This window comes from Mesoplodon mirus (genome assembly GCF_964341445.2).
Source record: "Mesoplodon mirus genome assembly, chromosome: 11".
In the NCBI taxonomy this organism is placed as follows: domain Eukaryota; kingdom Metazoa; phylum Chordata; class Mammalia; order Artiodactyla; family Ziphiidae; genus Mesoplodon; species Mesoplodon mirus.
In genome coordinates, this window is record NC_138987.1 from 29,566,789 (window position 1) to 29,706,883 (window position 140,095).

Genomic DNA, 140,095 nt, shown 5'->3' on the forward strand with positions numbered 1-140,095 from the left:
CCAGATATATGCCCAGAAGTGAGATTGCTAGATCATATGGTATCTCTATTTTTAATTTTTTAAGGAACCTCCATACTGTTCTCCATACATTCCCACCAACAGTGTACTAGGGTTCCCTTTTCTCCACACCTTTTCCAGCATTTAACCAAAGGGGTTCACTTATAGGTGAACTTCCCCTTAGTCTCTTATCCTGCACGACTGACAGGCCCATTTGCTAATAGCAGTAGAGACCAAAGTAAGTATTAAGAGTCTCCAGACCAGGCAGATTGTCTCAAACGTCCTATTTTAAAAGTCAGTGAATACTGCCCTGTAAAGAAAGGACTATAGTTTCCCATTCATAATGAGTTTTACTCTCAGGCTAACTTCACAGAAATTCTCTCCTTCCTTCTTCAAAGCCCTGTTAGAGTTTGGCAAAGGTAGCAATTAATATACCCATGAGTCAGATGAGAAAACTGAGGCCCAAAGAGGTGAAGAAATTTGACTCAGTAGCAATCATCATGTCCAAACTGGAAAGTTGCACTTTCGTTGGAAAGTCAGACTTCTCTTGCTTGGATCCCTAACACTGATATTCAGTGCACAGCATGACTCTCTAATATTAGAGACTAGGGGTAGGATTGGATGTCATTTGATATCATGACTGGGATCCAGGAACTCCTCAATCTTACCCTGTTATTCATCCCTCTTTCCAAGAGCTTCCTGAAGGTCTGTTCGCACAAAAAACAATGGCAAATGGGACTAAGGACGGCATTTTATTATAGGCAGAGCAGTGGCCTTCCCCATTAGGAAATATGGCCCAATGATTTGGACTCAGAGCAACCACATGATCGCTTTGTCTGCCTTTGGGATAGAGGGAGGCCGAGGCAGGGGGCAGGCAGAGGAAACTGACATGTGGGGAGCAAGTGTGGCTAAGGGTTAACCTTTGATGCCATCTCTAGTCCAGACTGTGGGAAAAGGGTCAACTTTTTGGAAACCAGAACTGAGAACATGTAAATTTGGAAGCTATGGGGTAAGCCAAGGTGGGTCATAAAATCAGGGAGGGGAAAGTGAGGCTACAGAAGGAGAAGACTGAAACTGGCATGCAAGGAGGAGCAGAAAAGAGGGCCTGGGTCCTACTTTTCCAGTTTCCGGTTGCAACTGCACGGCCAGCTACATTTCCTCTTCTGAGAACTTCGAAGAAATTCCCGTGCTTAAGCTAACAGGTGGGTTTCTGTTACTTATACCCATTCTGTCATTCTCTGAACTAAGAGAAAAACCGCCAAATAAAGAAGCAAGGTCCCAGTTCAGTTCAGTTCATGGCAATTTATTTAATTTAAAAATAAAAACAGAAACAAAAACAAAAACAAAAAACAAATCAGTTTCCAATGAAAATACAAACACTTTGGGTGGTTATCCAGCTTTTTTTTTTTTTCCCCTGTAGGCTGTCCTGGGCTCAAACCAATCAAATGAATGAAAACCAATTTTGACTGGAGACATAAAGCATGTTGCACCGTTTAAATTACACCAATATATTATTATAATACCTTTGAAATGCCTTTCAGACCAATAAATAAAAAAAGACAAATTCAAATAAAAAAGTCAACTTTTTATTACCAAAAAAAAAAAAATAGAAATTAAATAAAAGTCACAACACGGATTTAAAAAAATGTGCAGTCAAGTTTCTCTCTCTTTTTTTTTTTTCTTCTAGGAATGATACCATGCCAGTAAATCCCTACAGAACATTTCCAGTTTGGCAATAAGCAGTCAGTCAGTCATTCACATTTGTACTCAAGACAGCAGGCGTGGCCAACACTCACCAGAGTCTCACCCTGAAAGATGCACCTTGTCATCTGCAGAAGCAGCACCTTATAACAGGGATGGAAATTCAGAGAGTACTTGGCATTTTCATTTTGCCTGGGGTCTTGAAGCACTTCCTGAAAACTGATCATGCCTTGAAATTTACCTGTAAAAAGAAGTATAATTCTACTCCTTTGGCAGATGTGTAAACTAAGACACTGAAAGGCCCACAGAGGCAAGGAAAGGACCAGGAGAGCTGACCTTGAATCTCCTGCTTGGTCCACCAGGTCATCAAAGTGTCTCTCACTTGTAATTCCATGGAAATGAATCAAGCATAATTTCCTTGGCTGGGATTGGCTGGAAGGGATGATAGGACTTAATCAGGAAGCAAGGGAGCTGCTTTGAGGGCTTGTCCCTCTATTCCAAGTTTTTCCTTAAAAGGACAGAGTCAACATCACGTCTAGAATCAGAGGATGTTAGCAGAATGTCAGAACTAGGCAAGGCCTGAGAGACCAGCTAATCTACCCCTCCAGCCCTCACTGAAGGGAAAACTCAGCCCCGGAAATACTGCAGGTGCCTAAGGCCACCAGCACACCAGGATTCAACTCAGGGTCTCTTCCTCTGAGTGGAGGACTGTCTTTACCACAATCCACTGTCTGGTTCTATTGACAAAAGAGAACATACATGCGTTTTGGGGGCACGTAGAATGACTTTCCTTAATAGTGTCATTTTTACTTGAAGGTTGTAAGGATGGAAAATACCAAACAGACACAATCACTTGGGCAAAAGGAAAATACACCAACCAGTAGGTAGGTGTTATACCTAAGTCACACTGACAGCTACCAACCAGGCTGGCTGCCATGCATGAGGGACCAGCAGTGTGGCAGTGCAGGCTGTCCAGAAAAGGTTGAGTAAAATGAGACAAGGAAGGAGCTTTAGAGATTGCAGAATGCCCTCCGCGCACCCACACGCCCCATACACAGTTTACTAGCTACAGAATTTTTTTCCCTTTGAACCTATCTTGGAGTTCAGGAAGGAGGTGGAATTGAATGAAGGGAAACCCAAAAAGCTTCCCATATTACACTACTCAGCTCAACCCGAAGGGATGCACAAGCCAAAACCCCAGAGCTCGTGACAAGGGGAGAAGTGGAGCCATCTCCGTAGGGAAAAGGGCAGTTTCATTCTAATCAATGTTCTTAGTACCTGAAGGTGAATTCCTTCTCATCTCCCCATGAACTATTATCTGTTGGTTTTCCCCAAAATACCCCCAAGACTAGTTCTCCTTAAAATGTCTAGGTGGCTTTCAGAAGTCAGCCATCCTGAAACAAGAGTTTCAATTAGCTGGGGCCAGTAGAACCTGAAGTTGTCCCAAACTCCCAAATAAGACCATTAATTCCAAACTCGGTATCTGAAGATGCCCCACTGTGGGCGTGACATCTGATCACCTGTAATCCGGGTGTCTAGAAGTTACACTATGTTAGCTATGTTACTTTTCAAGCTAAGTCCTGTCACACCTCTTTTCTGCCTCCTCCAGGACCATCTGGAGGACTTCTAGGGAAGTGTTCCCTCTCCTGTCTGCTTCCTCTCAACCCACTCTGCTCTTTAAGCATCTTATTCATCTGAGTGGCTGGAACGTTCCCCCTAAAGCCTAGGAGTTCTAGGCAGGTAGGACACAGAACACCTAGATTCGTAGGGGGAAACACCTTCTGCCTGACTTACCTTTCCTCATCCAAATATGCCACCTACACACTAGCTCCCTAGAAGCAAACTCGCCTACCTCTGAGGATTCTACGCTTAGTGGATGGGGAAACCGTTTGCTATGAGTAAACAAGGTAAATGGTTGAGCGAGTTACTCCTTTGGGGACTGTGGACGGTATCACATCCAATTCAAAACATTCACGCAGGTCAGAACCCACGAGGCAGCATTCCAGTTAATATTGAGACGTTAAAGAAATCGACAAGTTGTCCCCTTGCTGGTGTGGATCAACTTCCACTCATCTGCAAAAGATCACAGAGGGTTCCAAGCTCTGTTATACACCATAGTTTTGACCTCTGACACCACCTCTTTTTCCCTGTCTACCCTTGGAGGTTGTGCTGAAGAGCCAGGCAGACACCAGGAAAGAAGAGGCAGACAATAAAAAAGCCAAAAAATCACCATGGGCTTGACTCTAAGTCCTTAGCAGTGTTCAGAGCACTCTCTCTCTGACCAAGGCCCTGTCTTCCATTCAAGGTAGAGTAGCAAATTAACAAATGCCACACCAGTGACATGAGATAACATAGATCCCACGGGATCTACACTAGCACTCCCAGGGCTTAGCCAGGTCAAGGATGGCAACTACACGGCATGAGTGCTACTGCACCCCTTCCCATCCCCATGGCAGCCATTACTACTCAATCTCAGCACTCCTTCCCACTGTCTGGGCTACTCAAACCAGCACACCCAGCAGCCCCTATCCATCGATTACCGATTCAAGCTCAGATGAAATCTACATGCCCACCCCCTGCAGTCAGACCAAGCCTGCTAATGTGAGGAGAGAAGAAGTGAGCTCTGAGTTCACTCAGAGCAGATGGCCCCGGTCTGTCTTGCCCTCCTCCAGAAGCACGTGGACGACTTCTAGGGAAACGTTTCCTCTCCCATATGCTCCCTCCCCACCCCCTAAGTGCTGGCCAACACCACCTCCCCTGGACTCTAGGAGGTGCCATAAAGCAAATGCCAATGAGGATCCCACTTCTGACTGGCCGTTGGCAGGACTGGCCAAGAGCCCACTTCTCCCTCGTAAGCACTGGCTCAAGGCTGCAAATTTGGCCAAAGCAAGACAGCACAATCCTCTTTCAGTCTGTCGTCCCGGCCAGCAAAGAGGTAACCAGCTCTGTCCGCAGCCCAGTCACCGCTCCCACTCCTCCCTCGTACCCACCCCGACCCACCCCTGCACCCTGGGGAGCTAGTTGAGTTTGTTACAGATCTCCAGCGCTTTCTTGTAGACCTGAGTCACGTCGTCCATGTCCGTGAGGAGGGAGAAGCTGCTGTCTCCCAGCCGGTTCCGGTACCGCTTCAGGTACTGGGGCCGGGGCCGGTTCTGGAGCCCCTCAAAGTCCTGGATCTGGAGGAAGTTTTCGGCAGAGACGCAGCTGCGGATGCGCTGGCGGGCAGGGCGATTCTCCTGCAAGTCGAGCAAGTCGAAGGAGTCGCTGGACAGGACGCTGTCGTCGCTGATGACGCTGGAAGGCCGGCTGTAGCTCCGGGAGAGGCCCTCGGCAGAGATGCCGGGCTCCAGCAAGGATTCCAGTGTGGGCATTTCGGGGCTGGCCAGGGCCGGGTCCATGGTGCCCTCTGAGTACTTGCTGCTGTGTTTCAAGATGCCCTTCCTGTGGCAGGAGAGGCTGTGGGACGTCACCCTGGCCGGATCCGGGGGGCTCGGGGAGGGGATGCCGCCACCCAGCTCATCGTTACTGTCCAGCAGCTCCGAAGACTCGCTGCGTTCCGGGGACGAGTAGTAACCCGATTCTCTCTGCTGGGTCTTTTTCAAGATGCCTTTCTTGGGCATCGTGGCCGACTGTTTGGGGCTGAGTTTAGCTGGCACCTCCACCTCGGGGGCGCTTGGCAGGGGCACAGCAGTCCGGCACAAGTCCTGCTCCAGCTTGAAAGCGGGGGGTAAGGCAGGGCTGACGACGCCTTCGATGAAGCCGGTGCTGTGAGAGCGATGCTCGCTGTTGCTCCGCTTCTTCAGGATCCCTTTAGGCCGCTTGGAACTCACCTTGGACGGGCTCTCAGGCACCGAGTCCTGGCCGGACTGAGCAAAGTCATTCTCTTTCTTGGACTTCTTCAGCGACCGCTGCCGCTCCAGCATGCCCTCGGGGGCCCCGGGTTTGGCCAAGCCCTTAATTTTGGCTTCAGCCTCAGCCTGTAGCCCTGTGGAACGGTGGTGCCAGTCGATAATGCGGGCCAAGAGTGGGGACTCGGCGCTGTGCAGGGCATCGCAGTCGCAGACGCTGCTCTTGTAGCCCCAGTTCACCCACCAGTGGTTGGCAATGTCCTCGATGGTGGCCCGGCGGTCGGGGTTCACCATCAACATCCACCGAATGAGGCCTCGGGCATCTATGGGACAAGAAGCAGAAGGAACAATACGTTTTACGGGAGTTTCGGGCTTTCCAAAGCTGACGCTCCGGGGGCGCAAAGGAGACACACTCATTTGAGGAAAAATCCAAATGGAGCCCTGGTGCAGCCACACTATGGAGCAGGAAGCTGTAGCCTTCCAGACTGTACATCAGAAAGCATCATCAAGACTCAGAGCCACAGGCCAGTGGGCTATCACGGCCTGGCATGTTTCTCCATGCTACCGATGGAATGTCAAACTGCTGACTGTCCATCCACTCAGATCTTTATAAAATGGGGAAGGCCAGGTAACCAGGAAAGAATCCAGACCCGACCCCAAGCAGGGCCCCACCATTCCTTTGGTGGATATCATTTTACTAAATGGGAAAACAGGTATAGATTACCATGGCTTTTAGTCCTCCAAAGTTAGGTTTATATAAACACACAGCGCTCAGGTCACCAGGAAAACGTGTCAGCGCAAAAAGGAAATTTAGGGCTGAGATGGCAAGGAAAAGGCTTCTCATCAGAGAGGGAGAGACAGAGAAGGATGGAGAGGTGTTCATACCTGGCACGCCTGGGCCTTGAGAGGGGGCCGTCCCCAAGGCTGGCCTGACCCGGGCCTTCGCCAGGCTCTGAATCCCATACCCAGGGCTCACCTCCTGTCCCTCTCTGACATAAGCCATAGACTACCAAGCTGTCAGATCAGAGAGCTGATCTCTATCTGCTATCCATTTAGGGCCTGTCTGAAAAACTCCATTTGTCAATTTCTGCTGCCAAAGAATTAGGGGAAAGCCCCAAAGGGATGTTGAGGAGGCCACAGGAACCAACAGACTCTCACAGCTTATAAATCGCCTTTTAAGATCAAACCGTGCTCCCCAAATGGGGGTTGAATTATATCCTGGGAAGGCGCCACCTCCCCTCAGCTACTTATGTAGCTAATGAGTAGCTGGCCAGGACCTGGCAATGGAGCCAGGGGGTGAGCCGCAGCCCTGAAAAGTAACAGGGTGTTCATTCATTTGGTCAATAAATATTTTCTGAACCCCTGTAGTGTACCAGAAACTGTGTTGACACAAGTTAGCTGGTCAGGCAAAAAGGCTGCCATAGAGTTCACCCTGAATTTTCTAAAAACAAACAAACAAACAAACAAAAACACACAGGTTAGCTTATTGAAAAAATGTATAGATATAGATATCTGCATATCTATACCTGTTTATACATATAAAATAGTCAGTGCTCATTATTCACAGATTCTGTATTTGTAAATTCGCCTACTCATTAAAATGTATTTGGAACCCCCAAATCAATACTCAAGGTGCTTTCCACGAAGTGGCAAAAAATGTGAATTGCCCCCCCCATGCACATGTATGTTCCCAGCTGAAGCAGAACCAGGTGACAAGGCACTCACTGCCTTCTTGTTTCTGCTCTCATGCCGTAAGCAAGTGCCCTTTTCACAATCCGTTTAGTTCATGCTTTTCACATATTTGCACTTTTTATTGGTGATTTCACTGTTTAAAATGGCCCCCAAGCATGGTGCTGAAGTGCTATCTGGGGATGCTAAGGGCAAGAAGGCAGTGATGTACCTTACGGAGAAAACATATGAGTCAGATAAGCCTCATTCAGGCATGAGTTAAAGTGCTGTTGGCCGTAAGTTCGATGTTCATGAATCAACAATATATTTTAAATGAGGCGTCTTTAAACAGAAATATACATAAAACAAGGATATGGATTGATCAGTTGACAAAAACGTTGTGACCAGAGGCTCCCAGGAGTCGAGCCCTGTATTTCCCTATGAGTAGTGCTTCAGTATTCACAAACTCAGCGTTCACAGCAATGTTATAGGACACAACTGCGGCAAATAATGAGAATAAACTGTGTGTGTGTTATATACACATGTAGGATGCGCGTACTGCAATATACGAAGTGTCTGTTAACCACATTCCAAATACGGCCACCTGTGCACACCCTTTCTGTACCCACACAGTGCTCTCCCATCAAGAGATGGAGCTTATGGCCTTGGTCGCTTTGACCAATAGAACGTGGCAGAAGTGACATCATCTGGCTTCCAAGCAGACGTTAAGAAGGCCTGGCAGCTGCTTCTTCCTCCATCTTCGAGCCCTGAGCTGCTGTGTAAGAAGTCCATGCTCCTTCCTAGAGAGAGAGGCCTGGGGAGGCAGCTCATGGGGAGAGAGCCCACACAGAGGGGCCTCGAGGTGTCCCCACAATCGGCCCCAACTCCAGCTACCATCTCACTGCATCTGTAGGAGAAACCCCAAGGCAGGCCAGAAAAGCTCTAACCAATCCAGGGAATCAAGAGATAACGGCTAGGGCTTCCCAGGTGGCGCAGTGGTTGAGAGTCCGCCTGCCGATGCAGGGGACACGGGTTCGTGCCCCGGTCCGGGAAGATCCCACATGCCGCGGAGTGGCTGGGCCCGTGAGCCGTGGCCGCTGAACCTGTGCGTCCGGAGCCTGTGCTCCGCAACGGGAGAGGCCACAACAGTGAGAGGCCTGCGTACCGCAAAAAAAAAAAAAAAAGAGAGAGAGATAACGGCTAATAGATGTTGTTTAAACTGCTGAGTTTGTTTGGGTGTGGGAGCGGGATGGGATAGACTTGTTCTGTGGCAACAGATCATGAAACAGCACCCATGTGCCATACCCCCCGGCCAGGGCAAGGTGTGCAAAAGAGCAGCTGCCACCCTTAGAGTCTACTGAGGGGGTTTTATGTCTACGTGGACTGGAAGGGACTTCACGTAATACCTTTTCCAAAATGTGAATGTATAGTGGAGAAACAGAATCTAAGCAGGGTAAGGGCCTTGCCCAAGTTCACACAGCAAGCAAACAGGACTCCTAGCCTGCAGAGTAGAACAACTGTTCTGGAAATATCACAGCGGGAAGGTTTGGGGAACGTGGCCTAATAAGCCAGCTCCGCCAGAAGGCAAAGATCTGGGGGGAAGAAAGAGGAAAAGCAGGAGTCTCCTTACAGACGCTGACACGAAAGCAGAAAGTGTGAGCTGGCCTCGCGCGGCTGAGCCGCTGACCCTCCACAGGCACACACCTGAGGGCTGCGTGGGCTCCCGGTACTCTCCGCTGCTGATCTGCCGGATGAGGTTTTTGTGATCGAAACCATCGAAGGGCATTGTTCCATAAACGAGAGTGTAAAGCAACACGCCCAGGGCCCAGCTGTCCACCTGGAGCAGAGAGACGAGACATATAGGAGCTGGGAAGTAGATTCGCTTCCAAAGCATTAGCATCACAGACCACGAGCAGCCACCCTCAACGACCCCAGGAATGGAATTTAGCACCTGGCAGACAGGTTCCCACCACAGCCTGACACCTGATATGCAGTGCACCTGGGGCCTGTTTCAGAGCCTGACCTTTTCGTTGCAAACTGAGACCAACGGTCCCAACCCACAGAAGAAATTTCTTGAACAGATGATATTCTTTGATCCTCACTACCATTTTGTGAAACAGGTAGGGCCCCGGGTTATTTTCAGCCCTATTTGGCAGATGAGAATACTGAGGCCCAAGGAAGTTAAATGGTTTCTCCAGAGGCCCCTCCCCATCCCAGTGATGGAGGTAAGACTGGAACATGGGGTTCTTGACTCCTAATCCAGGAATCCTGCACCTTCTTCAAATGGATCAGGGGTTGCAGACTCAAATGCTTACAAGAGCCAGGCAGACAACAAACATGAACAAAGAAAGAGAGACGGTGGGGTACCACGTGGAGTGTTGGACTGAAGACAAACTGTAGAGGGCATTCACCCGTCTTACACAGGCAGCCTCCTCTGGCTAGTTGCTGTCACATAGTAATATAGACCCAGCACTGCTAGATCCTTTGGTTTTTCAAGAGAAGTCAGAAAACAGACTTTTATGTGAAATCTCCCATTTATGAAAGGTTCAATTTTTTTTAGAAAGATGGCCAAACAAAGCACTCTTGCTGGCCAGATCACAGGCTGCCAGCTTGTAACCTCAGAAACGGATCATCGAGGATCAAAGCAGCATTCATTATCTGTGATAAATTTACAGTGTCAAGTTTCTGCAATGTTGTAAATTGGATCTTAGGCTCCTCCTTTACATTCTTGTTTTGGAAAGACTTTCTCCTTACCGCAAGGGATGGAGGCTCTTGGCATCCATCTCTTTACCTTCTAGCCCTGCCCCAAACACTCTTAAACAGATAAATATTTGGAAGGAAACATTTCAACCCACTGAATGGCTGCTACTTAAAGTATCCTGAGTGGATGAATCTCTCTATAAATAGAACTATCTCTTTAAAAATGAGTTATCAGTCACAATTCACCCATTTTCAAAATGATATTTTCACATACCTGTGTCTTACAGTGGCCCTGAAAGCTTTAGGCACACAGAGAAATGTATTTCTCATGAACCAGAAGATGCAATTAAAATGTATTTCCTTGATCAGAAATACATGCTGTCAAAAATACATGCAAAAAGGTTCACTGCAGAGTGAGGCTGTTTGCTTTCTGTTTTGCTTGTTTTATTATAATAGGGAAAAACTGAAAACAATCTGTCTAACACTAGGAAAGTGATTAAATAAATTACAGTATATTCATACAATAAAACATTATGTCATCGTTAAAAACCATGTTTTTAGTAATAACAAATTCAGAAAAGTCACAATTTTAAGTTAGTAATAAAAGGCGAGATATACACATATATAGTGACCTCAATTATTTGAAATACAAGATCTACACTGGAAAAAAAAGCCTAAGAAGAAGTCACATAAATATTAAGTGGTTATCTCTTGTGGGGAGATTGCAGGCAACTTTATTTTCTCTTTTAGGCTGTTCTGGATTTTTCTCCCAGGTGTGTATATTATGGCTTTTATAATCATATAAGGAAACGGTTTTTTGTTTGCTTGCTTTTATGTTTGTTTGGTTTTTTTAAGTATTCCTAGGTTCAGTTCTTTTCTCCCCTCCAGCCCCCCACCATACACACCAGACAAGCTGCTCACCTCTGGCCCTCGGTAAGGCCTCCCGTTGACAATTTCGGGAGAGGCATAGAGTGGGCTCCCACAGAACGTTTGCAAGAACTTGTCCTTCTGGTACAGGTTGGAAAGCCCAAAGTCAGCAATCTACAAAGAGGAGCAAGACCCAGGGAGCCTGTTAGCATTACAGTCAGCGTCTGCATTGGCTCAGCTCACACCACACGGACCAAAGCAGCTGAGGCGCCCCTGCGTGGCTCTGCCAGCTGGGTCACCCTTTTCTCTGCAGCCCTGAGCTTTCATGAAAGGACCAGTTGGCACAACTGGGCCAGTGATTCCCGACTGCAGTCCCTGGCACCCACTGCATGCTCTGTTACTTAAAATCACTCCTTGCAAGGACTCTATTTTCACGTCAGTGTAGACTTGTCCTGAGAAATACCCACAGAATCACATGCTCTATGTTTCTGATGAACACTAAAGTGTGTAACTATTAATCTGAGACCCGTCCGTCTGTGGCCGACCTAAAATCTCACTGCCCTCATCCACAGTGGTGTATGTACCTACCTGTGCACTGGACATCACCACCTTTTATAGACCTACGCACCAATCAGAACTGTATTTTGCACCCCTTGGGAACCTAGATGAAATGGACCCACAGCACCGGGTTCTGAGTCATCCCATTGTAGCCCAAACTCTGCCACTAGCCATCTGTGTGACATGGAGCAGGCCCCTTAGCTACTCTGAGCCTCAGTTTACCACCAGAAAATGGAAACCCATGATCCCTATCCTCTTCTGGATCACAGAATTATTGTGAGAATTATTTTTTTTAAAAAAAGAATGAATCAAGGTGAACGAAAAAGTGCCTTGAAACTTTGTCTGCAAGTTCCAGGCAAATGTTTTCCCTAACCTTGCTTCTCTTGTATCGCACACCCCTTGGAATCACTCCCTTCTCCTTTGGTTTCTTGAAGTGTTTTACTATCCTTTATGGCAGCGCTCTTCTGTGTGTGTGTGCATGCACCTATTCATATATACATATAATGTATATATGTTACACGTATATACGTAGTATCACATATATATGTATAATGTATACATTATACATGTACATATCACATATATCACATACATTCATATAATATATATTACATATGTACTTACATATGTATGTACATATGTATATACAAATATATATATTATATGTATATAAATTCACCTTGCCTACTAGGCTGAGTCCCCCGAGGCAGGTGGCAGGTTCCACATCTGCCCCTCATCTCTGTAACATCCACTGCTTAGCACCTGCCCTCACCCAAGAAACACCTGTCACCAGAATAGGCATTATATTTTGAAAAGCACAAGACAATTAGCAGATAATACAAAATAATAATAGTAAACTTAGTTACCACTTACAGAACAACCTCCAATTATCAGGCATGGTTCTAAGCACGTTACACTCTCTAATCTAATCCTATCTAAAATCCCATTTACACAACCATGTGAATGTATTTCATGCCACTGACGTGGTACATTTAAAAGTGGTTAAAATGGTAAATTTTATGTTATGGATATTCTATCATAATTTTTTTAAAACCCACTTAACAGATGAGAAAACTGAGGTTTAGGGAAAGTAGGTTATTCGTCTCAGGAGAGCTACCTAGCAAGCAACAATGTAAACCGAGTGTCTCTAAAGGTTCAAACCACTGCCCAGCGCTGCCCCTGGGTAATCTGCAAATCTCACCCAGGCTGAGCCAGCCTTCCACGCTGAGCCTCTGAGGACTTCTGCCCGTCCCCAAACTGATTTTCACTTGAAGCTTATAAATAGGATGAGTGATTCACACACAGCCCAGCTGAGGCTCTGTTGTGAAGGCAGAGCCCAGAAGAAGGCTACTTTGTAAAAGTCACCCCTGAATGAACGGAATGGCACTGAAAGCAGCTGGCGCAAAACCGCCCTCAGAAAACGCAGTCTTAGGGCTCAGCTTGCACTTAATTGCCCTGAATTCCACTTTCTTATCAAGGCCCCTGACTGGCTTGCAGGAAGTTGGTTGGAAGCTTTATGAAGTGTGCCCTGTCAATCAGGACAGGAAGGGACCAGCTGCAGCCCTGGAACATCCCGAGAAGTCGGCTAAGGCAGGAACCGACACAGCACTGTGAACGCTGGCGGCATCTGGGGCACTGCGTGAGCTTCCAGACATAGGCACACACACACACACGTGAGAGGCACCCGCCACCACCACGTGCAAATCCCCACACACACACACCAGGAGTGCTCCGAGTCTGGGCATCCTTGCTTTCTTTGTAGCCCTTCTGAGAAGTGTGTTTATGTTACGGCCCACTCCCATCCTCACAGACTGATGCTTATCAGCCTCTCCCAGTTAAACTGTCATTGTTGCTGACATAAGATTAATAGAAATCTAGATTAGTCCATGTTCTTGGCACTTCAGTGGAAAAGAAATATCAACACACACACACACACACACACACACACACACACACAGCTCTCCATCCTTGAGCCACTTAAACTTGGGCTGCAGCTCTAAGATTCCACGCCGTATGGAGCTTATATCAACTATAAGATGGGAAATGGCCACTGTATAAAACTTCTCAAAGCCTCAATTTCCCATCTGTAAAATGGAGGTAGGAATAGTATCCACCCCCACGGTGTCATAGTGAAAACTAAATGACATAAAGCATGTGCCAATTACTATTTTAAGCATTTTACAAAGTTGGAGCTCAAATACACGTCCCACCTTTAAATCCACCTGGGTAGCTTTATTAGCTTCATGATACTCAAAACAATACTGGTTTTCCATTGGAGGTAATTATGTAAGGTTTCTTTTTCAAATACACATGATTTCTTAAGTGAATTGCACTAAATAAAAGTATTAACGTGAAATAGCAAAGAAGATACTAGGAAAAGGCAAAATCCATGAAGAGAACAAAAGAAAAGACATTTGGGAAATTTGGGAAATAATGATTTTAAACATAATAAAACAAAAAGGAATCCGATAAATGGTTCCAACCTGGAAGAGTCATAAGCGGTGAACTAATCCTGCCCCTCACTCTGTAAGTGAAGCAACTGAAGGTTAGAGGACTTAAGAAGCTCCGCTGAAGGTCACAGACAGAACAGCTACGTGAACATTGGGTTCTGTACGATTCTCTGTAACAGAACATCAGTTGTGTATTGAGGGTGACTCCACCAACGAGGCAGCCAGCTTTGCTTTCAAAGTTGTATTTTGCCGACACACTGGTAACCTTTGGAGAAAGGTAACCACTTTGCTGGTGATGGGCTGTTGCCCTGCCCCGTTCAGAACCACCCTCTGTCCTCACACTGGGCTATTCAGTTCAGCCTGGACCCTGAAAAGGATATCAACACTCATGTCCTTAATTTCTGGAGTTTTTGTTGTTTTCATACCTTTCTAGAGGTGTGCCCTGCTGGATGAAAATCAGAGTTATACAAAGTGGGAAGTGATTATTCACATTTCAAAAGAATTAACCTCACTACAACATGGATGAACTTTGAAGACATTATGCTAAGAGAAACCAACCAGACACAAACAGATAAATAGTATATAATTCCACTTATGTGAGGTACTTAGTGGAGTCAAGTTCATCAAGACAGAAGGTAGAAGGGCGGTTGCCAGGGGCTGGGGGAGGGGGGAACGGGGAGTTAGTGGTGAACGGGCACAGAGTTTCTGGTTGGGAAGATGCAGAAGTTCTGGAGATTCATGGTGGCGATGGTTGCACAACAATGTGAATGTACTTAATGCCACTGGACCGAAAACCTAAAAATGGTAAGATTTACATTACATATATTTTACCACCATTTTTTTAAAAGGGGATTAACCTCGGATCACTGTGAATCATCCCTGCGAGCTCACCCAGTGAAAAAGGAAGGATCAGCTTGCTGATGATTAACCACTGGGAAAGGATGCTGATGTTGATGATAATAAAAGCAACGGTCTGACAGTCATTTGCAGTGTCTGAGAGGAAGTGCACTGGACAGATCAGAGGTTGTGGAGCCAGAAGCACCTGGGGTTAACCTTGGACTTGGCACTGCTAGATCATGGGTGGGAACTGCCACCAATTTCCTCATCGGCAAAATGGGAATAATAATAGAACCCACCTCTAAAGCTGTTCTGAGGATTGAAGACATGCACGTAAAGCCCCTGGAAGAGTCCTGGTACTGGCTGACTCTATAAACTACAGCCATTAGGATAATGCTGGTGGTTTGGTCTACTTAACAATTGTTTGCTCAGAGCCAGTGCCCACCAAAGAGCCAAGAGAAATGACTATCATTCATTTCCGAAATAAGCCTGTCCAGCATGAGAGGCTGCACTGTACGACAGGAGAAGTAAGGGATGCTGGGTTTGAGTTCAAATCCTGGCCTCGCCTTCTACCAGCTGGACCAGCAGCATCAGCACCAGCTGGGAGCCCCACCCCAGCCCTACTGAGTCAGCATCTGCATTGTCACATGGTCCCCAGGGGATTCGCTGCACGTCAGTCATTCTGAACCTGTGTTCCTTCAACTGTAAAATGGGGGGGGGGGCGGTGATGATTATAACGTAACCTACCTCACAGGGCGGATGCGAAATCAAATGAATTCATAGATGGAAAGTGCCTTAAACCACGCCTTACACATAGTAGGCCTTCGGTCAACGTTAGCGATCACTACTTTCACCTGAGTCTCAGTTTCCTTTGTTGGAAAAGGGAATTGCAATAGCCTCGACCACACGGTGTTGTGAAAAGCAAAATCAGATTAAATGAGATAATAATAATAACAGCAGCATTGCTACATGCCAGTCGTTGTTCTGTGAGCGCTACGTATATTAAATCCTCACACCAACCCAATGAGCAGGGTTCCACTGGTATCTCCATTTTGCAGATGAGGAAGCTGAGGCCCAGGGCAGGAAAGCGGCTGGCCTGAGATGTGGGTGAAGAGCTGCACTGGCTGTAAAGCTCCATATAAAGGGGAGTTATTGTTCTCAGGTGGCTGAGGAGGAAACGGGCTTTCTGTGTCGCTCTCCAGAAAGATACACTCCATAGCTCTGTCGGGCCCTGGAGTTCATTGCTGTGGCTTTCCCGTGACAGCCTCACTCGGGTTGTCAGGAAGTGAAGGTACGGAGTGAAATGGTGAGCAAAAGTGAGTGGGGTCAGCTTGCACCGTCAGATCTAAGGTCAGACCTCCTCTCTCGAGAGATGGGAAATAACGGATCCCGAGCCATCTGGGGAAGCTCTTCACTGAGGTACCTCCAAGAAGCAGCCTCTCAGGGGATGCGAACATGCAACCACCCAGCTCATTCGACCCTGGCAGCCCCGCATGGCTACTCTGGCCACGATGACTCAGGCAACCTGGCAGTGGCCACCATCAGCACTTGGAGAGTCTCCCCCAGGGACAGCTGTCTGCAGGCTGCCTATATACAAGGTAAGGCCAGCTGAAGCAAGGATGAAAAAAGTGGCCTCCCCTTGTGAGTGTGAGGATGGCCTGTTGGATTTAGGGCAAATCTGGGTGGGTGTAGTAGAGAATTTATCAGGTGCCTGGTCTTTGGAGTCAAATAACCTTAGGTTTGTAGCCAACCCCATTGCTTATTAGCTGCAGGAGCTTCCTCATCTGTAAAATGGGGGTAATCAGACCCACCCCAGTGGAGACATTCTGAGGACCAAATGAAATAAGGCACGTGGAAGGTCTGCCACAGGGTTCTGGCTTCTAGCAGGGGCTCCAAAAAGGTTACTTTCCTTGTCTAGCCTCCATGCCCTGCCCTGCTCCCGTGCTTGCTGCTCCTTCCCCTTGGAAGGCCAACCTCACATTCCTTTCTATCAAACTCCTAGTCATCCTTCAAAACCCAGTTCAATTGCCACTGCCTCGGCAAAGGCTTTCTGATCTGCCCATAGTTCAGACCCACCACTTCCTCCTCAGCACTTCCACGACAGATTACAAAGGGACTATGAGGCACACAGCAGAGTCACCTGGGCCTAAGAAATGAGGAACAGGGAAGGCTTCCTGGAAGAAGAGGCCTTCAAGCTGAAACTCTAAGGAGGGGTAGGCAAAGAGCAGTGGGAAGAGCATTCCAGGCAGAGGCAACTGTGTGTGCAAAGGCCAAAAAGTCTGATGGATTTGAGGAGTTGTGCCCTAGGCAAGGGACCTTCTCTGACTGCCCCCCACCCCCCATCCCCTAGCTAAAATAACACCTGTCATTCCCCATCCTCATCCTGCATGGATTTTCATCACCACCAGAGAATTACACTACGTATTTGTTTATTGCTTGTGTCCCCAACTGGAATTCTAAGTCCATTAGGACAGGTACCTTACCTTCCTCCTTCACCTCTGTATCCTTCTCACGCCTCATTATTACTGCTGGTTTAACAACAGCTAGATTCTGAGCTCCAAGAAGACAAGGACCTGGCCATCTGGTTCACTATTAAATTCCCAGCATCCAGCTCCATGCCAGGTATACCGTAGGAACTTAGTAAATATTTGTGGTCAAATAAATAGTGCTCACGGGAGGTATTCAATTTGCTGAATGGATAAGTGCAGGAATGGAAGAGTGCATGCGGGCATTCATGGATAAGTATGTATACACACACATACACATAAGTGGACACATGAACAAACAAATGAATGGATTCATTAATGCATGAATGCAGCATCCTCACATTCATATAATCAAAGCCCAGAGGCCCGTACCCCGAGCTGACCTTCTTGGTCTTGTTAAGCCTCGGGGTTTCCATCTTGACTTAGCCCTGGCCATTCAAAGCTGCTCTTCTTATCCACAGCAGCAGGCATTTCCATTGTCATCAGGGGCAACGGGCCATTTCCCCTATGTCCCTCTACTCTGAGCCCTGGGAGCTCACCAAATTCCCAGCCCTCTTTGTGGAGGTCTGCTGACCCTGGTGCCTGGCCCTCTTCTCATTGTCAGGCACTTTTACAGGAGCTGTCTATGGGAATTGTCAGCATTCCATTCTCCCAGAGAGTGGGATGTGAATCTGGCCCATTTTTATTAATTGCAAATTAATGCTGCGCTGGGTGTCTATTTTGGTAGACATGCTTCTCCGCAAAGTACGGAATGCAACCCAAAGAAGCACATCGCTCTCATTCTTTCTGCCGACAGACTGTGTGAATATTTTTAGAAGCCACACCCTTGCGCAGTGGCCAGAAAAATAATTCCCAGTGCCAGATGTGCTCTTTGCAAATCAACATCAGGCAGGGAAGGGGAGAGGAACAAGAGCCATGGCTCACACCAAAACTGCAGTGACAAGTTTCAACCAGTAGCATTTTTATAGGCTTTCTGGGCAAAAGCCCTCCACCCTCGAAATACGCAACATGGACCCACATTTTGAGAAGCACCTCACTGCTCATACTGTGCTGGTTGGTAACAGACCTTCAGGGTCAGTGGTCCCCCGGTGCAGACACTGATGACATGGACCTTCTTGAGCATGGAGGCCAGCTTGTGGCCATGTGTCTGCCTGCCTTTGCTACGAGTGCCCTTTCTAAATATGTTTCCAGTGAAATGCTGAGTCAGGAAGAGTTGAGCATATGCAGCCGGAAGACAGATCAACAGCAGCTGAAACACATTTTCAAAAACCTTGGAAGTGGGTGTGAGATGATATAAAGAGAATCTGCCTGGAAGTCAAACATGTGAGTTCTAATCCTGGCTGTCATCCCTTCACTCCGAATTCGAACAGCTTAGAGTACCGACTTACTGCATGTGACAAGCATTGTGCCGCATTCCAAGGAAACAAAGACACAATGACATACTGATTCATTGTGTACGACCTTGGGCAGGCACATCGCTTAGACTTTCTGGGCCATAATCATTCAAACAAGGGGTTGGAAAATGACCCTCAAGGTTCTTTCAAGCTCTAGGATTCTCAGATCCTCGTAGGATTCCTTGAACAAGCAGAAGGAAGGAACCGCGTCAGAGAAAGGGGAGGTTTGGGGCGGGGGTGGTGGTGGGGTGTGTGTGTGTGTGTGTGTGTGTGTGTGTGTGTGTGTGTGTGTGTGTTTTACCTTGGTAAACGCCAGGAGTAGACACTTAAGGATGAAGAATCCTATGGAAAAAGGACCAAAACCTTACTTTTTATAATGTTCTACGTATCTGTTATTTCCCCACCTAATGGTTAGGGACCCTGGGATGAAGGACTTGGTCCTGGGAGCTGGGAGGACCCCATCACTGCCCTTTTGCTTTATGCAAATGAGCCGTTCTCCCAGGCTCCTGCCCATTGTTCCCCACACAATTGCTTTCAGAATGGTGACCATTCTTCTCCTCCATCGGGGAATTCTATGACTCCGTAGGAAGCTATGTGCCTTATCACTTCTGGGACTACATCATGGGACCATGAGGTCAAGCTGTAGCACAGAACCCGATCCCCAAGCGAGAGGCTCACATTCCAGGCCTTGTAAAGACCACATTTCATTTTGAGAGTTCGGGGGCAGGTGGCAGGAAGACTCTGTAGAGAAAGTTACCAGGGTGGATGATACAAAAACCCTTAGAATGTGCCCCTCAGACCAGAACCCAATTCTCTAGCCGTGGCCTGACCACCACACCCCAGCACCTTCAGAGAGCTCACTTCCTGTTCAATTCCCTCCCCAACAGCCAGCCTTGTCAGCTGGGGCCTTGGATATTAATAGGTAAGTGCTAAGTGCTTTGACGACACATTGTCTAAAATCCTCACGTTTGTCACTGACTGTCCAAGACTGGGCACAGGGCCTGACACAGTAACGACTCAGCAAATACTCATTTAGAAATGAGCAGATAAACAACAATCCCCAAAGAAAGGGGCTGGCATCCTTACTAGACAGATGAGGAAACTGAGGCTTAGATATGTGAATAATTAATCTGAAACACTGCCGTTAGTAAGGGGCAGGGTTGCACTTCAAACGCAGGCCATGCAACTCCAAAGCCACTGCTCTTAACCTCGACTCACTGCACAGTGCTCAGATAAAGCTAAAGGCAGAGCATCTTGTTCAGTCCTCAAAACAAGCCCGTGGGCATTACCCTCTCCCCATTTTATGGCTGAGGAAACAGGGTTAAGTGGCTCTCCCAATGTCAAACAGCTAGTAAACCACACAGGATGGAATTTTCTAACTCTGCAGCCACTGCTCCTTCTGGAATAATCCAACCACTTTGCCAGAAACAGAGAGACCCTGAGATTTCACTTCCTGTTCCTAGAAAGACTAATTTGACCGACTGTTTCCTCCTTACTCTGTGGGCTACAGAGAAATATGTGATCACGGTCAACCACTCACAAAAAACAAGAGGTCACCCGGACGCGGCTTCCAGGGGCCTCTCAAAGGACAATGGTGACTAATGGTTGCCACCATGATCTGCAACCAGAATCCAAACACCAAAGCAACTCCAACCGTCCCAGCAAGGAAACAGCCTCCCTGTGATGCACCCCCTCAATGGAGAGCAACAACAACAACCAAAGGGGATGATGCAAGGTCACTCCCATGCTTGGTCCAGGGACCAGGGATGAGGCACTAACGTCACCAGCGGCCAATGAGAGGGACCCCTGGTGCTGGGAGTACTAAGGCCATTTCATAATGAAACCCATGCGGCAAGCTCCAGTTTATTTTCAAACCGTATTTGCTTACTTTGCGGCCGTGATCAAAAGGCCATTCGGAGTGCTCTGAGGGAGGCCCTTGAACCCTGTCGGCCAGGAGAGCTTTCTCTAGCTCCGTCAGCAGCCCGCATTAATACTCCCCGTGAGAGTCAACCCCATCACTTGCTGGCATGTTCTTTCCCAAAAGCCACCACCGCCACCATTTCAGGCGGCTTCCCAGTTCCACAGCTGGGGGTGGGGGGTGGGGAGGGGGCGGTGGGGAGGAGTTGGAAGGGAGAAGTAGGAGACAGGGGGTGGAAGTGACAGAGAAGTGGAAGGGACAGATAAATAAATTGCAGGCCTGTGGGCAAATTCCAGCAGAATGGTTCAAACTTGGGCTCAGTGGGTCAGAGAGACATGGGTTCAAACCCCAACTCCACTACCTACCACTGTGTTATCTCAGGAAAGTTACTTAACGTCTCTGTGCCTCAGTTTCCCTATCTGTGAAATGATGTAAATAACAGTATCTATCTCATGATGGCCGTGAAGATTGAATTTAAGTGATATCGGGCAAAGATGCTATGAGATACAAATGCACTAGGTTATTGTTGTAAGTATTTTGATGGTGCTAATTACAGACTATGAGCTTCCCGAGGACAGGGACTGTATTCTAGTCGACTTTTAGGACAACGTCTGGCATGTGGTTGGAGATCAATAAATGCCTGTTGAATGAATTCAACCACTGGAACTGAACAGAGGGCTCAAACCCAGTGATTCTCCCCACCCGCCTGCCGGGAAGGAAGTGGCTGCCTTATTCGTAGGCTGCAGCTTGGAGCAGAGTTTAAGGCTTCAACCAGCTGTAATCCCCAGGTCTGGCGTATCAATCAATGAGGCAAGAGCTTTACCTTAATATTACAGTTGTCATCGAGCAGTATATTTTCCAGCTTCAAGTCCCGGTGGACCACACCATTCTGAAATGAGAAGACAGGCAGGGAATTGAATGGGAGCAGCTGGGATGAGAGAGAACGTGGGAGAGGGGGAGGAAAGAGGAGAGGGAGCAAAGGGAAATCTTTGACAGATTAAAGAAATGCGCCAGCGCCGGTGGTCTTCACCCCCATCCTTCAGGGCCTCTCTCACTGTCATGAAGCTCCCTGCCAGCGACCAGCACAGCACCAGCGACAGGAGAGCATTAGTCACTTGCTGTGTGGTTAAGGGAAAAATGACAGGAATCCATTCTCCCCCAGAGCCTGTAAAACAGCGGGGGGATTCTTTGTCGGAATGTAATTCCACTGTGTGAAAGCCATATAGTCCCAGGCAGTGGCAAACATTGTCTGTCTGTGATGTGATTCCCAGGGAAGCAGCAGATTTCTCTGCTGGGGACTCAGAATGTGGGGCTCACAGACCTTGCTTGTCTGTCTGTCTACCTGTCTCCCCAGTGCCTGGCTCAATCTGTTCTGACCCAGGAAACCATGCAGATCTGTCCTGAGGATAACAGATGCATTCCCAAGGGTTATTTCCTAAGCAGCTGGGAGGGAAGGTTCCTCTCTGCTGGGCAGGACTCAGTGTGGAGTGAAGGGTGAAGGTGGGAGAGGCCACTGAGACCAAAGCCAGCCGGCGCCATACGGTGGGACCTTTCCATTCAAGCAAATGCTGGCAAAGCTGGCAGATGAGCCCAGTGGCAAGCAGACAGCCAGCTGAATGGTGAAAAGAAGTCCTTAACCAATAGGCTGTTGGTCTATACAGCAGTAACAACTGTCTTGCTCAATTCTTTTTAAACCCAGTGATCTTTTAAGGGGATGGGTGAGCAGGGGAAGAGGAACTGAAAGAACCAGCTACTGGGGCTGGGAGGACGTTTTTAACATCATTCAGCATAAAGGACCTTGGCAATTGAAGCTGCCCTTTCAAGAGAACCAACTGGTTAGGAATTCTTTGTCTTCCATTCAGGATTTCTTTAGTTCAGAATCTCCATGTTCACAGCTGGTACTTTATTGCTTATTTTCCTTTCTACTTGACAGTTCCTAGTATCTCTAAAAACACTGACTGGAGAGGTGAAAACATGTATTTCTACCACTCTTTCTAACCCAAACCTTCAGGGATTCAGAAATGCACAAACCAGGGCTCCTGGAGGAAAGATAAGGAATGCAAGGTAGCTGATTTTGTTTAATTTTAAATATTGGGAGTAGTTTGGTTTACACTGTTGCATTCCCAGTTTTCATAAGATGGAATGAGCCTACTAAAGCCCCATTCATACAAAATCCAAGTTTCGCACACTTCAAATAATGAAAACAGGATCTGTGGTGCTTTATGATGACGCCTGATGATAAAATACAAAACACTGTACGATCTGAATCATCAGTGCCTTTTGAGTCAGCAGAGAGAAGTTAAGTAATGTCCACATGGGTTAAGGGTTTTAGATTGTAAGTAATTAGAAGATTATCATTCCAGAGTCGTTCTCAATTAACCAGAATATTTAACAAACCAGAAGGCCCCGTGTTGCAATCATTCAAATGAAGAAGCTGACTCTATTTTGGATGGCATGTGGGATTCAAGTCACTACTGTCCTCAAAGTGAAGGACTGTTCCAGGTGTGGCAGTTCTGGGGCAAAGTACGAATGGGATGGAAATCAGGACTAAAATGATAAATAATAATTGGTTGAAGTATGGCTTGGAACTATCTGAGTACTTCATTCCCTTCTCCAGAGACCAAGGGTAGCTAAACTGGCTGGATTAAGAGCACATCCCATTAGTTGTGTTGCAATAAAATTGTACATGTGGGTATGTAACCTCTGTGGATATAACCTATGCAAGAAAAAGAAACCAGGGCATAGAAAGGTTCAGAACCTATGGCCCACTAATTGCACTTCTGGAATTTCTCTTAAGTAAATTATTCAAATGAGAGAAAAAAGGTTAATGTATAAAGATGTCAATCGCTATTTCTAATAACCAGAAATTAGAACCAGCCTAAGTGTCCAACAATCACAATAATTCCAGAGACTTTTTAGTAACATAGGAAAATTTTAGATTAAAATCCTAAGTGAAAAAGCAAGACAGAAATGTAAAAATACATGCAATGTGTACCACATTGATTGCATGTGGATTGCAACCTGGAAGGGAGAAAGGTCACTGGTGTAAAACTGGCAAAATCCGAGTAAAATCTGGAGTTTTGTTAATAGCAATAAATGAATGTGGGTGTCTCCATTTTAGCAAATGTACTACAGTCCTGTAAGACGTTAGCATTAGGGTAAACTGAGTGAGAGGTGCATGGGAACTCTCTGTACTATCTCGGAAACTCTGCTGTAAATCTAAAATGATTCAAAATTAAAAATTTAAATGAAAAATAAATGTGAGGAGTAGGGGAAAGAAGATTGGAAAACAACAAACAAAAATGTCAATAGTGGGTTATCCCTGGATTCTGGGATTCTGGGTGATGGTGATTTTCTTCTTTCTGGTTTATGAATTCTCCATACATACTACTATGAACAGATGTCAGTTTCATAATACGAACAGAATCACGTGGTGCCATGAAAACCGTCTGTGACCAAAGTTGTGGTGGGGCCGGCCGTACCTTGTGACAATAGTGCACGGCGGAGACGATCTGCCGGAAGAAGTGCCTGGTCTCCCTCTCGCTAAGGCGCCGCCGCTCGCTGATGTAGTCGTACAGCTCCCCTTTGCTGGCGTACTCCATGATGATCACAATCTTATCTTTGTTCTCGAACACTGCAGGGGGAACGGCGATACACAAACACCCTGTTTAACTGACAAGCTCACTAATGACTACAGACCGTGCGAGAGGGGACAACAGAGATGTCGCTGGACAAACAAATCAGTCCACAGCGTCACGAGGAGATGGGCAAGTTTCCCAGCCAGGTGGACAATGACATCATCGCTGCTGTTACTGGACTTGCATCTGTAATATTATGGGGAATGTGCCTCTCTCTTCTGAGGACCCCACTACTCCCTTTACCAGGTTCATTTCTCACAAGACCCTCCCACCAGAACTGCCTCCCTGTAGATGGGGAACAACAAACACGACTACCATTTATTAACCATTTGATATGGACCAGCTACCCAGACCCCAACACGGGTGGCGAAACTTGTCGTCTCTTTGCTCAAAACCTTCCAGACTTTCCATCTCACTCAAAATAAAACCCGAAGTTCCAAATGTGGCCACCAGGTCCTACATGTCCTATGGACCCCTTTAGCCCTATTACATATCTAGTCTGTGCATTTATGCTGTCTACCTCACTAGAATCTAAATGAGGGTTGGTTTATTTCATTCACTGATGTATCCCCAGCACTCAATGCCTTTTGGCAAAGGGGCTCAATTAATATTTATTAAATGAGGGAATTCAAAACTTCATAAATGCATTCTGGACCATTATACTAAATAACTGCATGGCACTAAATGCTTCTCTCTCCCCAAACCTGATATTCTCTAGCAGTAATGCTCAAACTCTGCTCGACTGAGTCCTAGGAGTTCCAGGCAGATGCCCATGGGGGAAGGTCAGGGGAGATCATGAAGGACAGGCTCTAGGTCCTCAGCTCCACCTCAGCCAAAGCCACTCCACTGCTATCTGCTTTATAGTTGGGGCTTTCACATAAGACGTCCTTTGAGCAAAGACAAAATAATAATTGTGTTGAAATCCATCCTTCCAAGGGATGTGGTATAAAAACATTGGTAGGGTACCCAAGACCCTCCTTCCCTGAAGGACCCCTGCCTACCTCCCTCCATCTTGTCGGCTTCTTCCACTGCCTGTCAGGCCCCCTATGCCCACCCATGCCAGACTGTTCACTGTTTCTCCCAATCACACACAAACACACTGCTGTTTCCCACCTCCGTGCTCTGCCCTCTGCCTTTACTCCCACCTGTCTTACCTGCCAGGGACACTCGAACTCATCAGTCAAGGATGAACTCAAATCCAATGCCCATGTTGTCTCCCTTTTACCTCTCATAATGGATACTTGCAACACAGCACTTTCGAACTGTGTGGATATATTTGCTGATTTACATATTTATTTCCTCTGCCGGGACTGTGAGCCTGGACTTGGAGAGGTAAGAACTGTAGTTTTGGAATCAGACACTCCTAAGTAGGTTCCTAGACCTCCCTCTTACTTGCTGTGTGACTCTGGGGGAGTTGCTTACCCTCTCTGTGCCTCACACTTTAGTCAATGGTAAAATGTGAATAATATCGGTAAGTACTTCCTAGAATTGTTGGGAGGGTTTATTGATATCAGGTATGTTAAATGCTTACAACAAGGCTTGTACTTAGGGCATACACTCAATAATGTTACTTATTGCTGTTGGTATCACTACGATGGGACCCCAGGGCCTAGCACTGAGCCAGACACACTCGATGAACTGGAACGTGCTCCCAGCCTGGGTCCCCTGTCCTCCCAGACCTTGTCACTGGCTGCTAGAAGCTCAGGCTCCTCCAGTTCCTTTTTGGCTCCTTCAAGTCCAGCCAAACCTCTCTGATAAAACGAAGGGAGGAGGAGGAGGGCAGGGAGGAGGAGGAAAGGGAACAGCAGATCAACATTGGCTGCTCCTGCATCTGCTGGCCTCGGTGTGCCCTGCAGCTTTGGCTCTTGCCAGGGATTTCAGCCTGTGGTGCGCTTTTCATTAACAATAAACTTTGGAAACCGGGAAAGCTGCCTCAAGATGCGTGGCTCAGCCTCTAAAAATGATAGAGTGATAGGCCCTGGAGAGGGCAGTGGGTTTTCTAATTTTAAAAACCAGTGGGGGCAGGGAGGAGGAGGAAGAGGGAAATAAACAAGGAGCCTCACACCCCCAAAGTCTGATGCATCCTTGAAGGAGGTCAAAGCCACTGGCCTCTTCAGTGACCATCAGAAGGTGTGGGTCACTGGCTGCACTCAGACAAAAGGACTGTTTCAGTGACCAGATGTATCCCTTTCCAACCGGCTAACTTGGTATCAAGGAGATGTAAACACAATTCAGTTCGACACAGTTCAATATGTCAAATGTTTTACTAAACAGCCTCCATCAGTAAGTCCTTCTGGTCCTACCTCTAAAATAGAGCCTGATCCTGTCCACCTGTCTCACGTCCCCGGCCACCCCCTTCTGAATGATCTCCCCTCTGTTCACTCTTGCCTCTTTGCTGACTGCATTTGGAGAGGGGTGCTGGGGAACAGTTCCCAATGCATGTTTCATGGAACACTAGTCCCACAAGACATTCTGGAGGAAAAGAAGGTAAAACATAGGTAAAATATTTGGAAAATGCTAATATTTGATCACCCCTTGGAGAACCTAGTTTCTTTAACACTGAGTTTTGCAGGGCGATTTGGCCACTGCACTGAACTAACTGGGAGCCGGTTTGGGAAACAATGGATGAACGAGGCGATAACCTCACTGTTGCTGGTAGAGCTGGTGGGCAGCCGGGCAAGAGAACTGTCCACAGGGCCAGGCCTGGCTCTGAGATCCCACTCCCAGTCCTCCAGCAGGAAGCAGCTGGAGTCAGCGTCAAGGCCCTGATTGCAGCCCTGGATTAGCTAAATGCAAACAACATTTCTCGACTTGGGGCATCAGTGATTCATCCAGGAGGCCATGAGGTATTACACATGAAGCTTCCTGAGCCCTTCCTAATAACAGCAGCATTTACTGAAAGCCTACTATGTGCAGGCACTGTACCCATGGCATTTTGCACAAATTATTTCATATGGCTTTGGTCCTATGAGTATCTCTGTTCTACAGATAAGAAAGCCCGGGTACAGCAAGGTTAATAACTGCCACGGCCACAGAGCAAGCTCGAGGCCTGGGCCCACGGTCTGATGGAACACTCTTAGCCCCTCTACTGCTATCCATATACATCAACCACTCTGAACTTCAGTCTCTTCATCAGTCAGATGAGGCTAACAACTTCCTCACACGGTAATGGGAGATTCAGTGAGCTCATGGGCCTAGCACCCTGAGCACGGTGCCCTGGCCACTGCTCAGTCAATGGGAGCTATTCTCATAATTACTTCATCTGCCTCTTAGGCAACTCTGGCAAACAAAACCCTAAGACTTTCCTCTCCCGGCCGGCATCACTCTTTAAAACATGCTGTGGCTCCCCAGAATCACAGGATTTTCGAGCAGGAAGAACCTTAGAGATCAGCTATTATTTTTCCAGAATAGCCCAGGATTTATAATGTATAACAGCAAGGCCTTGGGAATTCATCCTGAAGAATGACCGGCTTCCGCACCCCTGGTCCACGACTCCTTGCCCACGGTGAGGTCCCTATCCGCCAGGTGACAGGAACACTCTCAGCCATTCTTCTGGCAAGAAGGGCTGCTTCCCTTGGGCACATTTACAACTGGTTATTTATAAGCCCAGAAATCTTGTCTGTGTTTTTGTTATTAGTCACTAAGCAAAAGCTTATTTTCCACCAGTTGGGAAGGGTTTCCTTTCTGAAAAATGAAAGCCTGTGTCTCTTGGCCAGACAGTTCTACCCAGAAGCCCGGTGGCTCCAGAATGGTAGGAAAAACTATGGCCCTTGACATGCCAAGCCTACCAGGAAAATTAAACCCCTGAATAGAAACTGAGCTCAACTTGAGTCAGCCCACAGCGCAGGGGCCAGGTCCATGTGGTGCAGACCCAGGTTTCTAGAAGAGCCACAAAAACTTTACAAAGCACCCATGACGTGCATGGCACTGGGGATACTGGAAGAAATCTCTACCAGGGTAAGAAGGGGAGGAAAGGTCAGCTGGGCAGAAGGAGCAACATGAGTGAAGCGGGGAACAGGAGCGCCGTAAGCAGGACCACCAGAGTGGACAGGTGCCAGGGACTAAGACAAGAGAAAGAAGCAACAGACCATGAATGAAACACAGAGGCCTTGAATGCCCACAAGGAGCTTGACAGACACGCAACCAAACATCGCCAAGAACAATAAACAGATGGAACAAGGGACAGGGTAGCATCCAGGATCCTGGACCCATGAAAGAGTGCAGAGCTCACATCACCCCAAGAGCCTCCCCAGACAGTGATCTCTCCTCTCCTAGAAGGCTGATTCATAATCACCATAGTTAACACTTACTGAGCAATTACTGCATGCCATGGATCGTCACATCCAATACTAACAATCCTATGAGACATTAATATCACCCTTACTTCATAAATAGAGGACCAGCGCTCAGATCTAGAAACAACGTGGCCAGCGCCCCACACGTCCTCTTCGGTCACTAACCGTCTCCCCAGGGATATGTATATAGGCCAATATCATAGATTAGTTTTGGACTTTGAGTTTTCTAAAAATGGAATCATGCAGCATACAGTATATTCTTTTGCATCTGGCTTCATTTGTTCAACATTATATTTGTAAGAATAATCCATGCTGTTCCATGGAGTCAAAGATCGTCCATCCTCGTTGCTGTAGAGTACTCCAATCTGTATGTCATGCTTACTTATCCATTCTACTGGTGAGAGACATTTGGGTTGTTTCCAGGTAAGGGTCATTATGAATCATGCTGCTATGAACATTCTTGTGTGTGTCTTTGGATGCTCCTCTGTATGCATGTCTGCTGGGCAGATAACCAGTAAGGCTCTGATCCCAAATGTGGGTGACTTGAAAGCTTATATTCTTGCCATGACTCCCCACCACTTTCCTCCGTCATAGGTTTACTCTCCTTGTCTAATACTCAGTAAAGATTCTCCTTCATGAAGGAGAACCAACATCACTCCCTTTTCTGACAAAGCTTGTTTATCAGCCTATCTGAAGCATTTATCTGAACATTTTGCTACGTGTTAAAGGAGATACAAATGTAGCATAAGATGGTCTTTGTTCTCAAGGAGTTGCTATCTAGTTGTATAAAACTAGTACTTATAAAATAAATCAAATGCTAACCTGTGGGATACAGACTTTAAGTCCCCAGATGAGCAGCGAGAACGGTGGGTGAGGCAGCCTGAGCGGGCCTGAGGAGATTCCTAGAGAAAACAGGTGCGGAACTGAACCACCAAAAACACCTTGGGGGGCTTCCCTGGTGGTGCAGCGGTTGAGAGTCTGCCTGCCGATGCAGGGGACACGGGTTCGTGCCCCGGTCCCGGAAGATCCCACATGCCGCGGAGCGGCTAGGCCCGTGAGCCGTAGCTGCTGAGCCTGCGCGTCCGGAGCCTGTGCTCCGCAACAGGAGAGGCCACAACAGTGAGAGGCCTGCATAGCAGACACACAAAAAAAACAAACAAACAAAAAAAACACCTTGGGTTCTGTTTGCACCAGCTGGTTTTACCATTGTCTCGGCATATCCTAAAATATCCAGACTCTCTCCTTTTTCTTCTACTGTTCCGCAGAAGGGCCTTCTTCCCGGATACCAACTTGAATTATTCTTCTTGTTTTCTGTTTATTTTCCATTTCAAGGGAGAGTGGGAATTGGCTGCTATAGTAACAGCTACTTCTCCCAATTAATTCTGAATTTCATCAGATGTTCAGTTTGACAGTACAGTTCTGCCTTCTGATTGTCTGGCTTTCACAACCACACTAATTACCCAACTCCTAACCATTCCCTCCCTTGGGGTTAATAACACAACTTGTATAACTTGAGAAAATGCATACGATAAAAACAGTGGCCTGGCCTGGGAGAGACGCCGATGAGTGAGGAGATCTTGGGATTTCAACCATCCACTGGTCATTTAGAGCCAAATACGAGGCCATTTAGGAAGAAAATGGGCTTGGGGAGGGAGAGGGTGAGAATCAATTAACAGGACGTTCCATGAGAAGCAAGTTATAAAAAATGGAGGCTCTCTTTCTGCTTAACATGTAACCTCAAGAGAGGAAGACTCGTCTGTTGGTTTTAAGTGAAAGGCCAAGAGCCTAGAATGGACCAATCTGAATTCTCTTCATGCCTTTGCCTTCCATCGACTCCATCTCCTAAATCAGTTCCAGGATGCTGACATTCGCTCCATGGCAGGGCCTCCTCACATTAGCAGCATCTTTATTACTTTCCTAAGCCCTCAGAGAGAAGTACCATTCCACTCCTCAGGGTGCTCTTTTATTAAAGTTCAGGAGGATCCTCCCAGAAAGTCATTTTCTTTTTCATTTCAGAAATGGAGTGATCTTTCCTTGGCAAGAATTGTCTGCAGCCTAATTGGGTCATTTAGTCAATACAAGATTCATACTTTAAGAGTTCCCTCCCCAGAACTAAACTTCAGACACCTCATGGGCTCAGACCTTCATAAAATGGTCCTCTAATCCCTTAAGTCTGAAAGCCCAGGCAGTGAGAGTGAGAAAATTAACCTAGACTGGCAGCTCTCCCATCATCAGTGAGTTGGTCAGAGTTGACTCAATGTGTTTCCTGGTTTGGACAATGAAAGGCTCTTTAGTTCACTCATTGTCTTTTCTTAAACCAAAACTCTTTCTGGATGTCAGTTGGCATGCCCAAGGAGAACCAGAGCCAAGCAGGCCACCCACCGCCAGCAGTGGACTCCACAGAAGGCAGACGAAATGAAAGAAAGTGCATGAGCTGCCCGAGGAAGAGCAGATGTAAAAGGCTGGCCAAGTACCGTTTATTAGTGCTATCTGGGGAGACCAATAGCAAATACTAGGAGGGCAGGGGACATGACCAGGATAGAGGGGCTGTGTGGGAGAAGGAATCAGGGCGCCATGTAGGACCAACCATTGGACTCCACCCTCCTCTACAGTGAACTGGAAAAAAGCATGCTCCCCCAATCTGCACAGTGAAGGGATAGAAATCCCACCCTCTGTGAAAACAGCCTTAGTCTCCCTCTCCTGAAAATCCCCACAGGTGGCTTTGTTATATGGTTTCATCCCACCCTTATCACTTAGGGTGGAAAAGAGAAACTTGTGGTCATCACACCTCTGGGTTCTAGCCACTGCTTGACCCTGAGGTATGGCTCAGGACTATCTTGTCAACCCTAAATTCTAGTCTGCTTCGTTGGGCAACAGAGTGCAGAGCTTAAGAGCTTGACTCCCGAAGCCAGGCTACCTGGGTGCAAATCCAGGTCCTGCCATTTACCCATCTGAGTGACCTTGGCAAGTGACTTAACCTTTCTGATGCCTCAGTTTCTTCATCTGTTAAAATGAAGCTTCTATCCTCTTTGTGAGGATTACCCCAGCACGCAGCAGTAAGCAGACATGTAAGTGTCCGCTGTTATTATCAGGCAGCAAATCTTAGTTTAAGAAAGAAGAACAAACAAAGACATGCCTGGATCAAATCTAGGATTATTATGGATCTGCATTGGCAGAATCCACACGTGAGATTGCATTTGTGCCCTTGAGGGATGGGAGAGGGGTAGGAGAACAGAGGAAAGAGTGAACTAATACTCAAAGACATCAAAGGACTCCGCAAGCCTGGTTCTCTTAACTGCGGTCCATTCTTCAGTCCCCAGTGGTGTTCCAAAGCACAGATGTCAATCTTGGAGCCATACCTACCAGATGAACCCACCGTCAGAAGTCACTGGAGGGGGCGGAGCACAAATTCCCAAATCAAAAAAAACCCTCAAAACTCTGCAAGTTAGAAGTTATAGTTCATCTAGTCCAATCCCTCTTTCAATATCCAAATCTCCTCTGTAGGGTATGGTCATTGTAGAGCTCCCCCTTCTACACTCCATGAGGCTTCCTAACTTGCAGCCTCGGCGAATTAACAGAGCCATCCCAGTTCATTTCAAAAGACCCTAAGTTACATGGCAATACAGTTCCTTTTTTTTTTTCTTTAAAAATTAGCTTCAAGTACAAGTGGCGTTATTTGAAGCACTAGAAAATACTGAATTCCAGGAAACCCAAGAGGGTGAGGCAGGACAGCCAGGGAGTAGCATTCGCGTTGGGTTGTTTTATTTCTAATCTCCAGCCTCTAGAAAAATGACTTGGGTGTAATCAAATGAAAACAATGAAAATAATACACTTGAAGGTCAAATAGCTAACTTCATAGGAAACTCATTAGAAACGTGACTGAACAGATTCACAGCCCAAGAGCTTGTTTGTCTGATTATAAGTGAAGAAAACTCTCTGGAGCTGTGTGATTAACAGGGGTGGGTCCTTCATTTGGATGTAGTCTGAAGAGACTTCATGTGGAACTTGTGAATCTGACAGCAGAGGGAGTGTGTTAAAATGCTCAGCAATTCGCCATGGGTTCAGAAGAGTAAACACAAGCATAATACACCACTCTGCCAAGTTCAACAAACTGTTTCATGGGGCTCTGAGTCCCTGATGAGGGCAGCAACCAAATGGCTGAGGAAGGAAACCCAAGCCCAAAGGTATCGCCCACGGCTCACTGGTGACAGCTGCCAGACACATGTTCTGCTCTGGAATCCACTGACGACAAATGATCGGACCAAGACAAGTTTCTAGAGCAGGGCTCACTTCCTCCTGGTTGGAGGATCAAGCCCATCTTCCTCAGACTGGCCAATTAAATTGAAATCCCTAGGGGTGAGGCCCAGGCATCAGCATTTCTTCTTGCAAACACCCCATGAGGTTCTAATGTGCATCCAGAGTTCAGAATCACTGAAATGGACAATCTGGCCTCAACCTTCTCTGCTACCACCTCCCAATAGAAGTTTCTATTCCAGCCAGAAAGGACCTCTCAGATCTCTTAACTAACATCACATCAAGAATGATCAGTATGGTTTATTGAGCGTGTACCTGGGACCAAGCTTAGCCATTTTATTCATTATCTTAATCCTCACAATCTTATCTATAAAGTAGCTAGCTATTGACCCCACTTTATAACTAAGGGAACCAAGCCTCAGAGAGGTTAAGTCACTACCCCAAGGTCACACAGTAGCAATTGGCAAAGCAATTGATTCATTCAAATCTAAGCCCATTTGGACAATGCATACATATTCACCCTGCTAGGCCAGTACCTGGAATATAGGTGCTCAATACATCTTTGTAAAATGAATGAATGAATGAATGAATGATTAAGTAATGAATGAATAAGGCAAATGAATAAGAACACGGGGTAGTATTAGTGACCCACAGACCTTGTTAGATCAAATCAGCTGTCCCTTGGCTTCGAAAGAGCCTAAATCAGGATTTGCCTGCTGCCTGAAAACCCTGGATTAAGTCACTTGAGCCAGAGAAGAAAAATGTTAACCGCTTCCATTGTAGGTATTCCCAAATCACTGATGCTCGCAATGAAGCCCTGCTTTAGTTTCTAACCTACTGAGCAGGGGTTTTTCTAATATGGCGCTTCTCAAACTTGAGTGCAGCAGAGTCACCTGGAGGGCTGGTTATTACACAGAACATCAGGTCCACTTGCAGGGTTTCTGATTCAGTGGGTGTGGGATGGGGCCCAGAAGATGCTGATGCTGCTGGTCCTGGGTCACCCTCTGAGAATCGTGCTCAAGCGTATTATTCAGCAGTTTATCAGGATCCTGCCATCCTCAAGGGGTTCTCTTCCAGGGGCAGCAAAAGTTTCTCACTCCAGGACCTCTGCTGAGTTCTGTGGAAACATCTTGCACTGGCCCCATTGCCTCTGGCCACAAGTTGCAAGGGAGGAGAAGGCAGGAATGCCCGTCATCAGAGCCTGGATTTTTAAAGCAGTGATTTTCACCAAGAGGCAAGAACTAGAACCCCTTCCAGAAAGATCTATTGGAATCTCATAAGGCACAGGTAGCTTAAAAAAGCATATTGTAATGTATACTTCTAAGAAGCTGGGAGGAGCTTTTAACTGATAGTAAACTCATCCAAAATGTCTCCACAGTAGGAGTTCGGAGAATTTAGTAGAATATAGACTCTGTTACATCTTCTCATGGACAGCAGGTTTAAGGCTCATGGAGCCAGGGCATGAAACTCACATGATTATTAAAAGAAACACATTTGCTTGCTACTGTGTTTTTGAAGTTTGAGAGACTCTCCCAAAGGCAAGAGATCACAGCTGACAAATGCCAAATAGCCATCCTACTTTGTCCCAGAAAGCCAGGCTCACCCTTACCTAAGACAGGGGATGTGATGAAAAGGCTGGCCAGTCCGGCATATCACAATGTAAAAAAGGGCCGAGAGAGAAGATGTAATCTTGCAGGGCCAAGAAAAGAGATTTCCAGGAACAAAAAAAACCAAGAGCATAAAAGTGAAAGCACCGGCCCAATCTCCCCCACTCCCCACCTTTTTGCTTTTACATGCTGGACTGTGCTGTTTCCCTTAAGTGTTGTGCAGCAAGATGCTGGTTTGTGGTTTTGCAGATTGAGTCTCCTGGGCTTCCAAAGGGGAAATGGGGGTGAGACAATGTGCCTTTGATGTTTGAACTTGGGTCCTGAAATCAGAACCCCAGGCAAAAACCGTTTTTATCTCTTCCATCCTAGGCAACCAAGTTGAAAGCTCCAGGGCACTTCCTTTTCAGCTGTTCTTTCCTTATTGTCAATTACCTCCCTGCTGCGAGAATGGAATTCCTTTGACTGAAAACAGGGGTCCATCCCAAGATGGTGCCAGAGATTTCTTTCTTCCTTTTCTCTCTCGATTAGGTTACCCTTACAGCATCACATGCTAGAAGGTGTATGTCTATCCTTTTTTATTTACTTAGCATTAGAAGCCAGTTATGGTTTGTGTGTTTACACAGAGTTGACAAATTTGAGGGTCAATCACCTTCACCTACGTGTCAATAGGAGAGTAACCCCAGGATCTGGTTTGAGAAAGAAACATTTAAAAGGAATTATTTTTGAGATCTGGTGAACAGCGGCACTGATTCAGTGAAGCTGCAGATTTTATGAGCCTGCAGGTACTGTGAATAATATACAAATAACTTACATTTCCATGAACTGCAGCTTAGAAAACACTTGACCTATGAATTTACTGGACTGGGGACCCAAGCTTCTTCCTAACATGTATGCAGAAATAGTCTCTAAAATACCCACCAAGCTGGGATTTAATACTCTCACATATTTAAGGCAGAAACCTCTATGAAGGCCAGGAATTATCTGTATCACAGGGTTTAGGACAAGGCTTGCCCCCAATTAGGGGTTGCTGCAGACCACTAAATACCTGGTTAGTAACAGCAGCACAAGCTTCAGAGTGTTGCTAAGTTCAACTCTCAGATCCACCACTTACTAGTATTTGGTATAACCTTGGAAAATGCACTTAGCCACCAAGCTGCATTTTCCTTACCATAAAATAGGGATCTTAACAATTCATCTTTCATGGACATAAAGATTCAATGAGATCATACATACACATATCCTAGCGCAGGGTAAACGCTCAATAACTCCAAGCTGTTATTAGTATTATTTTCAAGTGTTAATTTTATGTTTTTGTTTGTTTGTTTGTTTTCGGTACGTGGGCCTCTCACTGTTGTGGCCTCTCCCGCTGCGGAGCACAGGCTCCGGACGCGCAGGCCCAGCGGCCATGGCTCACGGGCCCAGCCGCTCCGCGGCATGTGGGATCTTCCCGGAGCGGGGCACGAACCCGTGTCCCCTGCATCGGCAGGCGGACTCTCAACCACTGCGCCACAAGGGAAGCCCTCAATTAATTTTAATATCCATCTGTAGCTAGTGGCTTAGACGACATAGTTACATACTTAATTTCAGAGGATTTACAGACCCTTTGTAGCTCACTCATGAAATACCCTGTCAATGGACCCCAGATTAAGAACTACTTAGGATGATTATGGGGTCTTCATAACAATGACCTTTTTGAGCTTACCAGTATATGTATCATCTCATTTAATCCTACTGACAAACCCTAGGAGGGGGCAGGATTGTTATCCCCATTTTATAGGTGCAGTCATTGAGGCACTGAAAGGCCCACCATCCTGCTTAAAGTCTCAAGTCTGGTGTGAGAACTCAAGCTCTTCCCTGACTCCCTAAAACCAGTTCTAAGGGTTTTATGAATTGAAGCCCAAGCTCTCACCTGAGGCCTTGGTGAAAGTTATTTCTAGTCACCCAAAGAACTTTAATTCATGCTGATACCCATCTTTAAAGTTACAAGCAAGGGCTTCTCTTCTTGAAGCCTCCAGCAGGGGCTGGACTAAGGCCTTGACCTTGATAATAGGATGTTCTTCCACTGAGGTTCATCTCCGGCCTTCCCTTGGAAGGGGGACAGACTCCTGTTCCCCATTCAGCCTGAAGGATTCCCAAGGTCAAGGAGAGCATGATGCTAGTAAAGAAGTAGGCTTCTTGATGCCAGACTTCTGTGACCACAGACCGTCTCCCAAATAAAGAACTGGAAACTTCATGCTGGATTAAAACTCTGCTTCCTGGTAAAGAAGCCTCCAGCTCTAGGCTAAGAAATCTCACAGAACTGCACACAGAGCACGTGACTCACACTGGTCCACACCGTGCATGATGGCCTTCAGGTTTCCATGGCAACCGGCCCGCACAGAGCAAAAACACTCCACATTTAATAAAATTCACTCTCATCCTGCATTTTGTATCTCAACTCACTTCTCAACTTCTGGAAATTCCCCTCAATTACCAGGCATATTCAGATTTGTTTTACCAGCCTGGAATTCTACTTTTGTCAATTCTTCCTCCAAAAAACTCCTTCAAGGCCCAGCTTGGATGCCATATATTTCCATGAAAACTTCTAAGCTTGGGCCTCCTTGGTCCCAGAATATATTGTTTACATATCTACAGCAGGTCCTGGGCAGGGCCTGGGACTCTGCATTTCTAACAATCCCAATTTATGCTGATGCTGCTGGTCCAGGGACTGCAGTTTGAGGCTCACTGCAAGAGATGTTTGTGGAATGAATAAGTGACTGAATAAATGCAAATTTCCCTTAAAAATCCTACCTCCAAGGGTCCCAAAAATGAGCTTTAGAAAAATCAAGATAAAAGATATTACCAGCATTTACTTCTACATGAGGAGCAAAAATAGAAATAGCAGGGGGAAAAAAGCATAGCAAAAACCAGCAGGGAACCAGAAGAAGGAAAACTGAAATATCAGAAAAACTTTAGGGTCACCGTCTGGTTTCCTCTTAGCCCTTACTGTAAAAGTTATGATGAACAGACCAGAAATTAAAAATAGGTTTATTTTTCTGACTCAACCATATATTAAAAAATATTCTACAGAAATGTTTTGACTCAGTAAATCCAAGACTAGGGATTTTTCATAAGAAAATAATCAGAAATGAATGTAAACATGATGTATAAGGAGAGTCTTTAAAGCCCTGTTTATAATAACCAGAAATTTAAAACAATTTATATATTTGACAAAAGAAAATAGATCCAATAAATTATGGTATGTCCATAAATGGAACACTATAAAGCCTTTTAAAATGTCCTTATAGTGGAATATTTATTGATATAGGAAGAGATGCATGATATAAAAAATGAAAAAAAAATCAAGCTAAAACCCAGTATAAACAGTATGATCTAACTCTGGATAAAAACTACATACAGATATAGAAAAGTAGACTAAAAATATAAATATGTATAAAGAGCCATTTATCAAAATGAGAGAGCAGAAATTATTTTTAAAATTTTAACAGTTGTATTTCAATCATTTCTGCAATAAACACATGTTGCTTGTGTAATTTTTTTAAGGATTTTTTAAAAAATGATAGACTGGGAAGTTGATACTCTCCATTTCTTCCCATGAGGAACTAAAGAGTTGAAGCATGAACACCTTTATAAGCTTTTCCCCTCCCTGTCCTTCTATAAACACCAACAACTCGAACTGCATTTGCAAAGTATCTTTCACACCAACAGATCCCTCTTCTTTCTTGGCATTTCTTGGACCTGCTGGAAGTTAATTCCTAACTCAGAAAGGCTAACTTTGAATAACTCATGACACCACCCCTGAAGCATCAGCTTTGGGGAATGACATTTACAATAGATCCACCGTTACTTGGCCACCCAGAAAACTGCCATTTTCCAGAAACCATGGCTGTCTCACATACTGGTTTTCAATAAGGTGGGTTGCTTAGCAACCACCAAGAAACTGGGAAGATAGAAGAAGGCACCAGCCAGGGCTATTTTATCACCAAAGTGCGCTGTGCTACATGTGTCTGGTTGCACTCAAGGTAACCAAATAAGAGATAACACCCAGCTATTTTTGCATCATGAGGAAAAATACTTGGCTCCTGCCCAGAAGGGCAATTACCTCAAAATCTTGGCAGGCCCCATGGTATGAGAAATGGTAACTGATACGGGGGTGAAAAAAAAAATCACTGACCTTCATAAATACTGATGATATGAGGATGGTTGAGGGATGACATGATCTCAATCTCTCGTCTGATGTGAACCATGTCTTGTTCATCCTTAATTTTGTCCTTACGAATGGATTTTATAGCAACCTATAAAGTCAGGAAATGAAATGTTACTCAGAGAACTAAACAGATGCAAATCAGCCATTGGGAGAGTTTGGAAAATAAATACAGATGTTACTTGTTGGCAGAACCGACAATAACCAAAACAAAGCTTCGAAATACCCCCGTCACATCTTTCATTTATAGCAAAAACACCCTTCTCCAGACAACAGAAAACATCAGGTTTTAACAGCCTGGGTTTGGGATGGTGGCTTTTTTTTTTTTTTTTTTCCCCACAAAGCAGAGGGCTGCTTCACGCGGCCAGATTCATTTACTCTAGGAATCCTGTTCCTTTGAAAAAAGAAAAAAGGAGAGCTTGGTTTACAGGGTGTCGATGACTAAACATGGAGAGGTGAAATTAGCATCACTCAGCCCCACCATGCAGCTGCCGCAGCGATGGATAGAAAAGGCTTTATTGCGTGGCCTGTCTCAAGGCCAGTTCTGCTCAAACCTTGGGTTTTAAGACTCCAGCTTATGCTATGCTGATGCAATTGCTCAGAAGCCAAATCCTTCCTACATCCTTCCTCTCACTAAGGCACCTTTGATGGCAAGTGATACGACCAAAAGGCCCTGCTTGAGAAAAGTCAGAGTAAAACCAAGGAAGCTAAGCTAGACTCAGCCCCAGTTGATTCCAAAAGCTCCGTGCCAATGTTGTCTGCAAATCCAAACTGCAGAGAGTTGCCAGGGCCAAGGCGCAGAGCAATTACTCAAAAGAAACACATAAATAAAAAGACATTAAAGGACAATGGGAATCTAATAAGGAAGAAATATGTTTGCCAATGAATTCATCTCTGCTCATAAACAAGTTGGTTGGTAATTTAATCCGCCTTGGCTCTAAGGGGGGCAAAAACTACTTTGGTGGAGGGGGTTATCCATGGGTAACAAGGAAACCTGCCAATGGATTTGCTGCCAGCTCTGAACGCCTGCTTAGTTCTCTCCAAACTGGTCCTCTTGTGACCTCAACCCTCACCTTAGCAACCTTTCCTGGATGAAAGGAAGTAAAACACCCCTCGGATTGCAAAGGCTCTGGAGGAAAAAGTCCTTGTGAGCAGCAGCCCAGGGCCACACCTTGCCTATCACAGGGTCAAGCATGGGCGGCGGCAGCAGGAACGCACTCACACCTGTGAGCATCTGCAGTTTCCGACTGGGCACCAGATCCCCATGCAGCACTATACATGGAAATGCTTCTAAAATACAACCAGTCCATCTGTGATGCCACAAGACTTAGGAAGCTCTTATTATTCTTGATTTTGCTCTTTGCTGGTTAAATCAACTAGCAGGTCCCCGGATTTCTCCTTTGCAGACCTTTCCCCAGCTGTCATTAAATCAGTATTGGTGTCATTACCTGACCCTACACTAGTGGGGGATCTTGTTCACTGCTTTCTCTCCAGCGCTTAAAACCATGCCTGGCGCGTGGCAGGCCTAAGAAAACACTGAGTGTGGGCAGGGAGGCAGGTACATAGAGAGGGAAGGGGGAAGGAGGGAAGAAGGCCAGGGGGGCAGGGGTTGATGTTATTAGGTGGATGAGAGGCCAGACCAGGGAAGTGATAGTAGAATTGGAGCAAAAACGGAGGAGCAACCACTCCAGTCAAACAGCACCACTGAGACAGGCACGTCAAGAAGATGACTTAGGAATTCTTTGGCATCCTACTTAACGTGGGCAATCGAGGAATGGGGAAAGCAAACAGGAACCACAGGACGCCCTGCTGTAAACCCAAGGGCAGGTAGCACCCTCCCTAGAGTGTGGGTGGATCACGCGTCTGGAGACAAGGAGGCTGCACAGAGATGAATGAGCTTCCAGCTTCAAGGCCCCCTTTCACCAGGGTGCCAGGCCCCCCAGCTCCCCCAGGCCCTCATGACAGCCCCATTCAGGATGCAGCAAGAAATGCCTGCCTTTGCTTACGTCAAATGTAAAGACATGACTTGAAGGCTTTATTTTATCTGAGCAGGGCCTGCGATCCTGGGAGCTTGATCTGCAGGAAGCGGACAGTGAACACACGCAGGCCGTGGAGGATGTGGGTGGCTCTTGGACCAACTCCTACATTCCTCCAGGAACTAAAGATGGGCCGAGTGGTGAAACTACCCCTTTGATTATACAGCAGGCTGAACTTGGCCTTGGGGAGGCCCTATTGTCAAATGACAATAGAAATAAATTCTTTCACCATCCAAGGTCAGGGGAGGGTAGTGACATTCTGGGGGTTGAGAAAATAAGTGGACTTGTCAATCCCCCCAACCATGGCGCGAGAGGCCAACGGTCCCACGGTGTATTTGCCAGAGGGATGTTTCCAGCCCAGTGTGAAAAGGAAAGTGCCCACATTCTAATCACACCCCGCTCGGCACTGAGGAAACTAAAAGGGCTCCATAAATGTTAATAGCCACGGTGGTTGTCCCTCCACAAAAGCTTCCCTCTTCCGACAATGAATCTTCTATTGAAAGTGTAAAAGAGGGCTCATTTGCCCCCTATTTCAAAGGCATGGTGGGAGACAAATGCTAGAAATCACTTAGAACTGTGCAACTGTCAAGGCCAGAGGGAAGACATTCAGTTCAACTCCCAAGAGCGGGAGATGACTCACCCAAGGTCATAGATCCAATGAATGGCCAACCACGAAAGCAATAAGGATAGAAATAATAGCGGCATTCATGACGCACTTAATATACGGTACAGACACTGTGATAAGTGCTTTACACACCACGGATCTTTACATCCTTATCATTCAAGCTTCAGCTCCACGGTCCCTTAGGGAGGCCTTCCCTGACCCCTCTACCTGATAAGGACACTCCTGGCCTTATACTCTCCCTACACCTTTCCCACACCATCTGAAATTACCCTGCTTCTTTGTTTGATGCATATTCAGCCTGAGGCCAAATCCAGTTCCCAGGATGTTTCCATAGGAGCCAGATAGCTAAAAATGGTTGTCACATTTTTGAAGAGTTGTTTAAAAAGGAGAACGAGATCTATAAATGCAGCTCCTGTAATGTAATGCAGTGCCTCCTTTGTGAAGTTGAAGGATAAACTGAGCCAGCACACGGTGAGGCAGCATGGCACGATGGTTAAGGACATGGCCTCGAGTCCTGGCTAAAACCACTCACCAGCTGTGTGACCTCGAGCAGGTTGCAAAACCTCTCTGTGCTCCAGTTTCCTCATCTGTCAAGCAGGAAAATACAGGACCTGCTTCACAGGTCCCTATGAGGATTAACTGGCTTAGAACATGCCTGGCCCAGGATAAGGGCTTAATAAATGTCAGCCTCATTTAACCCAGAGAGAATACCCCATAAATAGGGCCTTCCTGTCTTTTCTCCAACCTGAGAACAAACTTGAATTCCTCCCACTTCCTCGTGGGGTAGCAAGTGAAGGTCTAGGGACATTTGTTCCCAAAGTGCAAAAAGGGCAGGAGAATCTCTCTCCTGGGTCTTTAAATTGTACCCTCATCAGAAATGTCTGGAAGCTCAGAACAGCTGAGCCCACATGAGCATCCGTGGCTCCTGAGTCTGAGACCAGAGAGGACAGACAACTGGAACCCGAAAAGCAACCTCAGGACCATTTCCCCTTTCTCCTTCCAATAGTTGCCAGGTGAACAGGGGAATCAAATGTTCCCACTTAGAGACAAAAGTCTTACTCACGGTATCCACTTCAGCCTTTCTGGAATTTTTTTTTTTTTTTTTTTTCAGCACGCGGGCCTCTCACTGTTGTGGCCTCTCCCGCTGCGGAGCACAGGCTCCGGACGCGCAGGCTCAGCGGCCATGGCTCACGGGCCCAGCCGCTCCGTGGCACACGGGATCCTCCTGGACCGGGGCACGAACCCGTGTCCCCTGCATCGGCAGGCGGACTCCCAACCACTGCGCCACCAGGGAAGCCCAGCCTTTCTGGATTTTGACTGTTCATTGACTTAATCCTTTTGAGCGTCCACCTGGTACCAAGCACAGTGGTGAGATACCATGATGCAACCAGCCCTCAAGGGGTGGGGGGGGGGGGAACAAGGGGACAAGGGCAATAAGCAAAAATCACACAATAATTACGTAATTACCCTCGTGGCCGAAGGCTACCAAAGAGATACACAGAGATGCCCGATATTATGGAGCAAACCTCCTCCCCAGTTTTCCTCAATCCTCACCCACATCTACAAAGAAAGACAGAGGTAAGGAAAGGGCCCAGCAGGAAGAGGTTACCAAATGTCTGAAATCATACACCCTCCAAAAAAAAAGTCCAGTTTGCTCCTGCAGGAGTTGGAGAGATTTCACTCTGCCTTCCAAATGACTGAAGCTGGGAACTCAGGTGTTTAAGCCCGACGCACAGCACAGCCCCTTTCCTAAGTGTTCCCAAGTCTAGACATCACTGTGTGCCTTATGAAATGAGGCACCCTGTCGTTTAATGATTAAACCTTATGGCTGTGGACCTGCAAATTCTGCCCTGCGGTGCCTGACTGTTTTAGAGGCAAACAGCCCAGCCAATGCTGATCCCTTGCTAAATATAACAGCCTTCTCTTCTGCAGTGGTCGTTTTTCCTTTTTTGAATAATCACCCAAAACTACCTGCTCTGCAGCCTGCTGGGCTTCCTTTTCCACCGTGGCCATTGTGAATGTTAAGAGCTCGGGGATCTAGGCAGGGCTATGGGGAGCAAAGCAGTATGATGAAAGCTCAGGCTTTTGCTGGCTGGATGACCTCAGGCAAACCTGAACCTCACAGGTCTCAGTTTCTTCATCTGTAAAACGGGGTCGGCAAGTCCTAACTCTTGGGGCTATTGTAAGGAGGAGAAGTAAGTACAGTGCCTGGCCCTCAGGTGTTCACTGAATGGCAGTGACTATAACGAGGCCTGTCAGAACGACACAGTGATACAGGGTCTTGGGCCACATTTAAAGGGGTGACGAGCCCACAGCACATCATCACACGGGCCTCTCCCCTCCCTATTCCTCCCTCACACATCCTCCCCTTCTCCACATTTGTACTGAGGCAAGAACAGGTTAAAATTAATATCCAGCCTGCATGCCTACACAGAGCAGGGCAGCCAGCCATCTTCCTGGGCTGCTTTGGGGAGTGGAGAAAATTCCAGGCAGACTGTGTGTATTTGAGGCTCCAACCAAAAGAATCACTACCCTCTTCCCTCCAGAGCCACCTTCCATGATGCTCATTGATTGACATCTGTCAGCCTAAAGAGAGGGTTCCAGAACAGTGCCTCTCAAAGGGGTCCTAGGCATCTGGTCAAAATGAAGATTCTGAATCCAAAGGTCTAAGGTGGGGCCTGGGATTCTGGATTTCTAGCAAACTCCCAGGTGATGCACCAGTGATGTCAGCCCAGGGACCACACTTTGAGTAGCAAGATCTTAGTGCTTTGTCTTTGGCCTAACATATCAACATTTTTAAAGCAGCGGCAATATTCTTAATAATAACAGTAACTAATATCTATTATGTGTTAACCACGTGCCAGTGGACTTTATCTCATTTAGTCCTAACTACAACCCCATTGTACAGGGGCACCAAGGCACCGAGGAGATAAAATTTGCCCACAGTCACGCTGCCTGTAAGAGATGGAGCGAGGACTTGAACCCAGGCAGGCTGAGCCCAGAGGCTGCTGATTCTTGAGGCGTTGGATAAAGTTGGGACGGATAGCAAACATCGCAGGTGACAGAATCTCTCAAAGGATCCCAAACAGTCCCCAAAGTCCAGTGTGATGGGCCCCCTCCAAGCGGATGAAGTTTTTTACAGGGTCCCATGTGAGGTCCTGGGAGGTCAGGAGTTGGGGACTGAGCAGCAGGGAAGAAACGGGGCCATAAACACGGCATTAGCATCACTTAGAGAGAACAAGTTTGAGTTCTAATCCCAGCAACAGGAGCTGGCAGCTTCCCTGCCATTCATAGGTGTGATCTCACACCCGGCCACGTTCCACCGCTCCACGGGAGCTGCAAGGCACTGAGTCAGAGGCAGCTCAGGGGACCTTTTCTTACCAAGGGGCCCAGAGGTCATCTGCAGTGGGAATGAATGGTTAGCCAAGTCAAGTTGGAGGCCAGCGTAGGGCGTACCTGCTCTGGCCTGGTTGATGGTCAGAGTTCAAGGCAAAGGCACAGCTCCACATGGGCCCCACAGGTCCAAAGCTCCCCAGGATCACCAAACGGCTTTCACTTAGAAAGGCTGTGCCCGGCCATCACCACGGTGACACCAGCCAGGAGGCCACCTTGCAGCCAAAGCCCCTAATTAATTAAATGACCCCCAGCTCTTTGTGAGGAGTCTGGCCAACTCAGGGCAGCACTCTAGCAAGTTGCTATGATGCAACCAGCCCCATGGGAATCCAAGGCAGCTCCACCGTGGGGCCCGTGGGCCTCTTCCTCTCTGGCCTGTTGATTCATGTCAATGTGTGGATGTTTCTTCAGACAGAAGCAGGTTAGAAGCCAAGAGTTGTATCAGCAGGCTCTGAGGAGAGGCATCCTGATGCCAGGGAGCACAGCATATAGAAGAAAGACCTTCCTCTTCAAAGAACAGCATCCTACCATTCGCCACCACCAGCCTTTTAACCTTGTAAGAGGTTCTGAACATATAACCCTGTGTAAGTCAGCTCTCAATCCTCGATTTCCCAAAACTCCCCATAAGAGATGGTGTTTCCTCAGATGACCCTGATTTTTTTTTTCTCCTGCCATGAAAAATGTGTTCTATCTTCAGAATTGAAACAGCAAAGCAGATTTTTATTTGACCGGGCCAGGGCCCACTTAGGAACTTAGGAGGTCCTCAGAAGGGCCTGGGATGTTTCTATCTAAAGATACAGTCATCCCTTGTTCTGGACCTGCCCCCTTCAAGGGCTGAGCAAAGAATGTCATTATTGCACGTGTCGATGCCACAAGGGAAGTGGAATTAATGACTAAGAAACTGCAGGCAGGGGCTTCCCTGGTGGCGCAGTGGTTGAGAATCTGCCTGCTAATGCAGGGGATACGGGTTCGAGCCCTGGTCTGGGAGGATCCCACATGCCGCGGGGCAACTAGGCCCATGAGCCACAACTACTGAGCCTGCACGTCTGGAGCCTGTGCTCCGCAACAAGAGAGGCCACGATAGTGAGAAGGCCCGTGCACTGCAATGAAGAGTGGCCCCCGCTTGCCACAACTAGAGAAAGCCCTCGCACAGAAACGAAGACCCAACCCAGCAAAAATAAATAAATAAATAAATAAAATTAGGAATTAAAATCATTTAAAAAAAAAAAAAAAAAGAAACTGCAGGCAGATTTACACTCCCTGTATGGCGCTGAGGTTTGTAAACAGGAGACAGTGGCCAGGGCTAACCAGGCAGGAACCGGTGGAAAGTTAGCGCCAGCAGCAATGACAGAGCAAGCGACAAGCCCCCCCCCCCCCCGAGCACGCAGTTAGATTCCAGGAGACAGCACCTTGCCAAAGGCTGGTTGGCATACCACCTGCATCAGATCCTCCATCTGGGGAGGAAAGGGGGATGCTGACTGCCATAATGCAGATTCCAGGGCCCACCCCAGACCTATTGAATTTGAGGATGAGGACAAGCTGGGATGGGCACTTTTTACAAGCTTCCCCGGTGATTCTGCTGCACTCTGTAGTTTGACCTTAAACCACAGTCAATGTGGCCGGGATGGCACACCTTCCGTAACTTAAATACTATGCGGTCATATTAAATGCTAGATGATTAAGGAAAATTCATGAACTGCCCATCTATAAAGAGGGGAATTTAAAACAAGCTACTTCCTTGAAGGGACTCAGTGACCTGCATTAATTTGCCCCTGGGAAAGGGAAGGTTTGTTCCCAGAGGACATCTGGCTCATCCTAGCCCGAGGCAGGCCTGTGGATGCCCAGAGGCCACGGAAGCTGGCTGCTCATGGGTTACTTCATGCTCTGCAGGCCGCCTGGAGCTCCCACGCCTGGTCAAAGTGAATGTGTCCAGAGGAGGAGAGAGGAGGTAAGCTCCGGAGCCCCCCGTCCTGCCTGCTCCGTGAGACAGGGTCTAGCCGGGGCTGTGAGAAGCCCCCTCTTACGGGGATCTGCTGGAAATCTCTAAGAAACCATCCCGAGGCCCCCTGCAGGAAACGGTCTCCAGCAGCACAAGAGATGCTACACCGGCAACACCAGAGTCACAAAAATACTGAAAACGCGAGGCTTGTTCAGCTGGGACTCGAGTGGCCAAGCAGGGGGTTATTTTTGGACTCTCACATTCCTGAAAGCCAGATGCAACACCAACTCAGAAATCTAAAGCTCAACGGCTCTTCTTCCAGGTTTCAATAGTTCTGGGGGGAGGACAGACCAGACCAGAGGGCTGAGGTTACTTCTAAGTTGGACAGCCTCGAGTAGTAGCATGTCATCACTCTGACGCTGTTTACACCACAGCTTGAATAAGCTTAGGATTGTGCAACTTTGATTTATCAAGCTCCAAGCCCAGCAGAGCCCCAGCCAGAAGTGCTAGGAAAGCCAGCCTCAGCCCCTTGGCCCTGTCATCAGTCACAGGAACTTGGCCCAGGTGCCCCCTGCACAGGGAGGTACTTGGACAAACATGTCACAGCCTCAGTTTCCTCATCTGCAAATAAGGTGACAAGAGCACTGACCCCACGAGGTTGCTGTGGGGATCGTATCAGATTGTGTATATGATGAAGGGCGAGAAGGCATAACCCAGCAACATTATCACTGGCAGATGTTAGAGCTACAAGGGCCCCAGAATGCTCTATGCCAGCCCCCTCGTTTTACAGATGAGGAAACCAAGTCCCAGGGAGATTAAAGTACAAGCTCAAGTTCACGAAGCTAACAGCAGCCCTGGAACGGCAACAAGGGCCCTGATTCCCACTCCACTCCTGGATATATCATACCCTGGGTGGGGATTCCTAACCAAATTCCAAACCACAGCTAGCAGCAGGACTGAAACTGCCACCAAAAAACAAGGGTTTAAATTCACATTTACATGTGAGGCAAGCCCCAGCACAGCAAAGTCCCCAGAACTGCTGCATTATTAATAAACTGAGATGGGGGCGTGGGGCGGAGGTGACAGCCACTCCTAAGCGTGCTGGCAATTTAGGACCCGCTTCACAGCACGATGCGTCATTTCATTTCCATCTGATGCCAGGGGGCTGTCCTCACACAGACCTGCTGGGGACACTTTTCAGTCCAATTCAGTCCGATCCTTGTTCCAATATCTGAAGCCTGATTTGATATCACACATGAGTAGGCATACCTGGGCGGTTCTTATCCCATTATTTCTTAATTCACTGAAAACATTGCTTTTAAATATTAACTTCAGGCGGCTACTGAATCACTGACCTTGGGAACCAATGAAAAAGGGACACAAAAGACCAAAGAAACATTAGTTTTCCAAAGGGAAAGGAAATTAGCCAACTGAGTTTAGCTTATCCAGGTGAGCCGAACAAAGAAAAAAAAAAGTTTTTAATTTCTTAAGATGGTAGGATACATATAACACACTCACACAAATTAAACGGCATGGCTTTAAATTTTATACTTTAACCATGAGTGATTTTAAAGATAAGTGAAAGAGAAGACTCCTCAGAGGTTATTTTTATCCTGACAGAATCCCTCTTAGGCGGAAAACGGGCATATAGCAATTAGAGCACAAAGACGGATCAGAGAGGGAAGAGACATGGGGACATATGTATATGTATAACTGATTCACTTTGTTATAAAGCAGAAACTAACACACCATTGTAAAGCAATTATACTCCAATAAAGATGTAAAAAAAAAAAAAGATGGATCAGACAGGGAAGGAATAAGAGCCGGGATGCAGTCTCTCCCTGCCCCCACCCCCAGAGCCCTCATTCATCATCTCCTCACAAGCAGCAGCTTCTTTTCCTTCCAGGGGAAGCTCTCAGCTCTCAGTGTCCATTATCCCTGCTCCACAGCCCCTCCCCCCACCCGCTGGACCCCCCCATCCCCCTCCACTCCCCCCTATCCTCTCCCCGCCCCCCGGCACAATCCATTTGGATGCTTGTCAGCCCGCTAATTACCGCCCCGCCAACCTGCTACCAGGGATGTTGTCACAGAAGCACCTCCAGCTACAAAGGCACAGCCCCCACCCAGCTCTGCCAGCCCAACCCCCAAGGCGCATGCTCAGTCCCAGGTGGGCATTTCCTGCCACCCCATCAGGCCGGTTGCCTCCATGGGCCTCACCCACACCCATCACTCAGTGCCTACCCTCAGGGAGGTTGGGGCAGGGGCCTGTGGTCATTACAGGGACTTAAGGAGCAGCCTGGGTGTGTCCATGCCCCTGGACATTTGTGCTTGTCATTTCCTCTGCCCGGGTCCCCCCACACCCTACAGTCTGCAACTAACTCCTCCAGCTGACCCCCTCCTCTGCACCCACCCCCTGCAATGAGCCCCCGAAACGCACATCTAGGTCCCCTTTCATAACCTTGCTCACCATTACTTACAGGCTTCATTCACACAGAGACCGCTTCTGTTTTATTCATTGCAACATCTCCAGCGCCTGGCAGGTAACTGGTGTTCTGTATGTGCCAAAGAGCTGTGGCTGACATGGTCCCCAAGTATTAAGAAGGACCTTTATGAAACCATACAACAATAATAGGGCATCTGATTCCACCCAACCCAGCCCCCAGTCCCCTGCCACTGAGTCTTCTTTGACCTAGCTAAAATCTCAAGTGTTGAATCCCTGCCTGTCCCAAAATCATGGAGCCTGAATTCGGTCATCTTTAAAATGGAGCAATAATAGTGCCCACTCCAGAAAGGCTGGGAGAGAATTCACGACAATAGCTAGTGGTAATCATGGTAATTCCCGGTTATCAAGCCCTTACCGTGTGCCAGGCACTGGGCACCATCCTGTTAAACCTCTCAACAGCTCGTTCATGAAATTCTCACTGAAACAGTACTTCTGCTTTCTCAGTGAATTGAAACTGAGTCTGAGGAAGGTGAAGTAACTTGCCCTGGGGCACACAACTAATGAACAGGAGAGCTGGGTCTCGCTAAACCAAAAGACAGACCACACTCTGAATCTCGGTACCAACACTGACAAAGCAAGTAGCACAGTGCCTGGCATTTAGTGGGGGTCTATAAAAAAAGCTGAATTGGAGTCTCTGGAGATGCAGGCGCCACCAAAGCCACACTGCACCGCCTTGTCCCCACCCTGAGTCTTTTCTTATTCAAATCACTCCCATCTTCAAAAGCACATCCACTGGTGTTTCTTGCTGCTCTCTGCAGGGCCAGGCAACACAGCTGAACAAAAGGCAGAATCAGGGCTTCCCTGCTGGCGCAGTGGTTGAGAGTCCGCCTGCCAATGCAGGGGACACGGGTTCGTGCCCCGGTCCGGGAAGATCCCACATGCCGCGGAGCGGCTGGGCCCGTGAGCCATGGCCACTGGGCCTGCGCGTCCGGAGCCTGTGCCCCGCAACAGGAGAGGCCAAAACAGTGGGAGGCCCGCGTACCACAAAAAAAAAAAAAAAAAAAAAAAAGGCAGAATCAGACCAGAGGGTCTGGGAAGCACATCCCTAAAATGATGCAACAGTGAGTCAATTCTCCAGCAAGCAATCCTGGGAAATCTGCTCTAGATAAGGTACTGATCAAGGTCCTGCAGATCATGGACCTACCCTTCAAGTTGCTTACAATCCCATGGAGAGGGCAATGGACAGGCTCTCCCTGCCCTGCACCCATTCATCCTTCTCCTAGTAGGAGCACCCTGACATTGCACCGGGGACCACCCTTACCCCACTGTTAAAGAGACTGCCAGTCAAGATACTGCACCCTCCCCATGCCAATGGGTAGACACATGACCTACAGTTTGGCCAAGGAGATGTTCTTCCTAGGACTCTGAGACCCTTCCCAGCAAAGTGTTCTTTTGTGAGATCACAGGCAGAAACTGATGTAGAAGCCCTTCCAGGCCTCATCCCCCCATTTCCACCCCCAAGTCTCCCTCATGCTCCTAAGAGCAGAATTGAGTCTCACTTTGCCCAGAATATGAATTTTCCCATCCCTGACAAGAGCCAGGAGAGAATCTTCCCTGTCTCCTTTTTTTTTTTTTGCGGTACGCGGGCCTCTCACTGTTGTGGCCTCTCCCATTGAGGGGCACAGGCTCCGGACGCGCAGGCTCAGCGGCCATGGCTCACGGGCCCAGCCGCTCCGTGGCATGTGGGATCTTCCCGGACCGGGGCACGAACCCGTGTCCCCTGCATCGGCAGGCTGACTCTCAACCACTGCGCCACCAGGGAAGCCCTCCCCTGTCCTCTTTGCTCACTCATGTCATGTGTCTTACACTCCATCATCCCCTCCATAAGATGGGCCTCTGACTACTTCACTTGACTGGTACTAGTTGAAATACCATCTTCAGGACCCATCCAGATTAATTCTTACAATAATTTCCTCTCTCACCCCAATTAAGACATAGTAAATTATTGTGGAATTTGGCCTTTTTTTCTGGCTGATTGGGGGTTCAGTCAGGTCGTTTTGACCAATCTTGCAAGAAAGGTACAGGAAGTCCAACGATATTCCCTGCCAAATAATGTTCTACCCTATAAAATATTACCAGTTGTTATAAACTGAATTGTCTTCCCCTCCCCCCAGCAAATTCAAATGTTGAAGCCCTAACCCCCAATGTGACTATTTGGAGACAGGGCCTTTAAGGAGGTGACTAAGGTTGAATGAGGTCATAAGGGTGGGGTCCTGATCTAACAGGACTGAAGTCCTTGGAGGGAGAGGAAGAGACCCCAGGAGCACGTGCTCACTGAGGAAAAGCCATGTGAGGCCACAGGGAGAAGGCAGCCACTTGCAAGCCAGGAAGAGAGGTCTCACCAGAACCCAACCCTGCCAGCACCTTGATCTTAGACTTCCAGCCTCCAGAACTGTGAGAAAATTAATTTCTGTCATTTAAGCCACGTAGGCCATGGTATTGTTACAGTAGCCCAAGCAGACTAATATGCCAGTCGTTGTCTGTACTACCTAAATCACGGTCAACACATAATATAACAAGTCGGAGAGTCATTCACAGTCAATACCAGGAATAGGAAGCAGAGACGGCAGGATAGGAACCCTCATTCACCCCTGTGTCCCCAACAACTAGGGATGAGTCTGGTCCCATAACAGACATTCAATAAACACGTGTTGAGTTGAACTGAATCAAACATGCTGAATCTCATCAGTCATAATTTTTATAAGAATGTTCACCCAGGGCTTCCCTGGTGGCGCAGTGGTTGAGAATCCGCCTGCCGATGCAGGGGACACGGGTTCGTGCCCTGGTCCAGGAAGATCCCACATGCCGCGGAGCGGCTGGGCCCGTGAGCCATGGCCGCTGAGCCTGCGCATCCGGAGCCTGTGCTCCGCAACGGGAGAGGCCACAACAGTGAGAGGCCCGCATACCGCAAAAAAAAAAAAAAAAAAAAAGAATGTTCACCCATCCACCCACTACCACCAACCTGGGCCAAAATCTACAAGTTGCTGATGTCAGGTTCCCAATTCCACTCTGGTTCACGTTGATTCTATACTTGCGGGTGAGACCGCAAACCCATGTATGCAATACCAAGGTGTATAAATGACCACCCCCCATGTATACAGTGCCATCTCACTTTATTTTACTCTCCCTACCACCCATAAGACAAACTACTTATTTTGCAGGAGAAAGAAACTGATCCTGCAGAAAGGAACTCTCCGAGTGCCCACAGGTCATAAAGGCAACACCCCAAGTTCCAACCCAGGCACTTGGATTCTGTGGCCAGTACTACTTCCACTGGGCCACGCCTGTTTCCAAGTGTCGTGAAATCCATGCAACCACGGGGTAAAGGAGAAACACCCCAAGTCCTGGCACTGTGATGCTTCTTTTCTCCATTGTTTAAACCCTGGGGAGAACTAGCTCAGATACCAGACTGTTCAAATGTCGTGGGCAATCTGGCTGGGGAGCTAATCAGAGCAATTTGAGTGCACGGCTAAACGAGGACACCCCTTCCTGGACCAAGCCTTGCCTTTATGGCAACACTTCATAAGAACCATTCCCTTACAATACAACTGTCAAATCCAGCAACCGCAGGCCAGAAACATCCCAGCTGAACTCCGCCAAGCTGCTTTCTGATGTACTGTACACACAAATACCAATATTCCCCAGATGTTCTCCATGTAAAACATTTGGTTTGAGACACAGCCCTCCTTTCCCAAAAACTCTTACATTTGTTTAATGGACTCATACAGTTCAGCTAAAATATCCTGGAGCAGACATCTGAAGCCAGCCAGGCTCTGATGCAAGCATCCCATCTGCAGAAAAGAAGAACAAGTAAATAAGACGGTCCTCCCCAAGATTTATGCTCCCTGCATCTTTAAGCAGGTCATAAAATGTAAGCTATGTACGGATAATAATGCAAGTTGCTTTCAAGTGTGTTTCTGAGTCCATCTCGGTATTAATCTAAGACTGATGTTCAAAAGGGCAGTGGGTCTGGCTGGCATGCTAAAGAGGAGGCCACATTCTGTTTCTTACTCCCTCAGAAAAGAAGTTAAAAAATCTGTCACTTGAGCACCCTAGATGATTGAGGTGAAGGTAGGTTTTCTCTTGGCTTTAATTTTCCAAATATAGCAATAGCTCCTTTATTCCAAAGTCACTTGTCCCTCCGGAACACAGGTAAGATGTGGCGAAATGGGAAATGTACTGGACCTTGAATCAAGAGACTCAGCTCAGCCACATACTAACTGAGTGAGCCTGGCCAGGCCAACTCTCCCCAAAATGGCTCATTCTTTTACAAGAGAAAACGGAATCTCATTAGATTCGTTGTCAGGGCCCATTCAGCTCTGAAGACTGTATGAGAAAGGAAACGAACTCTTAGAAAAGCCACCCCAAGAAATAGCATAGAATCCATCCACTGAGCCCCTGAAGATGGTCACCCAATGTTCTCCTGCTAACACAATTCTAACAAGCTTGTCATGGCAAAGCTGTAGAGAAGTGGAAATATGGAACTAGAAAGCCACTAGAGACAGCCTCCCTGGTGGAATCAAGACAGGACGACTGGCTTTTACCTTTCGTCTTTAACTTTTCTGTGTCTTGTGAGTTTTCAGTATTGAGCGTGCATTATTTTTGCTAGAGGGAAAAGAAAAATGTTATCATTTAAAAGGGTCACAAAAAGGCATGGAAGCTGATGAAGGAGCAGATAGACAAACTATAAATAGCAGACATGAGAACTCCAAAATACAGTACTGAGAACCATTTAGAAGTTCCCAAAAAGACTTCGAGAAAAGGTTTAACTACCTTCAAGATACTCTGTTTTAAGAAAGCAAGAAAGTGTGCATCCAACTGAGAAAGATCTCCATAAGAAATGGCTACAATTTTTTAAAAGATTGGCTTGTAAATAAGCGAGCTTCAATTACCTGGAAAACTATATTTAGAGCTCTCTATTATAACCTTTTAGTATTTCCACTTAACCAATGCATCAGATTAACAAGAATTCTCCACTTTCTTGACTGGGCTCATGTCACGGTGAACCCTAGGGGCCGCTGGGCTGCTCTCTGCTTCTCCCACCCTCCTCTGTTTTACTAGCCAACTCCCCACCGGCATCCCAGCCAAGCCAACTGCCCCAATATGGCAGCTTCTATAGTCCATGGAGCAACTCATGCTCCCAAAACGCCAGCAAATCATGGTATAATTGTAACTTCCTCCATTTGAGGATAAAGATCCCCAGATTCATCACTGCCAAGAAAAGGCAAAATGCAATGAGACAACATACAAAAAATGCCCAATACTGTCCAACATACAGTACATACTGCAAAGCCCCTTTTTAAATTATTATTATTAACAAATAGGCCACATGCAGAAATGTGTGTGAGTAAGAACCCTGCAGTGAGACCTTCAAAATACGAGGTTGAGAGGATGGTGTCAGAGGGCAAAGTGAGACAGGGCTTGGGAGACAAGGAACAGCTGTGGCCTCTTTTGGAAGAGGACATTTCGGGTCACCCCAGTAAAAGAAGTCCTTCCAAATGTACTTCTGTAGCCCCCAGGGAATCGATTTTGCAGGACGGAATTATTTCCCTGAAATAAATAGACACACAAAAGTCGCTACAACTGGAGCCTAACAAGAAAACAAGCCAGCTGCTGATTTACAGGCAGCCTCTCATGCAACAGAGCAAAAGGTCCCCAGCTCAGGTCCAGTGGGATGGCTCTGGACACACCAGCCCTCCGTGGAGGAAGCACACTGGGAGCCACATAGGGGAGGGGCCTCACCTTGCTGTGGGCAAGGTCCCAGGTGGACCAGGCATGGCTGGGACACCTTCAGGAGTGCAGACCCTTGGGCCTCTGTCATCACCATGCTCCGCCACGGTCTCAGCTCCAGCCGTGCACCTAGGCGTCTGTTTAAAGATGGTGCTGCCCGGGCCCCACCCGCAGAGAGCTGCTAAAAGGTCCCTAGGTGATTCTAATGCTCTGCCGGGACTGAGAACAAGTGGTGTAGCCGGAAGAGCCCACAGGGGGGTCAGACAGACCTGAGTTTTTAACTCCGGCGCTACCTGGCTTACTTGAGCAAATCAGTTACCCTTTCTGAGCATCAACTTTTTTAACTGCAAAGTGGGAATAACGGTCCCTTCATGACAGAGCGGCTGTGAAATAAGAGGATGCACGTAAACGGCCTCATGGAGGGGAACTATTCTACAAATGTTCTCTCCTCTCCCTTCGCCCCCTTCTTTCAAGGTTCTCCCAAGTGGGTCAGGAGTTCTGGGCATCTCCCAACTCTAAGGGGCTTCCTGCCTTGCTAGGTGGGAAGAAAAAGGGCGGGAGGGAGGCACATCTTTCCTTCTGTTGGATCCGCCCCATCACACATACAAAATACACGCACTCGGAACCCCTACTGGTGAAGCAGGCATATTATTCTACAGCAAAACTATGCAAAGAATGGAGAGTCACAAGCAGCAAAATGAGGGAACACCTAGCTTGTAAGATTTGCTTTGCTTTTCCCGGCGAGAGGAAGACCTAACCTGGGTGTGACACGTTCTCGGGAAGTCCCTGCCTCTGCCTCTATCTCTCCTGTTAGCTGCAAGCCTCTTACACCTGGCAGCACAGGGTTGAGGTATAGTAGGCCCAAGGGGATGTCTGAATTAATTATGCTCTTTGAGGCCAGGGATGGGCGTTTGTAGATCAACAGAGCTCCTAAGGCCCACACGTGTTAATCCCCTAAACAGGCATTTCATACATATACCTGACTGATTCTGAGCAACTGGCAGAAAAGGATATCAAGGCACATTTGGCATTTGGGGGGCAGCAGCTCAAGGTCCAGTGACAGAGCAGCAGCCCCGCAGCACTTCCACGCCGGCATCCCCTTCAAGTAGTGCAGACGTGAGCCAGTGACTTAATTTTCTGTGCCTCCGTTTATCCACTGTAAAATGGGGATGATAATGCTGTGCATCTCTTAGGGTTACCATGAGGATGAATTAGGTCGGTGATTCAACGTGCTTAGACTACCGCCTGGCACAATTCCTGCTGTGTAATTGTTTGCTATTATTATTACTCCATGGGAAAATAACAGGCAAGGAGACCTCAAACTATGGCTCCAGTACAAAGGCGTGGGGTCTTAGGGCCCTCCAGTTATCACAAAAGAAGGTGTGGACTGAAGAAAGGGGGGTGGTATATCCTCAGATGAATACAACGAGCTTTCCATTACTGTGTTTCCCAAGGACAGACCATGGACCAACCCCATCACCTTCCCTTGTGTTATCTGGTTAAAATGCTGAAGATTCTCAGGTCTACCTAAGTCACACCCCAGCCCTGCTGGACCAGGCTCTCTGGGGTGGGTGCCAAAGATGGTGCATTTTAACTGGCACACCCAGGGGACTCCCATGTCCCCACAAATCTAAGAGCCCTTAGACTGGCTAAGCTCATTAACTAGAGGGTCATGTCCATTTGCCCACCATCATAGCCTGAGAGGCTTGCACATAGTACGTGCTCAACAAATATCAGATGAATCCATTCAAGAGTTACAACTCAGTAGGTAGTCAGTCAGTTGTTTTGAAGGTGGCAGGCACACGCAAAGCAATGTTAAATCAGACAGACAACTTCATTCATTTATTCTAAAAATCTTCACCCTGCTTACTATATACCAGGCGCTGTTCTAGACACTGGAGATGCAGAGAACATGATGAATGAGGTTGTTTAGAGATAATTAAAGATGGTGACAAGTGCTGTGGACGGAGCTAATAAAGCAAGGAAACTGGTGGAGCATGTCCCTGCTGTCATTAAACTCGGCCTCTAGAGCAGCGCCACCCTTTAGAACTTTCTATGATAATGGAAATGATCTTTCCTGCATTGTCCGATGGTTGCCACTAGCCCCATAGGGTTTTCCAGCACTTAACATGTGGCTAGTATGCCCAAGGAACTTAAGTTTTTAATTTTATTTCACTGTAATTAATGTTAACTTTAATAGGCACGTGTGTCCACATGACAGCACACGTCTAGGGGCAGAAAGAGATTAGTAGACTAGAAATCGTAACACAAGGCACTCAGTGCTATGAGGGTGAGGGAGGCGGGTAGACCACCATGTGTTATCAAATGCCTCTCACCCAATTACCAGATGCCCTAATGTTCTCTGGCTCTGGGAATTGAAAGAACAAGGTCAGGTACAAGGCATTGTACTTGGGCTGGAATTTTTATAGGCCATGATCAGTTGGAAGTGGTATGCAGCCCGGCCAAGCCCCAGAGACTGTGGTTCAAGAACACACCACCATCCACAAAGCCTGCCCACAGCTGCCAGAGAGATCTCTCTCTTCCCCGTCATTCCGCTGATGGTCATTTTGTCCTTGGCTACAACGTCCCACTGGGCCTTGCGTGGATTTTACGAGATTTCTTCGCTTCAAGCATAAGTACGGATACAAGCCTCCTAAATTCCACCGGAAAATTGGTGGCTAATCCAAACATTTCATAAAATTAGAACTCATTGTGGGGCTGAAAGGAATTCAGACTGTGCCGCCACCAGAGAAATGCAAAATATTTGTTATAATTTTTTCCTTCATGAGCTGTTTCAAGCAGCAAGTGCTTTTTCAGCTTGAAGTTAAAGGAGGCGCTGGGGCGGTGGGGGGAAGGAATGGGAGAGTTTTTGTTTTTGTTTTGTTTTCTCTGTGGTTTGCAAAAAGCATCACCAGATGATGAAAAACCGAGGAATCCTGCTGACTACCCAATCCCTTGGCTAGCAGAGATAATAAACTTTCCCCGTCTCGGCTGCACCTTGCCTTTATAAAGATGGTGTTTTTCTTGGAAAATGGTACTTTTGCTCCTTAATTTTCTTCTTAGGCTTTAGCCCCAGAATTTTTTCTATGCTGAGATTTCATCAGCAAGAGAGAGACTGCAATCATTCATTCAGGCATGCAGGCAGGCAGGTCACCAATACTGATTTGCCAGGCACCATGCTAGGCACTTGAGATAATACCGGTAAACAAAACTGGTGAAAATCCATGCCCTGGAAGAGCCTGCCTTCCCGTGAAGGAGGACAAACAAGGGAAGAGCTGGTGACTGCCACTTGCAATTTGGAGACAAGACCTGAAGACTCACCAAATGCAGAAACTGGATGGGGCTGGAAAGTAAGCTCCAAATCAGTCCCAGAACTCTCATCTCACAGAGAAAGTAGTTGAAGCCATAGAAGGGGCGTAATTTGCCCAAGGTCACACAGCTCAAGTTGTGGCAGTGGTGGGAGTGGCCCCCAAGCCTCCTGACAGCATCCCCAGACTCCTCACACTCCACAGCCATTCCACAAACACGAAGTGCCTTCTTCTCGTGCACCAGGCACAGAACCAGACACAGGGAGGACATAAGTGAGTAAGACACGGAATAACTGGCTTCATGGAACCAAGTTTCTCCAGTTGCTCTTTTCACAAGCCTGGACACAACTTCTCTGAATGGTAAGTCTGGGTTCAGTGGGAGTCCACCCCACAGCGTGTGGGTGAAGGACCAAAGCAAGAAGCTGCAGAAGCCTCCAAGGATCCGTGCCCACGAGAGGCCATGGAGCCCAATGATTACAACCTTGACCTTGAAGTCAGACAGCCCAGCCCTAGATGCCAGCTCTGTGACTCTGGGCAAGTCTTGTGACCTCTCTAAGCCTCTCCTTCCTGGTCTGCAACATGAATGTACTAATAATACAGGCTCAAAGGAGAGATAGCATGTAAAGTAGTTAGCACAGTGCCTGGCTCACACACGCGCCACTCAATAAATGTTTCCTGCTATTACAACCGTTAGGGAAAGAATCCTCCTTCCGCTCTGGACCTTCCTACACATTCAAGAAGGTGGATACGACTCAGTGGAGATTTCCACTTCATTCCTCCCCTCTCCAGGATTTCTGCCACGAGCTGTCTGCACACCCACTCACACACTGGTTCCTTCCCCGAGCATCCCATTTGATTCTGCCTGGGAAACAGATATCAATTAACCACAAGGAAGATGCAAAGTAGGGTTCTCCCTGGAGCAGGTGCATCACTGCCCTGCCTTTCCACCCAAATACATTCACGTGCTGGGCTCTGAGCTCACCAGATCAACCCGAGTATCAGCCTCTTCCCTCCCACGGCTTCTGCTAGTTGGAGAAATAATTCACTTTCTAATCTACCAAGAGCTAGACAAGGTAGCAGCGTTACATCAAGGGCCACTGAGAGCTTCTCAAAGTTTGCTGTCTTCTCTTCTAATCGATACTGAGAAAGTCATGTCTGCATAATGAATGTACTTGATGTAAAGGGGTGAAATTCTAAGAGACTAAAGCACACACAAAAGAAATACCATAGGGAATCAGTGTCCTTAAATGGACCAGCGAGGAGGGGTCAGCGTTGACCACAAAGGCTGGGGATCTAGAAATGACAAGGGGTAGCTGCACGTTCTAGAACCAAGAGGTGGCTGAGCTCCTTTGGGGCAGGGGCTGTTCCCTGTTGCTGTTGCCCAGCCCCACCCCACCACCTCCCTGGTGCCCACACAGGGCCTGGCACAGCAGTGGAGCCCCGCAAATATTTGAATAAATGTGTTTAAACGTGCAACCTGGGAGAGGCAGAGGAAAAATGACAGCTATTTCTACTCCTCCTCGGAAGCCGTCTAGGGTCGTAGCCGAGAGCTCAGTCAGATGTGAGTTTCATTCCTGCCATCATCCCCAGGTCACAAAGAGTGTGTCCCTGGGCCTCAGTTCCCTCTGCAGTAAAATGGGGGTTGTGAGAGCATCTCTCTCATTGGGACGGGGGGTGTCTAAGAACGACCAGGAATTCAGCGAGATGACGCAGGCAACACACTCACCCCAAGGCCTGGTGAATACAAAGTGCTCCACAGAGGTGAGCTTGACAGAGTGATTTCATCTTTAAGGATGAAAGACTAGCAAACATACCGGTCAATTCTTCCTTTTAAGTGAGGATGCCGAAAACATGCCTTCCACTGGGGAGAGGGCCCCTCCTTAGTCTTCTCCTCCCGCCCGGAGTCTTGCCTCCACCCACCTGTCCCCAGGTTGAAGGAGCACCCTGGATGCTGAACGCCCCCCGCCGCCCCGTCGATGCTAAAAGCACTGGGAGACCCAAATGCTCATGGAAAGCAGGGGCAGCCACAGGCCTCCAGCCTCACTGGGACCAAAAGCAAAGTCCCCTAAACTCGAAGTAACTAAGGAATGAGTGAAGATCCCTCCAATCAACCCAGCAGAATATGAGTTTGCCTTCCTCTGAATCCCAAATAATAACAGCTAATTTTTATTGAGAACTGGCTACATGTCAGGCACAGTCCTCGGCACTGTCCCTGACAACCCAGGAGGCAGGTTCTATTATCATCCCACTTTATAGATGAGAAAACTGATTAGGTTCTTTGAAAATGAGAATGGTCTAACTCACAATAGAGCCTAGGCCAGAACTCACTTCATAGACGTGCTTCAAAAGCAATGTCTGCCTTGAGCTGAATGGAAATGCAGACTCTCCCTACGCTTGACAAAGCCTGCACCTAACAATCTGAAAAAGGTTTGGGAAGCTGAAGATACTTCCCCTTCCCGCAACAAGACCTCCTGCCAAAAACCAGGCAGTAGGAAATGAAGTCTACATTTCACCAGGTGCATTCAGCAAATCCCAGGATTCTCTTCCTACGCGCTGGCAGGAACCTTGGAGAGCATTTTGTCTTGGCCCCTCGATTTACAGGCGAAGAAAGAGGCTTCAACACCTGGGCACCTACTCTGTGATGCCCTGTGCCCAGGCTGCCCAAGGTACAAAGACAGCTGAGATCCCATCCTGCCTTTCCCAAGAGGGCTCCTTCCAAGGATAACATTCTCTGTGGGCCACACACTTTTCTAAGAACTTGACGTACAACTCATTTATCCTCACAACCACTCCCATTTCACAAATGAATAAACCGAGTCAAGCTGACCATCTCAAATTTACACAGGAGGTTGGAGCAGGGTCTCAAACCCAGGCGCTCAGAACCAGCCCACACTCCCTTTGGATTCCTGGATTGGATCGTCCACTTCCCTTCCACCTTCCTGTGAGTGTCATTGGCAGCTGGGGTGAATCATAAATGAACTGAGCCCAACTCACAATGAAATGACAGCAGCCAGCAAGGATTCCTTCCAACCTGCACCCATCAGCTGCTTTTGTGGCTTTCGAGCCACGTGAGCTACAAGGAGCATGACACCAGCGAGAGGGAATTGGGGACTTAAGGAAACACTGACAAAGCAGCAGCTCCCTTTTTTCAAACTCCCTTTGGCCAGGGTTGCAAGTTGCGTCCTGAGCCATCTGGACACCGCCCTTCCCCTCCCCTTCCAGGGAAGGAGGGAACCTACCACAGCAGCCTCTTAGCACCCACCCACTGGAAACCTCCAGCTGCCTCTCAATACCTCTAATGAAAGTAAGCGAAGTGGCATTCTTTTCTCGAGTTTAAAAGGCAAATCACGATGGTGTTTTTTCCAGACATACATTAAACTCCGCACTCCAGCCGGTTTACAATTCCTTAAGTGCTTGATTTACAGCCCAGAGAGAAAATGTTTTGAAAATCTTGCAAATGCATTTCGTGTCTCCAGCTTGCCTACTCTGCAGAGCTGATCACCGGGGATTCTCAGATGGGGGGCGGGCGACTCCCGGAAGTGTGGGAGTGACCCAAGGAGGCCACAGAGCTCCAAAGAACCACGGGGAGCAGCCGCCAGGGGTGGGAACCGGCTTCCCTCCTCCTCCCTCCAGCCCTTCAGAGCCGCAGTGGAGACGCACCTGGCCGTGCTGGGCCCTCCACCGCAGTCCACTTGGTGCTAAGGAGAGGGGTGACCCAGAGCAGGAGGATGGGGGCCCAAGGGGCCTTCCCCCCTTCTCAGGACTGCTGGTGCACTCTCGATACAGCTGTTCACTCGTGCATTCATTCATCCATTCATTCATTCTTACCGAACACCTACTGTACGCCCGGCACCCGGTACAGGCCAGGATGCCGTGGTCAGACAGTGACCCTGCTTCCCTTCTAACGGGGGAGGAAGGGGAAGCTGTATACAGACAAAGCATCAAACCCACAAGCTCAGGAAACCGACACAGGGCCAAGACAGGAGGACAAGGGAGTGAGAGTTTGGACAGCCAGTCAGGACCTGAAGGATGTGACAGATTCAGTTTAAGTCCTCAGCAACCCATGGGAGGGTTTAAAGCAGGGACAGCCATGACCTGGTATAAGAAGGCCACCAGGGGCTTCCCTGGTAGTGCAGTGGTTGAGAATCCGCCTGCCGATGCAGGGGACACGGGTTCGTGCCCCGGTCCGGGAAGATCCCACATGCCGCGGAGCGGCTGGGCCCGTGAGCCATGGCCGCTGAGCCTGCGCGTCCGGAGCCTGTGCTCTGCAGCAGGAGAGGCCACAGCAGTGAGGGGCCCGCGTGCCGCAAAAAAAAAGAAAAAAAGCCACCAGGTGCTCGATGCTAGTACTTCTCAACAAAGTAGTAATATTAGCTCTGGTTTTCAAGACACTACGCACAGGATCTGCATTGCAAGCTCCCAAATCCTACTTCTCATGGCGGTCACACTTGGTCGGATATTGGTCGCCGCATTTTCTAGATGAGAAAACAAAAGCTCAGGGGAAACGTGCAGCTTGCCCAGGATCCTCCAGCTGCTGAGCCACAGGGAGGCAAAGGAACCCAAGTCTGCCTGATTGTACAGCCATGATTTCTTTCTCCTCATTTATATACTCCCTTGCATCGTTCTCAGACTATTCCAGATGTGTTCACGACACGCCCCAACTAAGTTCTCGGGACCTCGATGGCAGGTCATATTCTGCTCTGAAACTTCCCACTGTCCTGGGCACTTTAGGAAGCCCTCATGAGATACACCCGGTTTACTGCCAAATTGAAAGGAAAAGGGGTACCGACCCCAGCGGAGGATGTGCCTTCAACATGGGGAATCTTCAGCCCAGCCCCGGTTTAACATGCAGTTAACAGCTTACCGGAGAGCCTCGCCGTGAAGTCAACATCTGGCTGCTTCTGGACCATTTCCAGAGAATTTTATCAATACAGCCAGACTCCACTCACGGTGGGTCATCTGGCCCAGCCCCTCCTGTGCCAGGGCCTGGGATCTTCTCATTCCTGCGCTGTACAGCGGCGTCTGGGCCAGCGGAATGATAAATGCATTCTGCTTTAAAGCAGATACTTCACAAATCATAACTTACAGATGCTCCAGGACTTTCATGTGGGAAAGACAAATGAGACTTAGGCTGTCTGACTCCAGAGCCACTGAGGACAGGAAGCCACAGCCAGGAAGGCTCTCTCCCCCTAACAAGCGCATGACCAAATGTAACAGAAAGAGAATTCGTGCAGGGAAGGTCTGCCTGGCTTTGCAGACTCTGCTACGTAACCCGCCATTCATTTCCAGCCATTGTCTTTCCTTGCCCACAAATCGGAAAGCTCCTTGAGGTCAGGGGTGGTGACCTCCAGCCTCCACACCTCCTAAAACAGTCCCTCGCTCACGGTATTCCCTTCTGTGCCATCCTACAAGCCTTTGCGCTGGACCTACTATGTGCCTGGCACACTGCTAGGCACAGACAGTAGGTCCAAGACGGTTAGAAGGGGCTTCCCAGCAGACAAGACACCTCAACTCAACCCTTATCTCCTGCGGCTTCCCAGGAGGAAGTGAGATCAGACGTCCTAGAGTGGGGTGGGTGCATTTCTGTCTGCAGGCCGGGAAGTGAACCAGCTGACCTCCCGAGGCCCCCTAGGGATTCCAGAACCTGAGGCTGCTGAAGGCACGAAGAACAGAGTGTGTGCCCAGGAGAAGAGCTCCCTGACCTGCTTCATTAAAACAGACCCGGGGCCCAACAAGCAGAGGTCTCTCTCCCCCAGCACCGTGCTGAGGCTTATCTTCTCATAGCTCAACTCCTGTGAAAACCTCCAGGCTGGCTCCCTGCTCCAAGCCAGCACACCAGACCCATGGGTTCGGAGCCCCCGCTGCGGCCAGAGCCCAGCTCAGCCCACCTAGAGGAAGGGAGCTGGCCAAGGTCTCTGCATTCACGCTGCCTGGGTCCAGACCCTGGCTCTGCTGCTGCGTGTGACTCTGGCAATTAGCGAATCCCTCTGTGACTCCATCTCTTCATCTGGGAAATGAGACGATTGCAGGATTGTCACGAGAATTAAATTAGTTAAGTGGACCTGGCACGTTAGAGGCACTCAAGAAGAATTAGCCGCTATTATTATCATTATTATTATTCAATGTTATTATTATTCCCCCCATCCCATATCACCAACCTTGCCTCCCACTATGCCCCAGCATACACCCTGCATTCCAAGAGATCTGGCCTGCTCACCCTGGAATCTGCCCTCTGCCCGAAAGCTTCCATATTTCAGTCTTCGGAAACCCAAATCAAGGGTCATCTTCAACAGCCCTTGCCCTCCCTAATCCTACAGTACACTCTCTCTCTATACCCTTCCTAACAACAAGAAACCCCTCCAGGAGAAGACCCTCCCCATGGCTAATCTTCCGGCACATGAGTGAAACACCGCACCCAAATCCAGAGGTCACCTGCTGTGCATCAAAAAGAAGGTTTTCCATTTCACCAGCAGCAATGGGTCTCAAAACAGATAAACCTGTCTGACACTGCCTAGCTGTTTGATCCTGGGCAAGTTACTTAACCTCCCCAAGCGCTGTTTTCCCCACTGGTTAAATGGGTCTAACAAGAGTGCGCACCTCTTAGGATCGCGGTGACGATCAAACAATAGAAAATGTCTGGAAAGCACTTAGCACAGCGTGACACACCACAAACTCTCAAAAATATCCGCTGGTAGTAATAAGAGCGGCAGCAGCAGCAATACAGGAGTGGGTGTTCCTGTCTAGCATGGAACTCAGTTTAATGAACTGATCTTCAATGAGCTACATTCCAACCTGAAAATCTCCAGAAGTAATCAATTCCTGTATAGAAGAGGTACCCATGGCCTAGCAACTGCTCACTCTGCTTCTTCCACCAGACTTTAAGTTCCTCGGGTCTCATCCATGTGTACGTCCCAGAATTTAACATGGTGAGAAGCATATGGCAGATGGTAATAAATCTTTGTTGAACTGAGCAGAATTAGTTCAATAGCTGTAAGTACATTTCGTTTTGCTACTAGATTATAAGCTCTTTAAGAGTGAGGCTCATGTCTTGCTCCAGTAAAGATTTATTAAATGAGTGATGGAAAAGTACCAAACTAAGAATCAGGTTTCTTAGACCCAGCCCAGTCACTCACCAGCTGTGCAACCTCAGAAAAGTCACTGAACAATTCTGTACCTTATTTTTCCCACCTCAAGGATGAGAAGTTTGGACCACGTGTCTGCCAAAGTCCCTTACTCCCTGAAACTGGGTTTGGGCCTTAGTTGCAACATGGCACCTCAGCCACCATGCGTATGACAGCCATGCACCCCTGGCTCAGCAGGCCAGCTTACTAATTTGCATCCCTGATCTGCAATTTTCCAGCACCAGGCTATCAATAACTTTGGGCCAGTGCTTTAAACACCCATTTTTAGTCAAATCAGTTCCTTTGCTGGGCAAGGATGCCCCATCTCCCACGCACCATGGCAAACTGGGGGCACGATTTGCCCGCCAGCCCTGCCACTTCCATGCCAGACCCCTCCCGGAGACCTGCTTCCTGCTCACACCACGTCACGTACTGCTCACAGGAGCTAACCTGGTGCAGAGGGAGAGTTGAACTTAGCCCTTGATGGTGAGGTGATCGCAGAACACCTCTCCCCAAAACGTTGTTTGTTTTTGCCCTTGAATTTTTTGGCAATGCTCTGTGCAGCCTGAGGGTCCAGGGACTTTGGCTCAAAGAAAATGCCATGTTATAACACTGGGGCTCACTACACAGCCCTGCCTGAAACTGTATCAAAACAAAAGTTGTACAATAAACAAAGCCCAAATTCAAGGCCTTAGAAATGTGTTCAGATCCTATCGGAATCTGGCTGACTGTCGTGACTTCCTATGGGTGCACATCCCTAATTAACCAGAAAAGTTGATGATTTCTCCTTCCTCTCTCTGAGTGAGTTAACTGTCCAATGCATCATGCCTCTCTGATGGTCTTAAAATCTAAATGAAAGTCCAAATGATATGAGAAAAACATCTGCTAAAAGAGGAAAGTAAATTTGCTAATTTCCCTTTTTGAGGTTTTCTATAGGTTATTTTATTCAATCCTCACAACTAGTCCATGAAGTTGGTACTATATTAGCCCATTTCACAGATGAGGAAGTGGAGGTTTCTGAAAGTTACATAGCTTGCCCAAAGTCACAAGGCTAGTCAGGGATCAGTCAGGACTTGAATGTAAGCCAGGACTCTTAGCCCTTCTGCAAGAGTGCCTCCTTTGTGGGGCTTGTTAATCTCTGGAAGAAGCCACTTTGAGTCCTTTCTCGTGGACATGCTCAGGCAGCAGCAGCAAGACTACATTTGGGATGAAGAGGGGAAGATGCCTGGACCACGCAGAGGACTGGACCAGCCGACTCCAAGTTCCAGATTCTGCAACTCTCTATGGAACTGCCTTTCACGGAGTGCTGATGCTGCATGGTATTTTGTTTGATTCAGAAGGCCCTTGCAGACGTGCAATTAAAAGCCACAACATTCTTATTCTTAAACACTTCTCTGTCTCAGGGGGGCTGATTTCACAGCATCTCATGGAGCCTGACACCCAGCACCCGATTTCCCCCACTCACATTGGCAAAGGAGCTGAAAGTCACCGCTCCTCTTGGGAAGTGCTCTGAAGGGTGTGGGTACAAACGAAAATAAAGCATCACTTCACAATTCTACCCAAAGACCTAAAAGGTAGAATTGAGACAGCGTGCTCTGAATTCTCCTAAACTGCACCCCAAAATCAAATTGTGGATTTTAGTGCATCCTTAGAACCAGAAGAAAACTCCAAGTTCACACTTCAGATGAAAATTCCTTGCTGCTCTTGACAGATTCTGAGTCACCAAGCACTGTACAGGCAAGAACAACTTGCTGACCAATTTGTTTGATGTTTGTTTTATTTTCTGTCCAGTCAGGCACAGGGAATTTTCCACCTGACAATTCCTGTTTCTCACTTAAGTTCTGACACCATCTGTGAGCAGTGTGCTCAGCAGGGGAAGGACGTGAGGCCAAGGAAGCCTTCCCTTCACCCAACCTCGGTTTTCCCATCTGCTTAATGCAGGGTTTTCACCAGATGATTTTGCTAACATCCTAAGTTCATCTATCAAGTAGAAAGCAGTCTGGGGATTGCCAGTTTCTGGATGTGGATATGCTACCAGATTCAAAATCTTTGCATAATTTTTGAGTAAAACATGAGATGGAGCTGAAATGAATAGCACAATGGGAAACTGAACTAGGGCTGGACAATACCAGAGCAGGACTCAAATCTTGCGGCCGTGAAATGAGCCTCTTCCGTTCTCAGGGCGCCCCCTAGTGGCCGTTCGACTAAATCCCGACGGAATGCTCAGAGTTTCTGCAAATAAAGGGAAAGACACCCACCAAAAGAGAAAGGCAGGCTCCCGTATACTGATGCAATCCCTTTCACTCTACCCTAGTCCGTGGATCAGACAGCAAGACAAATACCTGAGGCCCCAGTGAAGCTCAGAAAGATGTCTGCCATGAGACAAGCTTTCACTCTTGCAGTTAGTGGCAGCTCCCCAGGCTTCTGGTATCTGTGTCCCCTCACAAATCCCAGACACACCCTTACCACTCAACCCCTCACAAGCTCACATCCTCAACCTGCAGCTCCAACCGCGTCTGGTTTTCATTACTCCGCTTTCCAACTTCCCAGCGCGATTCTTCAACAGCTATTAAGACAACATGAGCAAGGAGCTAGGCTTAGTTTTTGCTTATTCAACATCCAGCCTGGGGAATATCACCTCAGACGAAAAGCATGAATGAAGTGCACGTTTCTCAGCCTCCTCTTCCACAGACCTGCCAGTGTGCTCCTCAAAGGTCATCTTTACTACCATCTCCTCTTGAAATTTTTCAACCTACAAAAATGGCACCTGCCCTCTCAACGACTTGCTTGCTACAGAATTTGTTGATAGTCGACAGCTTAAAAATACAAGGTACAATCTCTCAAATTTCCAATTAACCTGTAACAGACTTTTTTTAGGCTATAGGATAAAGCCGTATCAACCCAAAGAGTGAAGCCTAGAATGAGGGAGTTACCCAGGTAACCAAATATTTGAGAATTTGGGGGCTGAACTTTCTGACTGATGCCCCATTTTGTCCACAGAACTGTCCCTGCAAAGATGCAAAAGAAAAATACTGACATTAACCCACCACCTCATTCAACAGTCCATTTTGCTTGTTCCCTATGGTCATTTGTTAAGTTTACAAGCAACCTGGGACCTGAAACAGCCCCCAAAAGTGTACACAAGGAGTCCCATAATTAGTTCCTGACTTTGGCCCCCAATCGATTAAAATCCATCTGATATGCTGCAAATCAAAGAGCCATGTTAATTTCCTGCCACACACCACACAAAATCTTTCTGCAACAGTCAGTCACTTTGAACCCAAACCTCCAGCCACAAGCAGTGTGGATTTCAAGGGCCCGTTCTGCAGAAAGGAAAATGACAACACACCGAGGTTGGGACAATGCAGAGACCCCAAGGCACTCGAGGCGCTACTTGGGGCTGTGTAAATGGTCTTGGGACCCTGGCAGGGTTTCGGCTGTCACAAAGAGTGGGGTGGCTGGGGCAGACCCCTTAAGCAATGTAGTAGCCCTGCAGCCAGGGCCTGAAATGCAGTTGAGTCTGCAACTCCACGTCCGTGTGGGTGTCCATGCCCTAGGCATTTCAGTCCTCCCAGAAGCCAGCAACAAACTGTCATAACCCTCAGGCATGCAGCAGCCTTTACTTTTGTCGCCTAACCTTCTCTCTTAAAAACAGGCAGGAGTCCGTCCTCCCTTGCAGCGACAGCAGCGTCGCGGTAACGGGGAGTGTGAGGATGCAGGGGAGGGGGGTCTCATTCATCTACAGGACATGGGGCTTGGGGGACCAGCTCCGGGCTGAGTTTGTGGTTCTGTCTGGAGTTAAAGCAATAAGGCATTCCAGGGAATGAATGCATGCCCGCGAGGGAGACCCCAACGGTCCCGACGTTGCAAAGTGTTTGCAAATCATAAACACTACTTTGCTGATGGGATCAAAACCCCCAAAATATGCGCAGACAGGATGTAACAAGTGTTTCGGGAGAAAGACACGCCTGAGTCACGGGGAGCTGGGGGGAGAGTGAGGAATCTGTCTGGGGGTTCCCGGGAAGCCCCCTCTCGGACAAGAGACCCTCCTCTGCGCCCCAGACCCCGCCGCGCGCGCGCTGGGTCCCCAGCCGCGTCTAGCCCGAGCCCCCCGGGTCTCCCCCCAACTCACCACTCGGCCCGAAAACCTCTCGGTGGCCCGCTTGACTTTGCCGTAGGTGCCTTTGCCCAGGGTCTCCTGCAGCTCGTAGCGGTGTTTCAAGTTGTGCTTGTGGTGATGCCGCTTCACCCCGTGCGGCTTCCTGGGCTCCGGGGCCGCCGCCGCGGGGGCTGCTGTCGCCCCCGCCCCCGCCTCCGGGGGAGAGCCCGGAGCCCCCGGCCCCAAGTCCGGGCAGTCCCCGGCCGCGGGCGCAGCGGCCCCCTCCATGTCCGAACGCGGGGCAAGCCGGGCCGGAGAGGGCAGGACAGGGCACGGCGCTCGCGGTGTCTGGGTCCCCGCCGAGGGAAACCTGGGCGCGCTCAAGGTCGCCCCCGCAGCATTGGGTAGGCGGCCGCCTCCCGCCCGGGCTGCGGCTGGGTCACTGGCAGCGGCGGGGACCGCACATCTGGCGCCCCCGGCGTGCACGATCCGCGCACCGCCCACCAGCCGCGGCGAGCTGCGGCGCGTCGGGCGAGGTGGCGGCGGTGGCGGGGGAGGCGGTGGTGTTCGCAGGAGGGAGGGGAGAGGGGTGGCTCCGAGCGCAGAAGGGGGAGTGTTATGTGGGGCGCCGCGCCCCCGGACCCCTCCCCGGGAAGACGCGCAGACGGGGCGGAGGCGGCGAGCGCGGGCCGGCCCCGGGGGAGGGGGGCGAGGGGCGGGGCGGCCGGGGCTTCCCCCACCTCCCGGGACCCGGGGCCACCCCGAGCTGGGAGGGGGACGGGTGCGTGTCGCGACTCGCCCTTTGTGCCGCGCCGCCTAGGCCGCGGCGGCGGCGGCCGGCGGGCTTTGTCCTCGCTCGGCCGGGACGCAGACGGGGGATTCCCAGCCCGGACGACCCCTCCCCGGGCTCGCCCGCCGCAACTACCGCGGGCCCTCGGCCGCCGCCGCCGCCGCCACCGCCTCCTCCGACTCCTGCTCCGGCCGCTCGGCCTCCCTTCCTGCTCGCGCCCTGGCGGCGGCGGCGGAGGCGGCGGCGGTGGCTCGCCGAGCCCCGGGGCCGGGCAGGCTAGAGCGCTCGGAGCCGAGGGCCACCGGGGCCCTCTCGCGATCCGGCCGGGGGCGCCGCGGGCTCGGGCGCCCCTTCATTTTCTTTTGGGTGTCGCCGCGGCCGCCAGGCCGGAGACGGGGGAGAGGCTGGGGGAGGGGAGCAGCGCGGGTGTTGGGTTACAGGCGGTGAGTCACGGCCACCCCTGCCCAGCCGCGGTGCTCAGCCCCCTCCGCCCCGCCGGGGCTGGCACCCCCGCCTCGCAGACCCCCGCCGCGGCAGTGGAAGGGCTGCTCGCCCCGGGCAGCTGCGCGCCCCCGAAAACCCCAAGAGGGGCGCGCTGAGCCCGGCGCCGCGCCCTCCCCGAAGAAAGGCGGAGTCGGGGAGGGAGGGAGGCTAGGAGGCTGAATCTGGGGCCCGCCGCCGCACTGCCGCCCTCCGACACCATCCAGAGAGAGGAGGGCGACGGCTGACAGAGGAGGAGAGCTGGGTGCCCACCCTGCCCGCCAAGGCTGCCTTTGGAGGTGGGCAAACCAGGGGCCTCGAATGGAGCAGGGCCTGGGGCCTGCTGAAGCCAGAGGCGACTTGCAGGCCTCTCGGCCCCTTGGGCCTTTAGAGTTTTCCTTTAACTGAAATGGCCAGATCCTGGACATGGTACCAGGCACTCTACCCACCACAGGCGAGGGTCAGGCAGGAAGGGCCTACGTCTGCAGCCAGGCTGCCCCGTTCTTCTAAGAAGCAGCAAGGAAAAATAAAGAAGGCAAAAGGACAAGAAACCTTAGGAATTTTTTTTATAAATGGTGCAGTGTACCAGACTAGGATGGCAAGAGTGAGGTATGAAGGATGTCTGGTGCGTTCTGCAGATGGCTTGGTGGTTCTTACTTTTTCACCAGTGAGCTGGGCTCGCCCTTCCTCTGCAGCTCTCAGGTTCATCCCTTCTGCATTCCTGCTGTCTTCACTCCTGTCTGTCCCTTATCACCTTACCGTGGACTCCGGCAACAGCATGTCCTCCCCGCAAACCCCCTCCCTGCTGCCAGAGTCATGGCCTATAACACTGCAGTCATCATATCCTCTCTGTGCCACACTCCTGTGCTTGGTATTCTTCTCTGTCCAAACTTCTCTTCTACTGATGCTTGACATAAACCCCGCTGTCCCTTTTTGCTTTCCCCAGGAGCACGCTGGTTATCGCTTAATACAAACACAAAGGCCATGTTTATTCAATTCCTATTCTGTCCTCCACGCTTGCAGGGCCTCCCTGCCCCCATCCTGCAACTATTCTGCTTTTATACAAAGTCTGTAGACGTTGTGTATGTAGATTAAAAAGTCAGAGTGAGTAACATGCAGGTTGAGCCTGGCTTCCCAGTGGATAGGCTGTGTGACCTTGGTCAAATGACTCAACCTCTCAGAGCTTCAGTTTCTTCTTCTTAAAGTATAGATTAGTGGGTCTGTTTTACAGATAAACAGATCGTGTCTGTAGCGGTAATTAAAATTGTTAACCAAATATTTTCTGGGTCTTTCCCTTCCCAGGGACATGGTAAGGATCTACTACCCCATCCTCTTGAAATTAGATTTGGCCGTATGACTTGCATGGGCCAATGGAATGAGAGCAGTGATGTGCATTGCTTTTAGGTAGAAACTTTTAAGGACCAATGGGCAAATGCCCATGTCTTGACAATCCTGCAAGTTCAGTCTTGGCAATCTTATCATGACAACCATGAAGTACAGAGATAGAGCCTCCGTCATCCAGCCTGGGCCTCTGTAAAGATGGCAGAACTGTCCCAGTTAACCTGCATTGGAAAAGTAGTATGAGCAAATATTAAACACGTGTTAAACCAGGGAGATATAGGGGTTATTTATTATAGCAGCATAACGTTGCTTATTCTGGCTGATAGAGATGCTCCCAAGTGCCTGGGACTTAATCAGTATTTGTTATATGAATAACACCTACCATGTGCCGAACCTATTTTATGACAGGAAACCCTGTTTTCGGTTGAGGAAACCATATCAGAAAGGTTAAGTAATTTGCCTGGGATTACACAGGCTGTAAATAGCAGTGCCGGGATTTAAATACTACCTGTCCAGTTCCAAAGTGTATGTTCTTCTTCCACGTATGCTGTGCTACCTCTCCTTAAATGGGAAGGATGGAAACAGTACAATGCCTGGCACACAGTCATGCCCAAGCACAGAGAGTTCCTCTCCAGACTGAATTCCTATAGCATTTATAATTTGAACCACACTTCAGCACAATGTTCTCATGCATTGTGCTCAAGTGTTTTCACATAGATAAAGCATTTCCTCCAACAAGATCCCAGGCTCCTTGGTTAGGAACTTGAGTTCTGGAGTCAGACTGTCTGGATTCAAATCCCTGTTCCACCATGCGTAACTGAGCATCTTGGACAATTCTTTTCCTTCTCTGCCCCTCGGTTCTCTCATCTGCAAAATGGCAATGGTAATAACATAGGAGGTATTTGGCAGGGGTAACAGTATGTCCCAGGGGGTTGGTGTGAGGATTAAGAGACATAATGTATACACTCAATAAGTCATGACTATTAATAGTATACTTATTTTTTGTCTTCTTAGGGCTCCTACTAGAATTCAGGCAGTTATAAGCAGGTTAATCATACTGCCTGATTAGACTCTGATTTCTGGTTTCATTCTGGATATGGGACCAATGTTGTCACATCAGCAGTTGGAAGCATGACATCCACACTGTCCTACAACTTATATTTACATAAGGCTCCCTACTTGTTCTTTACTACACTTTCTATTTCAAAGCAATTTAAAAGAAAGAGTGTTTGCTCTCTTGAGAAATCTTTGTTCAAAAACATAGTAATACCAGTTACGGTTTATCTACTGTCTGCCACGACCTTTATATGTATTACCTCTAATCATCATAAAACCACAAGATGGGTGTTATGATCCCCACTTGGCTGTTAACGCTGAGTCTCAAAGAGGTTAAGTTACCTGTGATCAGGCTTTGCTCTAACCCCCATTCCAAGCTGCCTAACATCCCAGCTCACGTCAATGAATGCATATGCTTTGGTTGACACGAGTCTTCCATTTTTCTAGATGAGGTTTTGGAACGTTACCTAAGGTTGTGACATTTCTAACTTATGTTGTCTGGTAGACGTCCTACAATAAAAAGCAACCCAGGCAGACACTTATTCTTCACAGTGGTGGATTTCTAGATGCCCGCCAAATATTCATGCTTCTTCCACAGCTGCTCCACTGGGGATATATTTCCCAGCCTCCTTTGCATCCCAGTGTGGCCATATGACTGGTTATCTCTAGTGAGATATAAGCAAAAGTGATATGCATTACTTCTAGACCAGGGTGTTGAAAAATGGGTATACCTTCCCCACCTTGCCTAGCTAGAAGCAGAGGATCCCAAGGCCCCAGAAGGTGGTGGAGTCAGCAAATAAAAGAAGCCTGTGTCCCTGCATCACCTTGAAGAATAAAGTCACCCTCTGACCAGGATATAAGACTGGTGCATGAATGAGAAGTAAACTTCTATTGTGTTAAGCCCCTGAAATTAGAGGGTTTCTTTGTTACAGCAGCTAGTACTACCCTAACTAATATAGAGAGCTTATACTGTCTGTATTTACATATAAAAAGCAAAATGGAAGATTATAACAACCCTCTGAATAGTTGGAGCCCAAAATGCCACTTTTATGTTCTCTGTCCGCTTGCTTATTTAAGGAGAAAGCTTATTATTTGGAGCAGGAGTTTTTCCTTTAATTTTTCCCAGGTTACAAGTAACTGCGATCAAACAAGAGTAGTATTCAATAGTCATAAAACTAGTAAGGAACAAATTTAGTCATTCAACAATAGTTCTTTTTTTCTCACTACATACCAGGCATCTGGGGCTGAGAATGCACTGTAACGAGACAGGCCTAGTCTCATCTTCCTGAAGTTTCTAGTCTGTGGGTAATAAACACAATTTACAGCATTCAACTGACCTCCAGCCACCAAACTTCTTGGGAGAGCCCAGGCTACTTGAATGTGGAATATATACTTAAAATAAAAACTAAAATTTCCTCGTAAATCAAAACAGAAGCTGTGTTTCTCTCCCTACTAAGTAGCTAGAGAAACAGTAAAAACGGTGGTTAAGAGCGTAGGCTCCAGAATCAGAACCAGCTGAGTTCAAATCCTGGCTCTACCACTTTCAAACTGTGTGATCTTGGGCAACTTCTTTGTTTCTCAGTTTCCCCATCTTTAAAATGGGACACTAATAATACCTAGCTCAAAGGGTTTCTGTTGAGGATTGATTGAGTTAATGCAAAACAAACAAAAAAGACACTAAGAGCAACACAAGATGACACGAGATAGCATCCAATAAATGTTGGCTGTTATTATTTTTTGCCATCTTCCCACTGGTATTACATTATGTGTATAAAAGGATACAAGGGAAGACCTTTTCCGGGGGGCTGACAGATGACACCAGGAAACAGAATTTTCAGTAAAATCCATTGATATTACAAGGATTCAACTGAAATAACCCAGACTGAGATCCTACTTTCCGTTCTTCTCGTCTCTTTGGTGACTGAGGGGACAAAAGGGTCCTGTTGGGAAAAGCATCACTTTGGGTATCCACCGGGGTATGGAGACAACCAACGGGACAAGAGACAGGGCTCCTGGCCCCTGCTGTACCCAGAGGTGGTACTTTGGGCAGGTACCTTCGCCTCTCTGTGGAATCCTGTCATCAGGCGAGATGCCCCTCGGGGCTGACAATTTGCGATCCCTTTTGGAGATTTCAGTTTTACATTCCCGGCACATTCCTTCTTTTCCTCCCTTCTTCATGCACGTGTGAAGAGAATGGGGCAAGTGGACGATTGGCAGCAGCTCCATTCGCTTTGTTTTCTCTGTCCTAAACTTTATACTGAAAAATAAGATACCGGCTTCCTGTGGGAATACAACAGCGGGGATTCGTTGGAAGGTTCTGTTATCGAGAAAAGAAACTGAAATGTGATAAATTCCCCATCAACAGGGAAAATACTGGCAGGACTCCAGCAGGAGCAAACAATACCATACCACCCTGGAAAGAGTGGCTGCCAGAAAGTCAAGAGAGTACACGTGTCACATGCAGGGATGCACTGGGGTCATGTGGGAAGAACTCTAACTGGCTACAGTGGAAGAGCCTTTGGGTTTCCTTGAGGTTACATGGGGCGTTCTGGGCAGGTTGGGGAGATACAAAGAATTCTCTACGTTTCGCTCCCTGCATGGGCGAATGCACTCAGTCACGTGAGCTAAGTGCTTACCATGGGCTCACCATGATTCTAGGTACTCGGGATACAGAAGTGAACAAAAACGAAGCCCCTGCCTTTGTTTGGTTTATAGATAGACGAATAAATGTATTATGTGTCCGGTAACGGTAAGGGCTAGCAAGAAGAATAAAGCAAGGTAAGGAGCTAGAGAATGATGAGGGCAGTAAGGAAAAGGCTTTCTGATAAGGTGACATTTGAGCAGAGGCTCCAAGGAAGCGAGAGAATATACCATCTGGGTCTCTGGGGAACGATATGGATATCAGGGGGAAGACCCTCCCAGCCATAGGGTCTAGTAAGTGCCTTGAGGCAGGAATATCCTTGGCCTGTTGATGGAACAGTGAGGAGGTCACTGCGAGTAGAGTGGAATAGGAGTTGAAGCCGGAGAGTTAACAGAGGACCCCATCCTCTAGGGCTTTGTGGAGTGGTGGGAGGACTTTGGCTTTTATTCTGAGTCAGGCAGGAAGCCATTGACCAATCTGATGAGAGAAGTGACATAATCAGATTTGGGTTTGAGAAGTCTCCCTGCAACCACTGTACTGAAAATAGGCTTGAGGAGGGAGGGAAGTGATTTGGAGAAGGACAGGGGAGGTGACTCTGACGAGGGCTAAGGAGAGGCACCTACAAGAACTACAAAGCAAGGACTATAGCTCTTTAGTCAGTCTCCTTTCTGCCATCCTTCCCCCACATGGTCACCATATGTCGTTCCTAAAACAAACGTCTATCTGACCCTGTATCTACCTCCTCTACTGATCTCCTATGGCCTTCAGGACAAAGTTCAAAGTCCTTGGCCTAACATACAGGGCAGCTTGACAGGGTACTAAGAGCATCAGCATTAGCATCAGAAAGACCCAGATCAGAATCCTGGTCCTACCTGTCACCAGCTGTGTGACTTTGCCCAAGTCACTCGACCTCTCTGACCTTGGTTTCTTCTCTTTCCTCCTTGTCCTGTATATTATGACCTTCATGTCTCTGAAAGCAGACACTTTGTCTTGTTCCCTCTGTATATTCAGCATCCAGAACAATGACCAGCACATAGTAGGTACTCAACAAGTTTGTGTGGAGTCAACGAATGAGCTAATATAGGCTAATACAGGAGAAAGCACCTGGCATAGTGGCTGGCACGCGGGGGCCCAGCCATGTGTCTTTCTCTTCCTGAGCAATGCCGGCTTCTCTTTCCCTGCAAGGTCTGACCCTAACGGCCCTCTCCTGATTCATATCCACACCACCTCCTTCCACCAAGCGCCCATGGTTTCTGGGGTACTTCTCACTGTTTCATTTCTCTCCACCTTTATACGTGCTGCACCCAATGCCTGGGACACCCCCCTTCCTGTGCTCCAGATGACAAACTCCTACTCACCTCGGACACCTAGCTTAAGATATCACTCTGCCTCTGATCCTGTGCTAATCAGAACTGAAGGCTCTCGCCCCAGAACACTCAGTTCCTGAGTCTATTACAGCGCTTACCTCATGTTAGCACAGTTATTCGATTATGTGCCCAGCTCTGCCCAGTTGCCTGAGAGCTCCAGGGTAGTCAGGTCTAGAACAGCACCGTCCAATAGAAATATAATGTGAGCCATGTATAGCATTTAAACTTTTCTAGCAGCCACATTAAAAATGAGCTAAAAAAGAAAAACAAGAGAAATTAATTTTAATCATATATTTTATTTAACCTAGTATGTTCAAAATATTATTTCAATATGCAATCAACATGTATTCAATATAAAAACTTATTGATGAGATATTTTACATTCTTTTTGCATAATTTACACTTACAGTAAATCTTAATTCAGAGCTAAGTTTGCAATGGTTAAACTGAAATGTAACCCTAGCAAAAAAATAAAGTTGTATTTAACAGAAAAATATTTTCCACTGCTCCAAGGTTTTATACTTTGAATTTTAGTTAATTGTATGAAATTAAAAATTTAGTTCCCCAGTCACACAGCCATATTTCAAGCACTCAATAGCCACATGTGGCTAATAGCCATTATATCCAGCAGTACAGAGCTCAATCTTATTCTTCATTCTAATAGAAGTATAGATCTGGCTGATAATGTGTGCCATATAAACATCGGATGGATGGATGAATTTGACTACCTTTACTTCCTCCCTAATTTACCTTCTTATTTCTTACTCTGGAAATGCATACCCCCAGAAAGAAAGAATGAACTTAAGAGAAAGGTAAATCCGTAGAAGTCTTCCTTGGACTCCAATTTTTCAATTTGCCCCCCTGGGCAAAGTTCAAAGGCATTAAAGTTATACTCTCTGACTCACTTCCACACAACTCAGCAACCCAGCAGCACCTTCTACTGTTGCTCAGATGTAACCTGGCCCGTGGGGTCTTTCCTGATCATCCTGTTTAAAATTGCAGCCCACCCTCTTCTCCCTCACCCCACCACTGGTGCTCCTTACCCCCTTTATTCTTCACCATTGCATTGACCAGTGTATAATATTATACAATCTACTTATTTGTTGTGTCTGTCTGGACAAAGCAGAGATTTTTATCTATATTACTTGCTCATGAATCCCCAGTACCTGGTATATAATAGGTGCTCAATAATTATTTGTGGAATGAATGGATGGATGGATGAATAATTTGAGTTCCAGCTCTTTCATCTGCTAGCTCCATGACCCCGGTAAGTAATTAAAGATTAAACCTCAGTTCCCTCATCTGTAAAATGGGTATCATAGTAATACTTACCTTTTAGAGTTGTGCGATGTGATCCTGCAGGGTTAATGCTTACCTTATATGACTAAATAAGATGATGTCTATGAAGTGTTTAAGCATAATACCTACATAGGCATGTAGTAAGCACTGACAAACTGGGAGCTGCTACATTACGGTTTAATTAATAATATTATTAAGTTTATTCTATCAGCTATAACAACCATGTAAAGCAATTACTGTTTCCCAAGTAATTCTGTCCCAAAGAAACAAACAAAAATGTTAGGTCAGGGAAAAATAGTCCTGGGCTCTAGATATCCTACATAATTGCCTATATTTACCTGTCTTTGTTTGTATTTCTAACCCTGGGATATAGGTCCTAAGCTCTAAAAGCAGGCTCGAGAGGGAGGGCATTCCAGGCATGTTACCAGCCTGCCTGTGATGGCAGAAGTTCTTTGGTCCACCTGCTCTAGAGCAGTTCCCCAGGCCTTAGACAGCCCGGGGCCTGACAGCTGGGCCCAACCGGAGTCAGGCTGCCCAGGCAGCCAGCTGGTGAAGGATGCGTTAGCTGCCTTCCCCGCAGATGAGGCAGGTGCCCCAAATTCCTCTCAAGGGTCTGCTGTTCCAGCTCCTTCTGCAGCCTCATCCTTTGAAACCCTGAATTTAACAGACACATTTCCAGTCTCCCCTTCCCTTCATGCTCTCTGCATCCACCGGTTTCATTTATTCATGCAACAAATGTTCCTTGAGCAACTGTAAGATGCACTCCTTGTGCCAGGACTGGGGATCAAGAGTAATCAATGGAGTCCTTTGCCTTCGGGAAGTTTCTAATACCTCCCATCAGTATCTTGCTTGACACCTTACAAATGCCTTCACACGACTGGCTTCTTTTCATTCTCATAATGATATTTTACTTAGGATTAGAGATTTTTACTTTCCCCACATACACTTGATGTGCTAAGAGATTGAGTGCCTTATCTAAGTTCTGGCAGCTCACAAATGGGGAGCCAGGACTCAAACTCAGGTATTTGGGCTCCACCACAGCTAGTATCCAAGCAACATCACATCTCGCAAACAGCAGTTCTATAAAAATCACAAAAAGTCAGCTCACTGAAAGATAAAGGCCATTTGAATGGCTCCAAAGAGAATTGCATGTTTTGTTTGGACAGGAGAGAGACTGACTCCCTCCCCCAACAAGACAGAAGAGGCGACATCTGGGAAACGGCCAGGAATTCGGATGAATTGGGAGTCTCCCCAGATCTGTCTTCCCATAGCCCCTCCAATGCAAGCACCCCACTCGGGATTCCTAAAACCTCAAAACTCAGAGCCCTGACTGCCCAAATTAACAGGATGTGGACCAAGGCAGAAAACTCATGCCCAGGTATGAACCTCACCTCTTTTTCCCCAGAAGTGCCATTTCTGGTGTTCCTCCCTTGAAACCTGAAGTTCTCTGGGAGAAACTTCCAGGTGGCTTTATGAGAAGAAACATTTTCCCACAGCACCACCAAGTGGCTGAGCCTCTGCCCAGGAAAATCTCTATGAAACAGGCAGAAGAACTCTAGTTCACTTCAGGGCAAGACAAGACACAAAATACCTAATGACCAGGACTGAGGAAAAAAAAAAAAACTTGGCGGAAGTGGAATGGAGAAATTCAGGGGCAACCCAGGATGCATGGATGTCCTCAGGAACAGGAGAAGGCAGGCAGTCGAAGCTCTTTATCAAGAAGCAATTTGGGGGACTTCCCTTGTGGTCCAATGGTTAGGACTCAGTGCTTCCACTGCAGAGGACGCAGGTTCAATCCCCAGTGGGGGAACTAAGATCCCGTATGCTGTGCAGTGCAGCCAAAAATTTTTTAAAAATTAAGAAGCAATTTGGCAGAAATTCACAGACTACTAGGGCTGCAAGTGGCCAACCCTTCCCTCTTTATAGATGGGGAAACGGAAGCCCAGGGAAGTTCATGTTCTTACAGGTGGGTTATAAGAGCAATGATGTCCCCTGTGCAAAGCGCATCCCCTGTATGATCTCATTTAATCCATACAAGCCTAAGAGAGAGGCATGCGTGCTCCCCAGTTTTATGAATATAGATAGAGCAGGGACCTGCACCACCTGTTTTTGTGTCTTACACAACCTAAGGCTGATTTTCACATTATTAAGTGGTTGGAAAAATAAATAAGAATAGTGCTTTATGATATCTGCAAGTTATATGAAATTCAGATTTCAGTGCCATAAATAAAGATTTCTTGGAACACAGCCATGCCCATTTATTTATGTATGTCTATGGCTGCTTTTGAGCTATAAGAGCGGAATTGAGTAGTTTCAACAGAAGCCATATGATCATCAAAGCCTAAAATATATACTACCGGGCAGAAAAATTGACCAGATCCTAGGACAGACTCAAAGAACTTGAAGAACTCAGGGAGAAGTGATGTGATGGAAAGAGAATAGAAGATGGAGTCAAAGGACCAGGTCTGCCACTAACTGTGTGACCTGTAAAATGGGAGACAACAATATTCCATCGTAGGGACATTGTCAAAATGAAAAATAAACGTGGGGGGCATGTTTGTGAAAGCCACTTGTGAAATACTTTCTACATGGTTCATTGCAGGGTCTCGATGTCTTTTTTATAAGGAAATGGAATGCACGGAGCTTTCAGCCTCCAGATTAGAGTACAGTGAGCCAGAAAAAAAAGGCAGGACAAAGAACCCCTCCTTGGCTTCAGCTTGGCCTCCTGCTCTTTCAAAAAGAACAGCCACCTCCGGACTTCCCTGGTAGCACAGTGGTTAAGAATCCCCCTGCCAATGCAGGGGACACGGGTTCAATCCCTGGTCCGGGAAGATCCCACACATCACGGAGCAACTAAGCCCGTGCGCCACAACTACTGAGCCTGCGTGCCACAACTACTGAAGCCTAGAGCCTGTGCTCCACAACAAGAGAAGCCACTGCAATGAGAAGCCTGCGCACCACAACAAAGAGTAGCCCCCGCTCACCGCAACTAGAGAACACCCGTGTGCAGCAACGAAGACCCAACGCAGCCAAAAATAAATAAATAAAATAAATAAACTTATTTTAAAAAAAGAACAGCCCCCTTGACGTTCTCTGAAAAGAGCAGCTGACTGGCTTCTCCACACCTTCGTTATGCTGGAAGGGCATTTAGGGAAGTTAATGCGTCCTTGGGGTATTTTCACCCAGCACTCAGTCCCCTTCCAGACTCTCACTCTGCTTCTAACCCCTGGCCTTCTCCCGTTACCAGCGGGCTTTCTCTTCAGCAGCAGGACCAGCCACTCCTACCAGACGTGGAGGGTGATGAGTGGCCTCTGGCCCGACGGACTAGATCCCCACACTGTTAAAGACTGGACCATGGGTAGCCCCCCAGGAAGTTCATGAAGAGAGGAAAGGGTCTCCTGTGAGGCAGGAGCTGGGGAGCAGCCGGCTTCATCACATCCACCCACAAAAAGATACAGTGATTATCCAGAGAGTCTCGGCCCCCAGTACCTAAAATGTCCCAGCAACTCTCACCAAATTGCTTGGGTCCTGGGTCTACCTGCTGGTCAGAGCTCCATTTGACTGTGTGGCTCCATAGCAGCCAGCTGCATGTACCTAAAACAAGCCCAGCCAATGTCGAAGGGAATATAGAGCAGAGGAAGTCCAACGTAGGAGAGGCCATGTACATGGAGAATGAAAGTTCTGGATCTGAGTCAAAACCTGGGCAAATTGCTTAATTTCTCTGGGCCTCAGTTTCTGCATCTACAAAATGGGAACAATACCTAACAAATAACTTGGGGAGGATTATATTGAAGTGTGACTTGCGTCTGGCACATAATAAGGGCTCAATTAAAGGGAGATATTGTTATTTTTTACTGTTGGGACAGCAATTTCTCCTCATGCATCTTGGTAGCCCTCTGTCCTTCAGATCAGAACTATGAAAACCCACCTGCTAAATGTGAATGAAGGAACTAACAAGCGAAAGAGCAGCATGCTTCATTTGGTCTTCCTGATGACGTCCAGGAGAGTTGTGTTATTACATTATTGTGTAAGTTTTACGTGAGCAATGTGAGACCCAAGAGCCACATCATCCACAGAAATTTGGAATTCAAGCCAAGGGTTTAGATTTTGGCTTCTGTTTGGGCTTCTGTTTCCTCATCAATTAAACAGGTATAATCATCAAACTTATCTTACTGGGTTGCTCAGGGCATCCAATGAGAGGAAGGAATATGAGAACATCACTTTTGTGACCAGTAAATGTAATGGTTCACTCTCCAAGCAATGTTGTTAAGTCAAGGCACAGATTGCCTGGTTGACTTTAGCCAAAAGGATGAAACTCTAATTACAGAATTTCAAGCATAGCCAGATGAGCTTAAGAAGTGTCAGTGCAGGTGAAGGAGAACTTCCCTTTTGCAAATAAGTCCCACGTGGCAATGTTGGCCAGGGGTGATCTTGTCCTCTAAGGATGTTTTCCTGGATTTGTAAAGTCCAACCTTGATTATGGCTCTGGCCTCTTGAGTGAAACCTATAAACAACAGAGTTGCAGAGACAGTGGACCCCACAAACTCCATCCTCATTATTTTAGAAGTATCTGGCATAGTCCCCGTTTACAAGCACCTGGTCAGAGCTATAGGGGTTTACTACAGTGAGCTGGGCTTTGTTCATTGCACTTGCTCTGTCATAAGTAGAAACTCATCAGAGGACGCCTTTCAGATTACACACACACACACACACACACACACACAAGATTACTTAATATTAAAAGATCTTGCAATATAAAATTATCTAAACTGTCTAGACTAAACCTTCACCTTAATGCAAACACATATATTCCTTTGGGATAAAAGGCCTTATTGGTGCCTTAATGTCCAGGAAGGTACCTGTAGGAATCACTCACTTGTAAGAATGGACGTTCTCCCTCTCACCTCAGCTATTGTCTCAGCCATAAGTGTGGGTTGGATCCAGTACAAGAGTTCTCATGAGAGCATGATTCAGAGCCTCTGACGAAAGTCTCCCAAGGGTTCCTTAGGGCAGTGGGGAAGGGGCATGCAGACGGGCACCACATTGCCCCCATCGTGTCAACAAATGCCGTCCAGCTTTGAAAGCTCATGGTTCCTTTTCTGTGATTGGTTTCACTGGAGTGCTGCTGCTCACACTTTTGCTCTCATTGGCTCTTTGCAGATAAGCAAACCCTAATGTGTTGATCCTAGGTATGTTGATTAGTGTCCATGCTGGCTGTGCTTCCCCCACCCATCTCTCTATCATTTATGGAGGTAGAAGTTAATCTACCTTAATCTGCTGGTGTTGAAAAGATGAGGAAGGAAGGCAGTTCTCATGAGCTGATCTGGATTCCAGAACCAGGACTTCAAGATAAAAGCCACGCATTCAGATACTCTGTACACCCCATAGTAGGTGTTCAATACATATTCTCTTTCCTGGTTGGATTTGCTACCCCCTTCATCTCCCCCAGCCACGTGGCTGCTTCCCCTCCTTTGTACTTCCATATCATCATCGAAATGTCCATCTTTTGAAACTATCTGTTTACCTGTTTATTCTCCCCCCTGGACTGCGCAGGGTCTGGGTCTCTTTTTCACTGTGTGTCACTAGTGTTATTACTATGTTTGATACAATTGGTGCTAAGTAAATATTGAAATAAGCTGAGCTAAAGCCCAAGTGTGTAACTATAAAGAAATGAGACTGATTTTTTTTAATTCATTAAAACACATAAATCCAAAATGAATGGTGTCCATTTCAGAGTAGTCACCATAAAGGGGGAGTACACTTGCTGGACCTTTTGTGGGAAGAACCTTTTAGTATGTGGCACATTCTTTTGAACAGCCTTAGTGAAAATGCACCTTCCTCCTGTAATGAGAGGATTTATATAAGAATGCTTTTAACAACAAGGAACAAAACAACGAAGTAAAAGTGACAATGAAGACATGATATTATCTTGCATGACAAGAAGACTGGAGGTACATTGTTCCAGAGTGGGCTCAGCAGTTCAACAAAGACATCAAGGACACAGGCCCTTTCAATTCTTCTTCTCTTCCATTCTTAGTTTATTGGGGTTTTTTTTAATTTCCTTGGGTTATTACCTCATGGTCACAGATGGCTGCCATAGTTCCAGACATCACATTCTCATACTATTGCTTTCAAAGTAAGAAGCGTTGGCGTGGTGTGAGCCCCTTCATATGTCTGTCTCTCCTTTTTTTTTGCGGTACATGGGCCTCTCACCGTTGTGGCCTCTTCCGTTGTGGAGCACAGGCTCTGGACGCACAGGCTCAGCGGCCATGGCTCACGGGCCTAGCCACTCCGCGGCATGTGGGATCTTCCCGGACCGGGGCATGAACCCGTGTCCCCTGCATCGGCAGGCAGACTCTCAACCACTGCGCCACCAGGGAAGCCCTGTCTCTCCTTTTATGAGAGATGAAAATACTTCCCAGCCCACCCCCTCCACCAGAACTTTGTCATATAGTTACATTTAGCTGCAAAGCAGGCTGGGAAAGCAAATGCCAGGCATATTCAGGTTCCATGGAGGGAGGCAGGGAAAGACAAAAGGGGGGGGGGGGCAAGCAAGAAAGGTTCCCAGAATTTTTATTTCCAGTAGATTAAAAATTCAGTTATAGCCCAAGAAATCCAGTAGTTAACATCAAGGTGGAATCATACATAATAACCTGTTGAACACTAAATATATGCCAGCTTTATAGTAAGGAGCAGGAAAACCACATCATCCTCAAAGCCAAGCTGAGATCTCTAGTCCACCTTTAGCAGTATAAAACTGATCCTCTCACCTCTACCTGATCCCTGTGTTCATTTCTCAGTTGGTTCACAACTAAAAGGGAGGAGAATGCAGTAGGGTCTCACCAAACCCCCAACATCTAGAATGCTCTGACCTCTCGCAAGCCCCCATCTGGCTAACACCTACTAATTATTAAAAATAATTGATAATAATAATAGCTAACACACAATACTTATTATATGCTAGTCACTGTTATAAGTGCTTTTCAAATATTAGTTCATTTAAAACTCATGCAAACACCATGAAGTAAGCAGTGCTTTTAACATCTGCATGTTAAAGATGAGGAAACTGAGGTATAGAGAGGTCAAGTGATTTGCCCAAGGTCACATCCAGCATCAGAACTGGATTTCAACTTGGGCAAGATGGCTGGAAACTATACTCTTAACCACTCTACTTCACTGCCTCTGGCTTCCCCACACCCCACTCCCAGGCTGGATGAGGGGGACCTGTGTCTTATTGGTGTCTGCAGTACTCCATCCAAACTGCTAAGGCCACATTGACCACGTTGTATCAGAACGATCTGTTTATGCCTCTGTCTTCCCTCTTGGCTCTGAGATTCTTGAGGGCAAGGACTGCATCTTATTCTTACTTTTATCTTCTCTGCCTAATAAGATGTTTTTATTTATTTATTCAGCATTTCCTGAGCATGACTAATGGCAAGCACTGTGCTCTTTCATTATTTCTCCCATTCACCTGATGTCCTAGATGATAGCAAACTTGTAAAGTTAGAATGATAGATTGTTTACAAAAAATCATCATTCCCCTCCTTGAATCATTTCCCCACTCCTTGGATCTGGGCTGGCTTTATTATTCACTCTGACCAATAAAATGCAGTGGAAGTGACGTCCAGCCAATCCCAAGCCTGGACCTCAAGGGACCTTGTCCATTTCTACTATATCTCTCTCTCAGCCTTGGACAACTGCCACAGGAACAAGCCTGGACTGGGCCAGTCTGTTGGAGGATGGGAGGCCACATGAAGCAGAGATGAGTCAGCCCAGCTGTGGCCACCCTAGACCAGCCAGCCCCCAAGTCATCTCACAGCTGACCACAGATGCATGAACCCAACAGCTGTAAGTCATACCTGGCCCAGATAAGAGAAACAGCCAGTCACCCAGTCTCATGAGCTGAATAAATGGCTATTGTTTTAAACCACTAAGTTTTAGAGTCATTTGTCACACAGCAAAAGCTAACTAAGACGATTGGCAACCCTGGTGTGCACAGAAGAGTAGTGAAATTTGCAGTAACCATGCACAGACCCTCTTAAGGACAAAGTGAGGCAATAAGCAGCCCATCTGCTGCCCTTGTCACTTAGGTCAAAGACCCCCAGTTCTACCTCTTCCTTTTTTCCTCTCACTCCAAAGATGAGTCACATGGTCTACAAGATGAGAAAGGACCACAATGATTCCAAATGCTCTGTGAAAATGAGCCAGACAGGCAAACAGGACTTTCATTCCAGTCTCCAAGGGTTTTCACCTACTAGCTCTCAAACCCTGAGATAAATCTTGCTCGACCAAGAAATGACTATCGTGTATCCCAAAATTAGAACGTTTCAAAGGAGTGTTCAATGAATAAAACAAAGTGCCCGGAAAGCCTCTTATTCCTGAGGGAATGAAGCCAGTCCCTTTGGAAGTGACTTAAATCTTGGAGAGGACATTTGTCTGTTTTTCTGGTTAGTGATTAAGGACTCAGCATTTCTATACAGGGATGAAACCTTGCTGTTCTCTCACCAAGTTTTGGCTCTTCTGCCTCAAAGCTTTCGATTTTCACCTATCAAGTTCTATCTCAATAAACTGAGATAGCTCTGATCCCTCTGGAAGAGAGGAGCTGGCTTTTTTATTAGCTTCTTCATTGCTCTTCTGCCTTTATATAACCCACATCAATAGCCTCAAGATGCATTTCTAGGAGTATAAGTGAGAGAACAGAGACAAATCTTTTCCTAGGAATAGCCTTTGTCATTTTTTCATTGAAAAAAAAAATTCTAGTAAGCAGGCACTGTGCTAGGCTCTGGAAATAAATGGGGAAAAGACCCAGGACCTGTCCTCCAGAAGAAGAAGGAAATGGAGAAGGCAGACCAAGAGGAGGAGATGATCTTATAACTACCAATGGTTTTTTTCATTAGAGCCTGGAACTGTGCTGGGCTGGGAAAGACAAGAGTGTTAAGAAACAAGATCCACTTTCAGAAAGATAAGAGTAATTGTTGTTAACAATAACGTTGTTATTGTAACTTCCTTGGTTTGGTTTGGTTTGTTTACTTTTTTGTGGCAAAATATGCATAGCATGACATTTACCATTTTAATCATTTCTAGCATTAAGTACATTCACACTGTTGTGCAACCATCATTCCACCATCCATCTCCAGAAGTCTTCCATCTTCCCAAACTGAAACTCTGTACCCATGAAACACTAACTCCCCTTCCACCCTCCCCCAGCCACCACCATTCGACGTTTTGTCTGTGATTTTGACTACTCTAGGCTCCTAGTAAAAGTGAAATCAAACAATATTTGTCCTTTTGTGACTGGCTCATTTCACTTAGCATAATGTCTTCAAGGTTCACCTGTATTATAGCTTTTGTCAGAATTTCATTCTTTTTTTGAGGCTGAATAATGTTCCATCTTATGTCTACACCACATTTTGTTTATCCCTTCATCCATCAATGGACACTTTTTTGCTTCCACGTTTTGGCTACTTAGAATAATGTTACTATGAGCATGAGTGTACAAATACTTCTTCATGATCCTGCTTTCATTTCTTTTGGGTGTGTACCCAGAAATGGAATTGCTGGGCTTCCCTGGTGGTGTAGTGGTTAAGAATCCACCTGCCAATGCAGGGGACACGGGTTCGAGCCCTGGTCTGGGAAGATCCCACATGCTGTAGAGCAACTAAGCCCATGCGCCACAACTACTGAGCCTGCGCTCTAGAGCCCGCGAGCCACAACAACTGAGCCCACGTGCCACAACTACTGAAGCCTGCGCACCTAGAGCCCATGCTCCACAACAAGAGAAGCCACCGCAATGAGAAGCCCGTGCAGCGCAACGAAGAGTAGCCCCCACTCTAGTCCCTGCTCACCGCAACTAGAGAAAGCCCGCGCACAGCAACGAAAACCCAACGCAGCCAAAAAGAAATAAAAAAAAAAAAAAAAAGAAATGGAATTGCTGGATCAAACGGTAATTCTACATTTAATTTTTTGAGGGTCCACCATATTGTTTTCCACAGTGGCTGCACCATTTCACATTCCTACTATCAGGGCACAAGGTTTTATTTTCTCCACATCCTCATCAACAGTTATCATTTTCCATTTTTTAAATAATAGCCATCCTAGGGAATTCCCTGTCAGTCCAGTGGTTAGGACTCTGCACTTCCACTCCAGGGGGCACGGGTTCCATCCCTGGTCGGGGAACTAGGATCCCGCAAGAAATGCGGTACGGCCACAATATATATATATATATATAGTAATAATAATAATAATAGTCATCCTAATGGGTGTGAAGTGATATCTCATTGTGGTTTTAATTTGCATTTTCCTAATGATAATGATGTTGAGCATCTTCTCATGTGCTGATTGCTCATCCGTATGTCTTCTTTGGAGAGATGTCTATTCAGGTCCTTTGGTTTTCTTTTACATGACCATATGCTGCCTTTGTGTTTTGTGCCAGACACTCAAGCAAGCTCCACAGATGCATTATTGTATTGCATTTAACCTCACTACAAGCAAATGAAGGGTTATTGTTCCCATTTTACAGGTGAGGAAACTGAGGCTCCTTTCATGACTTGCTACCTAAGAAGGGCAGAGAGGGCCTTGAGGCAGGCCTGGCTGAGACCACTGAGCCTCACTGCATGTCAGGCAGGGGAGACCCGTGGGAAGGCAGCCAGGTGGGGTCAAGGGACAGGGACCCAGTGCACCCTGGACCAGAAGAGCTGGTCTTGGCGTCTCACGTGCTCCTTCCTGCCTTTTGCAGCACTTTCCTCCTCCTTTTCCTCCTTCCCTTCCCCTTTCCCTCCTTTCCAATCTGAGCCACTAATGTCTCCTCCTTACCTGCCAAGATCTGAGAAACTCTTAGCACTTCAGTGAGAATAGCTCCTACCCCCAGAGGATTTTCATTTTCAAAGGCTTGAACGAGAATTGAAGTGCCCAGAAAGACCCTCTAGAGGCCCTGGCTGGGAAGTCTGAATCTAACAGTGGGGTGAGACACTGGAGACAGGGCAAGCCAACCCCAGCCCCGCCCCCATTCCCATGACCTGGTGACTGGCTCTTTTTCTTTCTTTGCATGAGGAAGCGTTACCCAACTATTCATTAGGTCTTAATACAACTTAATACAATGGGCTGTTGGCATAGCTACAAATTAACTGACACCTACTATATTCCAGGCACTGTTCTAAACATTTTACATGTATTCACTCATCTCATCCTCCCACTGGTCCCATTGAGAGATGCAGAAAGTGAGCCTCAGAGCGGTGAGATAAGCAGCTCAAACTCCCACTGCTTTCTTTTCCCCCACTGCTCTCAAGTGGTCCAGCCAGCACTCCAACCCAAGTGGTCTGGTTTCAAAGCCTGAACTTAGCTGCTACTTCATACCACCTACAATTTTCTCCTAGAAGAAGTTAGAGACAGATAGACATGATAGTTAGATAGGTAAACAGATAGAGAGAGATAGACAGACAGACAGTTGGGGGAGGGGAAGGGGATGAAGAAGGACTTTTTCCCCCATTCCTGACTCTTACTTAGTTGTAAAGTAGCTCCACCATCAAAGTCAACCTCTCACCAACTCCTCACTCACTCGTCCCCAGGGGGGGAAGTTTCTGTTGCCTATTGTTTGCACCTCCCACTCAACACCTATCCATTCTGTTCTTTCTCTGACCTAGGGAGGCTGACTCCCCTTGACTTCCGGCTTTCAGTTGGGTGCAGCCATTGGGAGGCACCAGCAAGGGTCGGAGGATGACAAGTGCCCTACTGCTAGCAACTTGTGCATCCTTCTGTGGCCAGGGATCCTGCCCTATAACCCCCTCCATGGCTACAGCTCCTCTAAATGGAATCCCTCTGCCTTCCTGGCATCCATAGGGGAGGTAAGTCCTTCCAGCTATTGCTAGCCTTAGAGTGCCACACCACTGCGTATCTGTTCCTTAACTCTGCCCTCACCTCGGTAATTCTCCCTTCTCTTCTCTTCATAGACTTTCCGTCCCAGCTCTTCAGACTCTCCCAAGAAGTTCAGACATCAGATGGGGAAGAGGGCTATTTTTGGTGGACCCTACACACACACGCACACATACACATGTATACACATGCACACAACCACATGTATACACATACACACATAGATACATATGTACACACACGTTTGAATACATGCACATGCATGTATACATATACACCCATGCATACACATATATTTACAGATGCACACACACAAACACACACACACACATACTCACAGCCCAAATACTGGGAGGACACTAGCCAAAATGTTCACGGTGCTTGGCTATGGGCAATAGGATTATAGATGACTGTTTTTGTTTTTTCTTTATGCATTTCTAGATTTTCTATGATATTCATGACAAATTTTTTTAATGTTCTTTCTTTTTTCAAAGAAATGCTGCTCCATTGGTGAGAAGGCAGAGCCAATGGTTGGGGGCGGCGGGGTGTGGATATATTTAGGGGTCAGGGCTTCTTCTGGTTTCCCCTGAAATAACACTAGGAAGAGAGGGACCTCCCCTGCCTTTGCAAAGACCCCTCCTCAACACTTCCCATGGCCATCATGGAGCTCTGAGCCCACCCCTGCTTCCCCACCAAGGGTACCTTGAGGCCTTGAGCAGAGGAAAGACGATTACAAGCCCTTCCTTGACCCCCAAAGTGGCCAGAAGTGTCCGCTAGCCCTCTGCCTGGGCCCTTGTACCCCTGTAGCCTCTGTGCTCAGCTGTGGAGCCCACCCTGAAATCCCCTGCTCCCCACCTGTGAGAGGAGTCAAAGGTGGGCCCAGTTCTGAGGCTAGCCCGGGCTTCCCAGGCAGTCCTCAGAACTGGGGAGTCAGGTCAAGGTCACTGGGCAAGAAGGGCAAATGGCCGTCACCCAGGCAGGGACCGGGCCCAAAAGCCCACCAGCCCTCACCAGAGTTGTGCAGCGAGAAAAAAGAGTTTCCCACGCTCCAGTCCTCACTTCCATATTCTCCCTGTCACCCTACCACCCCCCTCACTGCACCCAGTTCAATTCTCTCTCTCTCTCTCTCTCTCTCTCTCTCTCTCTCTCTCTCTCTCTCTCAGGACCAGCTCTGAGATCAGAGACACTCCCTGTCAACAATAGCAGGTCAGATGGAAAAGTGTTGCCTCCCAGGGGTATTTACATTTTAAATAGAGGTATCTTAGAAAGGCAGCTCCAAAGAGGGCATTTCCAGGCAGTGGTTGGGGCAGTCTGTTGAGAAGCAGAAGGTGTCACACTGCCCTTGCACCAGACCATAATCAACTTTCTACTGCATTTCAAAGTAGGGTCATCCAGGGCCAGCCAGGTCACTGCCCATGGCTGCTTCTGAGAAGCTAATCTAACAAGGATCTAGCAACACCAGAGGAAGGAACCAGCTATTGAGATGGGAAATTGGGTCCAAGCAAATGAGTCTGCACTCTACCCCACTCCCCCACTCTGCAGAACCTTCCAGGAAGCTGCAGTCAACAGTTTCTGTGGGTGGCGAACAGCCCCAGGCCTAGAAGTTTAAAATCCTGTGTTCGGCACCCAGCTGTCTCCTAATTTGCTGTGTGACGTTATTAGGCAAGATAAACCTCTCTGAGCCTTGTGTCATGACAGGCAATAGAAAGAGAGTGGATTAGATGGCTCTAAGGTCCCCTCCAGCTCCAGTGTGCTATGATCTCCCTCTCCTTTCCCTCCCTCCCCCTCCCAGTCACCCTGTCCCTCACATACCCCTGTCCCAAAGGATGCATATCAAAATGAAAGCAGAGGGACTTCCCTGGTGGTGCAGTGGTTAAGAATCTGCCTGCCAATGCAGGGGACATGGGTTCAAGCCCTGGTCCGGGAAGATCCCACATGCACCACAACTAATGAGCCTCTGCTCTAGGGCCCACAAGCCGCAACTACTGAGCCCACAGGCCGCAACTACTGAAGCCTGTGCACCTAGAGCCCATACTCCACAACAAGAGAAGCCACCGCAATGAGAAGCCTGCGCACCGCAACGAAGAGTAGCCCCCGCTCGCCGCAACTAGAGAAAGCCCCTGCACAGCTTCCCAATGCAGCCAAAAACAAATAAATAAAAATAATTTTTAAAAAAAGACGAAGGCAGAGAGGGGGTTGGGGGGAGGGATAAAACAGGAGATTGGGATTAACATATACACACTACTATATATAAAATAGATAACCAACAAGGACCTACTGTATAGCACAGGGAACTATACTCAATATTTTGTAATAACCTATAAGGGAAAAGAATCTGAAAAAAAAGAATATATATATAACTGAATCACTGCACTGTACACCTGAAACTAACACGATATTGTAAATCAACTAGACTTCAATTAAAAAAAAAAAAAAGACAAAGGCAGAGAGTTTGGCTCACCTCAGCCCAGAGACTTCTGGAAACTGCAATAAGCCTGCAGCTCACATTGGATCAACCGCAGTCAGCTGTCCTAGGGACTGAAAGAGCTTCTCTTCCCAGGTCACGCAAAGGTCCAGGCCTAGCTAAAGGGCCTGCCCCATGCTCAGCTTGAGTTGTTCAGCCCACACCCAGGATTAACTAATGCTCCTCACTGGCTCTCTGGTTTCAAAACAAAACTTTTGAAAGAAAACTGCATTCAGTGGAAAATCCCCCAGTAACAAGACTCCTGGGAGCATTAGCGGAACACCATCTGTCAAGCATTGGTTTGCACAACCTGTGACCAAAAACAGCCTTTTAATGTCAATACCAATCATGATCATCTCACCTTGTGTATTTGGACAGCACTACTGACCTTTCAAAGCCCTTCATCTGGGCTCAATTTGGCCTCATGCAACTTTCTGAAGTAGGCAGAGCAAGGGACTTGCAAATAACTCAGTCCTGTGCTAGAGATGGAGAAATTGAAGCCCGACAAAATAACAGAGCTTGGAAGAGAGTCACTCAGAGCTGGAAGAAGTCCGCTAAGCAAAACTCAATGAGTTTCCCCACACCAGTGCACCCCAAATGTCATCTTCTCATGGCTGCCCAGCTGGCAACATCACAACCATCTGAGCCCCACCGCAAAGATGCTAGAGGTCTTGGATGCAACCTCCAAAACAAGCATTTTTTAATTTCCCATGCGATGCACAGATTTGTGGACCACTGCCCGCTCCGCAGTGTTCACAGAATCTGGGGATCCTGGAAATTCCAGGCTGGAGAGATCATCAGAGCTCACTAAGCACAATCACCTGCTCAGTGCGTACCACCCGCTGCACCTCAACAAGTTCTTGGGACACAGGTTCTGCTGCAGTGAGAGAGGCTGCAAATAGCTCAGGATTAAATGGAGGAGAGTCTCTTTCTTTCTCATATCACAGTAAACAGTAGAGGTTGATAGGGCTGCTCCCTGGGGCCAGGGACACAGGATTCTTCTCTGCTTTGGGTTCTTTAGGGTGTGTTGCCCTTTGAACTCCTCAGGAAACAGACTCAGAAATGGAGGTTAGCATGCAGGATGAACACCTGTGGAAAAGGGTACAGGCTGGATCGAGCAGAGGGAGGAGTGGGGCTGTGAACCAGTCACGACCAAGGCCTCAGCCACCCCTTTGGGGTGCCCTGTAGCTGCAGTGGCTTTTCAGGGTTGTCCAAGTTGAGGTAATGGGGCTGGGCCTTTATACACACACACAGAGACTGGTCATTGGTTACTGTCTGCCCCCAGGGAAGGTGTGTGACCTTGGACCAGAAGACTCTCTTCAGCTGAGGGCACGTCTCAGCAAGGGCTGAAAGCGGGGGGCTGGCAGCTGTGGGTATAAGTCCTTCGGTCCTAAAAGGTAATCATAACACAGCATCCACTGTGAGGTGGTTACAGGCTGAATTATGTCCCCTCCAAAATTTATACATGGAAGTCCTCATCCCCAGTGCCTCAGAATGTGACTTTATTTGGAAAAATAGGGTCATCGCAGATTAAGTTGTTAAGTTTAGATGAGCTTATCCCAGAGTAGGGTGGGCCCCTAATCCAATATGACTGGTGTCCTTATAAAAAGGGGAAATTTGGACAGAGAAGTGCACACAGGGAGAAAGCCACAAAGGCAAAGATTGGGGTGATGCTTCTCCAAGACAAGGAATGCCAAAGATTGCCAGCAAACCATCAGAAGCCAGTCTAGAGACATGAAATAGATCCTCTCTCACACCCCTAAGGAGAAACTAACTCTGCTGACACCTTGATTTTGGATTTCTAGCCTCCAGAAAGGCAAGACAATACATTTCTGTTTCTTAAGCCACTAAGTTTGGGGTACTTTGTTACAGCAGCTCCAGAAAACTAATACAGAGATGTTGCCTTCATCTACATGGTCCAAAATGGTTTACCACCATGTCTGCATTCTGGCCAGTGGAAAGGAGAAAGAGGGAGGGGAAGGCAGGCAGACCTCCTCCCTCACTTCCAGTCATATCCCATTGGTCATAACTTGATCACATGGCCATATTTGCTGCAAGGAATGCTGGGAAATGAAGTTTTTATTCTGGGCAGCCATGTGCCCAGGTAAAAACTCAATTACTAAAAAGAATGAGACCACAAATAAAGTGAAGTCAATCCCTTCAAGGAGCTCAAGTGAGCTTAGGGGAGCCAGACATAAAAACCAACACTTCACTTAGAACACCTTGCCAAGAGACAGGTATTGCACTGGTGAGAAGCTTCCTGCTCTGGCACCCTGGCAGGTAGAATTGCTGCAGCAGTTAGGTGAGTCTGGACTCCAACCACTCGGGCAGAAGCAGCTCTATTTCAGCAGTCCCAGCCCGGGCCAAGGAGGCACCACTTTAACTGACTTAGATATCACTGCAACAACCTCCCCAGGGAGGCAGTGGTTCCTGCCAAAGATACCAGCAACTCTGGGTGCCCAGGTGTCTTCCCTTTTGTTCTCCCTCCCATCTCCTTCTCATTTCTGTCTTTCTAGCCCTTTCAAGATCTTTATAACAATACCCTGTATTAAATTCCCTGTATTAGAAATACCCAGCATGTTTTTTTTTTTATTTCCTGACTGAACCTCTTCAAACTCAACATACATTTTAAGATTTTTTTCCCTTCTATTTTTTTTTGGGTGGGGGGAATGAAAATTTATTTAACTAGTTCCCTTTGCCTCCAGAGAGTCACACTAAGATCTGTGTGCATGTTTCTCAGAAAAATATATTTTGCATTATTAAATGAAATGGTACATACAGTACTTGGAACATGCCTACAAGAAACAGTCATTCAATCATTGGGCCATTCTTTTTGTTTAATGTTCAATTTAAAAAGCTAAGAGGGAACCATTAATGCTACCTCAATTGAGGTTTGGGAGTTATTATCCGATATCATCCCTGCAATAGTATTTTCCCCAGGAGACTTTATAAAAATATCATCTCCCTTTTTGAAACAGATATCTATCCATTGTGGAAAAAACTCTGGATATGCCCCTACCCAGACTGGGACATCTCTTCAGGCAGGTCACAAAGGAACATGCATCCCAAGCTGAGGACTGAAGTGGCATGGTAATAGCCAAATGTTGGTCAAGTTGATACTGACGGGCAGGAGAACAGTCTTTGAGTGGTTGTCACATCTTCCAGTGTCCAGAAGCTTCTTCTTTGTTACTTATTTTAAAAGATCAAAATGTTGGGCCCAGCCTGGAAAAGGGAGCCACCCTTGAATTTGGTGCGTTCTTAATACTCTTGGTATGAACTTCAAGGGGTCTCACACCAAGTAGTTTCATCAGTTTTCACAAATATATAGGTCCTTTCCCCAAAAGGAATTCTTCTCTGATCAGCTACTAAGACAAGAGTTTTCTCCAGGGTTTTATTACCGCTTAAACCAGGTTGCCTCTACTGCCCCAAGCAAAGCTCCATAAAGGGGTCTGGGGATGGTTCAGTAGCTGAAACCATGAACATCCAGGCCTATTTAGATTGCCCTGTGGTCATGAAACAGATGTCTCACCTAAACCTCCAAGACTTCCCATCATACAAGGGTCTGAGAAAGGCTTAGTTCTGTTTAGTAAGTCCTATATTGTCAATTATTTTGTATTGAGGAGCAAAAGATGCGGGTTGGAACTTTAGTGCAGGATGGAGGGCAGGGTGCCTTCGGGGGTCTGGTTGTTACTTGAGTTGGGGATGCGATTGAAGGAGGAGAAGGTTGGAGAGCCAGCAGATGAAGTATCATGACAGGCTCAAAAAATACTTTAAACTGGGACCCAAGAATGACCCTATGTGAATCAGAGCATACGAGCCTCCACAAAAGCTTGGGAAGGAAACGTGACCTTCTCCTGTTCTAGTACATCTTTCAAATAGTGGTGATTGAGTCACTCATTCCTTCAGTCATTCCTTACATTCAGAGAAGCAATAAATATCTTACATGCAATACTTCCTGGTGGTTACACTTGCCTACTCTGGAGTCAGATAGACCTGAGTTCAAATCTTACCTCTGGCTCTTATTACCTATGTATCTTAGGAAAATGGTTCCATCTCTCTGAGCCTCAATTTCCTCATATGTTAAAAAAAATGGGGGTAATAATGTCTCCCTCAAAGGGTTGCCATGACGATGAAATGAAATTGGTACAAGGCACAATCCCTGACTTACAGAAACACTCGATTAACAATGGTTTTAAAAATCTGATCAGGTCATGGCAGTAAGCACACTGCCTGTACTTAAGGGATTATTAAATGCTTGTTGACCACTTGACCCATGACCCCATGACCCCATGACCCCATGGCTCCTCTCCAGGAACCCTGACCCCAGCTAAGCCAATTAGAGTTTGTCTGTTTAAAATTTGTAAGTGATACTCAGAAATTCTGGTTCTTCTCTGTTGGTGTTTGAACCAAGAGGACAGGTAAGAGGTGAGGTAGCTACTGCATGTCCCGTGTCCAGAGAAACCAAGAAAGCCTAAGGGAGGAAAGGAAGAAGAAAAGAGACCGGCAGAGTGAAAAGCAGAGATGAGAAGCCATTGGGGTGGGAGGGGTTGGGGATTGAAGAAAAGCAACAAAGGAGGAGAGAAAAAGAAAGAGAGCTCATACTTGGTTTTCATGAGATACCCCAGGATGCTCCTATTGATCCCCCCCGTTTGCTTAGACTACTTGGTGAGCCTGATCTAAGACATCTTCTTTCAAGTCTCTCCTTAGCTCACTGACTCTTCTCCCATCCCTCTGGTTATAGGCATCCTAGTTCCTCCTTCTACAGTTGAAGACGTGAAGTTTAGAGCACATTGTCTGGTAAGCATCAGAGTCAAGACTCAAACCGCATCACTCTGTCTCCCTGGGGAATGAGCATGGCTCCAGGACTCAGGAGACCTTGGGTGAAGGGGTAATTCTGCCCCTTACCAGTCACGTTACCTAATCCAGCTACTCAACCTCTGAGCATCCCACCTGCCTCTTCTGTAAAATGGGAATAACAGTCTGCTCCCCTACCCTCCAGGATTATGGACGAAATACTGTATGCGAACGCTTTCTTAACTGCAAAATACTAGCCATTTATTCGTTCATATATTTTTCTATATCTCTGCCTGTCTTATGAGATTTTTAAGTTGAAGATCCCATGTCTACTTGAATGCCCCTCAAAATCACCTGGAAGTCTGCTGGTCCTTGGAAAATGTTAAATAACTCCAAGTTGAGAAATCACAAACACATTTATCTTTCTAAAGCAAAGGATACAGATTTCATAAGGAAAGTAAATATGTTAAGAAATCACTCAATTTCTTAACTCACATTCCCAGCTGTTCATTGGAAACATTGTATGGCATTTGCGGTGATTAACAAAGAAGAAATAATTTATGTGAATGTCTGCGTGTTGTTTCTCAAAGTAGCTATTAAAAACACAACTGAATAGCATGTGTTTTTCCATTCTCTGGAAAGCAAGAAATACAGAGCTGTTTTTACTCAAATATTTCCAAAACAAATCACCTTCTGTGATGGAAAATGTTGCCCTAAGGAGAGAAATTTTCAGAAAAATTCTGAGTGAGTGAAAGAAAACAGAGAACCAAGTGGAAGTTCTATTTAACGAGAACAAGAACCTTGGCCAGTAGGCCTGAATCCGTTCGCAGCCTGTGTCACTCAGCTGTCATCTACAGGAGCATTAAAGTCAGACAGACCTGGGTTCAAATCCAGCTATGATCGTTAGTGGAGTTGCCTGGGCTATCTCGTCACATCCTTAAGCCTCGGCTTCCTCTGTAAAATGGGGATGAAATACTTTCCTCACAGGCTTCTGGAAAGCTTGAATGAGATTACATATTTAAAGTACCCACCAGGGACTTACCTGGGGTTTTGTGGTTGGGACTCCGCACTTCCACTGCAGGGGCACCGGTTTGATCTCTGGTTGGGGAACTAAGATACCGCATGCTGCATGGTGCAGACAAAAAAATAAAAAATAATAAAAAATAATAAAGTACCCACCATGCTGTAAACTTTGAATATATCATCATTTCTCTAGTTGCACTGGACACATTTAATCCCATTGAACATACCACACTGCCTATACAGCACCTCTTAGGTCTAAGGACCATGCTCTTCCTAGTGATGTCTACTAGAATATTCTAGTCCCCAAAACTGAGATTTTTAAGCCTCTCATCCTGGTATCTAAAAGAATAGGGATTGGATAGAGAAAGGCAAAATGATTTTATTCTTGGGCTTCCCTGGTGGTGCAGTGGTTGAGAGTCCACCTGCCAATGCAGGGGACACAGGTTCGTGCCCCGGTCCGGGAAGATCCCACATGCTGCGGAGCGGCTGGGCCCGTGAGCCATGGCCGCTGAGCCTGCACGTCCAGAGGCCACAACAGTGAGAGGCCTGCGTACCGCAAAAAAAAAAAAAAGATTTTGTTCTCTCATTTTTATTTATTATTCTAAACGACATTGCCAGCTGTAAAAAAGGTGGAAAGGAGACCCACCAAACGAGGGATATCGGTGCCTGTGGTGTGTGAGGAGGGTAAGGTGGGACAAAGAAGGAGCTAGAGGAGGTAGACCGAGAAAGAAGGCAGAAGAGAATTTTCACGGTATCTGTAATTCTAAAATTTCATTCATATAAAAAGATTTGAGGGGAAAAAAGATAAAATGTCAACAGCAGTTCAAAGTGGCAGCTTCATGAATGTTTGTTGTAATATTCTTTGTACCTTTCTGCATGTTTCACTATGAAAATTATTTCCAACTAAACAAACTTTTCATTGTAACCATAATTCCTTTTTTAAATTTATTTATTTATTTACTTTTGGCTGCGTTGTGTCTTCGTTGCTGTGCATGGGCTTCCTCTAGTTGCAGCGAGCAGGGCCTACTCTCTGTTGTGGTGCGTGGGCTTCTCACTGCAGTGGCTTCTCTTGTTGCACAGCATGGGCTCTAGGCACACGAGCTTCAGTAGTTGTAGCACATGGGCTCAGTAGTTGTGGCTCACGGGTTCTAGAGCACAGGCTCAGCAGTTGTGGTGCATGGGCTTAGTTGCTCCGTGGCATGTGGGATCTTCCCGGACCAGGGATCGACCCCATGTCCCCTGCATTGGCAGGCGGATTCTTAACCACTGCACCATCGGGGAAGTCCGCATAATACATTTTTAATGGCAAGAACTTCACCAGTATCCTGGCTACTCTAGCAACCTATGCCATTTGTATCCTGTTTCTTTTTCTCATCTTTGCACCTGAGCATAGCTGGTTTACAGAGCATAATGTATAATCCATTGCCACATAGGGATGTGCCAGGATAGCAGAATAGTGGCCCCTGGTGTGTTTCGTGGGGCAGTGTGCTTAACCCATATAACAGGGCAGAAGGTAGATGGTTTGCGTTACAAACAGCCAGGTGACTGTTGTCTTAAGTGCAGCCAGCTTCAAGGATTTTTGTTGTTGTTTCTACCAACCTGGTCCTTGGGTTTGCAAGTTCTGCATCATAAGATAACATCTACTTGCTTCAGCTCTTCATCAGTCGCCAACTCATCGATTCATTCTAGAAGTCTATTGAGTATCTCTCTGTATGTGGCCCTGCGCTGGGCCCAGGGAAAGTGAATGAGTCAGACCAGGTGGTCACTCTCAATAACTCAGGGTCAAATGTGAGAGATGGACAGGGAAGCATCCCACGAGAGGTTACACAAGGTGATGAGATATGAGGATGGTGGAGAGAAGCAGAGGGCGTGGGTGGCCCAGAGGAGACTGGAGGACAGGGGATGACTCCCAGAAGAGGTGAGAGCTGGAAAGGGTCTTGAAGGAAAAATAAGGGTTTGCTAACATTTCAAACTTGGGAGATTATTTTGTGTTTTTAAATCCAGATGTTTGAGCTTATATTTTAAAAATCAGAAGATCTGGCAATGCTGGGGAAGAGTTCTACAGGGTGAAAGTCAACTGGACCTGAGTGGAAGACTGGGTGCCTGAGCAGGTGAAGGGACTCTGCAGCCAAACCTCGTCAGACTCAACTGACAGGATACAGGCTGGCGGGGGCTACGCACACCCCTTTGGTTTCTCTCAACTTTTGCGGGAAGGAAGGGAGCATTGGCTCCTGCAGGCTAGAGGAAGCTGGATTCAGAGGGGCTCCTTCCTGGGACCTTCCAGGGCCGAGGCAGATTGCAGACTGCACCCTCTTGTAGTAAGGCCAGAGCTCTTGCCTCTGGGTCAGAGAAGTCCCTGTCATGGTGAAGATATTGGCACCAAGGGATGCCAGCTGGGGAGACAGGTTGGGGGCAGAGAATTTGGTTCTGTGTAGATTAGACCTCAAAACCCACTTCCTTCCCTGTGGGCTCACAGAGAGGTATTCTTAGGTACACAAAGAGAGAGAGGGGCCTAGTTAAATCTTCCCAGGCCCAGAGTTAGCTGAAATGAGACGACAGCTGGGAAGAGTAAATAAGAGATGCCTTGACCTATAAAGCCTATAGAATGTCCCAAATGTTCGTGCCCTCAAACTCAATAACACGATATATTTTGTTGTGGTAATTGTTGTTCAATACTACCTACATACCAGGCGTTATTTCAGCACTTACCTCTGAATCCTTACGATAAGGATAGGTTATGCATTCTAACCCATATTGTAGAGACAAGAAACCAAAGCTCTGAGAGGGAATGTACTTGTCCAGAGTCATCCAGCTACTGAAAGATGGAGCTGGGATACTACCCAGTTGTCTGACTCAGAGACCTATGAATTTTTCCACTAACTACAGCCAACTGCCCCCAACTTCTAGAAACCTAGCCTAAGAAGATCATCTCAAACTTGAAAAAGAATTTATTATGGAGAACATTGTTCATCCCAGAACTATGTACACTATTAGAAAAATGAACACAACCTAAATGTCTAATGGTTCACAAAGTGCCTGACCCAGAATAAGCCCTCAACAAACATCTCCTAAATGAACAAAAAGGAAATAGTTAAAGAAATGATGCGCCACCACTCTTGATGGAGTATTAGATGCCCTTTACTAAGTGCACTTAAGAAGAGTTTGTGATAATAGCTTAAATGCTTATTATAATGTTATAGGAAAAATAAGGGCACACAATTATATATACTATATGGTCCCAATTATGTTCAAACACATTTCATGTAGACAAAAAGAATGTGAGAAAATATGATATTACAGTCACTACATTCGGCTGTCAGTTTTAGACTGATGAAGATTTAAGTTTTTCTTCTTCTCCCATTTTCCAGATGATCAGTTAAAAGCTTAATTGCTCTCATAATAAAGAGGAAACACTTTGTTTTATTTAAAAGAAAACCTGACTTTCAGAATTCTAGTCTCAGACAATGAGGACCTAGAACCAGAGCATGCGGGGAAAACTGGCCCTGCCAAACGGCCAGGCCAACAGGCAGGTGCCCAGGAAGAGGCAGCTGCTCCGGAATAAAGGCGCAAAGGAGAAAGCAGAGTGGACAACAGGGACAGCATCGAGGGAGAAGGGTATTTGTGGGGGAGGGCGTGGTATAGAAAGGGCCTGGGGTTAAACTGGAGCTGCACTAATACACACACAGTAAGTAGACAGGCATTAATTGAGCTACTGCTATCTTATTAAGTATTTACTGTGTGCAGGGCACTAGTCACATGATCTCACTTAACCCTCACTATGAGTCTATGGTCTATACGTTTTATTATTTCAGTTTCACAGGTTCAGAAAATAACTGACTGGAAACCATTTTAGAGGTGGAAAACACTAAAGGGTTGAGTGGCACCAGTGATTTCCAGGCTGATCTGTATATCACAAACGCTGGGGTACTCTTTCAAAGTATGGTGACATCGTTGGGCCAAGTCACCCAGCTAGCAAAATGGCCAGGCTGAGATTCACACCTTATAACCACTATGCCACCTGGTCTTTGCAAGGTATGGCATGGCATCCAGAGTTGGGGGAGCACCTCTAATGCTCTGAGGTTGATAGCATGAAGGAGACCTTGTCTTCCCACAGACCGCCACTCCCAATACGACCCCCAGACCTAGCACCCCAAGACTGATCTCACCAGCAGTCCCGAGTTTGTACCAGGTATTTATTTATCCCGTGCATATACAATAAGTTCATAGTTATGGAATATTAGAGTTGGAAGTCTTCCGAGAAATGACCTGGTTCAACCCTCTCTTTGACAAATGAGGAAATGGACACCCAGAGAAGTAGAAGGACTTTCTTAGGGTCACACAGCTAAGTGGAGCCTCTAGTCCTAACTCTGACTTAGCTCTGCTAGAACTGGACCCCAAATGCTTTGGCTTCTAGCTCACTTTCCATTTTTCCTCTCTAGGCTTCATTCTCCCGAGTTCCATTTCATTCTTCTAAGAACAACAATCATTAGTCCCAAAAGAGAAAGAAGGTAAGTTTGTCCCCTAAAGATTTTATTTCCAATATTCAAGGGATTATTGCAAATGACAATAAGTAATATTAAGTTATTAAAGCAACCCCATGTAAAATGAAAACGTCATCTCTCAGAAACTGGCTGCAAGATCATTTTTCAGAAATTAAAGAAAAAAAAAAAGAAAAGACTAGAACAGGGCAGGAAAATCACAATCGATCCAAACTGAACACATGTAAGGTCCAGCATTTAGCCAAAGGAGGCAGAAATAGCCAATCTCTTTCAATTACGCCCCATTTTCCATCCCTTAAACTGGATGAAGACTGTCATTTTATTGGCTTGTCAACCTTTAGGAAACTTGACCCAGCTCTTTATTTATTCAATTATCTCCCCAGCCCCAGCACTTAGCCAGAGAAAAGCATATGGCCCAGCTAACTCACTTTTCCCCCTAGGGCTCCTCTATTTACACTTCATTGCCCAAGAAGCTTCTCATTTCTCTATTTCATTAATTCTTATTTTCTGACGTCCCTAAAGTCCGCGCTCATACCACCTCTCCAAGCATGCGGACTCTGGAGTCAGCCTGAAGTTAGATTTTAAGCCCAGCAGAGCCATAAACTATACAGGTTGCCTCGAATATTTGAGCTTTCTGAGCCTCAGTTTCCCAGTCTATAAAATGGGGTTACTAAAATGGCACATGACTTTTGTGAGAAATAAATAAGATTATGTGTGTAAATTAACCAGCACATAGTAAGCCCTCACTCAGTAAATGCTGGTTTTGTCCCCCATGACACCTGGCATGACACACATATAATCATCCCTTTAGCTCAGTATACCTTACTAGTTAACGTTCAGAGTACCACAAAAGATTCCAGGCACTTTAAGACTTAGAGCACCCAAAGGGTAAGTAGTTATCAAAAAATAAATAGGAAAGTAATGTTCCTTTTTAAGAAATCAGAATTGGGAATCCTAAGAAATAGGACTAGAGATGGAGTTGAAGAAGAACTCAACTAAAGGCATTGAGAAGTTCTGTAGAAAGAAATCTGCATCCCTTGCATTTTCTAACTTATTTGGCCACAGAAACTTTTGTCAAGTAATACCTCTTAATTCCAAAAAAAAAAAACCCTGCATTCTCTTAATACACTTTTGGAACTGCTGTTAACTATTTTAAGACTATTAATAGCTATCACTGGTCACACAGATCTGAGAGCCATTTTCATCCAACGGAGGCAACAGTCTCCAAGGAGTTGCCCGACATTACACAGGTGGTACAGGAAACGTCTGTACCTAAGTCTGCCCAACTCTGAAGTCCATGGCCTTTCCCCCATACCATATGCCCTCCCAGTTCTATCTGAATTCTACCCCCTTCTTCCCAACCTGAGCTGTGGCTAGTCCTTCTCTCTAAGTCCCACTGAATCAAACATTTTACCAAAACTCCATGATCAAGTGATGAGAGAGTTTGCCTTTGGTAAACAAATATGCACTGTGAATCTCTGCAAGACACTGCCCAGACTTCATCTACCTCTGGACTCTTATTTCACAGAGCATCTCATGGTACATTTTCTGGAAATATTTCATTGGAGTCTCTATTTGAAGTCACTGGGGAGGTGGAATTCTGGTTATTTTAGCATAGTTGAGTCCTAATCTTTTTTTTTTTTTTTTTTTTTTTTTTTTTTGTGGTACGCGGGCCTCTCACTGTTGTGGCCTCTCCCGTTGTGGAGCACAGGCTCCGGACGCGCAGGCTCAGCGGTCATGGCTCACGGGCCCAGCCGCTCCATGGCATGTGGGATCCTCCCGGACCGGGGCACGAACCCGTGTCCCCTGCATCGGCAGGCGGACTCTCAACCACTGCGCCACCAGGGAAGCCCCCGAGTCCTGATCTTTTTTTAACATGTGACTGAAGTAGAAGTTAAGGACTACGTTCTTACACAGCTCCATCTCCAGTCACATGTATGACCTTGAGGCAATCCTCAAGATTCCACCTCTCTAGATTTCTGAGGTTCCAGCTATGCAATGAACAGGGTATACGTGATAGCTAATCTTTGGGTCTCCCAACATGCACATGAGGTAATCTGGGTTTATTATTTCATAAAGACTTAGGTTCTGAAGTCCAATTACTTGTGTTGGAATCCTGGGTCTATCACCTACTGTGTGACCTTGAGCAAGTTACTTAACCTCTCTGTTCCTCAGGTCTCTCATCTGTCAAATGAGATTAAATCAGAGAACAACAGTTTTGAAGGGTTTCAAGTACTTGATAAGTGTTAGTTTCATTATTATTACCATTAGCCTTGTTGCAAAGTGCTGCCCAAGAGGTTACAAATCCCAAAATGCCCTGGTTTCTGGACAGAGCTGACCTCTCACCCACAAAGCTCATTCCCTCCTTCCCTTCTCTCCTGCCTCCTCCTCACTCCCTCCAACTCCACCTCCCACCCCCTTCTCAGCCTCCCAGTCTGAATCCCTTAGAAAGGAGGCTCCAACAAGCCTAAATGGAAACCACCCTGCCCAAGGAGAGAGGGGCTGACCTCTCACAGCTGGACCAGACTCACAGCGGCCAGTAGAGCCACTCAAGGTCAGGGGCAGCAGCAGGGGCAGCAGAGAGATTGGCCGGGGCGCCAGCCCATTCACTAACAGCTGGCACCCTGCCTGTCCCCAGCCCCAGGGCCTCTGGGACCATTGTGAGAGAGGAGCCCTCCTGCTCTGCTGGGCTCAGCCACCTGGACCCCAGAGCTGCCCCCAGAAGGGGCTCACACCACCAGGGGGGCTTCACTGCTGCAGCTGGACCAGGGAGAAGCTGGTGGGGGGGTGGGGGAGGGGGAGGAGAGCACAAGGATGGGGGCGGGGAGGTGGACAACAGGTAAACACTAGGATTTTCACCAAGAGCTGGGGCTTTTTACCTGATGATTAAGAGGGAGTGCTGGGGAGTGCTGGGGAGGGGAACAGGTGAGCTCAAACAAGGCTGCACCACTGTGCCACCCCCCTGCCCCCGTCCCCATGTCACCCGGCCCCTTCGTGCCTCAGCTCACTGAAAGGACCAAGTGAAATGATACGTAGAAAACTCTTAGAAGACATGGCAATAAACTCCCAAGAAATCTTAACTATTATCATCAGCAGTTATTCAAACATGCCTCACAATCCTCTGAGATAGCAATTATTACCATCTCCATTTTCCTAATGGAAAATTTCCATTTTCACAGAGCTCATATTTGGAGCCTGGGTTCAAATGCAGCTTTGCCCCCAGCGTCCACACTGTTGCAAAGTCACCCTCTGCCTGGGGGTTTCAGACTGCCCTTCTTTAGCACATTCTTCTCTGGTGCAAAGAAGAGAACTATAAAGTTTGTCCATTCAGGCATTACCTGGGATGGGCCAGGCACTGACTATAGGGTCAGGGATACAGTGGGAAGCAAAGGAAGTCATGTCTACCCTCATGGAGCTTATGGTCTGGGACTGAGACACGCAGATCAAACCAGCAGGGGTGAGAGAGTGTAATTCCTACATGAGGTGAACAATCCAGAGCTGTGCCATCCAAGATGGTAGCCACTTGCCACAAGTGGCTATTTTGATTCAACTTTGAATTAATTAAAAGTAAACAAAATGAATAATTCAGTTCTTCATTCACACCAGCCCAAAGGGCTAGTGGCTACCTTACTGCTCATCACAGATAGAGAGCATTTCCATCATCATAGAAGCTTCTATCGGAGAGCACTGCTCAAGAGGAAAGGAACCAAAACTATGAGTTCTGGGGGTTCAGACACCTAGAGGCTTCCCTTAGGAAGTGGCGTTTGAGTTGAGACTGAAGGATGAGGAAAAATCCAGAAAGCTGGGGAAGGGCAGGAAGGCATGATAGGCAGGGTAACAACACCCATGGAACAAGCCTGTGATGGGAGGGAACTATGTGACTGGAATGCAAAGAGAGGGACTGGAGTGATTAGGAGTGGAGACTCCAAGGGGCTGGCTGCCTGGCTTGAATCCCAGCTCTGATTCTTCTTAGCTGTGTGTTATTGACAAGTTACTTGACTTCTCTGTGCCTCACTTTCCTCACCTGTAACATGAGGACAGTAAAAGTACCTCCCTCCCAGGGCTGTCTTGAGGATAGTCAGAGCCTGGCATACGTTTAGCCCTATATGTATGTTTCCTGTTATGATTCCTGGCCCAAGATGAGGGCAAGGAAGTAGGCAAGAGTCAGGCTATTCAGGCCTTGTGGGTCCTGGAAAGACTGTTGGTCTGTAACCTGAAAGCACTGGGAAGCCGGAAGGGTTTTAAACATAGAAGGCAGAGGGTTATCGTGGGCAGTGGTGGTAGCAGCTACTACTCAACAACAGCCAGGTATTGGAACATGAGACAGTGAACCCAGTATTGCCAGACCTTCCAATTTTCCAAAAGCGGCAGGAAATTCAGACTTTTTAATGTAAAATATCCTATCTTTTAAAAATAGGCCTCTTATTCCCAAATTTTTTAATATCTTGAGGAACAAACCAACCACCTGCTAAGACTTCTGGTCTACCTGCTAGTCTGGTCTATCTGTGACTCCCCAAACCTCCATAAACCAAAGTCTATAACTAAAGCCACGTCACCTGGTGAGCCAGGTGGCTCCAGGAAGAAACCAATAGATTGCCTAGAACACAAGTGGCACATCAAAAGAGTCACCAAATTAAATCTGATCCAAATGGTTATACAACTGGGCTGGAGGCCCTCAGGGCCTGAGCAAAAGGGCCCAGTGATAAGAATGTGCACAAGCTTCACAGCCCTTTTATTTTTATTTTTTAACCTTTTGGTGGTAAGAAAGAAAATATATGAAAACCTGTATTCTCTTCTCTCTTCAATTGTTAAATGAATGTATTCTCTGCCTCTCCATAGAGTCTGTCATCCTTTCACCCAAAAAATATAGGGAGCAGGGGTTCATTTGGGAGGTCTGTGGTTCATGTCATTTCCTGGTGCCAGGTTATAAAGCAAAACCGCTTAATTAGGACATGGTATAGGGTGGGAGAGCAAGAAAGTCCAATAAAGGAGAAAGACTGGTTTCATGAATAAAAATGTTTGAATGAAAGCCTGAGGACTGAGCAAGGATCAGGTATTTTAGGTTCTCATTCTTGACATCTTAAACTTTATTAACCATTGCTTTTTTTATAGAAGTTTTTCTCCCCAAAATATCGAATGTCTAATGTGTACTAGAAACTGGGACACAGAGCCCTGGGTCCCGTCCTCAGGTAACTTACAGTCAACTAGTCGGTGATTACCATTCCTCCACATTTAAGAGGGAGACCCAGCTAAACACTTGCTCTAGGTGGTAAAACATTTGTCACAAAGAAAATAAAGAAAAATCTGACTGGCTTGAGCATCTTAGTAACCGCCCCCCTTCCCCATCCACCCCCCTAATCAGGGAGGAAAGGTGGGCATTGGACTCCTTAGGGAAGATTTTATGAATACCAGGAAAGCGTAGAAACTGTCTCTTTAGAAAGAGGCTTCTAGCACTTCTTCCAGTACTGGACCTCCAAGGGTCAAGCTCAGCAAACAGCAATTTAGAAGCACTAGATTTGCTCTCTAAGAAGGGCATGGATTTTATTGGGTGCAGTATGCCGGTTTGGGCTGGCACCAGGAGATGAGGCTGAGGGCTGCCAGCAGAGGTCCAACCTCCTTTTCATCTTCCCCCATCACTCCCACCCCTCCTATAAGTAGATGTTGGGAGGGCAGGTTATGGGCTGCTTGAGGATGCCTGTATGTCTTGGTCCAGCTTTGAGAGCAGAAGATATAGAGACAAGATACATGATACAGAGACATAGACAAAATGCTTCCAGATCTTAGGTCAGGGCCATCTAAATCAGACTAGGGCAGAGTTATTAACTTGCAGTCTGTAGATTGAACTTAGGGGCTCCCTGAACTTGGACATGAAAAAATTTTTATCTTAATTTTCACCAACCTCTAACTGAAATGAAGAAGGCCCTTCTATTAGGAGTGTAGGCAGCAAACCAGAGTGGCATGAGTGGTACCTGTGACTTTGCCATGAATTATAATCCCAAATATTCTCATATCACATTTCATTTGTGGCAGAAACCTTGAAATAACACTTATTTGCATCACGACATCAAAACAATGGTAGTTATTAGACTCGCTGCTGGATCTTGTTATCTAATACCTTAATAAGAAGCATATAGATCACTATATCACTAACTCTTTTTTTTCAGTGGGGTCCAAGGCATTAAAAGATTAAGGGCCCTTGGACTATGGGATGCAGGTGTGGTCTTTTAGAGGACCAGTTGCTGAAATGTAAAGGGCATGAATTAAAGCAGGCAAAAGACAGGGGCAGGGGAAAGGCATTTCAGCCTAGGAAACAGCATTTGGAAAATCACATGCTTTTCAGGTACAATAGCTGTTTGGTGAGGGTGCTGAGGACCTCTTAAGCTGTGGAGAGCTGAGGGAGGCAGTTCAGAGGCTGAGAGTGTAGTTGGAAGCCTATTCACCTTGGCGTCACCATCACAGAGGGCCCCAGCTTCAGGCCTCTGATCCTAAATCCTCTAATAAGATTATATCCCCATTGAACTTCTCATGCATGTGTTGAAAGTGTTAATTAACCAAAACGTTTTTTGTTTTTTTTTAAATAAATTTATTTATTTTATATTTATTTTTGGCTGTGTTGGGTCTTCGTTTCTGTGCAAGGGCTTATCTCTAGTTGTGGCAAGTGGGGACCACTCTTCATTGCGGTGCGTGGGCCTCTCACTATCGCGGCCTCTCTTGTTGCAGAGCACAGGCTCCGGACGCACAGGCTCAGTAGTTGTGGCTCACAGGCCCAGTTGCTCCACAGCATGTGGGATCCTCCCAGACCAGGGCTCGAACCCGTGTCCCCTGCATCGGCAGGCAGATTCTCAACCACTGCGCCACCAGGGAAGCCCCAAAACATTAAAAAACAAAACAAAAAAAAAAAAAAACAATATTCCTATCCTTACTTTGACATGTCTTCATTTGGCTTCAAGGCACCTCTCTTGACTTCTGAGGAAGTGAACCTGGCCAAGAGGGAAGGATTTACTGAAGATGGGGAGGAAGATGAGGTCAGCAAAGTGAATGAGGACCAGATCAAAGAGTTGGGATTTGGTCCTGAAAATTATAGGTGGGGGGTAATTTTTTTTTCACTGTCGTACAAGTGACATAGTGAGTATAATGCTCACTTGCTGATTTCCCTCCCAACAGACATCCCCTTTCTCCCGGCAGTAGTAGCTCAGATTTCTTTAGGAGAACCACCTCTCTACAACTCTTAGAGGTAGAGGGAGGGCATGTGACCCAAACCCAGCCAGTCAGAGCACAGAATTCCCCAGGCCACAGTGATTGATTTAGAGGTAAGCTTATCACAATAATTCTATCCTCCTGACTTCATAGGGATTGTTTCAGGAATATTCACCCAAGTTGTTCCACTCAAAGTGACTCTTGGGATTCGTGCAAGCACTATTGGTAAAAGAGTGCCTTTTTAAGGCTAGATTGGATGTAGAAGGGTTTAAACCTAGAGAAGGTGGTTAAAATAGCTATCTTGCTACTATAGAAAGCCTGAAACTAATGCAAAAAATGAGAAAGCAGGAAAGCAGAGTCAAGAGATAGAGAGACATGGAGTCCCAATGATAATATTGCACCTCTGGGTAAAGCTGGGCCAAATTTATCCTGGACTTCTTAGTTAAATAAACTTTAAAATCCTTTTTCTTTCTTTCTTTTTTTTTTTTTTTTTTTTTTTTTTGGTCTTTTGCCTGTTGAGTTGGGTTTTCTTGAACTTGCAGCCAAAAGAGCCCTAATGGATACAATCAGATCTGGTTTTAGAATGGGCATGCCATCTGTTCGGAGGGGAATGACCAAGAGGCTCCTGCACCAGAGGCAGGAAGACCCAGAACTTCAAAGCTAGAGACTGTACTAACCCACTTTCTCTAAAAAAGGCTTCCATAACAGACAGCCGCAAGCTTCCAATGGCCTACAGCAACCAAAATTCATTTCTCATTCATGTTGCTTGTTGGCTGCGGGTGGGCTGTGGCCCTGTGGCTCCACTCCAGATGTCCTCCCCATTCCAGGATCCCCAGAATTATTTCTTAGACTTTGATCACCCCTAACCTGCTCTCTTTCTCACTAAATGCCTGGGAGAAACCAGCTCAGATGATTCTGGAGAATTTTCTCTTTTGCCCTGACCACCATCCAGCAATCAGTGCAGGGAAACATACTGTGCGAGTGAGCAGAAGGGAACAGAAGACTGTGACCATCTCACCTCACTCGCCAAAGGGGAACTTCAAGGGAGCAGCCGGGGCACAGGGAAGAGCTCTAGACTGGGACACAAGAGACCTGGGTCCTCGCCCTCACTCTGCCACTGGTGACCCACGTGACTGCGAGCAAGTTACTTTAATCCGGGACTCAGTTTCTCTATCTGTCAAGTGAAGTGCTTGAATCAAATCACCTCCAAAGTCTTTTTTTTTCAAGGTTTTTTTTGTTTGTTTGTTTTTTGCGGTATGCGGGCCTCTCACTGTTGTGGCCTCTCCTGTTGCGGAGCACAGGCTCCGGACGCGCAGGCTCAGCGGCCATGGCTCACAGGCCCAGCCGCTCTGCGGCACGTGGGATCTTCCCGGACCAGGGCACGAACCCGTCTCCCGTGCATCGGTAAGCAGACTCTCAACCACTGCGCCACCAGGGAAGCCCAAGGGTTTTTTTAAAATTTATTAATTAATTTATTTTTTGGCTACGTTGGGTCTCCGTTGCTGCATGTGGGCTTTCTCTCTAGTTGTGGCGAGCGGGGGCTACTCTTCGTTGTGGTGTGCGGGCCTCTCATTGTGGTGGCTTCTCTTGTTACGGAGCACGGGCTCTAGGCGCTCAGGCTTCAGTAGTTGTGGCTCACGGGCTCTAGAGCACAGGCTCAGTAGTTGTGGTGCACGGGCTTAGTTGCTCCACAGCATGTGGGATCTTCCCGGGCCAGGGATCAAACCTGTGTCCCCTGCATTGGCAGACGGATTCTTAACCACTGCACCACCAGAGAAGTGCTACGTTTTTTTGTTTTGTTTTGGTCTGGTTTTTAATGTGGACCATTTTTAAAGTCTTTACTGAATTTGTTACAATATTGCTTCTGCTTTATGTTTTGGTTTTTCAGCTGCAAGGCATGTGGGATCTTAGCTCCCCGACCAGGGATCAAACCCGCACCCCCTGCATTGGAAGGTGAAGTCTTAATCACTAGACCGCCAGGGAAGTCCCACTTCCAAAGTCTTGGCAGTGGATCCTGTTACTGTTCCAATCAGTCACTGCCTTTCTCGTAAGCGGATTAAACACCCCTGCCCATTGCCACACAGCTTTTGGTGCTTCCATTGATGTTGGGCTTGGCCATAAACTTGCTTTGGCAAATGGAATGTGGGCAGATGTGACAGAGCCACCATTGAGCGGAAGCTTTTAGAGCCATCGTGTGGTTCAGTTACTGCTCTGTTACTTTCTGCCATGAGACTAATAGGAACTGTTCCTCAGTTATAATTCTGCAACATTTTTAAAAAATGGATTTAGATTTGGAATTGGGGGTTTGGGGCTCCTTCCTTTTATTGTGACTTGATTTTTTTTTACCACCTTTTAATGCCGCAGAGGAGAAGAAAAAGTAATAGTTCTTGAATATCTAGAAGGTGTTAGACACTGATAGATTTGATATATGTGTTAACTTTATTTTATTAGCTTTCCTGGGTAATTAGGAATTTTAAAAAATATTTCTGAAGTGACATGCTTCCCTCCCTTCCCTAATTCCTTTTTGTAGAACCTCTGAAGTTACACAAAATATAAGAGAAGTCCTATCATCGCATGGTACTACTATCTTAGACTTCTGAACAGCCAACTATTCCATATAACATTTTTCAAACACTAACCATAGACATTAAGAATTTTGGAGAAGTCACAGTCTGAAAAACTCATTTACCTTGGTGCCACCAGGACTGATATTCCAGATCTGGGCAGGGCACTTGGGTTTGTGCTCAGCCTCCCAATGTCCTGGAATTCCACTGGACCCAGTGACCTGCATCCTGTCCCAGAATCACTTCCAGCAGGGACTCCCTCAGTGGAGTCAGGCAGGAACCTTCTCCAGTCTCCCTAGCTGGACCTCTAAGTCTCTGATCCAGAAAGAGAGGGTGGACCACGCAACCAGTCATGGTTACCAGCTGAGGGAAATGGATACATTCTATACCCTTCACTGGCCCTCACTGTATCTTTGCCTCTCTTCCTACCGTCTCCCCTCCAGCTCTGTTGTCTCTATTTTAATTTCTCTCAGAGTCACCATCAGTTCTAAGGGCCTCCCTCTACCGAATTTTTTCATCAGCTGGTACATTAGCTCATCCAACCCTCAAGATAAGCTCTGTGTGATGGATACTGTTAGCTCCGTTATGCAGATAAGGAAGTGAGGCTCAGAAAGGAAACTGATCGATTTTGGTCACACAGCTGTGGAACCAGCATTTGAAACCACAACTGGCAGACTCCAAAGCCATAGATGCTGAAATTCATTAATTCATAGATAGAATAGAGTCCCTACCATCTCCAAATCCTGCGTGAAATGGAAATAAATGGTCGATGAGACCCACTCCTCAGGTACTTTATTCCAAATTCACTCAACAGATATTGCCTGAGTTCCCACCAAGTGCCTGGACCACAGTGGTTTATAAGCTACTAGCAAATCAAGACAAATTCCCAAGCAACTAACAGTGCGATTGGCTAAGTGCTACAGTGATGGTAAGTCAAGGAGGGAGTGAGTGAGATCCACCTTCTCCACCACCTGCATTGTACTGGGTTTGACAAACCTTGGAATAAGCCTACTCAACCCCACTCTCTCCAATTCCAATCGTCCCCTTCCTTAACGGCTCATCAAAAGCAAGGGACCTGCAGGGATTTAGGATATGCTGGCCTTTGGCCTATCCTCTTCAGCTATAGAAAACCGTATTGGAGCAGTGCCTTAGGCCAGGATTAATTTCCGTCCAAGAAGTCAGGCAGTGTACTTGCAGCTCAGTCGTGGGAGGGTGCAGGGAGAAAGTCTGAGATGGTTCTGGAGAAATCCAGAGGTGGTTCTGCAGTCAATTACTGATGGTGAGTGAAAAATGAGGTCAGGTCCCTGACAGCAAGGCCCAAGAGAAGCAGCAAAATACCACAGAACCCCCATTCTCTGGCCCTGAGGACACAGCGTCTAAAAATAGACACACAATACCACTGGATCTGCTGTGGATTTCACAACTGCTGGCCCAGCACAAAATGTTTGGCTTGGGCCAAGTCAGGATGCAATGAAAACCAGCCGGGAAGCTGAGCATGACCAAGATCAACATTCACCAGGACAACAGCAACCCCTCCATCATCAGGACTGGACCGTGAAAGCAAAGTTACCCAGTGCCCTCGGTTCTTGTTCAACTTACAGAAAACTTGCCTCGCATGCCAGGGACTTTCTAAGACATTGCATTTCAGGGACACTGGGGTGGAGGTACTGGTGGGAGTTTGCCATGAGAACTGGAAAATTAGTGAGCAATGTCCATAATTTCAGTGTAAGACGAAACACACTACAAGCGTGGGATGTGGCTGGATGGGATAAGAAAACATTTTAAAGAGAAAATAATTACAAACACATGAGAGGGAGAAAGGGTATGGCCCAGGCTAGAAATGTGTAAGAAAATAAAAGGAAAACAGGAAAAGATTTGGCATTATACTTGTGGGCTTAAAACCCATTTTAAAGTTGACACTTCTACTCTACTGGCAGACCTCTATTTTTATAGTTCATGAGATATTATTTACTAAGTAGGTAGCATGTGCCAGAAGCTGCTCTCAACTCTTTCCATGTATTATTTCATCTGAACCTCATACCAACCTTGGGGCAGATACTAAGAATATTCCCATTTTTCAGATAAGGTAAGCAATTTGGACCCTTTAAACCTTGAACAGACCTTAGCAATCATCTTAGCCAGTGGTTCCAAAGCTGACTGGTATATCAGGATTATCTAGGAAACCCTTCAGAAGCTGGAACCCTATTCTAGATATCACCACCCTCAGTTGGAACAAGGATAGGAGAGGGTCCAGGAATCTGTGTTTACTGAGCACCCCAGATGACTCTCACGTACAGCCTTGTTTGGAAGCTACTTGCCAATCCAACTGACCTCTGCGTTTTCCAGATCAGAAAACTGAAGCCCAGAGAGTTCTAGTGACATGCTCAAGGAAATCAGCCTGCTGGCAGCAGAATCAGGCCTAGAACCCAGGGCTTGCAATATGGGGCTCTTGCCATCATATCATACATTCCTCACTGGATCCTAAATGGGGGAAAGTTGGTTTCTTGCTCTCCCACTGAATCACTAGATTTGGTGTCACATTCACCCAACTCTTGCCCACACCCTGAGTTCAACTCAATTCAGTGAAACAAAATTTTGCTGAACACCTGCTGTGAGCTACACCCTGTCCTTGGTGCTAGGAATCCCACAGTGAAGGAGACTAACATGCACTCTTGTCCTCATAGAGCTTAAAGAGCAGCAGAAAAGAACCATCTTTTAAAAGGTAACCAGATTCCAGAATGAACTGAAATCAGTTGAAAGCAACTTTATTTTCTCATCGCTGCCTCTTCAAACCTGCTCTATCTTCCTATTCCTTGGAAATCTTAGGTATCTTCAATGGATCCTATATTTATTCTGGCCACTCTCAGATATTAAAGAATAATCTCACGTTCTGGGTAACTTATAAAGTCCCACTTAGTCTAATGGCAAAGTTCCAATCTTTCATCCAGTTAAAAAGTCCTCCCCCAGCCTCATCCTGGTACTGGCTCAGGCTGGGAAGCTGCAATAGGGAAAGGGATTGTATGGGCTCCTTTGCTGATCCTTGCCCTTCTTCCCCACCCACTGTTTCACTGGCAGAAAGGAGAGGTGAGAGAGGTAAACAAGGTGAGACGGTCGTATGGAGCCAGGGTCATCTGTACTGGTCGAATGTCCTCATTAATGCAGATGTGCAAACACTGGTTCTTTCTCCCACAGGGACTTCCTCTCCACTCCCTTCTGCCATTGATGGAATTGGCCTCCTGTAATTCCCTGATATGGGCCATGCCTTCCCCAGCTGACCTCTCAACCCCTCACTTCCAGCCATCTGTCCTATTCAGACACTCTATTGGAGTCACCTTGTGCCTCACAAGGGATCTCTTGAATGGAGACCCCTCTCCAGATAACTCAAGTCTGGCTCCTCCTCCTTGGGACAATACTCAGGCTCCCATTGCCTTTGGGAGGACTGTTCATACCAGCGTGGTCCTTCTTCCTCTTTCTTTTTTATTTATTTATTCGTTTGTCTGTTTGTTTTTGGCTGCATTGGGTCTTCGTTGCTGCACATGGGCTTTCTCTAGTTGGGGCGAGCTGGGCTACTCTTCGTTGCGCTGCGCGGGCTTCTCATCACGGTGGCTTCTCTTGTTGTGGAGCACGGGCTCTAGGCGCGCAGGCTTCAGTAGTTGTGGCACGCAGGCTCAGTAGTTGTGGCACACAGGCTTAGCTGCTCCACGGCATGTGGGATCTTCCCGGACCAGGGCTCGAACCTGTGTCCCCTGCATTGGCAGGCAGATTCCTATCCACTGCGCCACCAGGGAAGTCCCTTTCTTTCTCTTTCTCATCAAGGCAATTCCAGTCTGACTCTCTCTTTAGACCCTCCAGGAGTAGTTGTGCACCAGTCACTAAGTCCCTTCAATGCCAGGGACTTTTCCAAGTGATTCTCAGAAGTCCTCCGCATCTGGTTCCAAGGAAGGAGAGAGAAGCATGCCCCTTCCTCTCCCCACTCTGACTACTTACTCTCCAGTCTCTCTTCCTTGATCCCCACTCCCACCCCCATTGTTTGTCTTCCATGTGTCTTAGCTCATGTGGGTGATGAGCTAAGAATTTTTTTAAACAAAAACTGATTTCACAATCTCTTAGCATGTACTACACAGATGGTCTCAACCTTGGGTACTTTGCCAAAACACCAAAAGTCAAATATAACATCCTGTTACGCAAGAAATTACAAATTCAGAGTGCCAAGGGAACATACAGCAAGGGCATTTGGGGCCAGCCCACTTTGGTTTACTAAGATATTTCCCTCACAGCCCTCAGCTGAGGTACCAAGTCCCTCCTTTTCTAAGCCTCAATAGAGACTGGCTTTCCAGAAGGCAAATGAGTAGGTCTTTGCTATAGCGCACAATTCACCCATCCCACTCCACCAAAATAACCGCTGCTTTGCATTGTACAGTATAGATTTAACTTTATACATGTGTGGACTCTATATACATCTGTCCCTATCTTTAAAATCATAGATTGTAAATACCTGCAAACGTGGTCGAGGACATCTCTAGAATGATGATGACGGTGATGATGCTGCTGCTGCTGATGATGATAATGATGACAACAATATTGACAATATCAGTTAACAATGATGATAATGATTAGGGGTGAAGAAGCAAAGAGAAATGATTGACTCATACTTCCTATCAGTTCTAACTATTAACATACTGTCCAGCCTTCTAGATCCAACTCAAAAATCTAACACTTCCATCAATACCATTCCAAAGATGTGAAATATCTTATTGAATACCTTCTCTGTGTTGAAGAGCACATGGTAGTAGCCAGCCTCCAAGATGGTCCCCAATGACCTTCATATTCTGGTATTCACACCTTTGTGCAGTTCCCATCCACACTGAATAGGGCTGACCTATGCTACCAAAAGAATTTTGTGGAAATGGTGTGTGACTTTTGAGTCTAGGCCATTTTTTTTAAACTGCAATTTCTACCTTGATCTCTCTTTGAATGTTCACTCAGTAGAAAGCCAGCTACCATGTTGAGAGGACATAAGCAACCTTCTGGAGAGGTCCACGTGGTGAGGAACTGAGGTCTCCTGCCAACAACCAGCTCAGACCTGTCAGCCATGTGCACAAGCCATCTGAGAACAGGGTCCTCCAGCTTCAAGTAAGCCTTCAGACAACTGCAGCCCCAGCTGACACTTTGATTTTAACCTCATGGGAGAACTTTAGCACCCAAGGTAAACAGCTCCTGAGTTCCTTACTTACAGAAACTGTGTGAGATAATAAATATTCATTGTTGTTTTAAGCTGATAACTTTTGGGATAATTTGTGACATAGCAATAGAAAACTAATATATTACGATGGTTAAAAGCATGGCTCTATAATTACAGTACCTGGATTCAAATTTCATCTCGATCACTGATTACTGTGTGATTTGGACAAATTATTTAATGTCTCTGAATCTAAGTTTCCTCATCTGAAAAATGAGGAAACAAGAATACTTGCTTCATCGACTCAGAGAAGATTCAATTAAATGAGATGAGCCACTAAAGCACTTAGCACAGGATGTGGCATAAAGAAGGCACCAGGGGCTTCCTTGGTGGCACAGTGGTTGAGAGTCCGCCTGCCAATGCAGGGGACACGGGTTCGTGTCCCGGTCTGGGAGGATCCCACATGCCGCAGAGCAGCTGGGCCCGTGAGCCATGGCCGCTGGGCCTGCGCGTCCAGAGCCTGTGCTCCGCAACAGGAGAGGCCACAACAGTGAGAGGCCTGCGTACCGCAAAAAAAAAAAAAAAAAAAAGAAGGCACCAAATAAATATTAGTTATTATTGTTAAGCCCTGCAGCAGCTTTCCTGATATCCCACATGAAATGAACCTTTTCTTCTCTGAATTCTGAGAGTGTTTGCTATTGCTTTGTCAAAACAGAAAGGGAATGGGAATGGAATTGACATTATCTGACCATAAGTTACTTATTATACCGGGGACTTGATGTATATTATCACATTTGATCTTTGCATAGTCCTAGGAATGTAAGGGAGTTTCAACAAAGGCATTTAAGTCTTGTTCAATCTAATATGTTGACATGTGGGCTTGTTCAGCAGATCTATGGGGCTAGCCTGGCAGAAGTTGATTTGCATGAGGGACCGGGGAGCCCCCTAGGAAACAGACCGCTTTAGAAGCAAAGATTTTTAAAAAGCAAACATTTTACTGTCACCTGGTATGACAGATGAAAGAGAACCATAAATTCTTTGACACTTCACCCATTGAGAGATGGGATCTATTTCACCTCCTCTGACTCTGGGAAGGCCTGTGACTATTTGACAGTAGAGTACAGTGAAAGTGATGCCATGCTAATTCTTGGTCTAGCCTTTGAAGAGGACTCAAAACTTCTTCTTAAGCTCTCAGAGCCTCCAGATCAGACTCGTCATAAGACAAATGTCACCACTAAGTGATTCTAGTTCATACCATGTGGAGCAGCAGAATAAAACAGTATTGCTTTAAGCCACTAAATTTTGAGGTAGCTTATTATGCAGCATAATATATATCTGGGACATCTGGGGTCCACATATCCTGAAGTGCCTATAAACAGAACTCAGGGAGTCCAAAAATTTGGAGAAGAAAAACATGCATCTTTATTTTCACTAACCTAGAACTGAAATGTAGCATATTTTTCATTTAGAGTATAGGAAGCAAATCACAGTAGTATTAGCTGCATCTATGACTTTGACACTGAGAAGGGGTTTATGGGCTTTTCCAAGCCACCAAATGGGTTCAGAATGTGTGTACATGTGAATGTGTGCATGCACAGACACACACACACAGCTTAAGAACAGTGGAAGAGAGTGAAAGCACAGCAGAGAGGATCCAGAGTGATAGGCCAGTGTTATGGGGTGAGGGTCGATTCTGGGCACGAGGTCCTGTCCCCAAACTGTCTCTGACTCATGCCTGAGCCCCGGAAACAAGGGGGCTGCATTGAAAGTCATTCAGGAAGCTGTTTATTGACATGACTGCGAGACTTTAAGAGTCTAGAGTGGCACAGATACAGCAGTGCAAACAGAAGCAGACAACTCAACAAGAGCCAGAGAGAAAAGGAGAATGTGGCCAACATCTCTGGGTGGCTACAAGGACTCTGTGAACACAGGATTGATCTTGGGTGGGGGGTGCTATTTGGAAATCATGGAGGAGAACTCTGAACTGGTCTATAGTTCCAAAAAATTCAAGACGGAAAGAATAGACAGAGGTTCTTTGGGACAATTTAGTGACACCATTTTTCTCTCATGGGTTATATGACACAGGCAAAAGTATGACCCTTTTGCAGGGACCCCAAAAGTTTCAATCACTTAACAGAAGGCATCCAGGCAGTACATAGCAGAATTAGGATTCAAACTCAGGTCTGCCTGGCTCCAGAGTGCAGGTTATTTCCACAAAGTTGGTCCAGCTTCACCTCACCTATGATTCCTTCTCAAATATTCTTGATCTCCTTAAGCACATCGTGAGTGCCCAAACATCTGTGTCTTTGCTTACTTTGTTCCCCTTGCTGAGGGTTCCACCCCACTCCCTCCTTACCCAACTTCCGCCTCTGAAAATCCCCTTTCATATGAAGCTTTTTCTCAATCCATCAGAATTTATTGTTCTCTGTTTCCTTAACCCTTCATTCATTATAGATTGTATCACATTGTAAGAGTTGGCCTATTTGTCTCCCTGATTAGATAAACAATAGAATTCTTGCTAATAATAATAGCTAACACTTACTGAACACTTGCTAGATACTATTTCAAAGACCTAACATTTAGGTCATTTTAATAACAACAACCCTATAAGATAGGTCCTACTATTATCCCTACTTTACAGACATGGAAACTAAAACACTGAGTTGGATCAACTTGCCCAAGGTCACCCAGCTATGGAGAGAGCAGATCTGGGATTTGAACTCCCCTGTTCATGTTCTTATCCACTAGTTTATAAGGCAGAGATTGTGTCTTATCAATCTCTGCTTTCCCTGCACCCAAGCCGGGGTCTGGTCCTCAGTGTACACTCAGTAAATAATCATTGAAGGAATGACGGTAGAAATACGTCATCTCTATTTGTGCACGGCTGCACCCCAGTTCCAGGTCTGGTGCCTGGATGAATGGAAGATACCATTTGTTGATTTGATTGACTAAATAATTTCATTTTTAGCTCTGATGCCCTGTGATGGTGGGGCAGGAACACAGAAATGAAATCAACTTCCCAGATAAGGGTTGCTATAGCTCTTGATTCCAAAGCCTCTATTCTTTTCTGGAGCCATCACGTCACCACCAGCGATTTTTTTTTTTTTTTTCTGGCCACACTGCACAGCCTGCAGGATCTTAGTTCCCAGACCAGGGATTGAACCCAGGCCATGGCAGTGAAAGCACCAAGTCCTAACCACTGGACTGCCAGGGAATTCAACAATAATTTTAAAAAGCCTAACAGAACCCAAACCCTATCAAGTTTTTGGACTGACTCTCCAATACACTGGGGAGTCCAGTGAGCAAATCCAGGAGGAACTGAGTGTGTAGTCTGTGAAGTTCACGCTCAAGTTCTTTTCCAAGTCAGACCCAGAGGCCTGGTCTTGAAGCAAGCCAGTGTTCATAAAGAACAGACTTAGCATTCTCAAGTCACTACTTCAATAAAACAATAATAATAATGAGTTGAAAGAATAAGCACTCTAGGCCATTATGTATGAACCCCTGGGCCAGCCAGGCAGCTTCAGTATAAAATCTTCTAGGTGTCACATGTGACAGGGAAAGATGAGGTATGAATACAGACAGAAAAGGAGGCCCAGTTGGCCCTCTTGGTGTTGTCTTTTCTGGTTTTGCCAGAGGTGCTGGTCCCAGCCAGACCCACATAACAGCCTATTTTTCCTAACCTGGTTTTCATCAACCACCAAGGTCCCAGGAGCACCTTTTTACCTGCCAGGTGCACTGCTAAAGTGGGCGCAGAGAGAGGAAAGGGGAGGCCAGGAGGAAAAAGAATGTTGGGGTATGCAATTTGGGATTATTTTGAAATAAAACAAAATAGACCATACAGTTAAATGATAGGCCCAACCCAGGACTGGCACAAGGTGAAATACTCAGGAGGTCTGAGTTCCCCTTCCTTCAGCAATTACAGAGAATTAGCCCTGGCAATGCCTGTTCCCAGAACATGCCTGGAGAGTATAAGATTCTCAGATGCTGCATTTAGTGTCCCAGTCAGGGCTAATATTCAGCCAGAATGCCCAATAAGACTGTACTGGTTGTTTATAACAAATATCCTCCCCAAGTGGATCAGGCCTTTACTTTCTACTTATGACATATTTTGAATATTACATCTGGTTCCAAATATTCATTTATTTAATACACATGCATGAATGCCTACTGTATACCAGAACCTGATCAAACAGCAATGAAGCCTGGACCAAAAAAAAAAAAAAAAAAATTGAAAATGCTATCCCTCTTTATGAAGCTTACATTCCAATGGTTGAGACAAATAAAGCAGCACAATACGTAGTTAGTTATATGGTGATAAATGTTATGGAGAAGGAGGAAAGAAGGCAGCAAGTACAGGAGTACAATTTTTAAACTTTTTATTGAAATATCATACATGTACGGAAAAGTGAACAAATCGTACATGTTCAGCTCAACAAACTTTCTCCAAGTGCACGTACTCAGGTAGCCAGTTGCAGACACAGAACATGACCTGTGCCTATGGGGTTCCTGTTCACAGCTAAGTTCCCCAAGATGTAGGAGTCTCTGGGGATGTTGACCAAATATTTCCATCTCTCTGCCTCTTGGACCTGAAGACTGCACTTCTCTGCTCCCCACTAGGTGCAGCCATTTATTTGCTCTGGCCTCTGTTGTGTGAGCAGAAGTGGCGAGGGTCACTTCCCCATGGTCCATACCAGGCTGTGGTGATTGTGGAATCCATGTGGCCATGGAGCCTCCATCAGCCTGGGTCCTGGGGGCCTCTGATGAGCAAAACACCCCTGCTAAACCCCAGGAGGCATGTGGCATGGGGACAAATAAGTCTTCCTTGGTTAAGTCACTGAGATAAGCAGCTTGTTACCTCAGCATAACTAACCCATCCTGACTGATAACGAAGGTGATATCTCAGGAGAGATCTGAGGAGATAAAGGAGTGAGCCTTCTGGAAACCTGGGGGAAGAACAATCCAGAGACAGAAAATGCAAAGGAGGGTGTGAGGTGTGAGGAACAATGTCTCAGGATGGAACCCCCAGAAGCACTCCCTGAGACAAGGATTTGGATGTGAGTGATTTAGTTGGTAGTCAACCCCAGAAACACTAAGACAAGAATGAGGAAGAGAGCCAGGGAAAGGAGGAAGCCATTAGAAGGAGGGTTCTTTCATGAGCAGGTTACCCCTGCGGCTCAGTCCCACTGGGGACATCGGGACATGGTGCAGAAGAGGCCTCAGAGCTGTTCCCCTGGGGTACCAGGAGGCTGGGGTGTTTGTCCTCCAACATTGACTGTTGGCTGAGGCTGCTCCCCACGTGCTAACTCCAAGGCAGGCCAAGAGCTGTGGGTACCTGTCCCTACAGGGAAGGACAGGGACTATGAACAGAGCACAATCAGCATCCTCTATGAAGAGCAAGAACAGTGGGGCTAGAGAACCAAACATGTACGTGTAACATGTATAAATTACAGGAAGCATCCAAAAACCATGGGCAACATCCCCAGATGTTATTCAGGTTCTCACCCCCTCATCCAGACCATGCAACTCCACTCCTACCTGTTATCTCTGCTCCAGCCTTTCCCTGATCTAATCCATGCTTCCTACTCAGCCAAAGTGGTCAGTAGAACATGAGAATCGGACAATGACACATCCCTGCCTAAACTCTTTCCTGGTTTTCCGTCTCTGTCAGGATAAGCTCTGAGCTATTTGGGTTGGCAGACGAGACCCTGCGTCAGCCTGCCCCATCCAACTCAACACCCATCTCCTCCACTCACCATCTCAACGTTGATGGTTCAGCCACACCAGATGGCCGACCACCCACTGTCCCTTGTTCTCTCAAAGCCCTCAACCTTCACAAACGCTCTTCCCTCTGCCTAGAGTTCTAGTATGTCTCCCCACCACCTATATGCACTTGGTTGACTTTTATTTGTCATTCAACAAACATTTATTCAGGGCATACCATCTACCAGGCATTAGGAGACACAGCTGTAAATAATCAAACCAACCCTCCTGCACTTAATGAAGTTTACGGGGTGGGGGTGGCGCGGGACTGGATAGAGACCAGTAATAATGGACTTGAGGACACGGGGAGGGGGAAGGGTAAGCTGGGATGAAGTGAGAGAGTGGCATTAACATATATACACTATCAAATGTAAAACAGATAGCTAGTGGGAAGCAGCCGCATAGCACAGGGAGATCAGCTCCGTGCTTTGTGACCACCTAGAGGGGTGGGATAGGGAGGGTGGGAGGGAGATACAAGAGGGAGGAGATATGGGGATATATGTATATGTATAGCTGATTCACTTTGTTATACAGCAGAAACTAACACAACAATGTAAAGCAATTATACTCCAATAAAGATGTTTAAAAAAAAAAAGTAAGTAGGAAAATCAAATAGTAGTAGGGACTTCCCTGGTGACTCGGTGGTTAAGAATCCACCTGCCAATGCAGGGGACACAGATTCAATCCCTGGTCCGGGAAGATCCCACATGCCACAGAGCAACTAAGCCTGTGCACCACAACTACTGAGCCTGCGCTCTAGAGCCCACAAAGCACAACTACTGAGCCTGCATACCACAACTACTGAAGCCCACACGCCTAGAGCCTGTGCTCCGCAACAAGAGAAGCCACCACAATGAGAAGCCCACGCAGCGCAACAAAGAGTCGCCCCCGCTCGCTGCAACTAGAGAACGCCCGTGCACAGCAACGAAGACCCAACGCAGCCAAAAAAATAAAAATAAATTTAAAAAAAATCAAATAGTAGTAAATGCAGTGAAGCGAAAAATAACAATGTTCCATGACAGAGAGTGATGGTTAAGGTTGAAAAGTGTTGTGATAATTTTGATTGGGTGATCAGGGAGGGCCTCCTGAGGAGGTGATATTTGAGATGACTGGTTGGAATGAGAAGAGGTTGTCAGCCATGTAAGAACCGGGGCAGTGTGCCCTAGGCAGAGGGGTAATGAGTGCAAAGGCCCTAAATTAGCAAGAATTTTGGAGCGTTGGCATAACTGAAAGAAGGCCAGTGTGATGGGGTATGGCAAGGCAGGGGGGAGAGGCAGGACACATGCTTGGCAGGTAGAAGCCAGGCCATCAGGGAGGGCTTTGCTGGCCATGGCAATGGTGATGGACTTTATCCTACCATCTTCATCCAGGTGACGCCTCTCTGTGCCTCCTTCTCTATCCTGCAGAGAAGGTTGAGGGAGGGAGGAGCCAGTTCTCCTAGTGTCCCTTTCATACCATGAATAATCTTTGACACAGAGGTCCCCACAGAGGCTTCAGGCATCTATTCTTGGCCCTGCCTCTGCCTGGCTGTGTGACTTTTGACAAGTTATTCACCTCTCTGTACCTCGACTTTCTCCATAAATTTCTGTTCTATCCTCTGAGTGGTACTGAATTAACTCAGCCTTGCAGGTAAATTAGGAGGAACAGCAAAATTTTCTCCTGGCAGGAGAGTGTTTCATGAGCCTTCCTTTTGTACCACAGTCATTGAGAACCTGGGTGTGTTTTTTTTTAAAGGTAATTTTAATAAAGTTTAATTAATGCAATGAGAGCCATAAAGACAGGATTTTATGGGTCCATATATGAGAGACACCTGAGTAGGAAAACCAGGGATTATTTTATTTATTTAGTTAGTTAGTTAGTTAATTATTTCTTTATTTATTTATGGCTGTCTAGGGTCTTCGTTACTTTGTGCAGGCTTTCTCTAGCTGCGGTGAGCGGGGGCCACTCTTCATTGGGGTGTGTGGGTTTCTCATTGCGGTGGCTTCTCTTGTTGCAGAGCATGGGCTCTAAGAGTGCAGGCTTCAGTAGTTGTGGCACATGGGCTCAGTAGTTGTGGCTTGCTGACTCTAGAGCGCAGGCTCAGTAGTTGTGGCGCACGGGCTTATGTGCTCTGCAGCATGTGGGATCTTCCCGGACCAGGGCTCGAACTCTTGTCCCCTGCATTGGCAGGCAGATTCCTAACCACTGAACCACCAGGGAAGTCCAAGAACCTGGGTTTTGAAGTCAGACAGACCTGATATTGCATCCTGGCTTCACTGCTTTCTTGAGCAAATTATTTAGTCTCCCTTAGCCTTGGTCTTAGTTGTAGCATGGAGCTTATAATTATCCCTACTGCATAGTGTTTTGTGAATGATTTTGTGAAGTAAGGCCTTTAATCACTTACCATAATCTCTGCACAAACTGAAGCCCAATTATAACTTTTTAACAAACCTTTCCAATGCCATCTGGGCCATCTCATTGCTTCCTCTCTATGAAGGCTAAGATTTGCTTTGCAAGGATCCCCACCCATCCTCAAAAGGTTACTCTCAAATCCAAATGCCATGGAAAGACAGGGGTCCTAAACTAGGATTCCAGTCCCATCTCAGTCAATGACAGGCTGTCTGATATAAAGCAAGTCCCCTCTGTCCTCTGAGTCTCACCACATGACTTAAGGCAACTGCCTTTCCAAGAGGCCTGTGGCAGACAGAATAATGGTCCCCCAAAGATACCCACACCCTAATCCCTGAAGCCTGTGAACATGTTACCCAACATGGCAAAAAGGATTTTACAGAGGTAATTAGGTTCAAGACCTTGAGATGGAATGGGGAGATTATTCTGGATCATCTCAGTGAGTCCAATGTCATTACAGGGGTCCTTAATAGAGTTAGAGATGCCGTGATGAAGCAGGGTATCAGAGTGATGCCATGTGGATTCAAAGATGCTACACTGCTGGCTGTGAAGACAGATGATGGGCCCATGAGCCTCTAGAAAGTGGAAAAGGCAAGGAAACAGAGGCTCCTCCAGAGCCTCCAGGAGGAACACAGCCCTGCTGATACCTTGATTTCAGCCCAGTGAAACCAATTTTACACTCCGACTTCCAGCACAGTGGGAGAATAGATTGGTGTTGTTTTCAAACACTACGTTTGCAGTCATTTGTTACAGCAGCCGGGGAACCGATACAAAGCCCCTCTGTGCACGTTCTCTGGAAGTGTCTCTGCCTGCTTGCTTTCCTGCCCCTAATTCCCCACCACTGACATTTAAGGTGAGTGACCTGGCAGGTCAGCGGGTAGTTCAAGCTCTCGTAGAGGGGAGAAGTATAAACACAGAGCTTTATTACCCAGAAGCCAGGGGTCACTGAACCTTCATTAGACCAGAGCCAGATGGCACAGAACTGAACCGGGAGCTTCAGAATCTCATCTCCCCAGAGCCCCAGAGCCTGGAGAAGGTCAAGGAATTTATGATCTTTCCAACAAACACTTATTATGCTTTCCACCCTTACTCAGAACCAAAAGAGTTTGCCCCAACCAGATCCATCCTGGCAAAAAAACAGGACCGTCCACAGGAATGTAGCAGAGCCGTGGCTCTTTTGCCTCCAAAGTGAAAAGTGCTAAGGAAAAACAAAACGACAGCCTGCTTTCACATCACTGACAGCGTTTCCCTCATCCTCTGTCATTACCCTGTGTTGTTGTTTGTCCCATGTGGTTCTCTTTTTTCTCCATAAAAAATGTAATTTGCCTTTGCTTTTGAGAAAGTTCTTGGAGAAAGTGCAAAAAAAAGTTGTTTTTCGGGATCCCTCCCCGTGGTTTAAAACTGTCAGGTGCCAGATTTTTCTGCAGAAAAGTTCCATAAACATTCTGCCACGCGGAGCGCTCTTGCCTGGCACCAGGAGCATTGTTTTTGGCAGCCAGACGGTTCACCAGGGGCACACCTGCTAAAGGCAGCCCTCCCTGTGCTCAGCCAGAGCTGAGGCTGATAGAGAGAGAAAAGGAGTGGGCAGGGCAAGTGGGCAGGGCGGAAATGAGAGCTGGGGGCCGGGGCTGGGCTGGGGGCGCCCTGGGCTTAATGGGACACACCTGTTGGAAACAGCCTCGCAAGGGAGCCCTCGAGTCAGCCGGGCACTTTTTAAGACCATGTACTTGGAAACTACAAACCAAGAAAGAGTGATGATAAAGAAAACAAGAGTCTCGTGTAAGGAGAGAAGGGTGCGTTGGTGGAAGTGGATGGAGAAGGAAAAGGAGTGGGAAAGAGAGACCGTCAAAGGCAGGAGGGAAGGAAGGATGGAAGGGAGGAAGGGAGGGAGGAAACAGAAACCACTAATGTTGGGATATACAGATTATTTTTCAGAATGTATAGCTGGGAAAAATATTCAGCCCCCAGCTCTGACATATCCTGAGAGATACAGCGGTCTGTGTAGCTCACATCATTTCAAGATTTTCTCTTTTCTGGGACACTTGAGACTTGGGGGGAGGAGGGCAGCCAGTCCCCCTCTTCCTGACTCACCCACCACTGCCGAGGCACTGGGCTCTGCTGGGAGCTGATGCATTGGGGGTGGGGAAGTGGCTCCCAGCCTCTGGGTTTTCCTTCCCTCCGCAGGGTTTGCAGTGGATGAAAAACGCCGCCCTGGAGGATGGAAATCCAAATTCCAGGCAAGCCCCTAACTACCAAAATGTGCCTACTGGAACAGGCTAACCCGACCCCATCTAGAAAGATGCTAGGTTAACTGCTGGTGTTAAATGCCCAGCGGAGGATTCGGGACCTCATTAAATTATAGATGATGGGAAGCTGGAGAGAGAGATGACTTTTAAGGGAATGAAGCTGGTGATCCTTGGCTGGATGGATTATAGAGAAGGTAAAGGAAAAAGTATGGAAAACAGGAGAATTTCGTGAATTTTCAAAAGGAGAAGAAAGATACAGAGGCTTTAAAAAACAGATTCATTGGCTTTCTCTTTCCCATCTTCATTCTGGAAAACTTAGAAAAGGATAATGAGGAAAATAAACGAGATTCATAACCTTACCATCAAGAGATATCCTTTTTTAAAAATTTTATTTATTTTTGGCTGTGTTGGGTCTTCGTTGCTGCTCACAGGCTTTCCCTAGTTGTGGCGAGCAGGAGCTACTCTTCATCACAGTGCGCGGGCTTCTCATTGTGGTAGCTTCTCTTATTGTGGAGCACGGGCTCTAGGCGCATGGACTTCCGTAGCTGTAGCACGTGGGCTCAGTAGTTGTGGCTTGCCAGCTCTAGAGCTCCGGCTCAGTAGTTGTGGCGCGTGGGCTTAGTTGCTCTGCAGCATGTGGGATCTTCCCGGACCAGGGCTTGAACCCATGTCCCCTGCATTGGCAGGTGTATTCTTAACCACTGTGCCGCCAGGGAAGCCCCAAGAGATATCTTTTTTAATAGCTTTATTGAGTATACCAAAGGGCATATGTTTAAAATGTGCAGTATAGTAAGTTTTGATATATATGTATATACCCATGAAACCATCACCATGATAATATAATGATCATATTCATCACCCCCGCCCCAAAGTGTTCTCCTACCCTTTTGGAATCCCTCCTTTCTATCCCTTCACATTTTGTCTCCTCTGTTAGCTTATTAGCTATAATTTAACTCTTCGTTTTGTAATTTAGTGGATGCTCTAGGGTTTATAATAATCATCTTTAACTTATCACAGTCTCCCGCCAAGTGATACAATGCCACTTCACATATTATGTAAGAACTTTACAACAATATCCTTTTATTTCGCCCTCCTCCTTTTGGTATACATTTTGCTTCTACATGTTATAAATCCCACAATACATTGTTATTCCTTTTTAAACAGTCAATTATATTTAGAGGGATTTAAATAATATCTATCCATGTAATTAACATTTCTGGGGCTCTTCATTCCTTGTGTAGACCCAGATTTCAACCTGGTATCGTTTTCCTTCTTCCTGAAGGACTTCCCTTAATATTTTTTATAGTGCAAATTGGCTAATGATAAATTCTTTCAGCTTTTCTGTCCCCTCCTCTTTCAGAGATTCCAATTACATTTATATGAGGTCACTTGTAGTTTTACCACAGCTCACTGAAGCTCTATTTATTGTTTTCAGTCTTTTTTTCTATGTTTTTTGGAATCGTTTTCATTGTTATATCTTCAAGTTCATTCATCTTTCTTTTCAAAATTTAATCTGCTATTAGTTCCCTTTTGGACGTTGTCATTCTCATCTCTAGAAGTTCAATTTCAGTCTTTTTTTTTTATAACTTCCATATCTCTACTTAATATGTTCAATCTTTCCTCTAGCTTCTTAAAAAACATAGAATACAATTATAATAATTACTTTAATATCCTTGTCTAAAACTTCTAATATCTGTGGCATTTCTAGGTCACTTTCAATTGATTGATTTTTCTTCTCATTATGGTTATATTTCCCTGCTTTTTCAGATACCTCCTAGTGTTTTATAAAATGTCAGACACTGTGGATTTTACCTTTTTGGGTGCTGGATGTTTTTGTAGTCTTATAAATACTCTTGAACTTTGTACTTGAACATAGTTAAGTTACCCAGAAACAGTATGGTATTTTCGAGTCTTGCTTTTAAATTTTGTTAGGCAGGACTCAAGGAGAGTTTAATGTTTAATCTAGGGCTAATTTCTCCTACTACTGAGGCAAAACTCTACTGAGTACTCTACCCAATGCCCTGTGAATTATGAGGTTTTCACTTTGACTGGTGGGAACAGAGACTATTCCCCTCCCTGAGCGAGCTCCCATCCATTTGAGGAGTTCTTTCCCCAACTTTGGGTATTTCCTCAAACACGTGAGCTCAAGGCTGTTCACCTGAAGACTGGAGGAGGACTATCTGCAGAATTCCATAGTTCTCTCTCCTCCCCAGTACTCTGTCCTGTAAATGCTAGCCACTACGGACTCCTCAAAAGGAGACCTCTGTCTCCTCAACTCGGGGAGACTGCCAAGATCCACCTGGGTTCGCTCTCCCTACACCACAGCCTGGAAACTCTCTTCAGGCTGCAAATTAGGGTAGGTCCAGGGCTCACTTCATTTGTTTCCCTTCTCTCAGGGCTCACTGACCTTTGTTGTCTGATATCCAATGTCTTGAAAATCACTGTTTCACACATTTGGTTCAGTTTTTTAGTTGTCTTAGATGGGTGGGTAAATCCAATACTGTTACTCTACCTTGGCCCAGAAGCAGAAGTCAAGATGATGAGGAGTTTTGTTTATTTTCTTCTAGAATTATTTTCCTTGCAAATATTAGTCTCTGTAATGTATACATGTGTGTGTATATTCGACAAATCTTTATCCAGTGCTTACTATGTGCCAGGTACTATAGTAGTGTTGGGGATACAGTGCTCATCAAGACAGACATGACTTGCAGTCTAGGAGATACATCAGGCAAACCAATGGATGTATAATTACCATAGTTCATCAGCTCTAAGATGGCACTGCTTGTAAGTTGCACCATTATTTTATATACAACTAAAAAAGAAAAACACTACCAATGATACTTCTGAGGCACGTTCAGTTGTAAGATGCATCCTGATTTCAGAGAAGTTAAAGTGTTTAGAAATATAAATATTGGGGGCCTCCCTGGTGGCGCAGTGGTTGAGAGTCCGCCTGCCGATGCAGGGGATACGGGTTCGTGCCCCGGTCTGGGAGGATCCCATATGCCGCGGAGCGGCTGGGCCCGTGAGCCATGGCCGCTGGGCCTGCGCATCCGGAGCCTGTGCTCCGCAACGGGAGAGGCCACAACAGTGAGAGGCCCGCATACCGCAAAAAGGAAAAAAAAAAAAAAAAAAAAAGAAATATAAATATTGGAAAATCAAGGAACTAGAGCAATAATTAATAACAATTATGACAAGAGCTGAGACAGAGAAAGCCAGAATGCCAGAAGACCATATATCAGAAGGATCTGACTTAGCCTGGAGATTCAAGGAAGACTTCCATGAAGATGCAGCACTTGAGCTGGGCTCAAAAAGATGACAAAGTTTTGGCCTGGTGAAGGTGGATAGTGGGAAGAGTATTATAGACAGAGGGACCAGATTGTGCCAAGTTGCTGAGGTGATAAGGAGTTTTGCATTGGCAGGAAACTGAAAGGTTCATGTGCTTCTAGTGTGAATTTAGGGACTCCAGTGTAATTTTGGACTTTACTCTCAGAGCAACACAGACACTGTAGGTTTTAAGCAAGGGAGTTATAAAATTAGATTTGTCTTGTTAAAATGTCACTCTGGCTTCTGGGGGAAGGATGGACTGGCGAGAGCAAGGACATCAGGCAGGAGGCAATCACAAGAGTCTGGGCAAGAAAGGACAGTGGTTTGGACCATAGTCATGGAAGTGGAGAGCAGGAAAAATTCTCTAGAAATGTTTAGAAAGATGTATGAGTGAGATCTGGTGACCGGAGGTAGACAGTGAGGGAGAGGGAGGTGTAAGACTCGTGTTTCTGGCCTGAGAAACCAGACAGATGGAGAAGACATTTACTCTGATACAGTTCACTGGAGGAGGAGAGGGTTTCAGAGGAGTAGATAATGAGCTCGTTTGAGGCACAATGAATTTAGTAAGCTTGTACATTTCATGGTCTTGGCTGCAATCACCACAAAATAGCCCTGGATTGGAAGGATAGCTGGTGGCTCACTGATGCAAAAGAAAGGCTAGAGACCCCGTCACCAAAAACATTCAAACAAGAGAGAAGCAAAGTTCAAGTGAAAACAGCATGTTGTGGATGCTGCCAGGGGCATCGCCACCCCTGGATACTTTCCATCTGACACGTGATTTCTTCAGTATCACTGTAAATGACCTCTGATTATCTCTGCCCCTCAAAGGCTGAGCTGAGAGTTCAACGCTCTAGGCTGAGAGTCTGTAATTTGCTGAGAACTAGAAAAGAGATTATCTGTGCCTCTTCCCCCAAATAGAAAGTGTTTTCCAAAGACAGTCTGCTGTGAGGTCTTTAAGTGCCAAGTATGTACTTAACCAGAGCTGGTCCAGAACTCAGGAGAGAGGTCTGGGCTTGAGAGAAAACCTTGGTGTCCTCAGTGGAAGTGACATGCTGAGCCCAGGAACAGGTGGCATCACCCAGGAAGAGAGGATAGAGCAAGGAGAAAGGACTGTCCGTGACCAAGCCCTTAGGTCTGGTCAAGGAAGAGAAGCAGGCACACATCCCCAGAGGGAGTGACCAAGGAAGTGAGAAGAAAACCAGAAGCATGAAGTAACGTGGCCACCAGGGGAGGGAGTGGGCACTTGTAGTGAGCACAGCTATGAGATGAGGATGAGGATGAGAAGATCTTGGACTTGGAACCCACTGGTGACTTCCACAGGAACCATGTGACAGCACAGAGGGGAATTCAGATAGCAGGACTGAGGGACGATAAAGAGACAAAAACTGGTGACTCCTTCAAGAAGTTTGCCTGTGGGCAGAGGCAAGAGGTGGAATGGGCACTGGAGGTTTTCTTTTCTTTTCTTTTCTTTGTTTTTCCTGAATAGGAGAGGGAGAAATGTGTTCAAGACTTGACTGGGTAGAGTCAGAGAAGGAGAGGCTGAGGATACGGGAGAGGAGGGGGAGGATGGAGAGCGTCTCATTCCAGGTTGTTGGGGTCATTCATTCAACAAATATCTCTGAACACGTGGCTACACACTCAGACATGATAGTACAGTGGTCCGGAACACAGCCTCTAGAATGTTCAGGTCTTGATTCTGCCCCTGACTTACTAGCTAACGGACCTTGGTCAAGTCATGGAAACTCTCTGAGCCTCAATTTTCTTGGCAGTAAAATGAGACTAATAATTTAAAATGCTTCACATGGGCTTCCCTGGTGGCACAGTGATTAAGAATCCACCTGCCAATGCAGAGGACATGGGTTCGAGCCCTGGTCTGGGAAGATCCCACATGCCATGGAGCAACTAAGCCCATGCGCCACAACTACTGAGCCTGCGTGCCACAACTACTGAAGCCCACGCACCAGAGCCCATGCTCCACAACAAGAGAAGCCACCGCGATGAGAAGCGCATGCACCGCAACGAAGAGTAGCCCCCGCTCGCCGCAACTAGAGAAAGCCCGCGTGCAGCAACAAAGACCCAACGCAGCCAAATAAATAAATAAGAAAAAAATTTTTAATAAATAAATAAAAATAAAATGCTTCACACACTTGTGACGAATAAGTGAGTTAAGGCATGAAAACAATAATATCAGCAAACATTTAATAAGCACTTATTATATGTTAGTATTTAGTTGTTTCAGGCAGATGGGCAAATCCAGTCCCTGTATCCACCTCAGCCTGATGTGGAAGTGGAGATAATGGTCTTTTTAGTGTGTTTTCTCCTAGGATTTTTTTTTTCTCTGCATATAGAGTCTGCAACGTAGACATGAATATATACGTTCAATAAATCTTTATCAGGTGCCTACTTATACTGTGTTAAGCACTTGCATCCTCACAAATACTCTGTGAGACAGGTACTATTATAATCACCCCCATTTTACAGGTGAGGAACTGGGGAAATAAGTTAGGTTACTTGCCCTGAGTCACACACCCAGACAGCTGAGCTCCAGAGCCTGTGTTCCTAGCTACTATGCTGTCCTGTCCCCACTAGCTCCAAGAAGTCCAAGGGTAATAAGAGGAAGTGAGGTAAGAGGTCCACAGCCAACAGATGTAGGAACAGGCTGGGAAGTGCGAAGCTTGGTAGGAAGCTCCTGAACAAGGCTCCCTGCCCAGAGTTTATATTTTACAGCTGGCTTTTGGGTGAGTCTGGCAGAATTAGAGGCCAATGGAGATGCGTAGACACCAAACCACCAAAAATGCCCCTTCATCTCCTAATGACAAGCTAGACCCTTAGTGCTCTCTTAAGATACAACCTCACTGTCCCTGACTGGGGACAGGGGCACCCGACCAGGCACCTGATCAAGTGAATTCAGTGGAAAAAGGCCCTGCCCAAAATTAGCAGGATGGGGTTTCTAAAGCATAGTAAGGCACTTTTAGTGGAGCTGCTGAGCCAGAAAGGGTTTTGCCTGCTGATTTCACTTTTTATCTCTGCCTAGGGGTACCCTGAGGCCACCACAGGCTCTGCATCAGCCATTTCTGGAAGGAATTTCCATCAAGAAAAAAATGGGCTCTGCTATTACACAATGCAGAGATGGGCAAACCAGCAGCGGGTGGTATTCGTAACTGTAAATGTTTTTTTCGGGATTAAACAGTGACACCAACAAGGGCAGAAGCAGGCTACAATGCTGGATTCCAGACTCCTTGGGGTGGTTTGACATGCCTCCCAACATGAGCATGTGACCCTAAAAGAGCTGTTTTTCCCCCTGCTGGATTCACATAGAGAGGTTTGAACCCTCACAAAAGAAACTTCTCAGCTGCACATACCACCACCCCATTCTCACCCATCCCCCCACTCCCCTCGTCCATTTCTGGTTTCTTACTTACATAGGCCGACTTGGAGTTCTTGGCTAGTTCATCCCAATTCTCTCCTGACAGGATCGCAGAACCTTAGAGCTGTACATCAGGAAAAATGGGGCCAAGCTTACTGTGCAGATCACAGCTGTCCTTCCAAGCAGACTCTGGACTTGAACCTGCGTCTCCCAGACCTAATCTTCTCTGTCCTCTGCACTACACTGCCCTCTTCTGGCAGTGGTGGGAAATTGCCTTTTTGGTCTGCGTGTAGCTTTCAAGACTCTTGAGGCTCTGACACCTCCTCAGGGCAGATTTTGCAGAGCGACTCCAGGGATTGGGGCTCTCGGCTGTGTCTGCAAATCTCACTCACTTTCTCTTGCACTCCTTCTTACCTCCGGAGCCTGGTTCCTCCCTGGGAAGGGTGAGAGGAAAGTAGACATCTGTGGAAGGAGGTAAGGTGGAGCTGGAGCTGGCCCTAGTTCGTGGCTAGCAGAGCCCCTGTTCGTGGCAGGAGAAACCATATTGCACGACGGAAGAACCCAAAGGTCTTCTCTGATGTACAAAGCTGTGAATTTGCAGGCCTTAAAAGAGATTTACAAAGAGCCCAAAGTTTCCATTTCTCAGGGTTGAGAGTTTCCATTAATTCATCTCATACACTGCAAGGATCAAAATCCCAAATGCCTTTGAGAGCCAGACAAGGGTCCTAAATGGATGGAGAAGCAGAAGTGAGTTAGTGATGGGACCCGTGAGGATCTAGAGGACACAGGCCCACCTAGAGATGCTCGGACCCAAAATTCTCAGCATGCATTTTGTTGGTCAACAACAGGCGAGCTCATTTCACAGGACTCATATTTTCAACTCCCTGCCTTACAGTCAATTTTGAAGTAATATTTACTGAGCACCTTATTGTGTGAAGGGCACTGTTCTCAGCACCTGAGATGTGGTGACTATGTTAAGGGTCACACAACCCTAGGAAGTAGGTGTTATTAGCATCATCCCCATTTATAATGGGAAACTGATGCATGGAGCCCTTGAGTAGCTTTCCCTATGTCCAACAGATAGACATTGTTATGGCTAGGATCTGAACTCAGAGAGTCTGGCTCCAGAACCCAATTCCTTAACCATCAGTATTATATACACAGTACAAGTATGTAAAGTTGTATCCTTGGACATTATGGGATGCCAGCTATATCACTATGGCAAAAAGAATGTGATTTTTAGTAGACAGAGAACAGTCGTTAGAGACAGACCACTGTGAGTCTGAATCCTGGCCCTAACGATTACTGTGTGATGTCAGGGCAAATTAATAAAACTTTCTTAGCTGCTGTGAATGACCAGCAAATCAGAGACTGCCGTTCTTACTTTCTGGGATAATCTCTAGGATTAAGTGAGATAAATGTGTTTTACCTAATGCATGACATAAAACACAGATACACAATTATGAGTGACTGCTACTTATGCTAATGACTAAGCATTCAGCATTGGACTGCTCTAAGGGTCAGCGCCTGCCCTTCTGAACTAGCTGGACATGGGAAGGATAAGGCCTTTAGGACTTACTAATCCTCTACTAACAAAAGATTCCTATTAACAAAACCCTTTATCATTACCTAAGTTTTCAGAGGGAGCTCATTTGGGGGAGAGTATACATATTTTAAAAAAGTGTTCACGTCACATAACAATACATTCATGAGTCTTTTAAATAGTGGGTCTTCTTGGTACATTTTAATGGTACAACTGGATTTATCCCTCCTTTCTGAAACACAATACCTAAAAAACTGAAGAAATCATTCCTATGATCCCCAATTTAGACACTAGGTGGCGCTAAATTCTCACTTCAAGTGGCACCTCTGGTTCCTACAGCCATCAGCCCTACAAATTTGGGGTTACACCCTAGCTGAAAGTTCAAGAGTTTGAGTTCCTGGTGCATCCGGGTATCTTCTAAAAGTAAACAGACTTCGGATAAGGTTATACAAGATGTCAGCCCAGCCTGGAGGCTATCGCCAATAACAAATCTAACAAATCACTAGCCCCACCCCAGTAAGAAAGACAATATTTGAGCATCCACTGTATGCCAGACACTGATGGGAGCTAGGACCACAGCTTTGGTTAAGACAGAAGTTATCCTTGACCTCCAGGGATTTGCCCACCCTCTAGTTCTTTTTCCCTCAGACCTGCTGCTGCCCACAAGATGCTCCCAAAGAATCATATAAGACGATAAAGTCAAGGAAAGTTGGAGCTGGAAGAGAACTTGGAGATCATTTTATATTTATCACCCACCTCACTTTACAGACAGCACGGCAGACAGGGGCCCAGAGAGAGAAGATGAGTTATCCAAAGCAACACAGGCCAGCAGAGCAGAACTAAGACCAGCATCCTGATCCCAGGTCCTTTTCCGCCCTGCCTCCTGTCCTTAAAACTTCAGCAAAGGGGTACTTCCCTGGCGGTCCAGTGGTTAGGACTCAGCACTTCCACTGCAGGGGGCACAGGTTCGATCCCTGGTAGGGGAACTAAGATCCCACATGTGGGCACGGCCAAAAAAGAAAACTTCAGCTGGGGACTCCCCTAAGGAGAGCAAACCAAGACAATACCAGGGCATGAGAAACGTAGGCCCGTGTTCCTGAGGTTCTAGAGTGACCCCATAGGACAGTAAGCATCTTAATACCAGGCAGCTACACCCGATTGATAACAGGCATTTCAACAGAACATTATCAGGTATTTATACGCACATAGGCTGAGGTTTCCCCACAGCCCATTGCCCAACATGTATTGCTCCTGGCTGTTCATGACCAATACGCTCGCTCAGCACGGCCAAGGGGCCACTCGCTTTCCTGCCCAGAATGCAGTTCACTGCCCGCAGGAACTCAGCTGCCTTGATCCTTTGCTTGCTTCTGGGCATTTCAGAAATTTGCTTAGGCCTGGGATGGAGCCAAAACAACTAGTGGGAGAGAAGAGAAGGAACTAGGCCCTGTCTCCTTAACAGCTAGTCTGTGACCTTGGGGGAGCAACTTCCTCTCTCTGAGACTCAGTCCCCCCTCCCCCGATCTATAAAATAAGGGACATTGGAACCCCTTTTCAGCCTTAGCTCTCTAAGGCCTGCCACATGGTTATTTAGCTTGGCTATCATGAAAAGTAGTTAGTTATGTTAAAATATAGCATCTCATGAAGTATAGGGAGATGATCATTTGTTTTCTGATCTACACTATTTTAAACAATAAAAGTGTGGTTTACCACCTCACACCATCAGAATGGCTATCGTCAAAAAGACAAGAAACAACAAGTGGCGAGGATGTGGAGGAAAGGGAACGCTTTCCACCGTTGGTGGAAATATAAAGTGGTGAGGCCACTATGGAAAACAGTATGGAGGTTCCTCAAAAAAACAAAAATAGAGCTACCAGATGATCCAGGAATTTCACTTCTGGGTATTCACCTGAAGAAAACAAAAACACTAATTTGAAAAGATATGTGTACCCCTATGTTTACTGCAGCATTATTTACAATAGCCAAGATATGGAACCAACCTAAGTAGATGAATGGATAAAGAAGATGTGTGTGTGTGTATATATATATATATATATATATATATATATATATATATATATATATATACATATACAATGAAATATTACTCAGCCATAAAAAAGAATGAAATCTTGTCATTTGTGGCAAGACAAATGTGGATGGACCTGGAGGGCATTATGCTAAGTGAAATGAGTCAGACAGAGAAAGACAAATATGATCTCACTATATGCGGAATCTAAAAAACAAAACAAACAAACAAAACAGAACAGAAACAAAGTCATAGATTCAGGGAACAAACTGGTGGTTGCCAGAGGGACAGGGGATGGAGGGAAGAGATGAAATAGGTAAAGGGGAATAAGAGGTACAAACTTCCAGTTATTAAATAAATAAGTCATGGGGATGTAATGTACAGCATAGGGAATATAATCAATAATATTATAACAACGTTGGACAGTGAGAGATGGCTATTAGACTTGTGGTGATCATTTCATAATGTATAACAATATCAAATCACTGTTGTACACCTGAAACTAATATAATATTTTATGTTAATTATAATTTTTTAAAGTATGAGTGTTTCCCTATGTATTTCATGCCCCTTTTAAATTTTTTTTTCATTAGAAAACATTTCTGACATGCAAAAAGTATCAAGAATATGAAGAGATTGGGAGTTCCCTGGTGGCCGAGTGGTTAGCACTCCAGGCTTTCACTGTCATGGCCCAGGTTCAATCCCTGGTCAGGGAACTGATATCCTTTAAGCCACATGGCATGATCAAAAAAATATATATGTATGGAGAGATGGATATATATGTGATAGTAAAATGTTCATTGCAGTATCTCAGTGGTAAATGTATGTGTTCACTGCACAATTCTTCCCATTTTTTGTCTGAATTTTCATAATAAATTGTTGAGAGAAGAAAAAAGATATTAAGAATAATATAATGAATGCCCAGGTAGCCCCCACTTAGCCAAAGAGATCAATCTGAATGTGGATAGTCAGTATCCTAGCCATTTCTTGATCCTTTTACTGTAATATATAGTATTACTTTGTATGCTTCCTTAATTTGTTTTGTTTTGTTTTGTTTTGTTTTTGCGGTACGCGAGCCTCTCACTCTTGAGGCCTCTCCCGCTGCGGAGCACAGGCTCTGGATGCGCAGGCTCAGTGGCCATGGCTCACGGGCCCAGCCGCTCTGCGGCATGGGGGATCTTCCCAGACTGGGGCACGAACCCGTGTCCCCTGCATCGGCAGGTGGACTCTCAACCACTGCACCACCAGGGAAGCCCCCCTTAATTTTATATACAAGTTTTCATACTATGTATTTTCTTCTGCAGCTTTTTTTTTTTTCGCTCAGCATTTAGTTGAGCAATCCATCCACACTGATACACAGGATTCTGGTTTAATTCATTTTTATTATTGTTTTGAGGTCCATTGTATGAACAAGTGACAAAGTAGTTATTGATCAGGTTACCAGACTTTTTAGGTGTTTACAATTTTTTTAGTCATAAGCAGTTGCCACTATGCCCGTCATTTACATGGTTCCATGTCACCTTGTGTCCATATGAAAGGCACAGTGGTGTATAATTCTGTGTGGTAAAGAACATGGCCTGTGGAGCTTCAGGCACAGCTGGATCCAGGTGCTCATACTATGTCATCAGGAATCTGTCTAATACCATCTCTTGGCTTTGCTTTCCTCTATGCTGGCTTCATTCTCAGTGGTCTCTCCACATAGG

At 46.7% G+C, this 140,095-nt stretch overlaps 1 protein-coding gene across 1 annotated transcript; it reads right to left on the reverse strand.

The window, feature by feature from the left end:
- Window positions 1-1,284: 1,284 nt before the first annotated feature.
- NUAK1 (NUAK family kinase 1) lies at window positions 1,285-69,697 on the reverse strand. Its single transcript, XM_082636030.1, has 7 exons — window positions 69,210-69,697; window positions 38,393-38,513; window positions 23,907-24,058; window positions 21,248-21,313; window positions 10,836-10,955; window positions 8,919-9,051; window positions 1,285-5,869 (listed from the first exon to the last, which is right to left on the reverse strand). Exons 1-7 carry the CDS (start codon window positions 69,462-69,464, stop codon window positions 4,716-4,718), a joined length of 2,001 nt encoding a protein of 666 aa, XP_082492156.1. The 5' UTR covers window positions 69,465-69,697; the 3' UTR covers window positions 1,285-4,715.
- Window positions 69,698-140,095: the final 70,398 nt, after the last annotated feature.

What these genes read in the sequence shown, in the direction of transcription:
- NUAK1 (XM_082636030.1), bottom strand. Translation starts at nt 69,464, where the DNA reads ATGGAGGGGGCCGCTGCGCCCGCGGCCGGGGACTGCCCGGACTTGGGG. An exon ending in AGAGGTTTTCGGGCCGAGTG is followed by an intron (nt 38,514 to 69,209) that starts GTGAGTTGGGGG and finishes CTGACTTTATAG; the next exon opens with GTTGCTATAAAATCCATTCG. An exon ending in ATGACAACTGTAATATTAAG is followed by an intron (nt 10,956 to 21,247) that starts GTAAAGCTCTTG and finishes TCCTCTTTGTAG; the next exon opens with ATTGCTGACTTTGGGCTTTC.